The sequence below is a fragment of the Narcine bancroftii genome, unplaced genomic scaffold, assembly GCF_036971445.1.
Source record: "Narcine bancroftii isolate sNarBan1 unplaced genomic scaffold, sNarBan1.hap1 Scaffold_271, whole genome shotgun sequence".
Lineage (NCBI taxonomy): Eukaryota > Metazoa > Chordata > Chondrichthyes > Torpediniformes > Narcinidae > Narcine > Narcine bancroftii.
In genome coordinates, this window is record NW_027212006.1 from 1 (window position 1) to 120,318 (window position 120,318).

Sequence of the window (120,318 nt, forward strand, 5' to 3'; positions counted from 1 at the left end):
AGAAATTGAAATCTTCTCTAATCAATATATTTTATCTTCCCCCTGCAGTTTTTAAAAAGATATCCTTCATAAAGACTTCATCATAATTTGGGGCGTAAATATTTATAAACATCCATGATTCTGCATAAATTTCACAATGTGCCATTTCAAATCTTCCAGCTTAATCAGTTAATGTCTCTTCTATTATTATTAGTATATTTTTATTAATTAAGATCTCTGCACCTCTTGCTTTTGATCCAAATGAAGACGATATTACTTGCCCCACCCATCCTCTTTTTTTAATTTTGCATGTTCCAATTTGGTAAGATGTGTTTCTTGTAAAACTATATCTGCCTTTAATTTTTTAGGTATGCCAAGACTTGCTTTCTCTTCACTGTTCCGTTAATTCCATTAACATTAAAACTAATCAATTTTAATGTTCAAACCATATTCTTCTTTAAAAACTACTTTTTTAGCAGTAAAATCTCTTTGACTTTGAATAAGTGATCCTTCCCCTTTAAGAAAAACAAACAATGCCTGAACAGTAACGTATACGTAGAGCCCTGAAAACCCACGGAATCTCTTGAGGAAGAAGAACCCCTCCCTTTAGCACCATTTTTTTTTTTATATACCTCTCCAGCACCATTCTCACCCTTAGCAGTCTCCACTCTGCTACCAAAAATATGTTCTCTTTGCAGATTTGTTTTTTCTTTTACTGAGCTCTCTGTGAACATTTCTATGCACTTTTAGACAATAAATACAAGAGAGTTTAACAATAATAAATACAAATTTTACTTAGTTTCATTATAAATATTTTCACAATCTTATCCCTCAGCAACCTTGATTTTTTTTTTTTTACAAAGTTTGCAGAAAGTCTTTCGCCTTGTTCGTGGTGAAAAATCGCTGGTCCCCTCCCGCTAATTCGACTCTCAAAGTCGCGGGATATTATCATTGAGTATTTCAAGTTGTCTTTTCTCATCTTTAAATTCTTTTCTATGTTGATTCAAGATCGGGCTAAAGACTTGAAAAAATAGTACCCTTTCATGATCAACATCGGGCGGGCCATTATTCTGCTTAGAATAATCATATGCTGCTCCCAGAATGGTCTCCTGTTATCGATAGCTTAAAAGTCTCACCAGAACTGGCCTTGGACTCTGATCGCTTGCTCTTCTGGGTCCGAATGTTCAGTGAGCTCTCTCGATACACCGTTTTTCTCCAAGTTCACCAGTCTCTTCCCTCAATTCCTTCCATCAGTCTAATAACTCGGACGTTGTTCTGTTGATTAAAGTTCTCCATATGGTCAATTTTGTCCAGCCGTCCTTGTTTATCTAACTCCCTTTCTTTGGCTTTTTTTCCCCAAAGCCTCGAATTTTTCATGCAGAGATTGAATTGACGAAAACGCTCAAACCATTCTCTCCATCAGGTCTTCAACGATCTTTTTTATTTCCATCATTTTCTCCATCCTGTCTCTCATCACCATTTCAACACCTGAATCGGTTACTCAAATTCTCAATTTTTTTCCAGGATGATGCTCAGTTCTTGACCTGACTTCCCAGTTTTACCTGGTTCTGCCGGTCCCGTCAACATTTTGGCTCTGTTGCCTTTCAGACCGATTTTGAATAGAAGCTTCTTCAATCTTTGTTCTCAGCTGCCCTGACTTCTTCGTGCTAGTTTTATCCATTTTTGATGAAGAAAATCTTGATTTTCAAGTTTTGACCATCTATTTAATATTTTTCACGGAGAGCATGCCTAAATCCTTCACATGGCCATCCCCCCAACCCCCCCCCCCCAGCAGACACCACCTTGCTGATCCTTCCCTCTATGTTAGATAATTTCATCATAGAAATGGCTTTATCAATCCATTGTTCATTAGTAAACAATGAATTCGTCATTGTTTTAATGTAGGATTGGTGTAAATGGTTGGGATAAAGTGGATGGGCTGAAATCTCTCTCTCTCTCCCTGCTATCTCTCTCAATTAGTTGGAGAGCATTCAGAGTGCCTAAACATCACAGGAGAAGGAATGTAAACACTAGTATTGGCCTGTCAGCCTGAGGAGGCTGTTTCTCAGCCCTGAGCTCACAGAAAGGTCTGGACCTACTTTCTCCTTGAACTTGAAGAGAACATATTCCCACATACTTAACATTAACTCCTGTCACTGTCAGTGAGACTCCAAGGAACCATGTATTAACGCAGCCTGTCTCTCTCGACCCTGTTAGCAACTGGTGGCTAGATATTGGGAGTGGGGGAGGGAGACAGCACATCTAATAACATGTTCTCTTTCTCTCTCTCTCTCTCTCTCTCTCTCTCTCTCTCTAGTCTACCTCATGATTGGTCTCACCGCTGTACTCGTAGTTCTGGAAACATTCTGCGAGCTTCATAAGCTCAAAGAACTGAGAAAGATCTTCTACTTGAAGAAGGACAAACTGGAGGAGGAGATAAAGATCCTGGACCACGATCAGCTCTCATTCCCTTCAGTTGTAGACTCCGTGCCAATCAACAGGGAGCAGCAGAAAATCAGCGAGCCTTTTGAGACAGGCCCACTGCCCCACCAATTTAGAGAGGACTCAGCCAGCCGGTGACTTTGTCTCGAGGTGTTTGCCATCCCATTTGGCCAATCCTTGCTTTGAGTCATGGAGCAAATTTGCATGTAATTAGCATAGGTTCTAATATTCTAGCCCTAAGTTAATATAATAACATAAAAGAATTTAGAATGAGGTCAAATAGATTGTAAATAGCAAGGAGGAAGAACTGAACACTCAGATTATTGAGGACTCCAGAGGATGTGTTCTGATAGGCAATGGGTTCCTCACTGAGGCCTGACACCCCCTTCCTCTCTCGTAAAATACCCGGGAAAAAACCCATCACAGCATCTCTCCCTTACTCTTCTATTGACTATCTCCAGCTGGGTCTGGGTCCAGGATCTCCCGCGCCAGGTCTAGGTCTGGGATCCCCATGCCAGGTCCAGGATCCCCTGCGCCGGGTCCGAGTCCGGGATCTCCAGTCCAGAATACACCACTGTCCTCTGTCAGGGGCTCAGTCTCATTCAGCATGGCCTGTCTGTGGCGTGGAGCCACTCATCTCTCTGATCTGTCCTGCCTGCCACTGGATCAAGGCTACCTCTGTCCTGGTTTCTGATAGCAGGTTCCTGAAACTGTCAGCTAGCCCCTGATTCTCAGCTGTTCAGCTGAGGCCTGCAGTCTCTTGTGTCTATGAAAAGCTCCCTTTATTGGGGATTATGCTCCCTGATCTGACCCCTCATAGCTAGCCCTAATTTTGGGTTTCTGCTTGCAGTGCAGCGTCTCTCCCTGGGTTCACATGTTTAAATCACCTGCTTGCCCCTTCTAAACCTCATCGGCCAACCCTCTAATCCCTATCATTCTAACAAGACCTCATTGCACCCTTTCTGTCCTCAGCAGCAAGGACTGCTCTCCAGCCGAGCCCTGATCAGACTCCACGTGTCTGGAATATCACTCCCTTTTGTGACAGGCTCTGTCCCTGTCAGTGCTGTTGTCTCTGGGTCTGCGCGATCTTTCTTTTGAGCTGGTTGTCCAGGCTCAAACAACCAGATTATTGTTTTCTTTTTCATGCTCCATTCTTTGCTTGGATTTGTGACCACCCTTTTACCACCATCCAGGCTTCCAATATAGGTTACTGTGGGGGCACCTTCACCTGAATGACTGCGGCAGTACACGTTGGGGCTTATTAACACCTTCTCAAGGGCTATAAATGCCGTGCCTGTACACTGTGATAGAGGAACAAATTAACAATTAATCTTTGAACAGGTTGAATGGGCAGGTATATTCCAAAAAAAATGGGAAAATGACACAACAGTGGCGGACAAGGGAAGTCATACAAGGAAGCAAAAATTAGTGGGAGGAGACTGAACTAGGAAGCTTTCAAAACAGCACAGAAGGCAAGTAACAAAGGTCATTAGGAAGGAAAAGGTGAACTTTGAAAGAAAGGTGGCAAATAATATCAAAATGGACACCAAAGTCTTTTTTTAAAACTCAATGGGACTGATAGAAAATTATGCTGGAGAAGCTGTATTGGGAGACAAGGAGGTGGAAGAGGAACTGAATGAGTATTTTGCATCTGTTCTCACTGTGGAAGACGTTAGCACTATACTGGACTTTCAAGGGTGTTGGGGAACGGAGGTGAGGGCAGTTACGATCACCAGAGAGGAGGTGCTTGGAAAGCTGAATGGTCTGGGTAGATACAGTAAGTCTCCTAGCAGAGGGAATGCACCCTCAGGTTCTGCAAGAAGTAGCTACAGAGATTGTGGAGGCCTTAGTAATGATCTTCCAGGAATCGATAGATTCTGGCGTGGTTCCAGAGGGCTGGGAAATCGCAAAGCATGGAGGCAGCAAGAAGGAAACTATGGCCTGACAGCAATGGTTGGGAATTTGTTGGGAGTCGAGTGTCAGGGATGAGGTTATGGAGTACCTGGAAATGCATGACAAGATAGGCCAAAAAAATCAGTATGGTTTCCCTTAGGGAAAATCTTGCCTGACAAACTTATTGCAATATTTTGATGAAACCACAAGCAGGCTAGACAAAAGATGTTGAATATTTGGATTTTCAAAGGTACTGCACATGAGGCTGCTTTACAAGATGAAAGTCCATGGAATTACGGTAAGCTACTAGGATGGTAGAGCATGGGAATAAAGGGATCCCATTCTGGTGACCAGTGGGATTCCGCAGGGGTCAACGTTGAGACCTCCACTTTTTGCGTTGTACGGTAATGATTTGGATTGTGGAATAAATGGCTTTGTGACCGAGTTTGCAGGAGACACAATGATGGATGAAGGTAGAGAGGAGAAAAAAGGAGAGAATTGGATAGATGAGGAGGAGGGGCAAAGAAGAAGCAAATGAAACACAGTGTTGCAAAGTGCAGGGTCATGCACTTTGGCAGAAGGAACGCAGAGTATTATTTGTGTGGGGAGAAAATTCAAACTTCAGAGGACTTTGGAGTCCTTGTGCAGGAGATGCTAATGGTTAAACTCCAGGTTGAGATGGTGGTGACCAAGGCAAATGCAATACTACCATTCATTTCCAGAGGGTAGGATATAAAAGCAGGGAGGCTTCATAAGGCACAGGTGAGGCCTCACTTGGAGTATGGGGTTTATTATTTAAGAAAGGCCGTGCTGGCATTGGAGAGGGTTGAGAGAAGATTTATATTCATGGAATGAAGGGATTAGCCCATGAGGAATGTTTGATGGCTCTTAGACTGGACACCGTGGAGTTCAGAAGGATGAGGGGGGACATTGTGAATGTTGTAAGGCTTGGGCATAGTAGATGTGGCAAGGTTGTTTCCAAAGGTAGGGGAGTTGAGGAAAAGAGGGTACAACTTCAGGGTTGAAGGGCGCCCATTTCAAACAAAGACATGGAGGAATTTCTTTAGCCAGAGAGTGGAATTTGCTGCCATGGAGGTCAGGTGGTTGGGTGTATTTAAGACAGATTGATAGGTATTTTAGGGTATCAGGTTATCAATGGTTATGGGGAGTGGGCCTGAGTGAGAGAATGGATCAGTTCATGATGGGATTGGTGGGGTGGACTCAGTGGGCTGAATGGCCTGCTTCTGCTCCTGTATCTTATGGTTTTAAGACCCACTGCACAAAGTGGTTCAAGGCACTGTGGAAGCTGGGAATTCGGGAGATAGGCTATGCAGTGGATTGGCCCTTGGTTTGTAGTTTTGAAGTTATAAAATGTGCTAACGGTCATGCAGTATTGAAGTAACCCTTTGGCCCACTGAGTTTGTACTGAATTTCATGCTCCAATTTCTACAAAAATCCTATCCCAACCCATTTTATTCTCCCTATGTTCACCTCCACTCCAACGCTCTGGGGCACATTTGGGTGGGACAGTTGGCCAAGTGATTAGCGTGATGCTTTTACACCGCCAGCAATTGAGACCGGGGTTCAAATCCCCTGCTGTCTACAAGGAGTTTGTACATCCTCCCCGTATCTGCGTGGATTTTCTCCGAGGGCTCCTGTTTCCTTCCACCATTTGAAATGTACCGGGGACCGTAGGTTAATGGGGTGAAAATTGGACGACATGGTCTCATGGGCTGAAATAGCCTGTTGTCGTGCTGGATGTCTAAATTTAAGTAACTGTGGGACAATTAACCTGCCAAGCCCCTTGTCTTTGGAATGTGGAACCCCCAGAGGAACCCTACACAATTGCAGGGGGAGTAGGTTGACTTCACACAGACAGCACCAGAAGTCAGCATCAAACCCTGAGGCTGGGGATATGAGGCAGCTCTCCGAGCTGCACCACTGGGCCTCTCTCTATGAAGAAATACTTTACCAGATGAAGTGATGTGAGAGGACAAAGACTGGACTCCTCAATAGTTTGATGTTTAGCTGTTCAAGTGTGAAGGAAGAGCATTGGTCTTTTTTAATTTGTGGCAAGCTTAAGCATCCTTGTTTGTAATTTAATTAATGAATCTTCTCTGTTTAGAAGTGTTTCTACCTCATGAAAATGTATAAATCTGAAAATGCATGAAAAGAACGTTGAACGTTGATAAAGCAGTTCTGAATGCAGGGTTTCAAGGGCCCAACTGTGACTCGGGGTTAATGGCCACACCATGAGGATTTAAAGAGAAAAGTTTGGAGATACCTGGGTTGACTGCAATACACAAACATCCTGGAGAAACTCAGCAGGTCGTGCAGCATCCATAGGAAGTAAAAGGCAGGCCGTGTTTCAGGCCTGGGCATGTCGCCTTGTTCAGCAGCGTGGGGCACAAACAAAGACCCTATGCTGGTGGGGTCCTCCCACTGGGTTTTCCAGCCAGCCTGATACAAGATGTGCCCCTCTGCAATGGAACTGGCATGCAGTGAAGCGAGAAGCATCTCCATCATCACTTCGGGTCAGACCAAGACCTCACTGATTATACCTAGACCTTCTTGGATTCCACAAAAATAATTTGATGCTTGCCTCTGCCCTCCCATCGCCTGCGGAACTGGTTGGAGTGGGGGAAGAATGGGAGAAAAAAAAACATTCCCTGATCCTGCTCCACCATTTACCAAGATTATAGTTGATCTGACCTTGATCTTGGTACCTTTTCCCACCTTGCCCCCATGATGCTTGTAGTTGATGGGGGGGGGGGGGGGGGGGGTTTGAGTCTACCCAGATTCAAGGAAGAAAGTGCCACTCAATGAATGAAGGAATTCTCTCTCCAGTTCTCGGCAAAGAACTAGATGGAAATGAAGGTAACTGGGCTACACTGAGACCTTTCTGAGCTAAAAAGAAGACTGGGAACAGTCCTGAGAACTTTGTTCGCAAGGACAATTAAGGTGTCCCATTTGTGGGGGGAGAGTAGCAGTTTGTCATCCTTATTATGCAAACAATGTGCACTAACTGAATCCCACCATTGTTGGTCTGTATGTTCACTTGAAAAATAAAGCAGCTTTTACTGATTCGGGTCTGGTGTTGCAGCTTACCTGCTCAATACAAGCAAAGTTCAGAGACCACTTCAAAGGCAATTCTCAGGTTAGTTGATCAGGGGTTAGTCTTGCTCTTCTGCTGGGTTGTGTTATTGTGCGAGCAGATATTGGGAAATGAGCCAGGCACAATTCTAATGCCATCTGCAAATTTGCTGATGGCACCACAGTTGTCGGCAGAATCACAAGCAGCAATGAGGGAGTGTACAGGAGGGAGATGGATCAGCTCGTTGAATGATGTCACAACAACAACCTTGCGCTCAATGTTGGCAAAATCCAGGAGATGATTGTGGACTTCAGGAGGAAGTCGGGGGACACGGCCCAGTCCTCATTAAGGGCTCAGTAGGGGAGAGAGTCAAGAACTTCAAATTCCTGGGTGTCAACATCTCCGAGGAGCCTCTATGTCGATGCAATCACAAAGAAAGCTCACCAGCGGCGATACAGGCAAACCCCACTATACGTTACTTCAATCAACGTCAAATTCAGTTACTGCGATTTGGAAAACTCCGACTTTTCCTGTTTACGGGTGTAGTTCTTCAGTTATCGCATGACCCCCCCCTCTCCACAAGACACCCTCTCCCTCCACCCATTACCGGTGTTGGAATGTCGTCCTGATCCTATAACTGTTGTCCCCTGTTCCTTCACACTGGCACCGTGCCCGATTCCACCTCACCTGTGCGCTCAAATGAAGGTTTGCCCAGAAGCAATGTCGCATTCTGGTCTGAAGAATTACTCCATCCTCACATCCACCTGTTGTAGCACACGCAGGGTGAGCACTGAGTTTCAAGTTGTTACAAAATATCACCTAACCCTAACCTCACCCATCTGAACACAGTGGATTTATGGGCTGGGGTTTTTTAATAAAATCATGTACTTTGTGCAATATTTTTCTAAGAAATAATTCAGTTATCATGTGATTCAATAAATGAAAAAGTTAATAAAAAGGATTGATATTTAACAGTTTTGGCATCATATAAAAGTAAAAGTTGTTTTTAAAATCCATTTTTTGTAGTCTTGATGGATGATCTGAAAGGACGGGGATTCATTGTAATTATTCCCACTAATTCTATTAATTGCTTAATGCAAACTCATCTTAACGAGAGTAGAAATTGGTACGAATTAAGCACTTAAAGCTGAGGTGTTTGAAGAGATTCGGTACGTCACTGAAGGCTTCTCGTAAATTTCTACAGATGTACTGCGGAGAGCATCTGGCTGGTGACATCACTGCCTGGTATGGAGGTGCCAACTCTCAGGACAAGCATAAACTCCAGAGGGTTGTTAACTCAGCCTGTAACATCACAGGCACCAGACTTCACTCCATCGAGGGCATCTACGTGAGGCGGTGTCTTAAAAAAGCAGCCTCCATCCTCAGACCCCCACCACCCAGGCCGTGCCCCCTTCACTCAGCTACCATTGGAGAAAAGGTACAGGAGCCTAAAGATGAGCACTCAGCGGCACAAGGACAGCTTTTCTCCCGTTGCCTGAATGATCAATGAGCCAAAGACACTGCCTTACATTGACTTTTCATGCACTATTTTTATTTAGTTTTGTAAGTTGGTTTATGTGAATATTTATACTATAAAGCTGCTGCAAAACAAGGAATTTCGTGACTTGTTCATGATGACAAATTCTGTTGATGGGATGCATTAGTTTAGAAGCTGCAATGACCAGGTAGTGAAGGAGTACATTGCTACAGGAGAATGAAGGTGAGAACAGAAAAATGGGTGTACTCAGACCTCCAAATGGCCCCTTTTGGGTAAATATGAGTCCCTTAATGGTTTTGACCCATCCCCACACTTCATGTGGAGACATAATGGTACCATAACATTATACACCATCCCCTCTTCCAGTGTGGGGATAGAATGGGTCCCATGGTATTATAGACCATCTCCACTCCCATGGTGGGGATAGAATGGGTCCCATGATGTTATAGAACCTCCCCACCCCCCGGAGTGTGGAGAAAATGGGTCCCATGGTGTTACAGACAACCCCACTCCCAGTGTAGCGATAGAATAAGTCCCATGGTGTAAAGGACCATCCCCACTTCCATTGTGGGTTAGAATGAGTCCCTCGGTGTTATGGACCATCTCCACTCCCAAGGTAGGGATAGAATAGGTCCCATGGTGTTATAGACCAACCCCACTCCCAGTGTGGGGATAGAATGGGTCCCATGATGTTATACACCCACTCCACTCCCAGTGTGGGGCTAGAATGGGTCCCATGGTATTATAGACCCTCCCCATTCCCAGTGTGGGGATAGATGGGTCCCATGATGTTATAGATCCACCCCACCCCCAGTATGGGGATAGAATGGCTCCCATGGTCTTACAGACAACCCCACTCCCAGTGTAGCGATAGAATAAGTCCCATGGTGTTATTAGACCTTCCCCACTCCAAGTGTGGGATAGAATGGGTCCCATAGAGTTACAGACCATCCCCACTCCAGGTGTGGGTTAGAATGGGTCTCATGATGTTATAGACCCTCCCCACTCACAGTGTGGGGAAAGAATGGGGCCCATGGTGTAATAGACCATCTCCACTCCCATGGTGGGGATAGAATGGGTCCCATGATGTTATAGAACCTCCCCACCCCCCGGAGTGTGGAGAAAATGGGTCCCATGGTGTTACAGACAACCCCACTCCCAGTGTAGCGATAGAATAAGTCCCATGGTGTAAAGGACCATCCCCACTTCCATTGTGGGTTAGAATGAGTCCCTCGGTGTTATGGACCATCTCCACTCCCAAGGTAGGGATAGAATAGGTCCCATGGTGTTATAGACCAACCCCACTCCCAGTGTGGGGATAGAATGGGTCCCATGATGTTATACACCCACTCCACTCCCAGTGTGGGGCTAGAATGGGTCCCATGGTATTATAGACCCTCCCCATTCCCAGTGTGGGGATAGATGGGTCCCATGATGTTATAGATCCACCCCACCCCCAGTATGGGGATAGAATGGCTCCCATGGTCTTACAGACAACCCCACTCCCAGTGTAGCGATAGAATAAGTCCCATGGTGTTATTAGACCTTCCCCACTCCAAGTGTGGGATAGAATGGGTCCCATAGAGTTACAGACCATCCCCACTCCAGGTGTGGGTTAGAATGGGTCTCATGATGTTATAGACCCTCCCCACTCACAGTGTGGGGAAAGAATGGGGCCCATGGTGTAATAGACCATCTCCACTCCCATGGTGGGGATAGAATGGGTCCCATGGTGTTATAGAACCTCCCCACCCCCCCCCCCCCCCAGAGTGTGGAGAAAATGGGTCCCATGGTGTTACAGACAACCCCACTCCCAGTGTAGCGATAGAATAAGTCCCATGGTGTAATGGACCATCCCCATTTCCATTGTGGGTTAGAATGAGTCCCTCGGTGTTATGGACCATCTCCACTCCCAAGGTAGGGATAGAATAGGTCCCATGGTGTTATAGACCATCCCCATTTCCAGTATGGGTTTGAATGGGTCCCATGGTGTTATAGATCATCTCCACTCCCAATGTGGGGATAGAATGGGTCCCATGGTGTTATAGACCCACTCCACTCCCAGTGTGGGGATAGAATGGCTCCCATGGTGTTATAGACCCTCTGCCCTCCCAGTGTGGAAATAGAATGGGTCCCTTGGTGTAATGGAGCATCCCCACTTCCAGTGTGGGTTAGAATGAGTCCCACGGTGTTATGGACCATCTCCACTCCCAAAGTAGGGATAGAATAGGTCCCATGGTGTTATAGACCATCCCAATTCCCTGTATGGGGATTGAATGGGTTCCATAGTGTTATCAGCAATCCCCACTCCCAGTGTGGGTTGGAATGAGTCCCATGGTGTTATAAACAATCCCCACTCCCAGCATGGGGTTAGAATGGGTCCCAAGATGTTATAGACCACCCCACTCCCAGTCTGGGTTAGAATGGGTCCCAAGGTGTTATAGACCATCCCCACTCCCAGTGTGTGGATAGAATGGGTCCCATGGTGTTATAGAATCTCCCCACTCACAGTGTGGGGATAGAATTGGTCCTATGGTATAGACACTTCACATTCTCTCTATGCAGATAGAATGGGTCCAACAGTGTTATAACAGTGGGAGTAGACCCTCCCCATTCCCAATGTGAGCATACAAATGGTCTGATAGTGTTATAGACCATCACCACTCTCAGTGTGGTGATAGAATGGATCCCATGATGTGATAGACCGTCCTCACTCCGAGTCTGGGCATAGAATGGGTCCCATGGTGTTATAGTCCCCCACTCCCAGGATGCGAGAGCGAATGGGTCCCATGGTGTTATAGACAACCCTACTCCCAGTGTGAGGATAGAATAAGTCCCATGGTTTTATAGAAACTTCCCATTCCCTGCATGGGGATAGAATGGGTCCCACAGTGTTATAGACCATCCCCAATCCCAGTATGGGTGGAACGAGTCCTAAGGTGTTATAGACCACCCCATTCCCATTGTGGGTTTGAATGGGTCACGAGGTGTTATAGACCCTCCCCACTCCCAATGGGAGGATAGAATTGGTCATATAGTGTTATAGACCCTCCCCACTCCCAGTGTGGGGATAGAATGGGTCCCATGGTGTTATAGACCCTCACCACTCCTAGTGTGGGCATAGAATGGGTCCCACATTGTTATAGACCATCCCCACTCCCAGCGTGGGTTGGAATGAGTCCCATGGTGTTATGAAACATCCCCACTCCCAGTGTGGGGATAGAATGGGTCCCATAGTGTTATAGACCCTTCCCACTCCTTGTATGGGGATAAAATGGGTCCCATGGACTTATAGACCCTCCCCACTCCCAATGTGAGGATGGAGTTGGTCACATAGTGTTATAGACCATCCCCACTCCCAATGTGGGTTAGAATAGTTCCCACAGTGTTATGGATCATCCCCACTCCCATGGTGGGTATAGAGTGGGTCCCACAGTGTTATAAACAATCCCCACTCCCAGTGTGGGGATGGAATAACAGGTGATCATCTTTATAACATTCTTGGGGTCTGTTTTGAACTGGATCTAGTTTTGTATCTTGAGATGAAAGGCTGCTGCAAATCCACCTGGTTCGATGTACATATATGACCATTAGTTATGTCCTTAAGCCTGGGGTTCCTATTAATAAGCTGGGTGAAACTTCCACTTCAGCTCTTCCCAATACATCTCATTCTTCAAAATGTTCCCATTGCACTGCTTGGATTGTGCTAACTACCTGCTTTCTTTCTCAATGCACGCTCGCTGATTATTAAACTGTCACCCCCTACACCTGGAGGAAACATTCTCTCCAGCTCCAGCCTGCTGAGACCCCATTGTTGGCATGGTGAATAATCTGAGCAGCGGTTACCACAGAGACGATGGAGGAGGCAATTGTGTTCCTGCATCACTGACAGACTCCCACACCTGCAGCAGGGGACGAAAGGTGAGTGATTGGCACTGATGAGTCATGGTGTGTGGGAAGTTCCTGTTCAGCCATTAGTAAAGGCTGGGATGGGTCAGAAAGTGGAGAGGATGAGACTGCAAGGCAACATCCTGAGGTTTGAGAGGGCAGCAGAGACACCCTCCGGACTGGCATCCTCCCCGCACATTCAGAGTTGGGCTGTCCTGCCAACGCACACCCCACACCCTCCTCTCACCTTCATTCCCTCTACCGACCTCCAGAAGATGGGGAGCAGAATTAGGCCATTCAGTGAATTGAATCCACTCTGCCTTTCAAATAATGGCTGATGCATTTCTCTCACCCCCATTCTCCTGCCTTCTCACCATCACCTTAACTAATCAAGAACCTTTCAAACTCCACTTTAAATCTACCCAAATCTTGGCCTCCACAGCTCTCTGTGGTAATGTATCTCCACAGATGCGTCACAAGTCCTGTGACAGTTTCAAATTTTCTTCCTTATTTTCAGATCCTGCTCACAGCCTCCCCTTTTACCGATCTCTCTGACTTCTCACAAGACCACAGCGCATCAAAATCTACTGGTGGTAGGTTTCCTGGCCTCTCGATCAGACCCAGAGTTAATTGCCAGGGGCTCGGGTTCGGAATGTCTTATCTGACCTGCAGATAAATTTTCAGTGGGAGGGAGGGGGGGGGAAGATCAAGTTGTGGCCCTTGTGGGTGCCAACAATGTAGGTAGAACCAGGAAGGAGGTTCTGCTAAAGAAATGTGAGGAGCTAGGGACCAAACTAAATAGCAGAACTAAAAAGGTGGCCATCTCTGGATTACTCCCTGAGCCACATGCAAATTAGAGAGTTAAATAAGTGGCTCAAGGACTGGTGTGGGAGAAGCAGGTTTCAATTCATGGGAAACTGGTGCCAGTATTGAGGAAGGAAGGAACTGTTCAAAGGGGACGGGCTCCAACTGAAGTGTGATGGGACTTGGATCCTGGTGAATCATAAAGCTAGGACTGAATAAACTAAATAGTGGTGGGGGGGGGTGGGGGGGGGATCAACAGATTGGAGAGGGATGGATGAAGTAAAAGTTAAAAAAGAGAAAACGAGCACAGGGAATAAAAGTGAAGTGCAAAGGAGGCAAAGATGACCAAATATTAAAAGCACTATGGGTATAAGAGCACTTTATCTGAGCCCATAGTATTCAAAACAAGGTCAGTGAACTTGTGGCACAAATCAGAACAAAGGGGGCCATTACAGAAATGTGGGCGCAAGGTGGAGAGGATTGAGGATTAAATATTCAACAATATGGAAGGACAGGTAGGAAGATAAGCGAGGTTGGGGTAGCACTGTTAGTTAAAGATGAGATCAGGGGAATAGTGAGAGATGATGTAAGATCTAAGGAGCAAAGTTGAATCCATCTGGGTGGAGATTAGGAATAGTAAAGAGAACAAAATCACAAGTGGAAGTCACCGACAGGTCACCCAATAATAACATTAAGTGGCACAGCCAGTAAACCAGGACATATTGGAGGCATGTAAGGGTCGAACAACAGTTATCGTGGGGGGACTTTAACAACTCGTGCCCCAACTCAAGGCTGCATTGAGTTTGAAGGCATCAGCAGCTATCAGATAAAGAACTGGGAGGGCCTCACTTCTTTCTAGATGAAGGAGGGGAATAAAGTGCCTGGGTTCCCAGTCTTGATCCATGACCACAGATTGGTGGGGGGGGGGGGTGGAAACGACTCATCCATCTGCTAGAGGACTGGAAAAGAGATCGGGAACACAAGAAAAGCCAGGATCAGTAGCAAATGGTACACTGGGTGCCATAAAAGCTCTCCAATGTGCCGGGTGAGGACAACACTGGCTGGATTATAGGTTGAAGAAGGCCTGGAGAATTTCAACATCATCTAAGGGCAGCAGCAAAGTTGCAGATAGGCCTGGGCAGACACCTACCGACACGGTGAGAAGGAAAACCCGGAAGCGCTGGTAGTTGTGGGAATGACTGCACGTGGCTCTTCAGGAGATATTTCCCCTTGTTAGACAATAACAACTGGCATGTTACTGGCATTCCTAAATGGTTCAGGCCATTCACTGAAAGCACCAATTTACTGGTTGGGCTTTGAATCTCCTGGCAGGTTGCTCAGAAGTCCGTGGTTTGTTGGAAAACACTGTTCATGAACCTAGAGGACATGGACTTCAGGCTTCTGTACCTTCTTCTTGAAGGGAACAGTGAGAAGGAGTTGTGACCAGACTGATTTTGAAGATATAGATCATAAATATTTGCACAAAAAAGTGGCTTGAAGCAGTGCACACAGGCCTTTTGTGCTGTCGGAACAGTCCATGAATTTTGTAGTTATGATCAGGGTAATGGGGGTTCTTTATGATGTTGGGTGCCTTCTTGAGATCACGGCTCAGAAAGTTGTCTGCGATGGAAAGATGGTCAATGCCCATTTTCAACTTCTCATTGGTGCCATCAGAGGTTCCCACCTACTTCAAAAGGGCATCAATCATCCTGGTACCCAAGAAGAGTAGTGTGAGCTGCCTCAACGACTACCACCCAGTAGCACTAACCTACTGTGATGAAATGCTTCGAGAGGCTGGTCATGGCCAGAATTAACACGTCCCTAAGCAAAAGATTGGAGCCACTGCAATTCACCTATCGTCACAATCGCTCCACGGCAGGTGCGATATCACTGGCTTTCCACTTAGCGCTCGATCACCTTGAAAACAGCAATTCATATATACAACTGCTCTTCATCAACTACAGCTCAGCCTTCAGTACCTTTATTCCCTCAATGTGGGTCAAGAATCTAAAAACTTTAGGCCTCTGTACCCCACCCCCCGCAACTGAATCCTTGGCTTTCTCATCAGAAGACCACAGTCAGCACGAATCGGAAATAATGTCTCCTCCTCACTGATTGTCAACACATGCACACCCCAAGGATGCGTGCTTAGCCCACTGCTCTACTCATTATACACCCACAACTGTGTGGCCAGGCACAATTCCAATGCCATTTACAAGTTTGCTGACGGCACCACAGTTGATGGCAGAATCACAAACAGCAATGAGGAAGAAAACAGGAGGGAGATTGATCAGTTCGTTGAATGGTGTAACGACAACAACCTCGGTTTCAATGTCAGCAAAACCAAGGAGATGATTGTGGACTTCAGGAGGAAGTCAGGGGAACATGAGCCAGTCCTCATCAAGAGCTCTGTAGTGGAGAGGGTCAAGAACTTTGAATTCCTGGGTGTCAACATCTCTGAGGATCTGTTCTGGAGCCTCTATGTTAATGTAATCACAAAGAAGGCTCGCCGGCGGCTATACTTTATGAGAAGTTTGAGAAGATTCAGTACGTCACTGAAGACTCTCGTAAACTTCTACAGGTGAACCATGGAGAGCATTCTGGGTGGTTCCATCATTGTCTGGTACGGAGGTGCCAACTGTCAGGACAAGAACAAACTCCAGAGGGTTGTTAAATTGACCTGCAACATCACAGGCACCAGACTTCACTCCATCAAGGACATCTACATGAGGCAGGATCTTAAAAAATTATCCTCTATTCTCAAAGACCCCCCACCACCCAGGCCAGGCCCCCTTCACTCTGCTACCATCGGGGAAAAGGTACAGGAGCCTAAAGACGAGCACTCAGCGGCACAAGGACAGCTTCTTCCCCGCTGCCATCAGATTCCTGAATAATCAGTGAACCACAGACACGGCTTCACTTTTCCTGCACTGAAATTGTTAATTTTTATAGTTATGTTGTAAGATGGTTATAATATGAATGTTTGCCCTATGATCCTGCTGCAGGCCCCGAATCTCATGACTTCTTCATGACAATAAATCCTGTTTCTGGTTCTTCTGATTCTGATGGACTTGGCAAGGTGACTTCTTGACCTTGTGCCATTCAATTGGCTGCAGGGTGAAGTTCAGGTCACTTTGCCATGATGTTCAGAGCTAAGGTGAGATCATAATGTCACAGAGCTAAGGTGAGATCATAATGTCACCAGTACCCGTCGCTAGGTGTGGAGCCCAGCTGACCTCGTATTCCGTGTCTGGGTTCAGGTGATGTTGTAAGTCTTTGGGAGGACATGGTTGACATCATGACACCTGACTCCCCATCAGTTTGTTGGGAGGAACTGTAGTGCGTTACACCCTCTTCAGCTACAAAGATTCACCAGGTTGTTAACAGCACTAATGTAGGAGAGAATGGGTGAGCCAGGACCTTACTCGTTGGAATGAAAGGATGATTGTAGAGAAGTTTATGAAATCATGTGGAGTGGGGAATAAATAAAGTGAATAGTCACTGCCTTTTCCCCAGAGTTGGAGAATCTAAAACTGGAGGCCTTAGGTTTAAGGTGAGAGGGGAAAGTTTTAAAGGAGATCAGAAAGGCAGGTTTAACCCCCTCCCTCTCTCCTTAACCCCCTGCACCCCTGATACCCCTCCCTCTCTCCATAACCCCCTCCCTCTCTCCTTAACCCCCTGCACCCCAGACATCCTTCACTCTCTCCTTAACCCCCTGCACCCCTGGGACCCCTCCCTCTCCATAACCCCCTCCCTCTCTCCTTAGCCACCTGCACCCCCTATACCCTCTCTCCATAACCCCTCCCTCTCTCCTTAACCCCATGCATCCCCTACACTTCTCCCTCTCTCCATAACCCCACACTCCTCCCACTCTTCATCAAACCCTCCAACCCTACACATTTTCTCTCTCCGAAAATTTATGTTTGCCAAGTTATATCTGCCCTTTCTGAATCCATGCTGCATCTGCCTGATGGATCAATTTCCATCCAAATGGCTCTTAATGATAGCTTTGAGAATTTTCTTGATGACAGATGTAAGGCTAACTGGCCTTTGGTCACTTACCTCTTGCCTACATCCTTTTTAAATAGCAGCATGACATGCTCTGTCTTTGGAACCTAAGGGCACTTTCTTTCAGTACCCTGGGGTCATTCTATCAGGACCGGGAACATGTCTACCTTCAGAACCACTAGTTTGTTCAGCACTCCTTCTTTCGTGATAGCCATTGCATTGAGGTCCTCACCTCCCATTGTTTCCTTTAACATCTCCCCCGGCATGTTACATAAGTCCTCTACTGTGAAAACTGACAGAAAATAGTCGTTCATGGTCTCCACTATATCTGCATTATCCAATATTAATTTCCTTTTCTCATCTTCCAGTAGACATTCACTTTAACCACTCTTTTAAATTTTATGTCTTTCTAAATATATTTACTTTGTTTTTTTTATTTTGTGCTAGTTTCCTTTCTCACAGCAATTCATACGTACGGCTGCTCTTCATTGACCACAGCTTGGCCTTCAGTTCCATTATTTCCTCAGAGCTGGTCAAGAATCTACATACTCTGGGCCTCTGTAACCCCCTCTGCAACTGGATCTTTGATCTTCTTATTCGAAGTCCACAGTCAGTACGAATTGGAAACAACATCTCCTTCTCACCGATCGTCAACTCAGGCGCACCCCAAGGATGCATTCTTAGCCCACTACTCTATACAGCCATGACTGTGTGGCGATGCACAATTCCAATGCCATCTATAAGTTTGCCTAAGACACCACAGTTGTCAAAGGGGGAGTCACGTGATGGAGTAGTGGCCGGACGGTGAACTCCAGCCCTCTCCAGAAAAGTTGGAAAAAACAAAGGAAAACACAAAGGCACAGAAATAAAAGTTAAAGAAAAGTGAGTATAAAGGTGGAAAGAAGATGGCGACGAAAAAAAGAAAAATCGAAATCAATGGTAAGAAGAGAGGAAGAGAAGACAACGGAGGAAGAAGGAAAAGGCCTTACCTGTTCGAAGAGGCCCGCGGTGGAGAGAGAAACCCGCTCCCTCAGGTCGGTAGAAATTGAACTACAAAAATGGCTCGCTGAGCCGAGTAAAAGTGCGCAACCGCGCATGCGCATGAAAAAAAACACACCGACGGGAGGGGGGACCAGCTGGGGAGTCGATATCCACAGCCGGCAACGACAGCTGCAGAGCACCTGCAGCAAGAAGAGAACACAGAAGACAATGAAAGCAAGAAAGAAGAGAAGAAAAGGGCAACAAAGAAACAACAGATGGCCAACCCAGAGGAAGAAGAAGAGGAAGAGGAAGAGTACAGTGAAATAGAAGAAGAAGGGAAAGGCAAGATAAAGGATTTACTTTCTCTTATTAAAGGATACATGGAGTCATTTAAAGAATGGCAAACACAGGAATTTAATGATTTAAGAAGAAGAATAAACAACACAGAAGAGAAAAATGAATAAAATAGATATGACCTTAACAGAAATGGGAAAGAAAATGGACAAGATGGAAGAGCGGGCAGTAGCAGCAGAAATGGAGGTAGAGGACTTAAAGAAGAAATTAGAGGAATCTAATAAAAAAAGCTATAGAGACACAAGAACTGTTAGCTCAGAAAATAGATATAATGGAAAATTATAACAGAAGAAATAACATAAAGATAGTGGGCCTTAAGGAAGATGAAGAAGGCAAGAATATGAGGGAGTTTATAAAAGATTGGATCCCTAGGATCCTAGGATGTCCAGAACTACAGCAAGAAATGGAAATAGAAAGGGCACATAGAGCATTGGCCTATAAACCACAACCACAACAAAAACCAAGATCTATTTTAGTAAAATTCCTAAGATATACTACAAGAGAAAAGGTACTGAGGAAGACAATGGAAAAAGTAAGAGAGGGCAACAAGCCACTGGAGTATAAAGGGCAAAAAATCTTTATTTATCCAGATATAAGTTTTGAACTCCTAAAGAAGAGAAAGGAGTTCAATACAGCAAAGGCGATTTTATGGAAGAAAGGGTATAAATTTATACTAAAGCATCCAGCAGTATTGAAAATATTTATTCCAGGACAACAAAACAGACTATTCTCGGATCCAGAAGAAGCACGAAAATTTGCAGAACAATTACAAAATAGACTGAGGGATGAAGACGTGTAATGAGAGTAAAAATGATCACGATTGATATGTATGTGGGTAAAGAGGTATAAGAGTGTATAGGTATAATGTGCATACGTGAATGTATCTGTACTTAGAGGAAAATATAGATAGTATAGACAAGAATTAATAAGGGAAGGTAATGGAATAGAGAGAATAAGGAGGGAATTGAAAGAGTGACCTTTGTTACATATGAAAAGTGAAATCTTTTCTGGGGGGGCTGGGTGGGGGGGAATAGCGGTCACTGCAAAATCAGTTGACGCTTGCGAGTGAATTCGCAAACCCAAATGGAGAGGGGAGATGTGGTTGTACGACAAGGGATAAAGGACAACTCAGGAGGGGAAGGGGCGATTGGGGCTAAAGAAGTTATAAATAGGAGAATAAGGAAAATGTTTGATGTTTTAAGAATGTTGTCCTATAAAGGGTTTAAAATAAGAAAACAGAAATGGAAAAGGAGGAAAGGTAATGATGGAAAAACGGAAAGGGAAGATAAACAAAGTATAAAATGGCTACATTGAACTATATGACTTTAAATATTAATGGAATACATAACCAAATTAAAAGGAAGAAACTGCTAAATTTACTGAGAAAAGAAAAAAATTGATATAGCATTTGTGCAAGAAACACACTTAACTGAATTGGAGCACAAGAAATTAAAGAGAGATTGGGTAGGACATGTAACAGCAGCATCGTATAATTCAAAAGCAAGAGGAGTGGCTATATTAATTAGTAAAAATGTGCCATTTAAAATAGAAGAGGAAATAATAGATCCAGCAGGGAGATATGTAATGATAAAATGTCAGATATATTCGGAGTTTTGGAATCTACTTAATGTATATTCACCTAACGAAGAAGATCAAAAGTTTATGCAAGATATCTTTTTGAAGGTAGCTAATACGCAAGGGAACATACTAATAGGAGGGGATTTCAACCTGAATTTGGATTCAAATATGGATAAAACTGGGAAAAAAAATTAACAGAAAGAACAAAGTAACCAAATTTATAATTAAATCAATGCAAGAAATGCAACTTTTGGATATATGGAGGAAACAAAACCCAAAAGAAAAGGAATATTCATATTACTCGGCTAGACATAAAACATACTCAAGAATAGACCTATTTTTGTTATCAGCTAGTATGCAAGATAGAGTAAGAAAAACAGAATATAAAGCTAGAATATTATCGGACCATTCACCCTTGATATTGACAATAGAGTTAGAGGACATCCCTCCAAGAATGTATAGATGGAGATTAAACTCCATACTACTTAAAAGGCAGGATTTTAGAGAATTCATTGAAAGACAAATTAAAATGTATTTTGAAATAAATACGGAATCAGTGAAAGATAAGTTTATACTATGGGATGCAATGAAAGCATTCATTAGAGGGCAAATAATAAGTTATGTAACCAAGATGAAGAAGGACTATAATCAGGATACAGAGCAGTTGGAAAGGGAAATAGTAAATATAGAAAAAGAATTAGCAATGAAGGAAGATACAACTAAAAGAAGAGAATTGGCGGATAAAAAAATAAAATATGAAACATTACAAACATATAAGGTAGAGAAGAATATAATGAAGACAAAACAGAAATATTACGAACTGGGTGAAAATCGCACAAAATCCTAGCATGGCAGCTTAAGACAGAACAAGCTAAGAAAATGGTATTGGCATCAAGGAAAAAAGACAAACAAATTACATATAATCCAAAAGAAATTAAGGAAAACTTTAGAGAATTCTATGAACAATTATACCGAACTGAAAACGAAGGGAAAGAAGGGAAAATAGATGAATTTTTGACTAAAATTGAACTACCAAAACTACAAATAGAGGAACAAAATAAATTAACAGAACCATTTGGAACAGTAGAAATACAAGAGATAATAAAAAAATTACCAAATAATAAGACACCAGGAGAGGATGGATTTCCAATAGAATTCTACAAAACATTTAAAGACTTATTAGTTCCGCCCCTCCTGGATGTAATCAACCAGATTGATGAAACACAAAGCTTACCAGATTCATGTAAAACAGCAATAATTACAGTAATACTAAAACAAGGGAAAGATCCACTCTCACCAGCATCATATAGACCAATATCTTTACTAAACACAGATTATAAGATAATAGCTAAACTATTAGCAAACAGATTAGCAGAGCAGGTACCGAAAATGGTAAATTTAGACCAAACTGGATTTATCAAAAAAAGACGCACAACAGACAATATTTGTAAATTTATTAACTTAATTCATGCAGTAGAAGGAAATAAAGCACCTGCAGTAGCAGTTGCTTTAGACGCAGAGAAGGCCTTCGACAGAGTAGAATGGAATTATTTGTTCAAAGTATTGCAAAAATTCAGTTTACCGGAGAAGTATATTAATTGGATTAAAGCATTATATAAGGGATCGTTAGTGAAAGTGACAGTAAATGGACATGTATCAAAGCAATTTAACTTAAGCAGGTCAACGCGGCAGGGATGCCCACTATCACCTTTATTGTTTGCGTTAGCTATAGAACCACTAGCAGAATTGATAAGAATAGATAATAATATAAAAGGAATAAAAATAAAAGACAAGGAATATAAAATCAGTCTATTTGCGGATGATGTTATAGTGTACTTAACAGAACCAGAACTATCAATAAAAGAATTATATAAGAAATTGAAGGAATATGGAGAAGTGTCGGGTTACAAGATAAACGTAAATAAAAGTGAAGCAATGCCTATGAATAATGCGGATTTCTCAAAATTTAAGAAGGAATCTCCATTTAGATGGCAAATGCAGGCAATAAGATACCTAGGTGTACAAATAAACAAAAATCTCGGCCAATTATATAAACTCAATTATTATCCACTAATGAAAAAATTACAGGACGATTTAGAGCATTGGAAAGATTTACCACTAACACTAATAGGAAGGATAAACTGTATTAAAATGAACATTTTTCCAAGGATATTATACTTATTTCAGGCATTGCCAATACAACTGACAGAAAAATTCTTCAAAGAGTTAAAGAAAATAATAAGGAAATTTTTATGGAGAGGGGGGAAACCGAGGATAGCATTAGATAAATTAACAGAATGGTATAAACAAGGAGGCTTACAATTGCCAAACTTTAAAAATTATTATAGAGCCGCACAATTAAGATACATATCAGATTTTTATCAAACAAGGGAAAAACCAGACTGGACGAGATTAGAATTAGATAAAATAGGGGAAAAGATACCTGAACACATATTATATAAATGGGATGAAAAATTGGTACAACATAGAACTTCTCCAGTATTACATCATCTCCTCAATATTTGGAAGAAGATTCATGTAGAAAGAAATAAAACAAATTATCAATTACCAAAACTAATATTAACGCAAAATAAGTTACTCCCTTTTACAATAGATAACCTTTCCTTTAGAGAATGGGAAAAAAAGGGATTAAAAGAATAGAAAATTGTTTTTCAGGAAGTAGATTCTTATCCTTTGAACAAATGAGAGATAAGTACAATATAACTGGAGATACAGCGCTGGCATATTACCAATTGAGATCATACTTGAAGGATAAATTAGGAAGCAGTTTGAGTTTGCCAGAGGGAAGTAACTTTGAATATGTGATTACAGATACAATGTTAATCAAAAGATTTATAACAAATATGTATATTAAACTGCAAGAAAAGGAGAATGAGGAAACAAATGGTAAAACTAAACAAAAATGGGAACAAGATTTAAATATAAAGATAAAAAAGGAAACATGGGAGAAATTATGTTCTGGAACGATGAGAAATACAATAAATACGAGGCTACGTATGATACAATATAACTGGTTACACAGACTATACATTACACCTCAAAAGTTAAATAAATGGGACCCAACAGTATCTGATAGATGTTTTCGATGTAAAAAAGAAATGGGAACAACAATTCATGCAATCTGGACATGTGAGAAAGTAGAAAAATTTTGGGAAGATCTCAATCAGATATTAAATAAAATAACAGAAAACGATATACCAAAGAATCCAGAGATCTTTCTCCTAAGTAACATAAAAAACAAAGAATTTGGAATTGATTTGGAGGATGCACAAAAAAGATTTGTTAAGATAGCTCTAGCCGTAGCAAAAAAAATGTATTATGTCAACCTGGAAATTGGAAGATAATCTGAAAATACAACAATGGTATATAGAAATGAATAAATGTATTCCATTAGAAAAAATTACATATAGTTTAAGAAATAATATTGAAATATTCGAACAAATATGGGAGCCTTACATTAAATACAATAGCGAAAACCTACCGGGGACAATCATTACCTAAGTTGATGGAAGGAGAAGGAAAGAAAAGAATGGACTCAGTAGAATTTCTGGTGTATTTTTGTTGAATGACAACATTGTCTGACTGGTTTAATGTAACCTAGATTGTATACCTAAAATGGATGGGAGGGGGGGTGGTGGGGGGGTGGCTTGGGAGGAGGGAGGGGGGGGGAGAAAAAGTCACTGTATATGTGTGAAAAAGAAAAAGTGTGTATCATGGCTAATGTGATTTATGGTGTGAAAAATAAAAAATTTTAAAAAAAAGACACCACAGTTGTTGACAGATTCACAAACAGCAATGAGGAAGTGTACAGGAAGGAGATAGATCAGCTCGTTGAATGGTGTAACAACAACAACCCTGTGCTCATTGTCAGCAAAACCAAGGAGATGGTTGTGGACTTCAGAAGGAAGTCAGAGGAACACGACTGTAAAGGTTAAAACCTTGTGTTTTTTAATTCTTAGTTAATTTTGTGCCTGTCTCTTTGAGTGACTATTGTGACAGAATATAGATATGTTCTGGGAGATAAATTGGGGTAGGGTTTTTAGTGTAGGTCACATACAAACACTTTAAAACAGATCTTATTTAAAATACAGGAGCTCTGCTAATGCTGGACATATCGGCCCCAGAACCTTTGCAGAAGCTTTGGAGAGGGCCCAAGAGACTTCACTAATGGATTGTTGTTTACAAAAAGGCAACAGGTGAAAGAGCTTGTCAGAGCCGCATTCTGTCTGGAGTGGAATTGCTGTTCTAGGAGGGTCATGTGGTGGTTTTGCAACCAGAGAGAGTCAAACAGGCTTTCTCTCTGAGAGATGAGAGAGAGAGAGAGAGAGAGAAGTTCTACAGTTTTACTGTCATCAGCAGCAGCTGGGACTGGAACAGGACAAGCTGGCGAGGGTTATGGAGAGTGGGAGGGGTGTAGGGGTTGGAAGTGTTTATGGAGAGTGGGAGGGGTGTAGGGGTTGGAAGTGTTTATGGAGAGTGGGAGGGGTGTAGGGGTTGGAAGTGTTTATGGAGAGAGGGAGGGGTGTAGGGGTTAGAAGTGTTTATGGAGAGTGGGAGGGGTGTAGAGTTGGAGGTGGTTATGGGGAGAGGGAGGGGTGTAGGGTTGGAGGAGGTTGTGGTAAACCCCATTTGGAAGACAGGTTGTGCGTGCTTAGTTCAGCCTGGTCAAAGGCCTTGTGGTTCATGCAAGATGAGAGGACTGGCTGCCTAATGTTTCACTTGGAATAAGGGAAACAAAAAGGAACTCTGTGGTGACCTGAAAGAAAGAGGTAATCATCTGGAGAACCCTGAAGGGACAAGTTTCGTCAGCAAGACACTGAAGTGGCTGATGTAAGTAATTCAGTTGTGGGTGTCCTGGAACAACAAATCTCTCTCTGAAAACTGACAAGAATCTTCCTGAACAGTAGCCATTTACTTTTCAAACACCAAAGCCTGGTGAACTTTATACATTTTAAATTCTGTGCACAGTATAAGAATTGCCTGCAACCAGTGAACTTGGAGAAATGAGAAGTGAGATTGGACTGTGAACCAAATAACTTTTCTGAACTTACACACACATTACATATACACATGCTTAGAATTAGAAGGGAGTTAATAGTGATAAGTTAAAGTGTGATTCTGTTTTCATGTTTAAAGATAACTAAAAGCAACTTTTGTTTAAGTAACCATTTATCTTGGTGAATATCTATTGCTGCTGGGTTTTGGGCTCCTCTGGGCTCATAACACTATGATGCCCTATGTAGTAATATCTGTCCCTGCTCTTATTCTACAAGATGTGAAGAAAGTGTGTGTAATGGAAGATTCTAACCTGTGTTTTTAAACTTGCAGCTCTGGGTTCTGCAAGGCTGAGAACCTGCTTGTGTTTTAGAATCAGCAGACATAAGCTAAATTCCACCAAGGGGCCAGAGATGCTGTTATCTGAAGAAAGGACATCTGTGTACCAAGAACATTTAATCTTCCTGCTTGTTTTGGTCACAGATTGTTAGAGGCCTAGCCTTGATGCAAAATAAACCATTGTATTCAAAGTGATAAGCTGAAAATTATGTTATTCGTTAGAAGCCTAGCATGCTAGCTTGCTTGCTTATCTTTCTTGCTGTGCTGGGAATAGGTGCTTGGGTAAGCAGTTTTTAGGTAATATAAGCCCATGGTCCCGCTGCTGAAGTTTGAGACTCTCCGAGAGGTGGCAACATCTCTCAGCAAGAAGAAGAACTTCTGGAGTCCAGCCAACATCCCGGTCAGGGGAGGTGGAGAAGCTGCTACTGGCACCCTGACAACCTACTACAAGTGTGCAGTCTTTGCCTTGCTTCGGCAGTTGGGACCAGTCCAAGCGTTGATAAGTATAGTTGGGAAGAGTTTGCATATTGTAGTGTGAAATCAGCTTTTGAACTTGTAATAAACATTTGTATAATCTGAACTACTCTCGGTGTGTGTGTCTATTTTCTTTCATAACATAACATAACATAATTACAGCACGGAAACAGGCCATTAGGCCCTTCTAGTCCGCACCGAACCAAACACTCCTCTCTAGTCCCACCTACCTGCACAATGACCATAACCCTCCACCTTCTTCTCATCCATATACCTGTCCAGCTTTTTCTTAAATAATAAAATTGACTTTGCCGCCACTATTTCTCCCGGAAGCTCGTTCCACACCGCTACCACTCTCTGAGTAAAGAAGTTCCCCCTCATGTTACCTCTAAACCTCTGCCCCTTAACTCTTAACTTATGTCCTCTTGTTTCAATCTCTCCTACTCTTAACGGAAATAGTCTATCCACATTCACTCTGTCTATCCCTTTCATAATCTTAAATACCTCTATCAAATCCCCTCTCAACCTTCTACGCTCCAAAGAATAAAGACCTAATCTGCCCAATCTCTCCCTGTACTCTAGATGCTTAAACCCAGGTAACATTCTGGTAAATCTTCTCTGCACTCTCTCCACTCTGTTTATATCCTTCCTATAATTAGGCAACCAGAACTGCACACAGAACTCTAAATTAGGCCGCACCAATGCCTTATACAATTTCAACATCACCTCCCAACTCCTATATTCCATGCAATGATTGATAAAGGCCAGCATACTAAAAGCCTTCTTCACCACCCTATTCACATGAGTTTCTACCTTCAGGGAACGATGTACCGTTACTCCTAAATCCTTCTGCTCTTCTGTATTCATCAATGCTCTCCCATTTACTACGTATGTCCTGTTCTGATTCTTCTTACCAAAATGAAGCACCTCACACTTATCAGCATTAAATTCCATCTGCCATTTTTCAGCCCACTTTTCTAAGCAGCCCAAATCCCTCTACAATCCTTGAAAACCTTCTTCATTATCCACTATTCCGCCTCTCTTAGTATCGTCTGCATATTTACTAATCCAATTCACCACCCCATCATCTAGATCATTAATGTATATAACGAACAACAATAGGCCCAATACAGATCCCTGAGGCACACCACTGGTCACCGGCCTCCAACCTGACAGACAATTTTCCACTTCCACTCTCTGGCCTCTCCCTTTCAGCCAATGTTCAATCCATTTGACTATCTCAAAATTTATACCTAAAGACTGCACCTTCCTAACTAACCTTCCATGTGGTACCTTATCGAAGGCCTTACTGAAGTCCATATAGACAACATCCACCATGCTACCCTCATCCACATTCCTAGTCACCTCTTCAAAAAATTCAATCAGATTGGTCAAACAGGACCTTCCGCCCACAAATCCGTGTTGAGTGCTCCTGATCAGACCCTATCTATCCAGATATTTATAAGTACTATCTCTAAGAACTTTCTCCATTAATTTACCTACCACAGACGTCAAACTTACAGGCCGATAATTGCCAGGCTTCCTCCTTGAACCCTTTTTAAATAATGGAACCACATGTGCAATACGCCAATCCTCTGGCACAATCCCCATCTCTAATGACATTTGGAAAATTACCGTCAGAGCCTCTGCTATTTCCTCCTCTACTTCTCTCAATGTCCTGGGGAAGATCCCGTCTGGTCCCGGAGACTTATCCACCTTTATATTCCTCAAAAGCCCTAACACTACATCTTTCGTAATCATTATATTCTCCATATTTACCCAATTTGCTTTTTTTTATCTCACATATCCCAATATCCTTCTCCTTGGTGAATACCGAAGAAAAGAAACTGTTCAATATCTCCCCCATTTCTCTAGGATCCACACAAAGTTTTCCACTCTGATTCTCTAAGGGACCAATTTTGTCTCTCGCTTTCCTTTTACCATTAACATATTTGTAGAACCCTTTTGGATTAATTTTCACCCTGCTTGCTATAGTCTCCTCGTACCTTCTTTTAGCTTTCCTAATTCCTCTCTTAAGATTCTGCTTACATTCAATGTATTTTTCAAACATCTCCTTAATTCCATGCTTCTTATACCTAATGTACGCCTCCCTTTTTCTTCGAACCAAGTTTCCAATATTCCTTGAAAACCACGGCTCTCTCCAACCTTTTGCCCCTCCTTTTAACCTAACAGGAACATAAAGCTTTTGCACTCTCAAAATCTGATCTTTAAAAGACTTCCATCTCTCTACTACATCCTGCCTATAAAACAAATTGTCCCAATGCACACCCTGTAAGTCCTTTCGCATCTCCTCAAATCTAGCTTTTCCCCAATCAAAAACCTCAACCCTTGGCCCTGACTTATCTCTTTCCATAATGACATTGAAGCTGATGGCATTATGATCACTGGACCCGAAGTGCTCGCCAACACTAACCTCCGTCACTTGACCCATCCCATTTGCCAACAGTAGATCTAACACTGCTCCTTCTCTGGTCGGCACCTCTACGTATTGTTGTAAAAAACTATTTTGCACCCATTTCACAAACTCTAACCCATCCAGCCCTTTCACAGAATGTGTTTCCCAATCTATATGTGGAAAATTAAAATCTCCCATAATTACAACCCTGTGCTTATCACAAATATCCATTATCTCCATACAGATTTGCTCCTCTAGGTCTCGGTCCCCTCCGGGTGGTCTATAATACACCGCTAAAAGTGTAACCTCTCCTTTCCCACTCCTCAGTTCCACCCAAATAGCCTCCATGGACAAGCCCTCTAATCTATCCTGCCTAAGCACCGCTGTAATATTCTCCCTGACAAGCAATGCAACCCCACCTCCTCTTGCCCCTCCGACTCTATCACACCTAAAGCAACGAAACCCAGGGATATTCAGCTGCCAATCACATCCCTCCTGCAACCATGTCTCACTAATCGCTACCACATCATACTTCCAAGTTTCAATCCACACCTTCAGCTCATCCACCTTTTTTACAATACTCCTGTCATTAAAATATATGAATTTCAGAGATTTCCCAATTCTTAATCCCTGTTTTCCCTCATCTTTAATAACAACATTATTTCCTTTTCCTGCCAATTGCCCTTCATCTTCTTCCAGAGCATTTCCTTTCTCTATCACCTTCCCATCCATATTCAAATACTTACGACAAACTTTCTTTGTTTGCATTCTAACCTTCTCCTTACTGCTCTGTACTATTTTGCTCCCTCCCCCCAACCATTCTAGTTTAAAGGATCCTGAGTAGCCCTAGCAAATACCCCTGCCAGGATTCTGGTCCCCCTGGGATTTAAGTGTAACCCGTGCTTACTGTACAGGTCACATCTTTCCCAAAAAAGATCCCAGTGATCCAGAAACTTGAAACCCTGCCCCTTACTCCACCCTTCAGCCACGTGTTAATCCTCCACCTCATTCTATTTCTATTCTCACTGTCACGTGGCACAGGGAGTAATCCAGAGATTACCCCCTTTGCGGTCCTTCTTTTTAACTCCCTACCTAACTGCCTGTACTCACTTTTTAGGACCTCTTCTCTATTCCTCCCTATGTCATTGGTACCTACATGTAGCTCAAACACTGTGAACAATCTAAAATGAACAAAATGAGAGGTATAAGTTTACCCAAGACAGTGTGAGCATGGGAATTTTTTCTTTGAATTGGGTATCCCTTTAAAGTTTGTGTATCTCTTTAAAATGCTTTTTATATCATTTGTATTTCCATGTACTTTTTATATCTCTATTAAACAGTAAATGCTTTGTTATTCACCATTATGAAAGTCTAAATCAATTTTAAAGAATGTTATGCTAAGCTTTATCCATTTTATCAAAGAATTAAAACTACATAAATTAACAGTCACTGAGTTTGATTTGTTAGATTAAAGAGATCAACATTTGGAATATCGCAGCTCACGCTTTGGAAGATGATACTTTGAAATTAGGATATATTAGAATAAGGAAATGTCGGGGACATGCCACGTGATGATATGGGGCTAGACTTGAATTCTCTGCTCTCTCCGAAAATGTTTTTAAAAAGAGTTAAGAAGCCTGAACTGACATGCAAGAAAATAGAAGAGGAAGCTATCAGAAGACCTTCAGAACAATTAACAATGCTTCCTAAGAAAAATAAACTGACTGTTACTTCTCAAGGGCTTGAACAATAAAAAGAAGCTGATAAAGAAGAGAGACCAACCTCGAAGAAGGATCCTGTAGCTCTCCAGAAGGCAAGTGCCCATGGTGACAGACCTGGAGCTGGGGAGACCTTGGACATTGCTGTCCAAGGTCTCCCCTATCAATGGCCACTGCCACTGGTGAAGAAGTGACTCTGCGCATGTGCGGCAGAGCACAAAAAAAGGAGGCAATTTTTTAAAAAGCTCAAGAAGCATCCAGCTCCAGTGATGAAGATGAGGAGCAGGAAGAAGAAGAAGAAGAAGAGAAGAAGAAGAAGAAATGTACGTTGAACACAGAGCTTTGGCCAAAAAACAGAATAAAATAAAAGAGCCTTACATATCTACAACTGAAATTAAGAAGTATATGGAATCTTTCCAGCAAACTTTGTTATAGTTAGCAATGGAAGTTAAAAAGTGTAATAAGGGTATAATTGAAAATAAGGCTTCTATGAAGAAGGTGGAGAGTTGCTGTCTCAAATGGAACAAAATTTGAAGAGATGGGTGCAAAATTTAAAGGTAATGAATTTTAAATTCAGCATGTTAAAGAGCAAATGAAGAAGATTCAAGTTGAGGTGCCTGCAAATAAAGATCAATTAACTCAAAAAATTGATGTTAGAAAATTTTAGAAGAAATAAAATAAAAATTGTTTGACTTAAGGAAGGCGACGAAGGGCAAAATATGAAGAGATTGTTACAATGTTGGATTCTACAAACTTTGGGGGTTACTGAATTTCATGGAGATATTGAGACTGAAAGAGCTCATCGAGCATTACGACCTAAGCCACAGCCAGATCAAAAGCCACGTTCGATTCTGGTCAAGTTGCTTCAATATGAAGTGAGGGAGAAGATCTTGGCGCTGGCTGCGAAGCAAGCAAAGGAAAGGCAATCACCATTGATTTACAATGATAATAAGATTTTATTTTACCCTGATATGAGTTTTGATTCGTTGAAAAAAAGAAAAGAATTTAATGCTGTTAAAAATGTGCTATGGAAAAAAGGTTGCACTTTTGTTTTATGGTACCCAGCAGTGTTAAAAGATTTTGTTCCTGAGGGTAAAAATAGATTTTTTTACAGAACCGAATGAAGTGAAAATGTTTGCAGATTCATTGCCTGAGAAAATGAGATCAGAACTGAGAGATATTTGCAGAGAGAGAGGAAGGGGAAAGATTGCAGTTGGGGATGTATAACGAAATTATATAAGTTTTTGGAGGAGAGGGAATATGAGAGAGGACAGTTTGTACCCAATAGATCTGTGTAAAAAAATTAATTGATCATTGAAATTTTTTAGTAGATTTGAGGCATAAGAGATAGTACAATTTCAGGGGAGTTGGATGAGAGAATGAGCCTGGCCTCCACGGAATCTAGTGGGCGGGTGTGGCTTTTGATCACAACTCCTATAGATCAGGGGTATAATAACTGTTAATAACGTACACCTTTGGGAGAGGGGGAGGTTTCTGTTCTTTTCTTTGTTTCCTTTCTTTTTTTCTCTTTAATACACCTAAATTTAATAATTGTATTATAAAATATTTAGTTAGTATTTTGGGAGGAGTAGAGATGGAAAGTTGGACGGTTATTGGATTTTATGAGAATTTAGATGGCTGATAAATTAAATTTTATTAGTATTAATATTAATGGGATTCAGAATCCAATAAAGCAGAAAAAAGCTATTAGTTTATATGAAAAAAAAATTAAAACAGACATAGCTTTTTTACAGGAAACACATTTGACAGAAAAAGAACATCAAAAATTAAAAAGAGATTGAGTAGGAACAGTAATAGCATCATCCTAAGGCTAGAGGTACAGCAATATTAATTAATTAAAAATTACCAGTTAAAATATTGGATATTAATATAGATGTAGCGGGGTGATATGTTATGGTGAATCATCAGATTTATTCTGAACAATGGACCATAATGAATGCATATGCACAACAAATATAGATGATGGCAAATTTATGCAAGATGTCTTTATGAATTTATTAAATGCCAAGGAAAAAGTTATATTGGGAGGGGATTTTAATTTTGCTTTAGACCCTAAATTAGATAGATCAGGAGATAAAATGATGAAAAATAGGGTAGAAAAAATGGTAACAGAGTTGATGAAAGATATAGATTTAGTGGATACATAGAGAAGAATCCACCCAAATGAAAGAGATTATTCTTTTTATTCTTTTCAATTTAAAACATATTTGTGGATAGATATGTATTTAATTTGTGCACAACTTCAATATAGAGTACAAAGAGTAGAATATCAAGTGCAGGTTTTATCAGATCATTGACCTTTAATTTTGTCTATTTCATTGGAAGAAGAAAAGGTAGGTTAGAGATTGAAGTTAAATCCAACTTTGTTGATGAAAAGGGAATTTTGTGATTTTATGAGGCAATAGATAAATCTTTTTCTAAATACTAATAAGGATTCAGTTGCGAGTGTTTATATTATGGAATTCAATGAAGGCATATTTGAGAGGTCAAATAATAAGTTAAACCAAAACTAAAGAAAGAATATATGAAAGAAGTAACTCAATTAGATAAAGAAATGATGAAATTGGAGAAGGAAATTCAAGTACATAAGGATGAGGAGAAGAAAAAATTGTTAGAGTTGAAGAAATTAAGACTTAATGCTCTCCAGACATATATATAATGAGATGACAAAAACATTAGTTGGATGAAAGAGCTGTGATGGAATATTTTGAAATGTTTTGGGGAGATAAATTGGTAAAATTAGAGTAGGTTAAATACTTACACACTTTAAAACATATCTTATTTGAAATACTGAAGAATTCATATTCAGTGACTTTACAGAAACTACAGAGAATGGTGTGCACATTTCACAAGTAGGTGCTAATTGAAATGATGTCATGAAATGAATGGACTGGAGTCAAGTTGTCTGTTTTGGACTTTTTTGCAAGGCTTTTGATCTCTCTGCAAAGTGCTCACTCAAAGTTCCTTGAGAGGTTTGTTTACCTAAAACAACAGATGGGAGCCAAAGGCTAACTCCTACTGTTTGCGGGAAAAGGTGGGGGGGGGGGGTTTGCAAGTGAGAGAGAGAAGGACATGTGGCTGGCAGTTGGAACCTCAGATGAAGAGAGAGACACACAGCTGAAACAGGCAGAAGAAGCTTGTTGGAACTGAAACAGAAACTCCAGAGTGGCAGATGGCTGGAAGTGCTGCTATCTATCTGATGTTTCTCTTGGAATGAGGAGAACAGAAAGGAACTCTGTGATAGCCTGAAAGAAGGAGGTTATCATCTGGACAACCCTGATGGGGCAAGTTTCATCAGCAAGACATTGAGGTGACTAATGGTGGTACCTCAGTTGTAGAAATCCTGGAACAACACATCTCTCTCTGCAAACCTACAAGAACCTTCCTAAGTGGTAAACATTTACCTTTGGAGAACCAAAGCCTGGTGAACTTTATAATGTTAAATTCTGTGCACAGTATAAGAATTGCCTGCAACCAGAGAATTTGGAAGAATGAGAAGTGAGATTGAACTGTGAACCAAAGAACTTCTTAAATTTATACACACATTACATACATGTGTGCTTAGAATTAGAATTGGGTTTGATTCTGTTTTCATGTTTAAAGTTTATTAAGAACAACTTTTGTTTAAGTAATTACTTGTCATGGTGAATGTCTATTGCTGCTGGGTTTTGGGGTCCTTTGGGCTTGTAACAGGGTCCATAAAGTTTTGGCATGGCAATTAAAAATGGAACAGATTTCTAGAACAATAATTGCAACTAAGAAATTATCAGGACAGATAAAATAAAATGCAGGAAATAAATGATAATTTTAAAGAATGTTATGCTAAGCTTTATCATTCAGAGTCTAAGAGAGATAATAAAATAAGAGATTATTTGAGACAAATTAAATTACCAATGTTAAAGGAGGACAAAAAGATAAGACTCTGAGAATTTTTAGGAAAAGAAGTCTATGAACTTTAATGTCTCTATAGAATAATCAGGTGCTAGGTGAAGGTGGTTTCCCACCAGAATTTTATAAAGAGTTAAAGGACCTATTAATACCTGTATTGATGGAGATATTAGGTCAAATGAAAGAGGTTCATGATCTACTTGAATCTTTTATAACAGCATTAATAATTGTAATTCCGAAAAAAGAGAAAGATTGTTTACAGTCTTCTTCATATGACCTATATCATTATTGAATACAGACTATAAAATTGTATCAAAATTGTTAGCTAATAGGCTAGTTGAATTTTTGCCAAAATTAATAAATTTAGAACAAACTGGTTTTATTAAAAATAGAAAAGCAGCAGATAATATAGTAAAATCTTTCAGTTTGGTAAATATAGTACAAAATAGGAAGATTCCTGTGGTAGTGGTAGCGTTAGATGCAGAGAAAGCATTTGATTGATTGGAATAGGATGTTTTAAATGCTTTTGAGATTCCAAATACTTTTATAAACTGGATAAATGCATTGTATGATCAACCAAACACAAAAGTGATTACTAATAAACAAATCTCACAACCCTTTTTGCTTGAAAGGTCTTCTAGACAAGGTTGTCCATATCACCCTCTTTACATTAGTGATTGCACCATTGGCAGAAGTACTTAGAACTGATAATGAAATTAAAAGATTTGAAGTAGATAATAAGGAACATAAAATTAGTTTATTTGCTGATGATGTTATATTTTATTTAACGAGACCAGAAATATCTTTAAATAAGTTGAATGAGAGATTAACAGAGTATGGGTTAGTATCGGGTTATAAAGTGAATGTTGATAAAAGTGAAGTAATGCCTATGGTGGATATGGATTACTCTTAATGTAAAAGAATGACAAAATTTTAATGGTAAAATGAGGCAATTAAATACTTAGGAATTAAAATTAGCAGAAATATAAGTAATCTGTTTAAACTAAATTATTTGCCATTGTTAAAAAAATTGGAAGAGGATTTGAAAAGATAGAAAGATTTATCAATAACGTTAACAGGATGAGTGAATTGTATTAAAATTAATACTTTACCAAGAATACAATATTTATTTCAATCATTGCCCATTCAAGTACCAGAATTTTTCTTTCAAAACTTGAATAAAATAATACGAGAATTCCTTTGGAAAGGTATGATGTCAAGAATTTGTTTAGAAAAATTAATGTTGAAATTTGATCAGGGTGGACTAAGATTACCAAATTTTAAGAATTATTTTAAAGCAGCTCAATTGAGGTTTTTGTCCTGTTATCAACGAGATGAAAAACCAGCTTGGATTCAAATAGAAATGAATAAAATTGATGAGTTAATTTTGTATAAATGGAATAGTGAGTCGTGTAAAGGAACTAAAGATTTTTTTGTATTGAAACATATTTTAAACATATGTAATAGAATTCATATTGAGAGAGGAATTAAAAATTATCAATTACCAAAAATGTTGTTAAAACAAAATCAACTTCTTCCTTTTTTTAAAATTAATTCTTTATTTGATAATTGGTATAGTAAAGGTATACAGAGAATAAAAGATTGTTTCTTAGGATCTTTTTTCTTAACTTTTTATCAATTAAAAGATAAATACAATATACATAATAATACCATTTTTGTGTATTATCAATTCAAAATGTATTTGAAAAAGAGACTGGGAATAGATTTGAGATTCCCTAAACAAAGTCAATTTAAAGATACATTTATTGTTAAGAAATTTATTACTAATATGTTTATAAAATTACAAGAGACTGTAAAGAAAAAAGATTTATATAAATCAAAAATCCGATGGGAGAAAGATTTAAATATACAAATTCAGGAGGAGATTTGGTCAAAATTATGTTATGAAAGTGTTACAAATACAGTAAATGTTAGATATCAAATGGTTCAATATAATTTTCTTCATCAATTACATTATACTCCACATCAGTTAAATGGACTTAATCCTAATTATTCAACTAAGTGTTTTTGATGTGCAAAAGAAATAGGGACTTTTTGGCATTCAGTGTGGTCTTGTGAAAAAGTGGAAAGGTTTTTGAGTTTATTATTAGAGAAAATTATGAAGATAAAGATTCCAAAGGATCCAAGAATATATTTACTTGGAGATATTTATGAAAATGATATAAAATTGAAATTGAACAAATATCAAGAAAATTTTTGAAGTATTGCAATAGCAACTGCAAAGAAATGTATCGCGATATCATGGAAAGATGCAAGATAAGTGTTATTAAGTAGATGGTATAATGAGATGGGAAATTATATACTTTTGGATAAAATTACGTATAGTTTAAGGAATCGAGCTGAAAATTTTTATAGTATTTGGAAACCATATATAGATTTTATGGATAATTTTCCATCCACCTCTTCTATCTTATCCACTCCTCTTAATTAGTATTTTTAATAACAATTAATGATTGTCTATGTTAATATTATTGTATATTAAATGGTTGGTGTTTCTTTTCTTCGCTTTTCTTACTTTTGGGTGGAAGTGAGGATGGGTAGAAAATACATAAAAGTCCTTTTTTTGTATCATTGGCTTTGGATATTTGATTAATGTTTTATTAATTTTTTTATTGTAATGATGCAAACAATTAAATAAATTAAAAATAAAATAAATAAAGAAAGTCTCATCTATAATGGCCCAGTCCTCATCGAGGACTCAGTAGGGTAGAGGGTCAAGAACTTCAAATTCCTGGGTGTCAACATCTCCAAGGATCTGACCTGGAGCCTCCACATTGATGGACTCACAAAGAAGACTCACCAGTGGCTAGACTTTGTGAGGTGTCTGAGGAGATTCTGTATGTCACTGAAGATTCTCATAAACCTCTACAGGTGTACGGTGGAGAGCATTCTGGCTGGTTGCATCACTGCCTGGTATGGAGGCACAAACTCTCAGGACAAGAATATACTCCAGAGGGTTGTTAACTCAGCCTGCAACATCACAGGCACCGGATTTCACTCCATTGAGGTTTAAGGCGGTGTCTAAAAAAACAGTCTCTATCCCCAAAGACCCCTCACCACCCAGACCATGCCCTCTTCACTCTCCTACCATCGGGGAAAAGGTACAGGAGCCCAAAGACGAGCACTCCGCAGCACAAGGACAGCTTCTTTCCCGCTGCCATCAGATTCCTGAATGATCAATGAACCAAAGACAAGGCCTAATTTTCATGAACTATTATTTTTTTTTTAATAGTAATGTCATAAGATGGTTCATAATATGAATGTTTACACTAAGATGCTGCTGCAAACACTGAATTTCATGACTTGTTCATGACAATAAGTCTTGATTCTAATTATTGCTTGCTTCAAGGTCCTATGTTGCTTTTAAAAGTTTTTCCAACCTTCCAGTTTGAGAAGCCTAACAACCTGAATATGTCTGGATTGTCTGAATTTGGAAGATAAGCCAGCTCAGGCCTGGTCAGTACTTGGAGGGGAGACCACCAAGGAACACCAGGTCCTGTGGGTTTCTGTGAGGGGAATTGGACAAAGTGGCAACTCTCTGTCTGCCTTATGGTGGACAAAAGTTACAGAATTTCATGTACAGTATGTTACATTCTAAATGTAGTATTACATGACAATAATGGAACCTTTACCTTTAGATTCCTTATATACTTGGTGATCTTATACACTTGAGCTTTTAGTTTGATGCCTTCCTTGATCTTGTTAGTTATTCAAGGCTGGCTGTCCCCACTCTTACTGTCCTTGTTTTTAACTGGAATATACTTCTGTTGAGCACCGTGAAAAGTCTATTTGTAAGTCCTCCACTGTTCCTCAACCGTCCCTCCAATATAGCCTGTCTTCCCAGCCTACCCTGGCCAACTCCTCCCTCATCCCGTTGTAGTCTCTGTTGTTTAAACATAACACCCTGGCTTCAGACCAAACTTTTGCAACCTCCACTTGTCTGAGAGATCTGCAAGGTCGTTATTCTTACCTGTCTCATTGCACAGGAGCAGATCTAAGATAACATGTTCCCATGTCAGTTCAGTAACATGCTGTGATGGATGTATTCTATGAAAAAACACACAAATGCTGGAGAAAATCAACAGGACCAACAGTGCTTTCATGTACCAAAGGTGAAGATCCATCACCAATATTTCAGGCTTGAGCCCTTCACGAAGTCATCCTTAAGACTGCCTTGACCAACCTGATTAACCCCGTCTATGAGCAAGTTAAAGTCCCCCATGACAACTGCCCTTATACTCTTACAAGGCTCCAATATTTCTTGCCTTATTGCCTGTGTCACTGTAATGTTATTGTTTGGTGGTGTTATAGACAACTCCCACTCATCATTCTTTTCCCCTTTACTATTCCTAATCTCTTCCACGCTGAGCACTGGCGCACCTCGGGGCTGCGTGTTCAACCTGCTCCTGTTCACACTACCAACCCATAACTGCATCGCCAGCAACAACTCCAACAGTGTCATCAAGTTTGCAGGTGACGCAACAGTCGTCGGCCTCATCAGCAACGACGACGAGTCACACGACGGAGAAGAGGTGGGAAATCTGGTGAAATGGTGTGAGAGGAACAACCGGAGTGTCAATGTGAACAAGACGAAAGAGATGATCATGGACTTAAGAAGGGCCAGGAATGACCACCCTCCACTGCACATCAACAACTCTGTAGTAGAGAGAGTGGAAAGCACCAAGTTCCTGGAGTTCATTAACTAGTGACCTATCATGGACACTCAACAACTCCTCACTTGTCAGGAAAGCGCAGCAGTGACTGCACTTGCTGAGAAGCCTGAAGCGGGCACCATTATGTCTGTAGGACCTCTATTGAAAGTGTCATGGCCGGCTGCATCACAGGTGGTGTGGTTGCTGCAGAGAAATGGATCAGAGGTCAATCCACAGGACCATAAGAGTAGAAGAGAGGTTCACTGGAATCTCCCCCACCATCGATGTGATCTAGCGGGATTGTCGTCCGAAGAGGGTGCGCAAAATCATTGAGGAAACCTGCACCCAGCATCTTTCAGTTGCTCCCGTCAAGGAAGAGTTAAAGGAATATCAGAGCCAGCACCACTAGGCTGATGAACAGCTTCTTCCCACGGGCAGTGAGAATGCTGAACGACCAAAGGAACTGTTCACACTAACCATCCAAGACTCTCATTTGTACAAAGCAATATTGATTTTTTTTGTATTAATACCTGCCCTGCATATGTATTGTTTGCCTGTACGTGTTATGTCTGGTTGTGTGTCTGCGTGTTTTTGCACTGAGGACTGGAGAACGCTGTTTCGTCGGGTTGTTCTTGTACAATCAGATGACAATAAACTTGACTTGACAATTTAGATCACTACCCTCATACCTTCCTGTCTATCATTCCATATTAGCAGATATCTTTGGATATTTAACTCCCGCAGGGTTTCTTCAATGGCACCACTAAATCATACTCTTTTGAACTGATTTGTGCCTAAAGTTCACTGATATTTTTTCAAATACTACAGGCATTCAGATGTCCCAGCATGTTTTAAGTTGTGCCTCAGGCAGGTAAGGGGTTTTGAGTGATGCTTCACTTCTAAGGGTCGAGCTACCCAGAATGACAGCCAGCAATGGCAAAATTATTCAAATCAGAGAACTGGGTGGGTTAGATTCTCCATATAAACCAGTTCAAGAGCAAATATGGATCAAAGGTAAAGAGGGTCACACAGTGGTGCAGTGGGACAGAGCCGCTGCCTCACTGCTGCAGAGGCCCGTGTTCTCTCCTGATCTCGGGCGCTGTCTGTGTGGAGCTTGCACGTTCTCCACTGTTTCCCCTCTGGGTGCTCCTCCTTCCTTCCACCGCCCCAAGGTTGCTGAGTTAATCTGCTGCCATGAATTGACCCCTGGTGCGTGAGAAGAAACAGAACCTAGGGTGAGGGGATGAGATGAGGGAATGTGCAGGTGATTTTTTTTTTAATACAGAGCTTGGATTGGATTAGTGTGAAAGTGGGAGCCGTCGTGGCGAGCCAGTTTCTGTGGTGTACCTCGCTGTGACCAGGTTAAGTTGGAGATAAGGCTGCTGGGGTTTAGTGAACGCAGGTTTTGGAAATTAAAGATGGGAGTTTGGACTGGATGGAGGACTCCTGAATATCACTCAGGTCTCGGCTGGCTCAAGCAGCCACTGTGCAGAGAGAAAGGGTTAATGTTTCAGGTCAATAAACCTTTGCTGACTGTGTTAGCAGCAGGTGGGACAAAGACAGGGTCTTAGTTCTAGCTTTCCCAAAAAGTAGTGATCCACCATAAAAGATGGGGCATTGTGGTTGAGCTACTTGGCCTCGATGTTAAAGGCCCATAACATCACGGCCAGTCCTGTACAGAGCACTCATCAGACAATCCACACACTGCATGAAACATTCTAATTACATCCACTGAATAACTGTGGTCTCATAACATGCTTCCCTGGACTAATTTATACCCTGCCCACATTTTCATCTAAGGTCAATTAAATTTGTTGCGCATCTGGTGCATGGTGGTAATTTTTTTCTGAAAATAGACTTTATTCACAATAAATTATTTACAGAAAACAGAACTGTTCAAAATCTTTCCGCACCATACATTTCAATTAATGTGCATTGTTACATTTGTTCTCTATTTACACCATCACCACCATTGTGGTACCTGGTGTTACTCCCCCACCCCCCCACCCCCGTTGTCTGTGCCATTCAGCAGCACTCTCTCACTGATATCTCCATGTGCTGAAAGGCCAACAAGTTTCGGACAGGCCAAAGGGCCTCTTTCACAGTGTTGATGATCTGGATATCCGTCTCTGTATGCGTCCCCGGGAAGGGCCCGTAAATCAGAGTCCTGCTGGAGATGAACCGTGACTTTTCCAACCTTCTCCATATATTCTTAGCAAATCTGCATTCTGCAAAGAGATGGGCGACTATCTCCTCTCCTCTGCAGTTGTCTCGGGAACAATGTGTATTCTGGTTGTATAGGAAGGATCTGGTTGGGAGAGCTCTTCTCACCTCCACAGGCCAAGTCCTGGTGGTTGTTTGTGTGCACTGGCAATGAGGCATTCCACCAGATGATCTGGATGGTCTGCTCCAGGAACCCCTACAGTGTCCATCAAGTGCTCATGTCTCAGTGTCTGCAGAATGTTCCATGCTGACCACTGCATGATACCCTTGTGGTCAAAGGTGTTTGTCTGGAAAATCTTTCCCCATGAAGGATAGATGGTGTGGCAAAGTCCAGCTGACTGGGACATTGCATGGCAATGGGGCCAGGCCTATCCTTCACAACACCTGGATTAGGTAGAACCTCAGCACATAGCAATGCTTGGAGCTTTGGTTCCACACCCAGCCTGATGCAGCCACACACAAAGGTGGTCATCAGGATGAGGGCCACATTGGGTACATCCTTGCCCCCAGTGTCTTGAACCTGGTGATCCGTCGGACTTTGTCTATTTTAGACCCCCATATGAACTGGAAGACTGCTCTGGTAACCACTGGGGCAGAGATTTGGGATTGGGTCACACCAGTGCCTTGTACAGCATTACCGAGAGCACCTCACACCTGATGACCAGGTTCGACCCTGTTATTGAGAGAACGCGCCATGCCCACAGACCCAATTTCTGGTGGACTTTGGTTGCACACCTTGGGCCCTCCAAACTAGATCCCCAACACCTTCAGGTAGTCAGATTTGACAACTTGAAGGTGTTTAATTTTTAAAGATTAAAAATGTAAATAATCACTGATATTTTTTGGAACTGAATGCTGTAAATATTTATTTATCTATTATTGTATATTTATTATTCCTTTTTCCTATGAAGGCATATTATGGTAATTTAATGCTTACTTCTGTCGTTGGAGTACATTACATAGGAGCAGAATAAGCCCACCAAGTCTGCCCCGCCATACTGACATCACTGATTTATTTTCCCTTTTCAACCCCTTCTGCCTGCCTTCTCCTGATAATCCTTGATTCCCTTCCTGATCGAGAACCTATCTACCTCTTGTCTTAAATATACCCAATGACTTGGCCCCCAACACGAATGGCATATATTACTCCTAATCTCTGTGTAAAGGTTAAAACCTTGTGTTTTTGACTCTTAGATAATTTTGTGCCTGTCTCTTTAAGAGAACTATTCTTTGTTGTGTTACCATAGTGACTATGATGTAATATGTCCTAATATCCACCCAGGCTAAAGGCTTGCTCTAATTCCACAAGATGTGAAGTAAGTGTGAACACGAGAAATTTTTCTTTGAATTTTTGTCTCTTTAAATACCATTGTGTATCTCTTTAAAAGCTTTTTATATCTTTGTATCTTCATGTCCTTTTTATATTATAATTTTTTCAATGAATTAAAACGACACAAATTAACAGCCACGGAGTTGGATTTGTTGGATTGAAGAGATTGAAATTCGGAATATCGCAGCTCACGCTTTGGAAGATGATACTTTGAAATTTGGAATTATTAGAAGGAAAGTGTCATCTATACTCTGTTCTAAAGGGACAAGCTGATATTCTGAAGCTGTGCCCTCTGGTCCCAGACTCCTACCCCACCCCCCACCATCATTTCCAAATCCACTCTAACTGGACTTTCTGTATTTAGTGGGTCTCAATGAGATTCCACCCCCCTCTCCTCATTCATTTAGTGAGTGCAGTCCCAGAGCCTTCAAAAGCTCCTCATTCCTGGGATCCTTTTCATGAACCTGCTCTGGATCATCTCTAACACCAGCACGTGCCTCCTGAGGTGAGTGTTGCTGCAGCAAAAAAGTATTTGGGAGAAGCAATACATTGTACTGGTGTATCTGACAATAAGCTCTCATGAGCGTTGTGTGGACCCTTTGTGTTCGGGGTCTAACTCCTGGAAACCCCTTCCTCAACAGCACAGAAGTAACACCTCCAGGAGGGCAATATGGGGTGGTAAAGAATCCTGAAAAAGAACGGGGCAAATAAATCAATCATCCCTCTCCCCGTGACCTGTCATCTTGCTTGTCAGCTCTCCACCTTCTCCCTCAGGGTGGGGGAAGTTGACAGGGAGTGAGAGGGGCTGGATAGGGTCTTCAGTAACCGCTTGCAGGACTGATTGATTCTGAGAGAAAACCCCTCAAGCAAGGGGGGGAAGCAATGGAGATAGAGTAGCAATGTGCAATGATAGAAATGTATGGACTGAGGCTGTGAAGAAACTGAATGGTTTTCTTTTTTGTAAATTATTTATTGTGAATAAAGTCTATTTTTGGAAAAAAATATTCACAGGGGCAAGACTCATGGGAGCTAGAGTGCTGGGGGGGAGAGAGAGAAGGAAGTAGTGGAAAGGGAGGGAGGAGGAAGATAGAGAAGACAGAGAAGGAGGTAGAGAGGAAAGGGAGCGAGGAGGTAGAGAAAGGGAAAAGAGGAGACAGAGGAGAGGGAGGGAGGAAGGAGAGAGAGGAGAGGGAGGAGGAAGAGAGGAGAAAAGGGGAGAGAGAATCAGGAGAAAAAAAGAGAGGCAAAGATAGAGAGAGGGGGAGAAGGGGGAGGGAGGGAGAGAGAGAGAGAGAGAGAGAGCGAAAAACAAGCAACGTGCCCCCGGAGTAAGGAGGGGCCGCTCTGCTTTCGCTGCACATTGGAGATGCGCTGAGCCCAGACCCCGGCTGGCCAGCTGGATCACACCATTACGCCGACATCCAATTCCATCCTGTCCCACGGTTCAGCACCCATGGGAGTCAGCGAGTTCCGAGGCGGAAGAGCGAAATCTTCTCTGGCGTGAGCAGACGGAGCGGTAGGAAAGGGACGGTTCTCGGCGGGAAGGGGACGGGACGGGATGGTTCTCGGCGGGAAGGGTACGAGACGGGATGGTTCTCGGCGGGAAGGGGACGGGACGGTTCTCGGCGGGCAGGGGGCGGGACGGTTCTCGGCGGGCAGGGGACGGGACGGGACGGTTCTCGGCGGGCAGGGGACGGGACGGTTCTCGGCGGGCAGGGGACGGGACGGGATGGTTCTCGGCGGGCAGGGGACGGGACGGGATGGTTCTCGGCGGGCAGGGGACGGGACGGTTCTCGGCGGGCAGGCGACCTTTCTCTTGTATTTCCTGCACTGTCCGATCCAATCGGTGGGTTCATTTTACTAAGTGTCAGAGATGAACTTGAAGAACGAGCTCTTTAATTAACATTACACGCAGAACCCCTCCCGATAAACACCCCCCGCTCCGCTCCCCATAGATGGTAAATCCACGGACACTCGCGACTCTGGGGATCTTCTCTCCCTCTCTCTCTCTCTCTCCCCTCCTCCAGGTTATAAAGACAAATTCCTTGCAGGGGTCAAACACATTCTTTGAAAGATCTTATCAGCAAGTTCAGCCTGGCCTGTTATTTACAGATTTTTTTAAAGTTCCTTCCAAACCTGTTCCATTGTCTCTGGAAAGTCAACAGGTTCCTCGATGTGGAGCTTCAGCAAAGCTCTTGCATTTTAACTGAGATGTTTTTTGTGAAATGTTACTCTGTGAAGTATAACCTAAACTAAACACCCACAATCTATCTCTTTAAAAGACATTTATAATATATAACTCGAAACACACACCCCTTAGATGGGTCAAACACCCCCCTCCCCTGTTAGATGGATCACATACACTCCCTTCCCCAGGTCGTACACTAACACCTGTCCCTGTGGCCTGAATCACAGATATACCGTCCGCCTCTGTGCTGGATTCAAGGCCCACCCTTTCACCGTGACCTGTTCTCTGGCCTGCATGACAGACACACAGTTCCACGCCCACAGCGAGGCCATCATCAGAAGCTGTTATGTCAGGGCCTCCCCTTCTGTGCTTCCCTCTTGACGTGTATAGGTTTATCGGTGTATTTGGGCGGCACTGGCTTCTGGGCCGGAAGGGCCCGTTACCAAGGTTCTTCTTAAATCAAGGTGCCTTTTACTGTCATGTAAAAATGATAGACCCTCCATGTTGTGCCAAACGTGTATTCCAACCAAAAAAAAGTACTAAACCCTCCCTACCCAATAACTCTCCACAGGGCAAGCCCTTCAGCCCTCAATGTTGTGCTGACCCATGTGTTCCTACCAAAGGAAAGTACTAAATCCTCTCTACCTCGTCACCCTCTATTTTTATTCCATCCATGTGTCCGTCTAAGAGTCTATTAAATGCCCCTAATGTTTCAACCTCTACCACCATCCCCCACAAGGCATTCCAGGCCCCCACATCTCTCTGTGTAAAAAACTTGATGTCTCCCCTAAACTTCCTTCCCTTCACTTTGAACGCACATCCTTTGGTGTTTGCTGATCCTGCCCTGGGAAATAGGTGCTGGCTGTCCACCCTAGCTATGCCTCTCAGAATCTTGTCAACCTCTATCAAGTCTCCTCTCATCCTTCTATGCTCCAAAGTAAAACTTCCCTACTCTGTTAACCTTGCCTCATAAGATGTTTCTCAATCCAGGCAACATTCTGATTTGGAAAATAACCCTGATGAGGCTAAAAGAAAAAGATAAACATAAAATGGTGGCACTGCCACTGGTGCAGACCCGCGGTGAGTGGAGACGCAGCGCTCCTTCGGGGTCCAACCACCCAGTCCGATTGCCATCAGTTCCGTACAGGCTTTAAATGGCCCCCCTTAGATGGGTGGTTTTATTTTAAATCTCACAACCATGGGGTCTGTGCCCAAGATGGTGGCGCCTCTGACCAGCAGCAGCCACGAGGGGGTTGCAGATTCTGGTGGAGAAGAGGGCTGATGCAGGGCACCAGAAAATCAGAGCATAGAACACAGGAGTTGGGATGTTATGTTGAAGTTGTACAAGGCATTGGTGAGGCCAAATTTGGAATACTGTGTGCAGTTTTGGTCACCGAATTACAGGAAGGAATATAAACAGTATCAAGTGGGTGCAGAGTAAGTTTATGAGAATGTTGCTGGGGTTTCAGGGTTTGATTTACAGGGAAAGGTTGAGTAGGCTGGGACTTTATTCCCTGGAGCATAGACGATGAGGGGTGATAGAGGTATTCAAAATTATAAGGGAAACAGACAGAGTCAATGTGGACAGGCATTTTCCACTGAGAGTGGGGGAAATTCAAACAAGAGGGCATGGATTGAGGGTAAAAGGGGAAAAGTTTAGAGGAAACATAAGGGGGAATTTCTTCACGCAGAGGGTGGTGGGGGGTGTGGAATGAACCCGGCAGAGGTGGTAGAAGCGAGATTGATGTTAATATTCAAGGAAAAGTTGGATAGGTATATGGACGAGAGAGGTGTAAAGGGTTATGGGCCAAATGTGGGTCATTGGGACTGGGTGGGAGAAGATGTATGGCACGGACTAGAAGGGCCGAACTGGCCTGTTTTATGCTGTAAATGGTTATACAGTTAAAATGGGAATATCAGCCCATCTGTGAAGGAGAAGCAGAGGAGACGACCCACAGGTCAGTGGTGGACCAGCAAGGAGTTCTGATGCTGAAGGGACCACACGGGCAGTGGGCTGCTGGAGACTGGCTTGAGACTGGCTGAAGGGGTACCTGGTATCGGAACTCGGGTGTGAGAGAGTGCCAAAGTTCCTAATCGGTGTCAGAGGTTCGGATCTGGAGCTCAGGTCACCAATGGTTTCGACCAGACTCTGTGGCTGTGGAGGCTGCGGGTGTGCTGGGTAAATCCATGGACACTCGGTGACTCGGGGAACTCTCTTTTGCTTTCTTTCTCTGACTGTAAGAGGAGCTTCAGACAATTCCTGCCGATGGCGAATATGTCCGCCTTACAGCAGTCAAAAGGCAATGTTGTGTAATGACACTGTTTTTATTGGATGGCAATTAATTGAATCTTATAACAGGGATACTGGGCATGTAAGAGCCAAAATGTGTGTACTTGCCTTGTTAGTCAGCATCCCAGGGTCCATATGCTGGGCACGGCCATCTTGATTCCTCTGCGCATGCGCGAGTCTTCGGTTGGTGCATCTGGTGAGTTCGCTTATTGGAGTTCGGTTGCTGCACACGGTCAGTTCATGTATTGGAGTTTGTTTGGACCAGAATATGGAAAGAGTCGCCAAGGTTGATCGACAAATTCAGGAAGCTTTAAATGGTTATCACCAAATCTATGATGAAAAAAAGATTTGATTAATAAGTTTCCATGCCTGCTGGGAAAATTTTGAGGTACAACCGATCCTTTGGTCCCAATTATGGTTATAAGTCAGGGAGTACCTGAATCTTGAATCTTGAATATCCTGGTAAATCTCCTCTGCACCCTCTCCACAGCTTTCACATCCTTCCTATAATGAGGTGACGAGAATTGAACACAATACTCCAAGTGTGGTCTCACCAGAGATTTGCACAGTTGACTCCCAAACTTAATTGCGCAACTAATGAAGCCTAGCATCCCATAGACATTCTTAACTATCCTATCAACCTCCGCAGTGACCTTGAGAGAGGCATGGCTTTGGACATCAAGGTCCCTCTGGTTCTCCACATTGTTATCTATCCAACTATTAACCCTGTTCTCAACCTCTGGTCAGTCCTTCCAATATTCATCAACTCACATTATCCAGATTGAACTCCATCTGCCACTTTTCTGCCCAACCTTTGACAACCTTCAGCTCCATCCACAACTCCTCCAATCTTCATGTCATCCACAAACATACTGACTGATCCTTCCACCTCTTCATCCAGGTCACATAAAAATCACAAAGAGCAGGGGTCCCAGAACAGATCCCTGCAGCACTCCACTAGTCATCGACCTCCAGGCAGAATACTTTCTTTCCACAAATACCCTCTGCTTTCTTTCTACAAGCAAATGTTTTTATCCACACAGCCAAGGTTCCACTGATCCTGTGCCTCATGACTTTCTGGATGAGTCTCTCATGGGGGGGCTTGTCAAATGCTTTGTTGAAATCCATGTAGACCACATCTATCACCATCAATTTCTTTTGTTACCTCCTCAAAAAACTCAATTACACTCGTGAGGCATGACCTTCCCTTCACAAAGCCATTTTGACTATCCTTGAGTAGATTGTACATCTCCAAATGCTCATAGATCCTATCCTTACGAATCCTCTCCATTAGTTTGCACACTACTGACGTTAGACTCACTGGTCTATAATTCCCAGGATTCTCCCTATGACCTTTTTTAAACAAGGGGACTACATTTACCATTCTCCAATCCTCTGGCACCTCCCCTGTGACCAAGGAGGAATCAAGAATCTTAGCTACTGCCCCAGCTCTCTCTTCCCTCCCTTCCCACAGCAACCTGGAGTATATCATGTCTGGCCTTGGGGTCATCAATCAATGTATTTAAGAAGATCCAACACTTCCTCTTCCATAATCTCAACATTGTACAACACACAGGCCCATTCTATTCCAACCTCACCCTAATCCAGGTCATTTTCTCTGGATGATACCGAAGCAAAGTATTCATTTAGGACCTCCTCTGCCTCCAGGCAGATGTTGCTTCCTTTATCCTTTAGCGGCCCCACCTTCATTCTCATCACATATGTATAGAAAGCGTTGGGGTTCTCTCCTTAATCCTGCATGCCAAGGCCTTCTCATATCCCCTTTGAGCTCTTTTAAGTCCTTCCTTAAGTTTGTTCTTGGCTACCATATAATCGTCATGAGACCTTCCTGTTTCCTGCTTCTTAAATCTAATGCACGCTTCCTTTTGACTCGTTGCCTCACCACTTTTGTCAACCACAGTTCCTATTTCCTACCATCTTTACCAAACCTGTCCTGAACCCAGCACCAATGGTCCCTAAACTTCCTCCACATCAGTTCTGTGCTTTTACCTTTGAATGTCTGTTTCCAATTTACTCTCGCTAATTCCCACCTCATCCCTTCATAATTAGCCCTTCCCCAATTAAACACTCTCCCATTTTGTCTGCTTTTATCCTTGTCCAAAGCCATAGTAAAGCTCAGAGAGCTGTGGTCACTCTCACTGAAATGCTCCCCCACCAAGAGGTCCACCACCTGACCAGGTTCATTCCCCAGAACGAGATCCAATGTGGCCACGCCTTTCGTTGCCTGGTCTGCACACTGTGTCAGGAATCCTTCTGACAAATTCTGGCCCATCCATCCCTCTTGTATTCAGGAGGAGGCAGGCAATATTAGGGAAGTTGAAATCACCCATAACTACAACCCTGAATTTCCCAGACCATTCCAAACTCTACCTGGTTATCTGCTTGGTGTCCCGAGGGCTATTTGAGGGCCTATAGATGACTTCCAGCACAGATGGCTCCCTCCCTATTTCTGGCTTCCACCCACAGTGGACACTCCCTCTGCAGCATCCTCCCTTTCTATAGCCGTGATACCATCACTGACCAGAAATCTCTGACCCCTCCCTTGCTTCCCATCATATTCCTTTTAATCCATGGACACTCAGAGTCACTGAGTATCCACGGATTCTCCTCCAGGTTCTGGCAGCTTCTACAGCCACGCAGATACCTGTTCGGTCCATTGCCTACCTGAGCTCCAGGTCCAAACCTCCACTACAATTAGAAAGCCTTTAGCACCAGAGCTTCCAGAGCTCTTCTTGCCTTCAGAACTCTCTCGAATCCTAAATTGGATACCCGATTCCCATGAGCCAGCAGCCTATGTGAGTCTTTCAACTACAAGAGGCCAGCACAGCCTCACTGCTCCCTTGTAACCTGTAGCACAGCCTCACTGCTCTCCTGTAACCTGTAGCACAGCCTTACTGCTCCCCTGTAACCTGTAGCACAGCTTCACTGTTCCCTTGTAACCTGTAGCACAAACCTCTTGCTGTCTTTGGAAGACTGTGGTATTTAGTTGCCTGTGTTCTGCTGCAGGGTGATGCTTCGCTCCCCGGATCTGAGTCCCCGGAGGTTGTCAGACATCAGCCCACAACTCCGACAACTCAATTACTTGGTGGTTGATGACTGCATTAAGGAGGAGCTGAAACCATCCAAATCGGTTGAGGATTTGACCGGCACTTGTCCAGGCGGCCTGACATCCATCGAGGAGCGCATCCTGCGGATTACGGGCTACTACGGTTACTACCCCTGGTCTCTCCGCTGCACCAGTGAGTTTCCAATTGATCCCTGATGGCCATTCTGTTCCCACAGCTCCCTCAGTTCCCACAGGCACAGTGAGTAGAGTGGCTGCCTCACAGCCCCAGAGACCCAGGTTCAATCCAGACTTTTGGATGTTGTGGGGGGGGGGGGTGGTTTCCTCCCATATCCCATAGATCTGTGGGTTGGTGGGTTTTACTGGCAGCTGTAAATTACCCCCCCTAGTCTCTAGGTGAGAGGTAGTATCTGTGGGAGTTGGTGGGGATGAGTGTAAATAGGTGTGTAGTAGTAGACATGTATTCGATGAACCAATTTACATGCTATTGAGCATTTATTGGGGCGCCAAGGCTCAGCTGCAGTGCAACAAGCTGACTGGAGGATCCTGTTACAAGCAGTCTCTGCACTGTGGGGGGAGGGGGGGTGGTAGGGGTGGAGGTGGAGATCACTGTCCATGAGCTATATGTAAGCAAGACTGTGCTCACCACCCAACCTGTCTTGCCTCTGAACTCTGAACTTCAACCTCTACCTCTTAAAATGTCATCAAGCTAAAATGTCAATGAGCTCACTGAACATCAGATGTTTATGAAGGAGATAACGGCGTCCTCCTTTGCTCTTTCTTCATTCCATCTCTCCTTGCACAACCCCCTCTTGCCTCCAGATACCCAATTGCCCTCTGCTCTTTGTCCCTTCTCCTGTATTACCCCATCCCCTTCTCCTTTTGCCTTGTCTCCCTCTATTGACCATCTTGCCCTCCCTTTTGCCTCTTCCACTATTGCCCCAATTTCCCTCTCCACCTAGTGCCCCTCTCATGTCCATTCCTCTTCATGGCCCCTCTTCCTCTATTGCCTGCTACCCCTATTGATCCCTCTGTTGCCCCTCCATCTCTGTTCCCTTTTCCCTCTCTCCCTTTGCCCTTCTATTGTCCCCTCTTCCCCCTTTCTCTTGATTGCCTCCACCCTCTCGCTCCCTCTCCTTTTACGCCCACTCCTTCCTCACCCCCTCACCCCCATCCTTGTCTCCTCTCCCTCTTGCCCTCTTTTCCCCCATCACCACTCCCCTCTCCCACCCCCCTTCTTCCTCCCAGTCTGGATGCCAGTCCTTAACGCGACGCAGGGCAATGTGCCAGTACACTGCGAAGGTGTGACCCTCTACCCCGACAGAATGCAACTCCTTATCGCTTCTCGGGCTTTTGGCTAAGATCAAGTGCAGAATGCAACTCCTTCCACCCACCCCCACCCCTACTGAACAGTATCCTGATTTTTCCCTGCTGGTGACAGCTCCAGGAGAGGAGCCCCATTGGTGGGACAAGCCATTTCTTCAGTCAGAGAGACCTCAAACCTCGCATTGCATCCCTGACATTTCCAAATCCTCCAGCTCAACTTTGATGAAGTCAGAAAGCTGTGGGCGTCTTTGTTCTGCTGCTCTCTGGCTCTGTGACTTGCTATTGTCATCTGTACAATGGCCGTGCTCAATCAAATGGAAAGCAATTTGTCATAGAGGTGAAGGCGGGAGGCTTTGTGGTCATGTTATCTAACAGCGCTCCTGCCTCATGGCACAAGGACCTGTATTCAGTCTGACCTCCAGTGTAGAATTTGTACATTTTCCCTGTTTCTCTGTTACTCTACCCCCCTCCAATGTCCCCAAAGATGTGCAGGTTGGGGCCTGAATAAAAAGGTTGGGTGGTGGGCAATGGGGGAGGAGGAGAGGAGGGAGGAAAGGGGCAGGCAGAAGAGCACAGGTTTAATGATGAGTTCATAGGTGGATGCAGATGGGAGGGAAGAAGATGGGAGGTGATGGGGGGAAGAAAGAGTGGGCAGCTGGAGGAAAGGAGACAGTGGGGTAGGAGGAGAGGGGGAGAGAGATGGGGGAGGGAGTTAATAGAAATTGAAGGTCAATGTAAATGCCATCTGATTGGAGAGTGTCCTGAGGGTTTGTGGCCATGGTGAATAGCCCATGGTGTCTAGCTGAGTGGCAGAACTGGAGGAAGAAGGTGGGAGGAGGGGGTGCGAATGGGGTCAGAGTGGAATTCCGGTAGGATTGGTCCAGATGGATCCCTGAAGGTCAGACAGACCCAGTGGATCAGATTTCCAGTTTCTTGTAAGGTTAACTTTAGGACACAAAGATGTTGGCAGCCGTGACATTCCCAGGAACACGAATTGTGATTGCTGAGCAGCGGCAAGTATTGGTTATCAACCTCAGCAATTTGGGGTCAGAGAGAAGGATCATTGGTGTAATGTTTCCTTTAAGTAATAAAGAAATTAGGGTTCTTTTAGTATCAACAATATTTTATTAACAACTCACAACCTCGTGGGGCAGTCATGTTCTTCATCTATCCCTAATTGCAACATTCATCTCTGATTCCCTTTAGTGGTCAGGAGGAACACTAGCACTCTATCACCACATCCCTTTTCCTTAAGATCTCAATCTACCAACATGACACACTAATACAGTATTCATTTCAATTTAAAGTTCAACACAAATGTAAACACAAACATCAGCAGCACAAACTTTTTAAGTGTGCATTTCTTTTTCTTTTAGAGATTCAGCCTGTCAGGTGATTTGATAGCGTGTGGATCTTCTTCACACAGGTGCTTGTGTCGGCTCTGCTGGTCGACTACTGACTAGCACTGGTGGTGTTTCCTCTGTTGCTGTGCAGGCTGGATCTTCTGCATTTGTCTGCTCTTGCAGTGTCTCTTGTGTTTTCAGCAGGCTCTTTCAATTCCTTCTCAGTATTTTACCATCCTCTGTTCTGACTGTGTAGGATCTTGGATTTACTTCCTCCAGAAGAGTGGCCTTTTTGTCCCAAGTGTTGGAATCTCTGAGTCTCACTGTGACGTGTTGTGCCAGTGGCCTTAATCTTCTTGCTGACTAGTCATAGTTTACTTTTTGTTTCCCTTGCAGACACTTATGTTTCCGTTTGAAATTTCTGTTCTTGTTGGGCCTGCAGAGTAGAGAAGTGTGGTGCATAATCTACAAGCCCCTTTTACACAGCCATTAAAAGACAGGAATTAACTGCCTTTTAACTGCTTTACCTACCTGTATAAACACAACAAAGGTGGGATGGGGGTTCATTTTCTTCCCATGTTTGTTAAGACCTAGGTTTTGCACCAGCTTCTCTCTAAAAGGGTTACTGGGTTTGCTGGGTCCAGGATGATCGAAGGCTTTGACATACTGACAATGCATTGAAGGTCCTGCCTCCTTTTGCCAGGGTAGCAGTGGTACAGCAGGGTGGGCAGTAGGGTAGCAGGGTGGGCAGCAGTGGTACAGCAGGGAGGGCAGCAGGAGGGCAACAGGGTGGGCAGCAGGGAAGACAGCAGTGGTGCAGCAGGAAGGGCAGCAGGGAAGGCAGCAGAGAGGGCTGAAGGGTAGGCAGCAGGGTGGGCAGCAGGGAGGGCAGCAGTGGTGCAGCAGGGAGGGTAGCAGAGTGGGCAGTATGATGGGCATCAATGGTCCAGCAGAGTGGGTAGTGGAGGGGTAGTAGCAGGGAGGGTAGCAGGGTGGGCAGCAAGGGAGGGTAGCAGGGTGGGCAGAAGGTAGGGTAGCCTGAAGGGTGGCAGTGGTGCAGCAGGAAGGGCAACAGGGCAGGCAGCAGGGAAGGTAGCAGGGTGGGCAGCAGTGGTGCAGCAGGGAGGGCAGCATGGGGGGCAGCAATGGTCCAGCAGAGTGGGCAGTGGGGGGGTAGCAGGGTGGCAGCAGGGGATCAGCAGGGAGGGTAACAGGGTGGGAAGCAGGGAGGGCAGCAGTGGTGCAGCAGGGAGGGCAACAGTGATGCAGCAGGGTGGGCAGCATGATGGGCAGCAATGGTCCAGCAGAGTGGGCAGTGGGGGTGGCAGCAGGGGATCAGCAGGGAAGGCAGCAGGGAGGGTAGCGGGGTGGTGCAGCAGAGAGGACTGCAGGGTGGGCAGCAAGAGAGCAGCAGTGGTGCAGCAGGGTGGGCAGCAGGGGAGGGTAGCAGGGTGGGCAGAAGGGAGGGCAGCCAGAAGGGCAGCAATGGTGCAGCAGGAAGGGCAGCAGGGAAGATAGCAGGGTGGGCACAAGTGGTGCAGCAGGGAGGGCAGCATGGTAGGCATCAATGGTCCAGCAGAGTGGCCAGTGGGGGGGGGGGGGTGGGAAATGGCAGGGTGGCAGCAGGCGATCAGCAGGGTGAGAAGCAGGGAGGGCAACAGGGTGGGAAGTAGGGAGGGCAGCAGTGGTGCAGCAGGGAGGGCAGTGGGGGGGGGCAGCAGGGTGCCAGCAGAGAGGGCAGCAGTGGTGCAGCAGAGAGGGCAGCAGGAGGGTAGCAGTGGTGCAGCAGGAAGAGCTTCTGTCTCACACCTACAGAGGCCCAGGTTCAATGTCGGCTTTGTGTGCTGTCTGCATGTAGTTTGCACGCTCTTCCTGTGACTGCCAGGGTATCAATTCCTGTTTGAGTGTGGGTGTGTGCGTGTGCGTATGTGTGGGTGCGTGTGGCTGTGAGTGTTTGTTTGTGGGTGTAGGTATGTGTGTGTATGTGTATGTGTGAGTGTGTGTGGGTATATGTGTGGGTGTATAGAATCTTAAGGGAATTAATGGGAATATGGGGGTAATGAAGATGGGATTCAGGTGAGGGTAGTATAATTGGACGGGTGGTGATTGACAGAAAGGTGAGGGGCTGCATCCACTGGACCTAAGTACTCTGGAGCCCAGAAGAGGGATTTCAATGTTCTGTTATTGTCATGTAATAAACCTGAATTGAAATTACACCATATCATGTCATGTACACTACTCATGCCATGAAATAAACCCAAATTGATATTTCACCACGTTGCATTCCGGCTGCCATCGGCTGACAGAATGACTCCAGGCCTCTGCACATGGAGGCTTTGAGAGTGTACGGTGCATGAAGAATGAGCAGCAAGTTTATGTGAGGTTTGAGAATGGTGCAGTGCCATGTACTGTGATATCCCAGGAGAAGGCTCGGTCCACGCAAAGACTTATTCGGCACACGTCCCACCTCTGACCTTTCACCTCCAGGCAGAGCAAGGAAACACTTGCATCCCACACCACATCACCCATCTCTCAAATACGACAAGGAGAGGAGGGAGGGAAGATCGTGGGAACCTTACTCCCTTCCCAGATAAATCTTGAAGAGACTGATTTATTAATACATCCCCCTAGATGGTAGAATGTGAGTGAGTGCTCACACTGGTGGTCTGTCCTACCACTCGCAACCCAATAGCAAATCAGGCAGGCAACACCACCCCTATTTATGCTGCCTCAGGAGAGCTGCCAAAATTCAATTCGTCCCACCCGACCCAGTTCCACTCTTAGATCCGCATCAAACAGGCAGGAGAAACGTGATTTTAACAATACAAACCTCCAGATTCAAGGAAGGGTCCAGACACTTGACAGGACCTACCAATAGGAAAAGATAACAGGTACCAGTTAATCCACTTTACTCGGGAATCTCCACTCATGCAGTTGACACTCAGTCTAACACCCGACCCTATACCCCAAGACTCAGTATAACACCCCAGACTGCACCATGAAACTTGGTGTAACACATACCATACAACCTGACAGTGTCACACCCCCCTACACCCTGACACTCAATGTAAAACAAATCCTGCATCCTGACTCTCAGTGTAATACCTCACCCTACACCCTGAGACTCAGTGTAATACCCCACCCTACACCCTAGCGCTCAGTGTAACACCCCACCCTACACCCCGACCCTCAGTGTAATATACCATCCTACATCCTGACACTGTGTAACACCCCACCCTACACACCAGCACAAAGTGTAAAACACACACTACACCCTGACTCTCAGTGTAACAATGCACCCGACATCCTGAAACTCAGTGTAACAGCCCACCCTACAACCTGACACCTAGTGTAAAACATACCATACACCCTGACTCTCAGTGTATCACTCCACCCTACACCATGAAACTAAGTGTAAAACACACCCTACACCCTGACACTTGGTTTAACACCCCACACTACACCCTAACACTCAGTGTAATACACCACCCAATCCCTGTGTGTAACAAACTCCTCACATCCTGACACTCAGTTTAACACCCCAACCTACACTCTGACATTCAGTGTAAAATAAACCCCACACATTGACTCCCAGTGTAACACCTCACCCTACACCCTGAGACTCAGTGTAATACCCCACCCTACACCCCGACCCTCAGTGTAATACACCACCCTACATCCTGACAGTGTAACACACCACCTTACACCCTGGCACTCAGTGTAAAACACACACTACACCCTGACTCTCAGTGTAACAGCCCACCCTACACCCTGACAGTGTAAAACCCCACCCTGCACCCTGACACTCAGTGTAACACCCCACCCTACAACCTGACACCTAGTGTAAAACATACCATGCACCCTGACTTTCAATGTATCACTCCACCCTACACCCTGAAACTCAGTGTAACAAACACCCCACATGCTGACAGTCGGTATAATAGCCCACCCTACATACCGACTCTCGGAGAAACACAAACCTTGCACCCAGAAACTCAGTGTGACACACACCCTACACACCGACACTCAGTGTAGCACACCACCCTGCACCATGACACTTAGTGTAAAACACACCCTACACCCTGACATTCTGTTTAGCACCTCGCATTACACCCTGACACTCAGTGTAACAAACCACCCTGCCCCTCAACACTCAGTGTAACACCCCACCCTACACCCTGACACTAGTGTAACACACACCCTAAACCCTGACACTCAGGGTAACACACACCCTGCACCCTGTCACTCAGTGTAACACCCCACCCTACTACCCGAGACTCTGTGTAACACATATCCTGCACCTTGACACTAAGGATAACACCCCACCTTGCACCCAGACACTCAGCGTAATACCCCACCCTACACACTGAAACTCAGTGTAACACCCCACCCTACACCCTGAGACCTAGTGTAAAAAATTCCATACACCCCGACTCTCAGTGTATCACTCCACCCTACACCCTGAGACTCAGTGTAACACACACCCTAAACCCTGACACTCAGCATAACACATACCCAACCCCCTGAGTGTGTAACAAACTCCCCACACCCTGACACTCAGTGTAAGACACTGACCTACACCCTGACACTCAACGTCAAAAACACACTACACACTGATTCGCAATGTAACACCCCACACTACACCCTGATTCTCAGTATAACATCCCACCCTACACCCTAACACTCAGTGTAACACCCCACCCTATCCCTGAGTGTGTAACAAACTCCCAACATTCAGTGTAACACCACGACCTACACCCTGACACTCAGTGTCAAAAACACACTACACACTGACACTCAGTGTAACACTCCACACTACTCATTGATTCTGTGTAGCACCCCACCCTATACCCTAACACTCAGTGTAATACCCCACCCTACACCCTGGCACTCAGTGTAACACCCCAGCCTACACCATAACCCTCAGTGTAATATACCACCCTACATCCTGACTCAGTGTAACACCCTACCCTACACACCAACACTCAGTGTAAAACATACCATACACCCTGACTCTCAGTATAACAACGCACCCTACACCCTGAGACTCAGTGTAACAGCCAACCCTACACCCTGACACTCAGTGTAATACCCCACCCTGCACCCTGACACTCAGTATAACACCCCACCCTACAACCTGACACCTAGTGTAAAACATACCATACACTCTAACTCTCAGTGTATCACTCCACCCTACACCCTGTAACTCAGTGTAACAAACACCCCACATGCTGACACTCAGTGTAATAGACCACCCTGCACACCAACACTTGGTGTAACACTCCACCCTGCACCACGACATTTGGTGCAAGACACACCCTATACCCTGACACTCAGTGTTACACCCTACACTACACCCTGACAATCGGTGTAACACCCCACCATACACCTTGGCACTCAGTGTAACATCCCACCCTGAATTCAGTTTAAAGCACACCCTACTCACTGACTCTCAATGTAACACCCCACCCTACACCCGACACTTAGTGTAACACCCCACGCTGCACCCCGAACTCAGTTTAAAACACACCCTACTCACTGATTCTCAATGTAACACCCCACCCTACACTCAATGTGACACTCCACCCTACACCCGACACTTAGTGTAACACCCCAACCTACACCCCGACACTCAGTGTGACACCCCACCCTGCACCCTGAGATTCAGGGTATCATTGCACTCTGCACCATGTAACATTTCAATGCGTATTCAGACTTCCTGTATCTTTGCAACACTTCTCACTGTCCCCTCAGTTCCGTTTTATTGCTTTCACTGCCAAACCGACCTGCAGAGCACACAAATTAAAGCTTTTATTGTCTCTCGGTATGCGTGATAATGGACCAATCAATTCAATTCAACAGCATTTCTGCCCAGGTCCTGGTATTTTAGCTGAGAAAAGAGTTTATCTCCACTATGGCTGTTGCCTTGAACTTTGAGCTACCTGCTCTATATCCATATTCTGTCTGTCATCTTCTTTGTAAACAACCAGGTTATTGGTGTAGTAAAGGCGGAGATCTCGTTCTCGATCCTTGGATCCAATGAAATAGTGCAGCCGAGATAGGTAAACTGGTTGACACACAAAACTCAAAACTGTCAACCAGTTTACCTATCTCGGCTGCACTATTTCATCGGATCCAAGGATTGACAACGAGATAGACAACAGACTCACCAAGGCAAATAGCACCTTTAGAAGACTACACAAAAGAGTCTGGAAAAACAACCAACTGAAAAACCTCACAAAGATAACCGTATACAGAGCCGTCATCATACCCACACTCCTGTTCGGCTCCAAATCATGGGTCCTCTACCGGCATCACCTACGGCTCCTAGAACGCTTCCACCAGCGTTGTCTCCGCTCCATCCTCAACATTCATTGGAGCGACTTCATCCCTAACATCGAAGTACTCGAGATGGCAGAGGCCGACAGCATCGAATCCACGCTGTTGAAGATCCAACTGCGCTGGGTAGTCACGTCTCCAGAATGGAGGACCATCGCCTTCCCAAGATCGTGTTATATGGCGAGCTCTCCACTGGCCATCGTGTCAGAGGTGCACCAAAGAAGAGGTACAAGGACTGCCTAAAGAAAGCTCTTGGTGCCTGCCACATTGACCACCACCAGTGGGCAGATATTGCCTCAAACCGTGCATCTTGGCGTCTCACAGTTCGGCGGGCAGCAACCTCCTTTGAAGAAGACCGCAGAGCCCACCTCACTGACAAAAGACAAAGGAGGAAAAACCCAACACCCAACCCCAGCCAACCAATTTTCCCCTGCAACCATGTCTGCCTGTCCCGCATCGGACTTGTCAGCCACCAACGAGCCTGCAGCTGACGTGGACTTTTACCCCTCCATAAATCTTCGTCCGCAAAGCCAAGCCAAAGAAAAGAAAGGCGAAGAACGTTGCAGGTCGGACTGAGCCAGTGGGGCAAGATACAGTTAACGTACCGCGCTGGAACCCTTCATCAGAACTTGTTCCTCTCTTTGATTCAGCCTGGCCAGCACATGAGAGAGACCCCGCTGGAAACCCCGCTCTAACCCGTTTCACTTGGTCCCGCCTTATCACAGACCTGTCTTTTTGTTTGGTCTGTTCCAGGCCTGACGGAATGAACTGTTCTTCTCTCTGCACAGATGCTGCCTGACCTGCTGAGTGTTTCCAGCACTTTCTGTCTTTAGTTCAGATCCCAGCGTCTGCAATTTTAATTTATTTTGCAGATTATCGGCCTCAGTTGAGTGCCAGGATTAGAGCAAGCAACCCCAAGCAAGCGGCAAAGCTCTCGCAAGGTCCAGTCATATTTCGTTAAAGAGACGAGGCTTGGCTTTAATTCCCAGCCTTGCACAGGAGAAGGGCTATGCGGTTCACGTCGCAGTTCGGGCGATGCTGCTACAGGACCAGCGACCCGGGTTTGAATCTGGCACCCCGATTCGACACGGGTGCTCTGTTCCAAAGCCGCACAGGGTTAATTGGTCCCAGGGGTGCATTTGTGCAGCTCGTGGGTCAGAAGAGTTGAGTCCTTCAATTTAATATGCACATATGAGAAAAGCAGTGTTCTCAGAGTCACGTCTTTGAAAGGCAGGGCTTCCTCTATCTCCACTCCCCTCTGGTGGATGTGGACGACAATGCCAAGGGATCTTTTCTCGTGATGAGTTCTGATGAAGTGCAGTCCCTCAACGCAATTGTCTGGAGTCCATGAGCGCAGAGCTGGCGGATGCCTGCCTCCTGATGGCTTCCAAGGCCTCCTGACAATTAAGTCCCCAGCACTGTTAGAGGCCCTTCTGCCACGAGCAAGTGCCGCCCAAATAGTCGACAGCCCCTCGACGTTTGGAAGGGTGTGAGAAAACCGAGTGTCTGAAGGAAACCCACGAAAACGGGGGTGGGAGGGGAGAGCATCCACACTCCTTACAAACAGGGCTGGATTCGAACTTGAGTCGCTGGTGCCGTGGCACCATCTTGTTGTCCAAAGGCGCTGGGGGAAATTCCCCCGCAGCCCCCCGTCCAAACCCACCGGGTTTGCGGACGGTTCACACCAGGCTCCTGGAACAAGATCTCTCTTTCCAAGCTGGTCCTGGGTGGAGCTCAGCAAACACCCAGTCCCACTTGTCTTATTTTTGGGATAGACTTTGCGTGATTTTACCGCTCTGAAGAATGTTCGATATCTCAGCATTAGTCGTTCACACACGAACGGCAAAACTCCAGATCTCCGTTTCTTTACGCGAGTTTAAACTGCATATGGAAGCGTGGTAAGTCAAGAGGCGGGACTTGCAACAGCACTGCGGCAACGTCCTATTCATTAGCCAGTTGTTCATGAATGTCTGCAGTTCATTTTAGACTAAAGGTTTTCTGGGAAGTTGTCAAGGAGGCAAAATATCGGAACATTACAAGCTTTTTACACAGCATGCGTTCCAGGGAAGCTCCAGCCTGTGATCGCAGGGGGATTCAGCGTGGGCTAAGGGACACAAGGCTGTGCTTTGGGAACTCAGGAGAAGGGGGTGGCATAAACTAACCATCCACCCATCCTGTCGTCCATCTCCTATCCCATCTATGGACGAGTCGGTGCTTTACTCACCAACTTGGTCCCACATAGAAGGAGGCCGTTCATCCCTTCAGGACAATGCTGGCTCCTTTCACTCCTGTCCCCCCCCCCCTTGCTCGTGTCCCATCCGTCTTTCTAACGTCTCCATCTACCCACCACCAATCCCCACCGTCGTTTTTTTTCCCCCACTCACCAGGGACAACAAACGACAGCAGCCAATTAGCCTTGGGATGCGAGGGAGGAACCTGGAGGGGAGCAGGAGTGAGAAAACCCACCGATCAAAGGGAGAATGCGCAAACTCCACTCCGGTTGCTTGAGATTGCACGTTTGCGTGATTGGTAAATTAATGGCGAGACACGCCAATTTTAAACCTTTTTCTTTTCCATGATTTTTCTTTGCCAGTTGCTTGAGGCTGCTGGTTGCTTGAATTCCAGATAACAGGTGTTTTACTGTAACTATCCCTCGACGGATATCTGAACACAGACCCTGCATTTGTTATTCGTTTATGTTGCTGTGTGCAGCCAGGCTTCATGACCAGCACTAAGCTCTTGGGTGGAGCTCAGCAAACACCCAGTTCCCCGCCCCCACCGCCTGGCTGACACCAGACACAGATTGGGTGACCTCTTTGGCCGACACCTGTGTGCTGTATGTGGTGAAAGCTGGAACTCCCAGCAGCCGATCGTTTCACCATTTCCACGAGGTCATCTCTGTCCTGGTCCAGTGTCAAGGTGAGGCTGAATGTAAACTCAAGGAGCACACACCATATTCTTTCCTGAACAGCTTCAAACCTTCGGGATGAACATTGATCTTTCCTGATTCAGGAAATCCTACATCCACCCGGTTCCCCGTTACCATCTTATCTTCCGACTCTTGTTCTATTTTCTCTCTCATCTTCTGCCTCTCCCTCTACACATTGTCCATTACCCAATCACCTCTTAACCCCATCCTTTATATATTCTCGTGTAATTGTCGATACTATATAATAGACAACCCCCCTGCTATTTTTGGTTGTGACCACCCGCCCATCAAAGCTCCCAGCGCTCCGATAATGGGCCTTCAATTTGACCTCCACCGGAGCTCCCGACGCCCATTCCCCCATCTGCCAGTGCTTCCGACGCCCCGTTCCCCCATCCACCAGAGGTCCTGACGTCTCGTCCACCCATCCATCGGAGCTCCTGACGCCCTGTTACCCCACCCACCGGAGCTCCCGACACCCCGTTCCTCCTCACACCATAGCTTCCAACGCCCTGTTCTCCCGTCCACTGAAACTCCCGACGTCCCGTCCACTCACCCATCCGAACTCCTGATGCCCCGTCCGCGGCCTTACCACTCAGTCCTGGCCATCCGAGCTCCGACGCCTTATACAATGCAGATAATTCACAAGGTCAAAGGTTTGAGTCGTGTAAAAGTTGACCCCCAAATTTTTTTGCCAACTAAAGTGGTCCAAAAATTCAATGATAACCCAAGTACAGTACACACGGTACTTGATATCAGCGCTTCCTCCTTTAGTCACAGTGAAGCGCCCGATCTGAAACGTTGACTGTCCATTTCACTCCATAGATGCTGTCTGGTCCGTCCCTCCTGGCCCGCCCGCCTAGCCCGTCCTGTCGGGCCCACCCCGCCTGGCCTGTCCTGCCTAATCCGTTGACTCTCTCCAGCACCTCACAGTTTACCCACATTACAATCCCGCTCAGGTCTCCACTGAATCTAAATGTCTAGGAAGTTCCCAAGGGTACAGATGTGGGAATGCCATCTGCCCACATCCCCTCTCACCGCTAACAAACACTACCTTCCACCAGTGTCCCTGTCAGCGAGAAATACCCCTCCCACCTCAAATATCCTCTGGCACATCACCCTCCACCCCATTCCAAACATCCCTCACACAAACAATGCCTCCCATCCCAAGAGACTCCGATTCCAGATCCCACTCCAATATACCCCCACTCCCACCTCGAACAACCCCCTCACCCATTCCCATCCCACAGCCACTCCATTACAAACATCCCCTACTCACAACATCCTCCGACCCACCTAAAACATCAAGGTCTCCCTAAAACCCCAACCTTCCAACTCCATCCAACATCCAGCGTCGAAGACCAGGTGGGGGACTGCAGCTGGCTGCAGGGAGCAGTTCGGCCAGCAGAGAGCAATGTAGAGCCACCTCACAATATCCCCCACTCACCAGCACCTGGGAAGCCCTCAGACCCAAACACCCTCCCTCTCTCCATCCCTCACCCCCCTCAGACCCAAACACCCTCCCTCTCCCCCATCTCACTCTCTTTTTTTAATAATTTTTTTATTTTTCACACTATGAACCATATCAACCAAAATATAACCATACCATATAACAATATAACCATTTACAGAGCGGAAACAGGCCATGTTGGCCTTTCGAGTCCGCACTGGTTCACTGATTTTGTGCTCCCTCTTCAGGCATTGGTCCCGATAGGTTTGACCCTCGAATTCCAACTTCAGTGGCTGAATTCTTCCGTTATTCCACCTTGGCAAACTCCAAAAGTCTCGTTTGCAAAGCGTTTTCTGGAAGCTCAATATTGAGAATGTGCAATAAACCTTGATATATTTATATTTCTTGTTGTACCACATATCCAATACCTACTTTTGGGTAAGTGTCCTTTTTCCCGGCACTGTTAAATTAAAAATGTAGTTGAATAACAAGACAAGAAAAAACTGATGCATAAGAGTGAGTCGCGGTCTGACAATCAAGCATCATTTGTCAATTAAAATTAAATTATTTACCTTTTCTACTTAGTAATCTGCTGCAACAAAGATCTGATAATGAAATACAGCAAACATCAAACAATAAGTTAGTTCATTGCAAAATGGTAATTCTCTGGGAGAGGATGGTTTGCTGTCTGATTAAAAAGAAGTTTCAGGATCTTTTAATACCTCCTTTTATGGATATGTACAAATGTTTCTCATTAAATTTACACAGTGGTCTTTTTTCCCCCTTTCCCTCCTTCCCCTCTACCCACCCCTCTCCAAAACCCATAAATATTCAACATATACAATCCAATAAAACAATACTTTCAGACAAAGGAAAATAAACAAGAAAAATGTGTCATCTATTTATTACATACTGAGTAGTCGTTTTGTCTTCTTATCATTTTCATTCTCATTTTAGGGGATGGAGCTCGTAGGCAAGCTCTCTCTAACATGTTCCTTGTATGGTTTCCAAATGTGTTCAAACATTGTGACTTTATTTTTTAAATTATATGTTATTTTTTCCAATGGAATACATTTATTCATTTTCATTTCCTGCATTGATTTAACCATAAATTTGGCTACTTTATTCTTTTTACTTGTCTTTTGTCCAGTTTTATCCAACATTGGGTCCAAATTAAGGTTAAAATCCCTCCTATCAATACATTTCCTTGTGTGTCTGCAATCTTCAAAAAAAATATCCTGCATAAACTTTTGATCCTCCTCGTTAGGTGCATATATATTGAGCAAATTCCAAAATTCTGAGTATATCTGACACTTTATTATAGCATACCTCCCTGCCAGATCTATTATTTCCTCCTCTATTTTGAATGGTACATTTTTGTTAACTAGTATGGCTGCACCTCTAGCTTTTGAGTTATAGGATCCTGACATTACATGTCCTACCCATTCTCTCTTTAGTTTGTTATGTTCCACTTCAGTTAGATGCGTTTCCTGCACAAATGTTATATCTATTTTTTCCTTCTTCAATAAATTTAGTAGTCTCTTCCTTTTAATTTGGTTATATATTCCATTAATGTTTATAGTCATATAGTTCAACATGGCCATCTTATATCTTGCAAACACCTCTTTTCCACCTCTTCACCACTTCCATCCCCCTTTTCCCCATTTTCATCTCTTAGTTTTCTCCTATTACACTTAATGTACGACAACACATTTAAGATATAAAGTACCCCCGCAGTTCCCACATCCACTAGTACCTTAACCCCAAAAGAAACCCCCCTCTCTAAGTTGCCCCATATCCCTTGACAGGCAACCACAACTCCCCTTTTCAGTTGGATTGCGATCTTGTTTGCAGCGTCAACTGATTTTGCAGTGACGGTTATTCACCCTCTACCCAGCCCTCTCCAGAAAATACTTTTTTTAAAAAAACACAAATAACAAAGCTCTCTCTCTTTTTTTCCCCCTTACTCCCTTCCTTCCCTTCTCTGTTCCCTCTTTAGTTCTTTACATATACATTGTTTTCACATCCTCATATATACTTTATCACCGTCTTTGTTACATTTCTTCATCTCTTCTCCTGTTCTGCAAATTCTTGTGCTTTTTCTGGATCCGAGAACAGTCTGTTTTGCTCCCTGGGTATAAATATTTTAAGCAAGGCTGGATGTTTTAATATGAATTTGTAACCTTTTTTCCATAAAGTTGATTTCACTGTATTAAATTCCTTCCTCCTCTATAAGAGTTCAAAACTTATATCTGGGTAAAAAAATATTTTTTGACCCTTGTATTCCAATGGTTTATTATCTTCTCTAATTTTATTCCTTGCCCGCTCCAGTATATTTTCTCTTGTCATGTATCTCAAAAATTTTACTAAGATGGATCTTGGTTTTTGAAGTGCCTGTGGTTTCGGAGCTAATGCTCTGTGTGCCCTTTCTATTTCCATTTCTTCCTGCATTTCTGTCATTCCCAGGACCTTCAGGATCCATCCTTTTATAAATTCCTTCATGTCTGGACCTTCTTCACCCTCCTTCAGGCCCTCTATTTTTATGATGTTTCACCTACAAAAATTTTTCAACATTTCAATTTTCTGAGATAACAACTCTTGCGTCTCTTTAATTTTTTTTGTCACTTTCTTCCAATTTTTCTTCCATTTCTCCAGCCCTTTCCTGCTCTTCCACATTCTCTACTCTTTTTCCTATTTTTGTCATTACCAGTTCTAAACTTTGCATTTTATCTTCTGCTCTTTTCATTTTTCTTTTAATTGCACTAAATTCTAATGATAACCATTCTTTTAATGATCTCATTAGTTCTTCAAAAAAGACTTTATCTATATTCTGTCCATCAGTTTTACCTTCTATTTCTCTGTGAAGATTTTGGTCTTCTTCCTCTTCTTCTGTGTCTGTATCTGTGTTTGTGTCTTCTTCTTCTCTTCTTTCTGTCTGTGTCTCTTCTGTTTTTCCTGATGAGCTGCTTGTATCTCTTTGTTGGGCTTCTTCTTGCTGGGCCTCTTGTTGCTGGTCCTCCCCTCCTGTGCTGCTCCTCTGTTGTTCCTTGTCCTCCAGCTGAGAGCCCTGGTGTCCGACATCCCTCAGCTGCTCGCTCTGTGACAGCCCGCTCCTCTGCCGAGCCCCCCTCCCGCCGGTGTCCTCTTTCTCCTTTGATTGCGCACTTTTGTTTGGCTCCGAGAGCCATTTTTGTCTTGCACCGGCTGGTGGGTCGTGACTCTGCAGGGCAGGCACTGACCTCGAAGGTCGGGCGCTCCTCATCACCACAGCATTCTGTTCCTTCGTACAGGTAAGGCCTTCTTCTTTCTTCTCCAGTGACTATTTTAACTTATTTTTTTCCAGTTGTTCTTACTTTCTCCTTCTTGGAAGCCATCTTCTTTCTCCTCACTGTATCTTTATCTTATATTTCTTATATTCTATTTTTGTTATGCTTTGCTTTTTTAACTTTTTTCCTATTTTCCTGGAGAGGGCTGGTTTTCCTGACCGGCCACTACTCCATCACATGACTCCTCTCCCCCATCTCACTCTCCATCCCTCACTCCCTCTCACTCCCCTCAGACACAAACACCCTCCCTCACTCCATCTCTCTCTGCCTCACTCTCAAATACCCTCCATCACTTCCTAGCTCCCTCCACCTCCCTCCCTCCTACCCACATAACATGCCCTCCACTCACTTTCTGTCTTCCTCACACACACATCCTCCCACACTCACTCTCACCCTTCCCTCAGTACCTCTCCCCTTCTCCACATCCACACCCTCACTCCCTTTCCCTCCCTCACCCACACACACCTCTCCCTCCATCACACCTTCCATCTCTCCTTCCCTCCCTTACACTCACACTCTCCCTCGACCTGCGCCTCTCTCTCACTCCCACCCTCATCCGTCACTCCCTCCCTCACCCTGTCTCTCCCACCCTCTCACTCCCTCCCTCAACCTGTCACTCCCTCCCTCACCCTCTCCCTCCCACACCCTCTCACTCCCTCCCTCAATCTGTCACTCCCTCCCTCACCCTCTCACTCCCTCACCTTGTCCCTCCCTCCCTCAACCTGTCACTCCCTCACCTTGTCCCTCCCTCCCTCAACCCGTCACTCCCTCACCCTCACCCTCTCACTCATTCTTCCCTCAACTTGTCACTCCCTCCCTCACCTTGTCACTCCCACCCTCACCTTCCCTCCCTCACCCTGTCACTCCCTCACCCTGTCACTCTCTCCCTCACCTTGTCCAGCCCTCACCCTGTCACTCCCACCCTTACCCAGTCACTCCCTCACCCACTCACTCCTTCCCTCATCCTACCTCTCCCTCGCCCCGTCCCTCCCTCCCTCACCCCTCTGTCCCTCCCTCGCCCCGTCCCTCCCTCCCTCAGTCACCCCGTCCCTCCCTCCTCCCTCGCCCCGTCTCTCCACCCCTCACCCCGTCCCCCCTCCCTCTCTCAGTCACTCCCTCACCCAGTCCCTCCTTCCCTCACCCCGTCTGTCCCTTCCTCGCCTCGTCCCTCCCTCTGTCGCTCAATCACCCCGGATGGCCTCCGGCACAGAGTTGGAAACGCCTCTCTCATCCAGCCTCTGAGCTCTGACTGTTCAGGACAAAGTGAATCCGTTGACGGGTGAGCGGGGGGAGTCCGCTGATGCTGGGCCCAAATGTGTGCCGGGGGAACCTCCCGTCGGAAGCGTGGGGTAACCAGCATTTGCAGCGCCGGGACGCTGTGTTGCTATTTCAGTTGGCAGGTGCAGTGACAGTGCACCCAGTGGACTGGGTGAGACCAGTTTCCATGGATCCGCGAACGGCTGCAGGAAGCCCTTGTTCACAGTGTGACTGGGGAAGAGAACTTCCTCGGCAGGCTCCCCGCAGAGGGTCTTCGTGCTACATTCCACCACCTCTACTCCATACCCCCAGCAACAATGCAGCAACGGGGCAATAGATCGAAGAGAACAGGAAATCTTCTGTCCGTGCTGAACATTTCCAAGTCAAACTAAAACTCTATATCCCTCTACTCCCTGATTATTCGGTTCTTTAAATTTTCGGCCCACGAGCCCGTGCCGTCCAATTTACACCCCTCGGTACGTTTCGAACGGTGGGAGTAAACCGGAGGACCCCCCCCCCCCCGCCCGGGGGGAAGGGGACCCACGCGGACACAGGGAGAACGTACCAACTCCTTCAGACAGCGCGGGATTCGAACCCGGGTTGTTGTAACGTCCCGCCCTCTCGACGTGCCCATCCATCCAGAAGCCCCTTCAAGCTTCCAGCGCTTCCCTGGCAGCCTGTTCCAGGCACCCACCTCTCTCTGGGTAAAATACACCCCCCACGCAAATCCCGTAAACCACCTCCCTCTCCACGTAAACTCTCATCCTTTCGTGTGGGCACTTTAACCCTGAGCGAAAGATTCTGCCTGTCGTGAATTTATCAGGACACCCCTCGACCTCTGACGCTCCGGAGGAGCCAAGACAAGTTTATCCACCCTCTCCCTAACTGGTCCCCTGTCAACCAGCCAGCATCTTCTGTTGGGATGGCTGTGACATGGTTCCGAATTCGCTGGGCTGGTGCGCGGGTTCAGGATTGGATAAGTCACAAATCGGGGCTTACAAGGGTGGCGAGGCCTCACAGCAAGGGAGGCTCAGGTTGCTCCCTGCGTGGAGTTTGCGCGTCCTCTCTGTGGCCATGGGACATTCCTTCCAAGCCCAGAGGCATTTGTGCTGGAAGGACAATGCCCCAAAAGAACTGGAAGTGAGCGGTAGGATTGAGTTGCACAAAGAAATCAGGAGGTGGGGTGGGAATGAACTTGAGGGGCTGAATGCTATTCCTCCTTCCCTATTCCTGTGACATTAGGGAATGGGGATGTGCTGAAAGAGCAGCTTCATCAGGTCCAGAAGGGAACAAAAGATAGGTGGAGTTTGGGTTTTCTGGAGAAGGCTTGGTTAGATGTGTGCCTTTATCTTTCCACTCATAAACCACCTTCAACTTGGGAAGCCACGCGTGCTCTGTAAGGGATAAAAACGGTTAAGAACCAGTGGGTTAGACAAACGTAAATCCCCGCTCACAGATTTGGTCAAACCATTTCTCTCGCTGTCCCTCGGTAACATATGACAAGAGACTTGATCTGAAGACTATTTCAGGTGGCCAGAATACCCTGATATAGAGCCACATATTCTACCCCTCGGGGTACCCACCTGAAAGAGCACCTCCGAGGCACACTTTCTAACCCTCCTCCGAGAGGGATCATCGCCAGAGCACTTAAGTCCCCTAAGGCACCTGAATGCAGCCACCTGAAAGTGGCTGCTAAGGGGTGGCTGATGACGTCGCAGTGGCATCGTCAGCCCGAGATGCTTGGCGTGAATTTGGAAACAAAGTGTGCAAGCAGGTATCTCGTTCTGAAATCATCATCAGTATTTCTCTTGCCCGCTCTGGATGCACCATAATCCCGTGTTCCTTCTGCTTTTCCTTCGTCATGCCTCAAATGACGTCACATCAGTGAGCAGGAGTACAGCTACAGTGGACATTAGCCGGAGTGCACTCTGAGACGCTTCCCGTGCAGCTGTCCCTTTCAGGTGGGCAGCGCAGCGCTTTTAGGGCTGCCACCTGAACAACGATACCAGAGCTCCACCTCTGCTTCTGCAGATGCATTCTTGGTGGAGAATGCACCTGAAAGCAGCACTGGGAAGGGTGAAATGGAGATTTGCTGACTTGGTCCCTAGGTCAACACAGTCTTCATCGGTCAGGGTGTTTGAGTGGATGAGCAAGAAGGTCATGATGCAACTGTACAGGATGTAGATGAGTCCTCCCTTGGAGTCCAGTCACCCAGTCAAAGGAACGGGACCATTGAACTGGAAAGAGGGCAGAAAAGATTGATAGGATGGGCTGGGACTTCTCGCTGGTGTGAAGTGGGCAGGGGGGGGGGGGGGTTCTTAGAGGTGCATAAGTAAAGTTTGTCCCAGAGTAGGGGAGTCTAAAACAAGAGGACATGGATTTAAGGTGGGAGGAAAGTTTAAAAAAGAGCCTGAGGGGCAACTTTTTCCATACAGAGGGTGGCGAGTGTGTGGAACAAAGTGGCAGGAGGTGGGACTATAGTTACATTCAAAAGACAGGTACGTGGATAAGAAAGGGTTGGACACAGGCAAATAGGACCACGGGTCAGCATGGACGAGATGGGCCAGATGGCCTGTTTCCTTCCTAAGCAGCTCTCACTAACTCTGTCATAAAGTTAAGGGAGAATGGCAGAGAGCACTCTTCTGGTCAACTCAGCAAGAGGGTCATTTTAGACTGGGACAAGAGTCGTCTTCTTGGGGAGGGTTAGAAACCCACTGCCCCCACCTCTTGGTCTGTTGCAGTGTCCCCAGTCTACTGGATGTGCCAACCTCAGAAAGCTGTGGGAGTTCCACCTCAAGGTGAAGATAGATCGAGAATGCAGAGATGAGTTGGGCAAAGGGATCTTGGCTGAGATCTTGTGGAATGGCAGAGAGAGATGGTCCACCCAGTCTCCTGATGAACAATTCTTTCTATTGAAGTTGCCCGTCTGTCTTCCCTGAAGATCAAGATGATTTTCTTATGCTGAGTGATCTCCCTCCTTTGGATGCCAAGGCAGAGTTTGTTTGGAGAGTACCTGTGAACAGATGATCCTCCCTCTAATTAAACTGGCCCAGCTGGACCAGTCTTCTACTGCCTCCTGCCAATGTCTTCCCCTGTCCTTAATCTATTTTTCTCACTTTGCCCAAATGTTTGCTCTCTCTAATATCCTGCCTCTCTGCCAAATTTCCTTCATTTCTTATTGCAAACCTGTTGTGATGTCCTGTTGGATATTTTCTTGCCTTGCCACCCAAGGAGACTTTCTGTTCACCCTTTCATCTCCCTGCCCCACTCTGGCTCTTGTAGCGATATCTCCTGGGCAGAGATCAATAGTGTTTCATGATCTTTAACTTCTTTCCTCTGGGAAGAGAGCAGAGAATCTGAAATTTCAAATGTCGTGTGGAGAGAATCACTCCTCCAATCTTAGGGGGCATCTTGCACCCTTCTGTCTGCCCTTGTGTTGGGCTGGGTGGGCCTGGCCATAGCTCACACCACCCTCCCCCCACCTCAATAATTTTGGTCTGTTGCAGTGGTCCCAATCTGCTTGCTGGGCCAAGACTCAACACCTGCGCCACCTGTGTCCTCGTCATCCCAGGCAACCAGCTCTGCTCCCAAGCCACACTCTGGATGTTCCTCGCAGTATCTCTCGCTTGCTGTTGCTGCGTAGCTGCTTGTTGGATCTTGCTGTGCACTGTTGCTTGCTACCTTCTCCTTCCAGCAGGGTGCTCACATTTCATTGGCTCTGGGTGCACTGTTGATGGTCAAATCTCTTTCTTGAACTCTCTGCAGAAGATCGTGAGCTTCCTTCACCATCACTGAATGAGAATTTGAGAGGGGGACTCCAGATCTCCCCAACCAGACATGAGCTCTCTCTCTCTCTTTTTCTCTCTCTCTCTCTCTCTCTCTCTCTCTCTCTCTCTCTCTCTCTCTCTCTCTGAGTGGCTGCATCAGCCTTTGAATTAAATATTGTCATTTATGTGCCTAGGTCAGTTTAGGATTGAATGTGGGCCAATCCATTTTAGATTCATCATAATCTGATCAGGTCAGATCCAGATTGGTTGGACATGGATTGGCTCTGGTCAGATTGGATTGGCCACAAGCAGACCAGGTTTGGATTGGCTGTGGTTGGATTAGGTTTGGATTGCCTCTGGTCAAATTGGATTGGGATTGGCTGCAATCAAGATGATCTTGGATTAGATGTGATGGGATTGAGTTCAGATTGGCCCTGTCCAGGTCAGGTTGGGATGGGCCCTGTCCAGGTCAGGTTTTGGATTGGCCCTGTCCAGGTCAGGGTTGGGATTGGCCCTATCCAGGTTGGGTTGGGATTGGTCCTGTCCAGGTTGGGTTGGGATTGGGCCTAAGTTGGTTTGGGTCAGGTTTGCATTGACCAAAAGAAGTTTATCTTCAGATTGGCCATGGTCAGGTAAGGTTTTTACCTTTAGACCCAAGCAGTTCTCTATTGGTTGGTCCAGACCCACTCAGGGATGAAGCCAACGTTCAGTGCAGCTCTGTCGGAGAGCTGAATTTTGAAAAAGGTGTCAGACTGAGCCCAATCTGTCTGTGGAGGTAGGCATCAAAGATCTCACAAGCACTAATCCAAAACTATGCCTAGACATTCCCCTAGCTCTCCTGTCCAACATTCATCCCTCAGTCGTTGTCAACGAAACATTCTATCAGATCACGCAGTTCGTGAGATCCTGCTGTGCGGCACTAGTGCCCTCACTCCCTTCTTCACAGTTGACCAGGGTTCGAAGCTGCATCACTGACTGCGGTGCTTCAGGGAGCCCTGAGATCCTGGGAGCTGTGGGACAACGTCCTTCCGTGCGGTGTCACACAGGAAATTCAGGCATTCACCACATCCCAGTGCTTGTGTAAATAAAAGCAGCTGTGTTGTTGGTGTGAGGCACCACCCCCAGGACATGGACCCGTCTGAAGGTCACGGTGACACAGCCTGGTGCTCAGCATCCCTCTGGGGTGCAGCTTGGAGAACACTGTGGGTGAAGCTCATTGCCAGGTGCTTGTGTTCCCTCCCCCACCCCCGCTGCCCCACTTCTGCTCACTCATTACCCTGCTCTATGTGATCTCCCCATGCCCAGATCAGCTGTTCGGTGTTCCCACATTCTGTGACTACCTCACTGGTGGCATAGTGCACTCCAACATACAAGAGGGTGTCACTGAATAAATGCAACTCACTTGGAGGGAAGTCCTGAGTTAATCTTCGCGTTGCATTGCTATAGTTCCAGGTGATGCGAGCCACCTGATCTGCTCAACAATGGATGGGGACAGTGTTTGGATGGGTGTGGGTTGGTGCCAGTGTGGGAGATGTCTGTGGGTGGCAGAGGGAGTCTGGGTCCCACTGAATCATCGTGAGAGGCCCCAAGTCTGTCTTGGCATCCTTATGTTCTGGGTCTATGGACATAGAAGGACACAAGAAAATAGCAAGATTTCTCCACCATTCAATATGATTCTGGCTGACCTATACTGACCTTGACTCCTCTTCTGTACCCGTTCCCCAATCCCCCATATAATCCCACCTGAAATATTTCACCACCCTCAGTAGCAAAGAATTCCAGGGATTCCCCAGCTTTAAGTAACTGGCAGTTTATCTTGATTATCTCTCCCCCTTTTCGTGACTCTACCACCAGTGAAAACCTCAGCACCTCTGCTGCCAAACCCCCATATACATTTGATCAGGGCCATCCCTCATTCTTCTAAACTCCAAGGAATGCAGACTCGACTGGACGTGTCTCTCTCAACAGGACAATCTAGTGTCAGGTTTTGTAATGGAGTTGGAATGACATACCCTTATCTTGGCTTCAAAGCCCATGGATCCAAGTTCTTCTGCAGGAATCTGAGCATAGTGCAGAGCTGCTGTGCTTTGGGTTAAGTTCCACCTCCTCCCTCAGACATGCAAGAGTCCCAGGACCGTGAGTTGTTATCAGCCACTGTATGTAGCAGCAGGACTGGTGTGCAGGAGGATCCTGATGACCAGTCTACTTTTGATTGGGCCACTGTCAGCTGGGGTGCTGTGTGCAGCTATCCCCAACCTGCACCCTGAACACTTGGAGCCACCTCTGACGAATCCTTGACGTTTCGGACAAACCATGGAAGATTAGGCCTGGTGCTCCTGGCAGTGGAGAGAGCTGAGGCCACCAGCATAGGTTGGTGCAGGTATGTTCTCCCAGCTTCTCAAGTGGGCTTCCTGTCTCTCCACCCAGAAATGCCCGCCAATGAAAGCCTTGACCGGGGAGCCGTCTCCTAACCCACCCTCCCTGATTCTCAACCATTAGCGTCATCTCAAAGATTCTAATCCAATTCAAATGGCTGCGAGCTCCCACTCCTCTCTATGTCAGTGAGTTTCTCTTGCCTAACAAGCCTGTGGGGACTCTAATATCTAACTCTGGCCTCTTGCTAATCTCAGAAGCACATTGCTCTAGTGCAGGGTCCCTGTCTTGGGGAGACCAGAGGAAGATTGGGCAACCCCTGAACCTTATGGGTGCAAACTGGAACTCCCAGTAGCCAAATATTTCAATTCCCAACACAGACATATCTGTCTTGACCTTCGGTGGCCAGGGTGAGGCCAAACGTAAACTTGAGGAACAACACCATATCCCCCCCCCCGGACATGAACCACTGTTGGCCTCATTTTAGGTAACCCCGACCTCTATGAGGTTCCATTATTTATAGTTCTTCTTTACTGACTCCAGTTCCTCTCCAATCTTCTCCACACAGATGCTGCCTGACCACTTCTCCACACAGATGCTGCCTGACCATTTCTCCTCACAGATGCTGCCTGGCTGTTTGAGTCCTCCAACAGCTCACAGTTTGCCCTGTCCTTGGCCGCCAAAGCCCTAACTGTAGGAATTCCTTCCCCAAGTCCTTAGCATCTGTTGCTTTGACCAGGATTTTGGGTTGTTTCCCCCAATCTCTGTGGTGTCCATAAGGGAGTGCGGACTGCACCAGATGACACCATCAGAGGGGGTGATACCAAAATGACTGTCTATAAAATTTTTGTGCAGCATTTCAGCAGAAATTTATTATTTTTAATAAAAATATCCCTGTCATTAGTTATAACAACAAAAACATTTTTACATGAACCAATGTACCTACGAGGCTAGAACTCGAAGCTCATCTACACTTTGAATCTTCTATTGCACCCCAGTCAGAGCTGTCGTTATTCCCCAAACACAACGACACTTCGAATCACGTGATCTCGTCTGCACCCACGAGACGACCACGCGCTGCTGTTTTCATTGCTGCTGGTGTTTTTATAATCAGTGCTTTTGTTAAATGTTCTGGTGTTTTAGTCACAATATTGTGGTCATTAGTATTTGTGAACCTTGATCAATAACGTTTTTGAGAATTAAGTAGTACGATGTTGTCATTTAAAGGTGTAATTTAATTTTGTTTGTTGTATTTTTAATATATTTTATGTAATATAGAATCACTTAGCAAACATATCACAATATTTCAAACTTAATCCAAATACATGTGGTATTTTATAAGAAGAAAGTAAAGAAATACAAAAGAAAGAAAAGCCTCTAAATCCCCCCCACTCCCCTCCCCAACCCCCCCCCCACCCCCTCCTCCCAACTCCCTACTAACTAAAAAAAAGAAGAGGGACAAGAAAACCACAGCAGAAGTCTTCACCTTCCAATACTTTTAAACATAGAGACTGATAGGGGAAAGCAAATGCTCGAGATTCATTTAAATTTTAATACCAACTTTTTGTTGATACATTGAATGACCAGACAACAAAGTGGCAAACTCTGACGAATACTTTACTGTTAAATTAAACAAAACAATGTATAACAGGAGCCCCTGGAAATGGCGTCCGCCACCAGCCAAGCTCTGTTTCTTTAACTAGTGTGCTTTGTGGGGACATGCGCATGTGCAACAGCATCGTGGCGAGTACAGTAGCTGCAGCGGGTGCAGACAACCAATAGGAGCAGCTATCTGCACCAACAGTTTGTAAATATTGGGCTCCATATTTTCCAAAATGTATGATATTTATCTCTTAAATTGTAAGCAATTTTCTCATAAAGTGGAATACAACTCCGAACCTCTACATGCCAACTATCCATTTCCAGATCAGTATTCGACTTCCAAGTTATGGCAATACAAGGCAATATGGACAAATTTTACTTGATGCATATTCCGTTTTAATTTAGATTTAATCTGTTGCGAGCCCAGAGGAGCCCAAAACCCAGCAGCGATAGATATTCACCAAGACAAATGGTTATTTAAACAAAAGTTGCTTTTAGTTATCTTTAAACATGAAAGCTAGATCAAAGTTTAACTGATTGCTATTAACTTAACTAACCTAACTTAACCCCCTTCTAATTCTAAGCACACATGTATGTAATGTGTAAGTTTAGAAAAGTTCTTTGATTCACAGTCCAAACTCACTTCTCATTCTTCCAAGTTTACTGGTTGCAGGCAATTCTTATACTGTTCACAAAATTTAACATTTATGAAGTTCACCAGGCTTTGGTGCTTGAAAGGTAAATGGACCACTCAGGAAGGTTCTTGTCAGGTTTCAGAGAGAGATTTTTGTTCGCTGAACACAAACTGATTTCTTCTAATCAGCCACATCAGTGTCTTGCTGAAGAAACTTTCCCCATCAGGGTTTTCCAGATGATAACCTCCTTCTTTCAGGTCACCACAGAGTTCCTTTTTGTTTCCCTTATTTCAAGTGAAACATTAGGCAGCCAGTTCTCTCCTCTTGTATGGACCACAAGGGCTTTGACCAGGCTGAACTAAGCACTAACAACCCATCTTCCAAATGGGGTTTTTCACAAGCTTTCCAACTTGCCCTGTTCCAGTCCCAGCTGGGAACTGCAGATCTCTCTCTCTCTCTCTCTCTCAGAGAAAAGCCTTGTTTGACTCTCACTACTTGAAAAACCACATGACTCTCTTAGAACAGCAAGCAGCACTTCCAGACAGCCTGCGGCTCTGAACCTAATCCGAATTATTTCATCTGATGTTTTTCAAAACAATAATCCATTAATGAAGTCTCTTGGGCACTCCCCAAAGTTTTTGCAAACGCCCCCAGGAGCTGCCCTGTCTGGCTTGAGCAGAGCTCCAATAGTTTAAATGAGATCTGTTTTGAAGTGTTTTATGCACTGCCCCAATTTATCTCCCAAAAACATATCTATATACAATATAAAACACAAATATAATCTGTCACAAATCCCTCTAACATCTCCCAGTAAAAAATAACATTGGATCCTGTGGAAATCTTACCCCAGTTATTCATTCTACCCAAATCAAGCCAATAAAAAGGTTTAATTGTGGAATGCCAAGAGGGTACCAACTTCTTGTCCGCTAGTTGTTTATCTCGCTGCTGCTGCCATTGCTTTCAGGGAGATACCGGGACTTATATGACTGTATGGTCTGGGACGGGAGGGAGGGGGCGAGTTACCGCACTGGGTGACACCAGCCGCAGTGACACCCCTGCTCCGTAGCCACCACGTTGTTGGAGAGTTGGAGAGTGCGCCCGTGAAACGAGCCACTTCTAGACGGCGGTGGTGGTTCCCGCCGCCGCGTCTCTTCCCGCTAGTTCCCCACTGCCTGGCCTGCTGGAGGGGGGGGCGGGATCTTTCTCCCACATTTCTCCTGGGGTCGACCTATGCCTGGTCTCCCCCGCTCTCCACCTTGGGGTGAGTGGGAGCCCCTCTCCCTGCTGCCAATTCTGGGTGTGTGGCAGTGGCGGCACGGGGGTGGGAATGCATTTGGGCATTGTGTAGCTGCGGGGAGGGGGGCTGGAAAACCTGGTGTGAGCAGGACTCGAGTGGAGGCAGGGAGGAGGCCAGCAGCATTGCGCCAAGCGGAACTACCATCTCCTCTGGCCTCAGGCACCGCATCTTCCCAAAGAGACCAGCATGTGACGCCTTGTGATTACAGCAAACACTCACCGTGGGCTTGTGATAGACCGCGACCCACACACACACACACACACACAGACGGACGGACGGAGAGCCACCGACGAGACGGAGAACGCCTGCAGACTGCATCTCCTCCACCCCCCACCCCCACCCCCTCTCCTCGGCTGGCCACTGGTATGCGGGCTGCACTCGCTTGGATTCTGCCCTTGAGCCGGGATCACGATGAAGAAGCATTCGGCCAGGGTGGCCCCCCTCACCGCCTGCAATAGTCCGGTGCTGACCCTCACCAAGGTGGAAGGTTTGTAACCAGAGCCTGCTTTGCTCTATGGGGGGAGGGGTTGGGAGAGCCACCAGCGCTCACATTTTAAGCTTGCAGAGCGGTTCAGGCAGCTAAGCGATCGCGTTAGGGGCAACGTTTCTCCGAGTTCGCAGCTGCAGGTCTCCCCCAACTCTCCGGCTTTGAAAGAATGCTATTACGGAGGCAGCAAGCTGATCCCGTTCAACACAGGGATAACGAGACACGGTCTACCCTGGGGCTAGTACTGCCACAACTCAGGGCATTGACTCGCAGGCGAACATTCACAGCAATAGAGTGATATTTAACGTTGTGATATTAATAAGCGTTACACAGTGGGTTGGCATCCGTGAAATAATGCCAGACAGAGCAAGATGCAAACGGGTTTGCAAACAAAACTGCGGTTAAGTTTTCTAGCATTAAAGGTATGACGCGTGGGTCCGTGGTGTGAAGTTATCTCAACTTATTAACAATTTGGCGCAATGATATTGACCCCAAGGTACCCGAACACTGTCACTGTCCTGACTCGCTGTTAGCGTCTGATGTGAGCACACCGGAATGTTCTGGCAAAGGTGGGTAATGCGGTGAAGTGAACAGGTGGAGCACTAAAACGAAGGTGACCACACAGAGGAGCCAAGTGTCAGGGTGATGGGAGTTCTGCACATATTGTTGGACAGGGGTTCCACGCTTGTGTCCATTTCCACACATGGGTAACGGTTGGCACCAATTGTACCAACGTAGAATTCTGACCAACATTGCAGGAGGTCAGTACGTGCAAGTAACAAGTGTATCATAATAATGTTGCACACCTCAGAGAGATTAATATATGAAATGTTTTCTGGCCATGTTTACAGTCATATTCCCCACAATGATGTTAGGAGAGAGCACTGTGATATTAAATACATTTTGGTGGGTGATATTAACAGATCCTCCTGATGGCAACTATTCTGTTTCAACTATTGCCTGAAGACAACAGGTTCACGTGAACTTACACATAGTCACAGCTCACGGGATCATCCAACAAATTCTCACCTGGCAAAGAGTTAGCTGTGAGTTGGGGGAGGGGTGCATGAGCTGTCCCTGAAGGAGAAGAGAAGGGATCTGCACACATTTCCGAAGGGAACTCTGGCCCTGATGCAGTGATGGAGCAGGACAGTCGGGGCAGAGCTGGACCTAGGACAACTAATGTGCCCTAAGCGCAGCCCAACACTGGCCCCCACTCGACCCATTTTTTTTAAACACACTTTATTTAAACTGCAAGCACAAAACACAACCAAAAGCCAAAAAAACACCATAACACATGGCATCAAAACCTTGAGAAGCAGTAATCACAACCGCCCTAGAGACAACTTTTTCCAGGTTCTAGTATTTCCTAATTTCAAAACGTGTCATCTTCCAGGAAACATGAGGGTGATATTCCGTATTACTATCTTATTAATCCAATAAACCAAACTTTCGAGATGCAGCTTTAATTCATTGATAAAACGGATAAATATTTTGTATAACTTCACATTAAGATATTCATAACAATGAATAAATAAAGCATTTGGCTAGATTTAAAGATAATGATATTCAACTTTAAAGAGATATACAAAAGGAATAAGGTGAATTCAAAGAAAATTATCTTGAGCTCACGTTTCCTTCATAGTTCATCGAAGAATGAGATGCAAACTCTTAGTCTGCTCGGATATTATGAGATATTACATCATAGTCACTTTGGTGACACTACAAACAATACTTTTCCTTTAAGAGACGCGCACAAAATTAACTAAGAAACAAAACCCCAAGGATTTAACTGTCACACACCTCTATTGCATCAAATTAAAATAAGATTTTTGTCATCAACCACACACTGTTCCCTGATTCACCTCCCCCCCCCCTCCCCACCACAGACCCTTCCATTATCTAACTGACTTTCATTTATTGTGATGGGTGGGGGCCTTTTTGTGAGGCCCTAGTTCAGCTGCCCCATGAGAAAAATAACCCCTGTGGTGCCCCCTTTTCCTGGTTCCCCTCAGCACCATGGTTAATCCAGGCCTGAGTTGGGGAATGCTCCGGCAGCTGCGAAGGGGAGAATGACCCCAGGATGTGAGGGGAGATGGAAGGGAGGGATGAGTTAAGTCATGGCTGGCATCGAACACACTTTTACTGGGATGTAGATAAATGTTCTCCAGATAATGTGCACAGGGAACAATTTATGTATTTAGGGATGGAGATTAACGTTAATTGAATTGCTTACTGTCACGTTCACAGTGAAAAGCTTTGGTTTGTGGCTGACCAGACAAGTCAACCAATAGTACAAAAGGGAATTCAAGAATAAAAACACCATTACAATTAGGTAAAAGCACAGGGTATGGTGGTGAACAGAAAAGTGCATTTAAATGGTGCAAGGCCTCATCTACCTCATCTTAGGGGAGCTCCACTCACAAGTCTTGTAACAGGAAAGGACTGCCCTCGAATCCAGAGGTTTACATTTTCACGCATCATCTGCCCGATGGGAGGGAGGGGAAAGGGGTGTGACTGGGGTGGGACAGGTCTTTTAATGTGGGGGAAGCTTTCCCAGGGCAGCAGAAGGTGGAAGACAGAGTCAGTGGAAGGGAGGCGATGGCTTGCGCTGGGTTCACCACTCCGCTCTTGTACCAAGCTGTGATGGATCCAGACTGGGGGCCTGGGAACATGCTGAATATCCTCAGGATTCTCTTAGACATAGAAGAGGCCCTTCAGTCTGATCTAACAGGTGCTCCAGTTATGGAGTACACACTGAGAGCACGTGGACCTCCTCCTGAGCAGGAAGCAGGGGAGGGGTGAATGGTAAGGAAAGGTCAGGGTCGGACCCAGACATGGTAGAGGTCAGGGAGGTGGGAACCAGCCAGGAGACCTGGAGCCATGGGTGAAGTAGTGTTGGTGTTAGAGACTCTTGGAGCGGGTACCTTGGGCAGGATCAGCTGAAGCTCATGCTGGTCACTCAGTGCCTAAGAGCACCCAAAGGCAGGGAGCAGGTTCCCGGGGGGTGGGGTCCTCCCATGCAATTTCATCCACTTAAATGTTGAAACATTAAAGTTCATTGACTGAAATGAAGGGATAGGAGCAAGACCCTCCACTGAGCACTCAGTCTATGGAGATTACAGTGGAGTCAAGAGTTATTAAATTCATCCTTCCCCCAGCTCCATTGTCCACCCTCCCCCTCTCAATGCAGTTCCAAAACCCTCCCATCCTGCATTGTGACTCCACAGCCCCTGTACTGCATCGTGACTCCACAGTCCCTGTCCTGCTTTGTGACTCCACAGGCCCTGTCCTGCATTGTGACTCCATAGCCCCTGTCCTGCATTGTGACTCCACAGCTCCTATCCCGCATTGTGACTTTATCCTGTGTTGTGACTTCACATTCCTGTCCTGTACAGTGGGACTGTCTGTGCTTATGTCCCTGATGGGACAGAATGGGCTTTGTTATCCCTCCACCCTGACCTTCAACCTCTTGAACCCTGCAGGAGATGAGAAGCCAGAAGAAGCTTGCAGGGCAGTGACTGGGTCTGTGCGGACAGAAGCAGAGGCCCCGGAAGAGGCCAGAAGAGGGAGAGGGTACCTGTGGTGGAGACCAAAGCCTTCCTGTTGCCGCCTGTGCAGGTTCTCCATCAAGCAGCTGAAGGAGGCCCTGTGGGGCTTGGCCGTGGTCCTGAGTGTGTGCTCGTCGTGGGCGGGCACCAGCCAGCTGGCCAAGGTCATCTTCAGGACCTTCGATGCCCCCTTCACTGTAACGTGGTTCGCCAGCACCTGGAACCTTCTCTTCTTCCCACTCTACTACATTGGATATGTTTGGAGCTCGGAAGAGAAGCAGGCACCACTGCAACAATTCAGGTAGGAAGCAACTTGTGCATGAGCCTTAGTAATGGAGCTCCATGCCCAGGACCCTTGGATATGGAGCTCCACACCCAGGACCCTTGGATATGGAGCTCCACACCCAAGACGCTTGGATATGGAGCTCCACACTCAGAACCCTCAGATATGGAGCTCCACATCCAGGGACCCTTGGGTATGGAGCTCCATGTTTGTAGCTCCATACCAGGACCTCTCAGGAAGTGATAATATTTGGTGTTAGCCTTGACTAGTCAGAAGTTATGGATTCACGCCAAACTCCTGGACCACCAAGCACACTGTCCAAGCTGACACTGTGGTGGGGAGACCACTTAAGATGGTGTGCTGTTGCTTCTTTAAGTTGGTCACAGAAGATCACATGACCCTGTTAATGAACCAGGAGCCTCCATCCTGGTCAATAGTTATCTCCCAGCCAGGAGATTGGACCTTAGTTTGGGCCAGCCTGCAACATGTTGCCCTTCTGACCTCCTCCCCAAGGCCTATTTGGACGAGACCTTGGTTTGAATGTTCCTTGTGTGGTGTTTGCTTTGCACTGGTGTTGAGTTGGACGCTCTGGAGATTGGGTATGTTGGCCTGACCTTCTCCTAACCTCACCCATGCTGCCAAGGGGAATTCCATTTGCCTAGAAAACACAATAATGTCTCTCCCTCCCCACCTCCGCCCCGGCACTGATTTCTCTCCCACCTGGTATTCTCGCCTGCTTGAATCCGATGTTCTCCGGCCACCCCTGAACCTCTGACATTGATGTGTCTGAGTCCGACAGAGGGACATCTGCTCCAGCTGAGACAACCTGCTCTGTTGGTATGGGAATGAGAGCTGGGTTTCTCAGTCACTGCTACCTCCCCAGCTCCAACCCCATGTTGGCAGCATTCCTGTTGGTACCTGCTGATGTCTCAAACCCTGTACTCCCACCACAGATTCTTTGAAGGAGAGCTCGCTCTTTCCTGAATCCTATGGGAATAAAGGGTTGCCAGTCGGCTTCAGAAAGCTCTGGAGGGAAAACTTTGGTTCAATAAAGCAGAAAGCACTGAAGCTCCCAGCGTGATCCCAGGTATTGTGGAGGAGACCAGCTGAGGATTTCTGCTGAAATATCTAGTATCCCAGCTGAAATGCTTTCCTTCCCCACAACACTGGCTGAGTGCTGCGAGCAGGGGCTTCTTTTTTTTTTGTATTCCTTGCTTTTACATCTCATCGTTTAAATGCAGCATCTCTGACTCTGCTCGATTCAGAGGCTCCGGCAATGGAGAATGACCCGTTTGTACCATATATTGGATAATGAATACCGCCCGCAAGACCAATTCTAGCTGAAGTCCATGGAATGGTAGATTACTGGATTGGATGGACCCTACTGTTATGAGGCCAGAGAACCCCAAAACCCAGCAGCAATAGATATTCACCAAGACAAATGGTTACTTAAACAAAAGTTGCTTTTAATTATCTTTAAGCTTGAAAATAGAATCACAATTTAACTTATCACTATTAACTAACCTAACTTAAGTTTTGAAAAGTTCTTTGGTTCACAGTCCAATCTCACTTCTCATTCCTCCAAGTTCACTGGTTGCAGGCAATTATTATACTGTGCACAGAATTTAACATTTATAAAGTTCACCAGGCTTTGGTGCTTGAAAGGTAAATGGTTACCACTCAGGAAGGTTCTTGACAGTTTTCAGAGAGAGATGTTTGTTCCTGGACACAAACTGATCCCTTTTAATCAGCCATTTCAGTGTCTTGCTGAAGAAACTTGCCCTCTTCAGGATTCTCCAGATGATAACCTCTTTCTTTCAGGTCACCACAGAGTTCCTTTTTGTTTCCATTACTTCAAGTGAAACATTAGACAGCCAGTCCTCTCCTCTTACACGAACCACAAGGGCTTTGACCAGGCTGAACTAAGAACCCGTCTTCCAAATGGGGTTTTCCACAAGCTTGCCAGCTCATCCTGTTCCAGTCCCATCTGCTGTTGCTGGCTGTAACACTGCAGAACTGATCTCTGTCTTGTCTCTCTCTCTCTCTCTCTCTCTCTCACACACACACACACACACACACACACACACACTCACTGAGAGAAAGCCTGTTTGACTCTCTCTGCTTGCAAAACAAGCTCTTTCACCTGTTGCCTTTTTGTAAACAACAGTCCATTGGTGAAGTCTCTTGGGCACTCTCCAAAGCTCTTGCAAAGGCTGTGGGGCTGATATGTCTAGCATTAGCAGAGCTCCAGTATTTCAAATAAGATCTGTTTGTATGTGACCTACCCTAACAAACCTTTCCCAATTTATCTCCCAAAAACATATCTATATACTCTGTCACACTACCAACCTCACCCCTGCCCACCGGAGACCTAGCTTAAAGGGCCAGATCTCTCGGAACCCCTACGGAGGCCCCAATAGCTGTGGCATTGAAGGAGGGAGAGCTTGGAGTTTCCTTACACTCCAGCAGGATGCTCCACTCTCTGTGGTCCTGAACGATATTCCAGTGGCAGGAGGAGCTTTCAACAAGATGCCCAACCTGTAAATATTCGAAATCACGTGCAACATCTTGAGCCAACACTGAAACTGCAGTTGACACCCTCATTTTACTTGACTGTCTTGTTCATCCCACTTTTTTACTTCTCTCAGCCCGATTCCCCTGCCAACCACCCACACTCCGAGCAGCCAATCTACTAACTAACAGGTCTTTGAGATGTCAGGAGGAATTAGGGAGACGATAAGGTGATAACTGGTTTGTTATCTTACACACACATAGAGAAATTCTCACCTGCTGCAGCCAAACAGGTACTTAAAATAAACAATAGTATATTAAATTGAATTAAAAATTTAAATTTTGACACACAACATGGTAACAGGCCATTTTGGCCTACAGGTCCGTGCCACCCAACTTACACCCCATTAACTTACACGTCCGGTATGTTTAGAATGGTGAGGGGAAACCGAAGCCCCTGGGGAAAATGCACGCAGACACGAGGAGAGTGTACCAACTCCTTACAGGCAGCGCGGGATTCAAACCCCTGGCACTGTAAAGATGTTGCACTAACCGCTACGCTAACTGTGCCACCCTTAAATCAAGCTAATAAATACAAAAGTTAGGAAATAAATGTTCATTTGTCAGTGTGTGAGGATAAAGTGAGTTTTCAATAGAGCAGAGAGTCCATTTGTGGTGCTGGAGGCACCCACAATTAGTGTAAAGAGGGGAGGAGCATGGTAGCTGTTGGTTAAAAACTGCTCTTGAACCTCGAGGTGCTGGCCTTCAGGTTTCTGTACCTTCTGCTGGATGGGAGCAGTGAGAAGGGGTCGTGACCAGGGGGGGCTCCTTTATGATATTGAGGCCTTCTTGAGGCAGCACTTCACATCAGTAGGTGGGAGATTGGAGCCCATGAAGTTATGTTGGATACCTTCTGGGGCCCTTCTGCTTTCCTGTGCAGTCAGATTCCCGCATACCTCCGCAGTGCACCCGTAGACGTTTGGTAAGAATATTTCACAGCATGCCAAACCTTTTCAGGCTCCTTAGAGAGCAGACATCTTGGTGTACCTTCTTATGGGAGAAGAAGAGGTAGCTCCGGAGGTCAGCACTGAACCAGGGTCACTGGAGTTGAGGGTCAGTGGCACCATAGAGCCTGCCATTACTTTGGTGATGATCAGTTGGTGTGCGGGTGTGTTCAGACGGTTTCATCCCTTGCTGTGGCCTTTATTATTCAGGGCCCATCCAGATTTGGATGCTTCACTTGGCAGTTCCAGTGCAATGGGAATTGCCCACACATGCAGTCCCCAGCTTCAGAAAGTTGGCCATTGTTCGGTTTCTTTATTCAAGGCTGGCAGCAAAAGGGACCACCCCCACCCCCAACCCCCCATCCCCAATGGAGCACCGAACTTCCACCGGGTCCGGACTTTAGACCACCGATTAGGTGAGGATGGCAGGGTCCCTGTCATTCCAGGAATCCCCCACCCCCACCCTGAGCTTCAGCATCACTCAGCCCAGAGGCCAACATGCACCAACCAGGGTGAAGCACAAAGGTCAAGTGGTCAAGCTCTCACCTACCAGTTTGGTCCCTGGAATCGAGCAGACACTTCCAGTGCAGCCGACTGGAGATGCTGCATTTAAGAGATGAGAAGCTGAGAGAAGGAATTTAAAAAAAAATGTTAGGGAGCACTCAAACCAAACCAGAAGCCCTCGCAGATCATCACAAAGTATTCATCCCAAGTGGCGGGGTAAGGGTGGGACTGGGGTGGCTCTTTGCAGAATGCCCCTGATTCCTGGTTCAGATGGACGTCAGGGTTAGCAGCCTATTTGCTCCCGTTAACCGTGTGTAGGCGGGGGGCACAATAGGGATCTTTCTGGGCTCCTGGGAGACAAGCACTTCTAATGACTGCGGTACTTGGTGATTTTGTGACATTTAACTCCTCTCCTCCTCCTCGCCAGGGAATGCTGCCGGTTTTATGGTGATGACGGCTTAACCATCAAAATATTCTTCACCAGGACCGCCCCCTTCTGCATCCTGTGGACTCTAACCAATTACCTGTACCTGCTGGCCCTGAAGAGGATTAGCGTCACGGATGCCTCTGCCCTCTTCTGCTGTAACAAGGCGTTTGTCTTTCTGCTGTCCTGGATAGTTCTCCGGGACAAATTCATGGGGGTCAGGGTAAGCCTCACCTCTGGTTGCACAACACTTATTGATGCTGCGGTAAGAGCAGGGACCTCCCAGTGGCCAAATGTTTCAGTCCCCCACCACATTCCCACACTGGCATGTCTCTCCATACCCTCAAGCACTGCCAGACTGAGGCTCCCTGCAAAATGGAGGAATGACACCTAATATTCTGTCTAACCAGACGGCATTAATGTCGACTTCTCCAGTTTCTGTTTGGTTCCTCCCCTGTCTCTCTCTCTCTCTCTCTCTCTCTCTCTCTCTATCTCTTACTCTATCCCTATCTCCTTTTATTTTTTTTAATTTAAGTTTAGACATACAGCACAGTAACAGGCCCCTTTGGCCCACAAGTCTGTGCTGTCCAATTTACACCCAATTTACCTACACCCCTGGTACGTTTCAAATGGTGGGAGGAAACCGGAGCCCCCGGGGAAAACCCAAGCGGACCCAGGGAGAACGTACAAACTCCTTACAGACAGCATGGGATTTGAACCCCGATCCTGATCGCTGGCGCTGTAAAGGCACAGCACTAACCTTTCCACCCCACCTCTTCCCTTGTTATTCAGATCTACCCCCACCCTCTGTCACCTCAACCTGCTCTCCCATGTCCTGAACGAGTGCGGATTGGTCAGTAGTCATGAGTTGGCCACCCCCACCCCTTCAGTGCACAAGAGGGTGGCAGGGAAATTGAAGGAGTTGATGGGGGTGGGAAATGCAAGAGATTAATGCGCAACTGGTGTAAGTGGGTGCATGAGGGTCAGCAAGCATGTGGTGGGACAAATGGCCTCTCTGAATGAAGTAATGACCAATTCAAATGTGATTGGACGAGCTGACGGACATGGGGAGGAGAGTCAGGCTTTCTTTGAACAGTGCTGTCATTGTACGCACATGCCCATGTCTTCCACTACCTGAGAGAGTGCGCCTGTTCATGTTACAACATCTGCATGTTGTGCTCAGGTCTCTAAGATGAAGCCTCAACTCACAACATCTGGCTGAAACACAAGGCCACTACCAAGTGGGCTTTTTGGGGAGGCGGGTTTGAACAACTTCCAACTCATCTCCCCGTTGGTGAACTCATCCTCAGCCTTGACCTTGGAGCTCCCGATGGCCCACATCCAGTCATTGCAGAGACTGTTCCAGTGGGCAGCAACAATAGTCTGTCTGTCCGTCTGTCTGTCTCTCACTCACACCTGGTCCAGGTAGGGGGATATCAGGGACAGGTGACATACAGCTGTAAGGGTTAGACAGAGAGAGCTGAGGTTGAGGGGAGGGGATGCAGAGCTTGGGACCAAGGCAGTTAAAGGCATGGCCATCACACAGTTCACAGCTGAGCTCATGCCAGAGGCAACAGAGTGATGATGAGATGAGTTCCCCCAGGCATTTCACATCTGGAATCAACATAAACAGCAGGTTCAATCAGAATTATTTTAGATGTCACAGGAGGAAGTGATGGGCTGAACCAGTGGGATTCACCTCTGTGCATGGAGGGTCCTGGGGCAGAGAGACCCCCGTGACCAAGGGTCATTTCCAAATTGTGGAAATGAGAAAACATGGGAGCAGCCTGTGTGATGCTTGTGAGAGAAACCAGCACGTTACACGTGTGCTGCGTGTGGGAGCAGACTGCATGTTACCTGTGTGTTACACGTGTGCTGCATGTGGGAGCAGACTGTATGTTGCCTGTATATTACATGTATGCTGCATGTTGGAGCAGACTGCATGTTGCCTGTGTGTTACACGTGTGCTGCATGTGGGAGCAGACTGTATGTTGCCTGTATATTACATGTATGCTGCATGTTGGAGCAGACTGCATGTTGCCTGTGTGTACATTTGTGCTGCATTTGGGAGGAGACTGCATGTGCTTGCCTGTTGCACATGAGAGCAGCCTGTGTGTTGCCCGTGGGAGCACCTGTCCATTGCCTGCGAGGCATGTGGGAACAGGCTGCATAGTACATGTTTGAGCAGCCTGCATGTTGCTGCATGAAACTGTAGGGGCAGCTTGTATGTTTCCTGTGTATTGCATGAGGGAGTGGTATATGTGAGAGCAAACTGCGCATTGCATGTGGAAGCAGCCTTCGAATTGCCTGCGTGCTGTGTGGAAGCAGCCTGCAAGTTGTGTGTAGGAGGAACCTGTGTGATGCATGTAAGAGCAGACTGCGTTTTGTGCGTGGGAGCAGCTTGCATGTTGCCTGTGGGAGCTGTCTGTGTGAACTGTGTGAGTGCTGCCTGCATGTTGTGTGTGGGAACAGCCTGTGTGTTTGTGTGCTTTGGAGTAGCCTGTGTGTAGTGTTGGGGGCAGCCCATTTGATGTGGTGTGTGTGTGTGTGAGCAGCCTGCGTGTTGTGTGTGAGAGCGGCGCATGTGTTGGTATGGAGGTAGCCTGTGTTGTGATGTGTGTGGCAGCAGCCTGCATGTCAAGTGTCCCTTTGGGGCAGTCCCCATAGCAGCCACTGTGGTGACATTGGAGGGAATGCGTCCACAGCAACTAACCCCAGGGCCACATCCCCAACGACATGGAGTTCCTGAGTGTTGCCACACCCCAGAGGAAGGGTATCCCTTCACACACCTGATGTGTCTCTGGAGATTGCTGCAAGGCCTCACTGTTGCACACTTAGCCTCTAATATCACCTCAAGATGCAGTCAATTCCCTGATCCCAGTGACCAATTTCTTCATTGTCATGTACACGACTTACACAAGTTTTCCATGTTTACTCTGTAAATACACACAGAGCTGACAGCATGCTACTGGTTCTGAAACCCTGAGATGATAAAATCTTCCACCTACTCGCCAAGATGGTGAAGCCGGGGAGAGGTCCCTACTGGTTCCATCGAGGGGTTCAGCAGCTGAAGGACTTGCTCCAGGCCGCTGGAGACTGCTTGTGGGCACCAGGGCTCGGGGGCCAAGATCGCCATGGGCGGTGATGTCGAGCAGGTATTCCCGATCATATCGGGGGTATTAGGAACTGGAGGCCGAGGTGAGAGGCTAGGACACCAGGGGGTCAGGTTCACCGCTGGACCAGGGAGGAAGTCGTATGAATGCGGTGCTGACGGATGTTCAGGAGGTGGCGACATCGGAGGAGGTGGCGGGATCCGCGGACCCTCGATGTCCGAGGAGAATCTCTGTTAGGGGATCCGGACTGGTGGCACCTCTTTGTGCAGCATTCCATTTTGTGTATACGACAGTAGAGAAGTCTTGGGTCTTGAATGTCGTTTGGGATGCATGAAGGTCAGAGCTGCTTCTACTGAGAATCATGACTGGATTTGAACCTTGTGCACCTTCTCACCTTTGGATGGGTGGGTTATTGGCAGCCCACTGCTCTACTCGTTATACACCCACAACTGTGTGGCCAGGCACAATTCCGATGCCATCTACAAGTTTATCGATGACACCACAATTGTCGGCAGAATCACGAACGGCAGTGAGGAAGTGTACAGGAGGGAGATAGATCAGCTCGTTGAATGGTGTAACAACAACAACCTTGCGCTTAACGTCAGCAAAATCAAGGAGATGACTGTGGACTTCAGGAGGAAGTCAGGGGAACGCGACCCAGTCCTCATCGAGGGGTCAGTAGTGAAGAGGGTCAAGAACTTCAAATTCCTGGATGTCAACATCTCTGAGGATCAGTCCTTGAATCTCCATGTCGATGCAATGACAAAGAAGGCTCAGCAGCGACTATACTTTGTGAAGAGTTTGTGGAGATGTGGAAACTCTCGAAAACTTCTACAGGTGGAGAGCATCTGACTGGTTGCCTCACTGCCTAGTACGGAGACGCCAACTTTCAGGACGAGAATAAACACTGAAGGGTTGTTAACTCGGCCTGCAACATCACAGGCACCAGACTTCACTCCATCAAGGACATTGACATGAGTCGGGGTCTTAAAAAAGCAGCCTCTATCCTCAAAGACCCCCACCACCCAGACCATACCCCCTTCACTCTGCTACCATCAGGGAAAAGGTGCAGGAGCCCAAAGACGAGCACAAGGACAGCTTCTTCCCCACTGCCATCAGATTCCTGAATGATCAATGAACCAAAGACACTGCCTCACTTTTTAAAATTTATTGTTGTTCGGTGGTTTATCTGAGTGCCGCAAAACATCATATTTCATGACTTGTTCCTGACAATAAATCCTGCTTCTGATTCTGGCTGGGCCTAGGACACTATATCCTGAAAGCCCACCAGCGCCTTCACCCTGGGATGTCTGCAGGAGTCTGGCATGCCATCGGTATCCCTTAACCACCTCGCCAGGGGATGCATCACTGCATGGGGCGAGAACTGCTCCTTCCCCCAACCACACAAAACCACAGAGGGCTCAGACCATCACACACCACCCCTCCAACCCCACTGCCTCAGAAACACAGCCGACATACTGTATTTACAAAAAAACCTGTCCCACCAGATTCAAGGACAGTTTCATTCCCATCGTTACCGAGTGAGCCCCAAGGAAACAAAATTATGCTGTGTTTGGGCCATACCAACGGACCTCCCTCTGTAACCTTGCCCTCTGGTATCTTGCACTGTGTTATATATGTGGGATGTCTACTGGTCTGCTTGCAAATCAACCTTTATCACAGCGTTGTGGTACCTGTGACAATAACCTTGAACTTGAGAGATGCCCAGGGCTGGGGTGATTGACCTCCAACAGCCATAGCTAGGTTCCTTTGTGAAACTTCCACATCCAGCCTTGGAGGGAAACAGGAAAATCTGCAGACACTTGGGTCTAGTGCAGTATGCAGACGTGCAGGAGAAGCTCAGCAGGTCACGTTGGAAGTTAAGGGCAGTCAACATGTCAGGCCTGAGCTCTTCTTCAGGAGCGACGAAAATCAAGCAGGCAGCTGAGTAAAAAGGTGGGGTGGAGGGGGGGTGGTGGGAGGGGAAGGGTAGGAGCACAGTGGCAGGGGTGAGGTAATAAGTGGATACAGGTAAGAAAGAGAAGCAGAGAAGTAATGGGGTAGAGGGTGGAGGGTTGTCAAGGATGGTTCTGATAGAAGGAGGGGAGGGACTTCTGCAATTTCCCCTCTCTCTCTCTCACATTCTCTTTCATACTCTCACTCTCTATTGCTCTCTCTTTCTCGCTCTCTCTCTCGCATTCTCTCACTCTTGCACATTCTCCCACACTCTCTCTCTTGCACCCTTTCTCCCTCGCACTCTCTCTCGCCCTCTCTTGCACTCTTTCTCTCTCTCTCTCGCACCCTCTCTCTCTCTCTCACCCTCACTCTCCACCCCTTATCCCTCTGTCATCCCTTCTCACCCAGCCTCACTCATGTTGCTTATTTAAACAGGCCCTGCTTGCCCGTGTTGGGTTCATATCCCTCAAAACCTTCCCAATCTGTGTACCTGTCTAAGGGTCTTTCAAACACTGTCCCACCACTTCCTCTGGCAGCTCCTTCCACCACCTGTGTGGAAAAGGTGCCCATCAGGGTCCCTTCTAAACCTTTCCCCTCTCACCCGAAATTTGCCCTCTAGTTTCAGGCTCTCGTTCCCTGGGGCAGAGACGGTGACCATGCCCCTCGTGGTTTTCGAACCCGCCATGAGGTAATGCCTTGGCCTCCAAGGCAGAAACTCCCAATCTGTCCTTCTCCTCCATTTCCTGCAGCAGAACGGTGGGCTGCATTCCAAATGTGGCCCGACCAGCATCTTGTACAGTTTTCATTTCCAAAAATATACTTTACTCATGATAAACTCATAACAAATTATATACAATGCAGAAATGAAACTGCTCACAGATTTACATCCTATATCAAGTAAATTATTCACAATACAGGAAAAAAGAGCTGTTCAAATCACTTCTACATGGTGATCATCACCTCATCAGCTTTTCTCAGTGCTCCGTTACCACCCCTGGGGCACCTTGTCATTTCCCCCCCCCCCCCCCCCGTTGATTTAAGGAGCTTCCCCTCAGTGTCGGCCCCTCAGGCGTCTTGTACAGTTTGTCACATGATGCCCCAACTCCTGTACGTCTTCCTCCCCACCCTGTCCACTTGTGACGCCACATTTGGCTGTTCCCCTGAACCCCCCACCCCACTCCTCACCCTACCACTTTGTACAGCACCTGCCTGCTTTTCGCTTATAACCCAACAAAGGGCTCAGGCCCTTTACCTCCCATGGACGCTGCAGAACCTGCTGAGTTTCTCCAGCACGTTTATGCCTTGCACTGCAGTCCCGACATCTGCAGACTTTCCTGTTTAACCCTGTAAGACCTGCCCTGATCTTACCACACCGCTCTATGAATTAGACTCCCGCTTGCGGTTCCCCAGCCCACTGACTCAGCTGGCAAAGATCTTCGATCATCTTCCTCGCTGTTCTCTTCCTGGACTAGATCGTGGCTGTCATCTTCGCGATTGCAGGGATTGTAATGATCACCTACGCCGATGGTTTCCACAGTCACTCGGTTATTGGGATCACCCTCGTTGTCGCGTCAGCTGCAATGTCAGCCCTCTACAAGGTGAGTGTTCCACCTGCTCGGCACAGGAATCCTTTCCAGGGAATGAATTGGAAGAAGTTTATGGTCAATTGATGCGATGAAAATCTTACGTGGAGTCATAGACTCGTAGAACACCCACGCCAGTCAAAACATCATACCCACCTGCATTTGGCTCTCTGTCTCTCTAACCCATCCTATCCATGCATCCATCCAATTTTTTTCTTAAACACTGCAACAGCGCCTGCCTCAACCACCTCCTCCGGCAGCCCATCCCCCCACACCCACCACCCTCTGTGTAAACCCTAACAAGTTCCTGTTAAATCTCTCCCCCCACCACCCCCCACATTGAACCCATGTCCTCTGATTTTGATTCCCCTACTCTGGGCAAAAGGCTCTGCGTTCACCCGATCACTTCTTGTCCACGAGTCACAGGCCTCCTGTCCACGAGTCAAAAGTGTAGGCTACTAGCAATCAACCACACGAGGCAGAGTGCAGGTAAAACACTAGTTTTAATAGACTGATGACCTGGTGTAATGACATCATGCATGACATACCACCACAAAAGGCCTCCTGTCCACGAGTCATAGGCCTCCCGTACACTAATCCCACTTCAGCATAACAAACCAGCCCTGCCCACCACAGTGTAACACACCAGTACTGTCTCAGCACATTGTAATACACCAGCACTTTCCCACGGCAGTGTAATGCACCAGCCCTGCCAAACCGCAGTATAACATTCCAGCCCTGTCCCACCTCAGCATAACACACCAGCCCTGACCCACCTCAGTGTAACACACCAGACCTGCAAAACTGCAGTGTAACACACCAGCTCTGACCCACCACATGGTAACACACTAGCCCTGTCGCACCTCAACGTAACACATCAGCCCTGTCCCACCGAAGTTTAGCACACCAGCACTGTCCCACCAAAGTTTAGAACACCAGCACTGTCCCACCGAAGTTTAACACACCAGCACTGACCGACCACAGTGTAACACACCAGCCCAATCCCACCGGTGTGTAATACACGAACTCTCTCCTACCGCAGTGTAATACACCAGCATTGATCCACCTCAGCATAACACACCAGCCCTGTCGCACCTCATCGTAACACACTAGTACCCACCAGTGTAACACACCAGCCCTGTCCCACCGCAGTGTAACAAACCAGACCGCAGTGTAACACACCAGCCCTGCCCCACCTAAGTGTAACACACCAGCAGTGTCCCACCACAGTGTTACACACCAGCCCAATCCCACTGGTGTGTAACACACCAACCCTCTCCCACCGCAGTGTATTACACCAGCATTGATCCACCTCAGCGTAACACACCAGCCCTGTCCCACTGCAGTGTAACACACCAGACCTGCCCCAACCTCAGTGTAACACACCAGCCCAATCCCACCAGTGTGTAACATACCAACCCTCTCCCACCACAGTGTAATACACCAGCTTTGATCCACCTCAGTGTAACACACCAACCCTGCCCCACCTCAGTGTAACACACCAGCATTGACCCGCCACAGTGTAACACACCAGCCCGGTCAAACTGCAGTGTAACACAACAGCCCTGTCCAACTGCAGTGTAACACACCAGCACTGACCCACCACAGTGTAACACACCAGACCTGCAAAACTGCAGTGTAACACACCAGCCCTGTCCCACCGCAGTGTAACAAACCAGACCTCTCCCACCACAGTGTAACACACCAGCCCTGCCCCACCTAAGTGTAACACACCAGCAGTGTCCCACCACAGTGTTACACACCAGCCCAATCCCACTGGTGTGTAACACACCAACCCTCTCCCACCGCAGTGTATTACACCAGCATTGATCCACCTCAGCGTAACACACCAGCCCTGTCCCACTGCAGTGTAACACACCAGACCTGCCCCAACCTCAGTGTAACACACCAACCCAATCCCACCAGTGTGTAACATACCAACCCTCTCCCACCACAGTGTAATACACCAGCTTTGATCCACCTCAGTGTAACACACCAACCCTGCCCCACCTCAGTGTAACACACCAGCATTGACCCGCCACAGTGTAACACACCAGCCCGGCCAAACTGCAGTGTAACACAACAGCCCTGTCCAACTGCAGTGTAACACACCAGCACTGACCCACCAGTGTAACACACCAGACCTGCAAAACTGCAGTGTAACACACCAGCTCTGACCCACCACATGGTAACTCACTGGCCCTGTTCCAGTGCAATGTAACACACCAGCCCTGCCCCAGCACAGTATAACACACCAGCCCTGAGCCGCCGCTGTGTAACACACACCGCAGTGCAACATACCAGCACTGACCCACCACAGTGTTACACACCAGCACTGACCCACCGCTGTGTAACACACAACACTGACCTCACCACAGCATAACGCACCAGCCCTGCCACACCTCAGTGTAACACAACAACCCTGCACCACCACCACCGTGTAACACACAAGCCCTGTCCCAACGCAGCAAAACACACCAGCCTTGTCCCACCTCAGCACAACACACCAGCCCTGTCAAACTGAAGATTAACTCACCAGCACTGACCCACTGTAGTGTAAAACACGAGCACACGAGTCCTGTCGCACCGCAGTGTAACACACCAGTCCTGTTCCAGCATATTGTAACACACCAGCACTTTCCCACCGCAGTGTAACTCACGAGTCCTGTCCCACCGTAGTGTAACACACCAGCCCTGCCGCAGCACAGTGTAACTCACCGACACTGACCCACCGCTGTGTAACACACCAGCCCTATCCCAACACAGCATAACACACCAGTGGTGCCCCACCTCAGTGTAACACAACTGCCCTGCCCTACCACAGTGTAACACACAGCCCTCTAGACCTATCCCACCGCAGTGTAAAACAACCAACCCTCTCCCACGGCAGTGTAACACACCAGCCCTGTCCCAACACAGCGTAACACACCAGCGGTGCCCCACCTCAGTGTAACACAACTGCCCTGCCCTACCACAGTGTAACACACCAGCCCTCTAGACCTATCCCACCGCAGTGTAAAACAACCAACCCTCTCCCACGGCAGTGTAACACACCAGCCCTGCCGCAGAACAGTGTAACATACCAGCCCTGCTCCATCTCAGTGAAACACACAAGCCCTGTCCTGCCATTGTAACACATAAGCCCTGCCCTACCACAGTGTAACACACAGCCCTCTAGACCTATCCCACCGCAGTGTAAAACAACCAACCCTCTCCCACGGCAGTGTAACACACCAGCCCTGTCCCAACACAGCGTAACACACCAGCGGTGCCCCACCTCAGTGTAACACAACTGCCCTGCCCCACCACAGTGTAACACAACAACCCTGGTCCACCACAGTGTAACACACTAACCCTCTCCCACTGCAGTGTAACATACCAGCCCTGCATCACCACAGTGTTACCCACCAGCTTTGTATCTCCACGGTGTAGCACACCTACACTTCCCCTTTTGGTTGTGATACATTCTGGTTCATCCCACAACCATGACAACCCACAGCAGGATGGAAACACTGTGCTCTCTATCTTCCAGGTTCTGTTCAAGTTGCTGCTGGGCAGTGCCAAGTATGGGGAGGCTGCCGTGTTCCTCACTGTGCTCGGCCTTTTCAACCTGCTCTTCCTCGTCTGCGTGCCCGTGGCTCTCTTTTTCACTGGCATTGAGCAATGGACCTCCTTCGCCCTCATTCCCTGGGACAAACTGTGTGGCATCGCCATCCTACTGCTGTGTAAGTCCCCCCGTCCTGCGCACGTTGTCTCAATGTTACTCTCCCCCCACCCCACCTAGTGATGGGAAGGAGTGAGCACCTCTCCTCTCCAGTTCTGACCCACTCCAACAATGGCAAGGAGAGGTGCCTTCCACCCCTTTCCTTCCCCCCTTCCCCCAACACTGGCAAGGAGGTGTGGAATGGTGGTTGAATGGGTCGGGGGAGGAATTTAGGGATTGATCACTTTTGTTCGCTCAAGTTTATTGTCATCTGATTGTATAACCCAACGAAACAGCATTCTCTGTTCTCGGTGCAAAACATGCAGACACACAACCAGGCGTAACGCATGTACAGAAAAACAATACATGTGCAGGATAAGTCTTCATTGATACCAATAAAGAAATATTGTTTTGTGAGCATACTAAACTAAATGCATAAATCAGATAACAGATGCATACAACCAACTTAATTCTAACCATTATACAGTCACCTATATATTTAATCACTGTGTCATCACTTTATATACCTGTGTATACAATCACATCTGTATATATTACTCCAATTATATGTAAAGTGCATTGGTCAAATTCCTCCCTACCACTGAGATTATGGAGAGGTTATATCCTTAATCAATCTCGGTAACTGTAGTATTACCGGTGACCACTTGATGTTGTAAACATCAGTCCTTAGTTGGAGTTTAGCTGTTCTGCTTTCCATCAAATCTACCTCTATTAATCTTTCCCTCCATTGTTGGACAGTTGGTGGTTTTCCATTTCTCCATAATACGTAATCATCATCTGTGCAATCTACAGCAACACCCCAAGTAAATATACCTGCTTTTTGGTATCGATATCCTCTGGAGTCACTCCCAATATAAAATATCCTGGCTTTAAAGGTAGGTCTACCTCCATGATTTGTTTATTTTCACCTGAATATCTCTCCAATATTGATAATAGTTTGGGGCAGTCCCCAAAAATATGGATCTGATCGCCAATCTTCCCTCATTCTCTCCAGCATTATTCTGAGGTGTCACTGTATCTTGTCAACACATGATTTTGCATTCAAACTCCCTCCAGGTAGCGATACTTGTTATTTTGTGACCATCAAGGTCTTTTCCCACATTTCATCTGTAATACAAATATTCATTCCTCATTCCCAATTTCTATTTTACTTTCCTGTTAAATTATCTTGAAACCCTCTAGATATATGAGTTATCAGGTTCTTCTTCATCACTCCTTCCACAGTCGGCATGAAAATCTTTTCTAGTGTAGATGATATTTTAAATACCTGCTCTCAATCTTCATGTGTCTGTGAGTAGTTCCACACGTGAAGAAATCTTTTTAAAAAATCCATCCCCGACAAGCCAAATTCTTCCTGAAGATGATTAAATTTCAAAGTTTCCCCACAGAAAAACGCTGATCCTCAACAGTTAGCCCTTTATCCATCCATTTTCTAAAGCCGTGATCTACTTTTCCAGATAGGAATTCTGGGGAACAGCTACTATTTTTAATGCTCTGGGTATAAAAAGGTTTTGCTGTTTTCGCACATTTTTCATTGTGAATTCATTATCCACGTTTAATTTCTTGCAATTTGCTTGGCCTAGGAATGTTCGCCCTTCCAGAGAAGTACAGGGGTGGTGGGTGGGGGGGGGGGGGGGGGGGGGGAATGAATTTTGTTCTGTACTCACCCAATCCGTTTCCATATCAATAGATAATAGGTTTTGGAGTAGGCCATTCAGCCCATCGAGCCAGCACCGCCATTCATTTAGATGATGGCTGATCATTGGTTAACCATGTGACACTGTGCTGCCCAGTAGTAATGTTTAATGTTGGGCAAATTAAAGCCCCCTTTTTGTTTTGACATTAACTTGTAGGATGTTTATTTTGCCATACAAATCTTGATATCAATTTTTAATTGCTATTATAGGAACTCATCCCGGCAAAGATTGGAATAAAAAAATCAGTCTGGGTGAGATATTCATTCGGACAGTTTCAATTCTACCATTTAATGATAAGAGGGAGAATCTCCTATCTGAGCATATCATCTCCCTCAGTAATTTTCCATCATTGGTTTCATACAGGCTTAAGATGGAGGGAGTGTTAGTAACGGCGAGGTAACTGAAGCCCTCTCTAGACCAGTGAAACCTGACCTGGTTATCTAATTGATGGCTGCATACCCGGCACCATCATTGGTTCCGATATTGAGTCATTCATTTTATAACCAGATATTACGTCACTTGCATTGTGCAAGGCACTGAAGAAATAGGGTTGGTCACATACAGCAGGACATCTTCCGCAAATAGGGATACCTCATGTTCCACCCCTCTAGCATTTTCGATATCCTTTATATAACCCTCTTCCCAATAATTTCAGCAACTGGCGCGAAGCAGATATCGAAGAGCAGGGAACTCGATCTGTCTCCCTGCCTAACTCCATGCTTTTAAGCCGAAAAACAGAGATCAACATCCATTCACCCTCACTCTTGACCTTGGGTTTGAATATAATACTTTCACCAAATTTATAAATTTCGGGTGAAACCGCCACCTTCTCTAATGTGTGATTGAGATAGACCCAGTCTACTCTCTCGAAAGTCAACAATTTCAAGGTCCCAGGTGTGAAAAATGCAGAGATGAAGATCATTATGTGAGCAGACCAGTAAATATCTCATAAATAGTACAGGTAATTCACAGTTCAACGATAGAGAGAGAGAGAGAGAGTTGGGAGGGAGCAAGCAAAGGCCACGTTATTTCATTATTTGAAGTTCATATGGGAGAATCACAACAGGAAAGATATTGTCCTTAAACCTGGTGGGGTGTGAGCACAACCTCATAAAGCCCATTCCTGACAGTAGGGGGTGGTGGGGTTGGATGAATCTTTTAATACATTGGCTGTTTTACCTAAGCAGCAGGAAGTAATAGATAGAGTTAATGCAGGGGAGGGAGTGTGTGATGAAGTCAATGAAGGGGAGGGGGTAATATGATGCAGTTGATGGAGGGGAGGGGATGTGTAATGAGAGTTGGTTTGTGCCCTGGGAATGCGGAGGGATGGAGTTGATTTGTGCCCTGGGAGTGGGGAGGGATGAAGTTGGTTTGTGTCCTGGGAGAGGGTGGGATGGAGTTGGTTTGTATCCTGGGAGAGGTGAGGGATGGAGTTGGTTTGTGCCCCAGGAGAGGGGAGGGATGGAGTTGGTTTGTGCCCCATGAGAGGGGTGGGATGGAGTTGGTTTGTGTCCTGGGAGAGGGGAGGGATGGAGTTGGTTTGTGTTCCGGGAGAGGGGTGGGATGGAGTTGGTTTGTGTCCTGGGAGAGGGGAGGGATGGAGTTGGTTTGTGCCCTGGGAGTGGGGAGGGATGGAGTTGGTGTGTCCTGGGAGTGGGGTGGAATGGAGTTGGTTTGTGTTCTGGGAGAGGGGAGGGATGGAGTTGGTTTGTGCCCTGGGAGTGGGGAGGGATGGAGTTGGTTTATGTCCTGGGAGAGGGGTGGGGTGGCGTTGGTTTGTGTCCTGGGAGAGGGGAAGGATGGAGCGGGGTTGTGCCCTGGGCGATGGAGTTGGTTTGTGCCCCAGGAGAGGGGTGGGATGGAGTTGGTTTGTGACCCGAGAGAGGGGTGGGATAGAGTTGGTTTGTGTTCCGGGAGTGGGGAGGGATGGAGTTGGTTTGTGTCTTGGGAGTGGGGTGGGATGGAGTTGGTTCGTACCTCAGGAGAGGGGAGGGATGGAGTTGGTTTGACACCCAAGGAGAGGGGTGGGATGGAGTTGGTTTGTGCCCTGGGAGTGGGGAGGGATGGAGTTGGTTTATGTCCTGGGAGAGGGGAGGGATGGAGTTGGTTTGTGCCCTGGGAGATGGAGTTGGTTTGTGACCTGGGAGAGGGGTGGGATAGAGTTGGTTTTTGTTCCGGGAGAGGGGAGGGATGGAGTTGGTTTGTGCCCTGGGAGTGGGAGGGATGGAGTTGGTTTATGCCCTGGGAGTGGGGTGGAATGGAGTTGGTTTGTGCCCCGGGAGAGGGCGGGATGGAGTTGGTTTGTGTCCCAGGAGAGGGGAGGGATGGAGTTGGTTTGACACCCCAGGAGAGGGGTGGGATGGAGTTGGTTCGTGCCCCAGGAGAGGGGAAGGATGGAATTGGTTTGAGACCCCAGGAGAGGGGTGGGATGGAGTTGGTTTGTGCCCTGGGAGAGGGGAAGGATGGAATTGGTTTGAGACTCCAGGAGAGGGGTGGGATGGAGTTGGTTTGTGCCCTGGGAGTGGGGAAGGATGGAGTTGATTTGTGCCCCGGGAGAGGGGAGGGATGGAGTTGATTTGTGTCCCAGGAGAGGGGGGTGATTGAGTTGGTTTGTGCCCCGGGAGTGAGGTGCAATCGAGTTGGTCTGTGATCCACTGCCCATGCCTGTCACGGGCATTCCTGTTTCATTCCCAACATCTATGTGTTGGTTGATGTGAGCAGCTTTGTTTCTGTCACTGTAAGCTCTGGTCCAGAAATCCTTTTACAAATCCAATAGGAATAACTACCCGACAGGATAGGAGGGCTGGGACTGATGTGGTGGAGAACTTTGTTCTCTGTTTCCACCCTTTTCCATGCTTCGAAACCCCCCTGGACAATGCCAACAGTAGAACGATTCACCAAATCCACTTGCAGTGGGATTTTTCCTCCTCAGCAATATGGAAACATATGGAATTCTGAAAGCTTTAATTCTGATGGAAGTAGGGAGGCTGTTTCCACTGGTGGGTGAGACTAGAACCAGGGGACATATCCTCAAGATGCCGTCGAGTAGATTTCGGACAGTGAAGAGAATAAATTTCTCCTGGAGAATAGTGAGCCCAAGGAAGTTGGGGAGGCGGCCTCAGTGGATGTATTTAGATACAGATAGATTGTTTCTTGCATTTAAAGGTTTAAGGGGTGAAGGCAGCTCTGTGGAGCTTAATCCAGGCCATGATGTTTTTGAATGGCAGCGAAGGCTCGATGGGCCAGCTGGCCAACTCCTGCTTCTGTCTCTGATGTCTATGGATGTGCTCCTGAAGTGGAAGCTCTCCACCCTCCACCTTCTCCACCCTCTCCAACCTCCACCTTCTCCACCCTCTCGACCCTCCAACTTCTACCGTACACCTTCTCCACCCTCCACCCTCTCCAACCTCCACCTTCTCCACCCTTCACTCTCTCTAACTTTCACCTTCTCCATCCTCTCCACCCTCAACCCTCCATCTTCTCCAACTTCCACCCTCTACCTTCTCCAACCTCTACACTCTCCAACCTCCACCCTCTCCAACTTCCACCCTCTCCATCCTCACCTTTTCCACCCTCTCCAACCTCTCCTTCTCCACCCTCTCCAACTTCCACCCTCTCCAACCACTTCTCCATCCTCCACCCTCTCCAACCTCCTCCTTCCCCATCCTCTACCCTCTCTAACCTCCACCTCCATCCCCTCCACCACCCTCCACCTTCTCCATCCTCTCCACCACCCTCCACCTTCTCCATCCTCACCTTCACCCTCTCCATCCTCACCTTCTCCACCCTCTCCACCCTCCACTTTCTCCACCCTCTCCAACCTCCTCCTTTCCCACCCTCCATCCTCTCCAACCTCCACAACCTCCACCCTCCCCAACCTCGACCCTCTCCAACCTCCACCTTTCCCACCCTCCACCCTCTCCAACCTCTACCTTCTCCATTCTCTACCAACCTCCACCTTCCCCATCCTCTCCACCTCCACTCTCTCAAACCTCCACCTTCTCCACCCTCTTCACCATCCTCCACCCTCTTCACCATCCTCCACCCTCCACCTTTATCCTCTCCACCAACCTCCACCTCCATTCTCTCCAACCTCCACCTCCCTCCACCATCCTCTCAAACCTCCACCTTCTCCACCCATCTTCTCCAACCACCTTCTCCATCCTCTCCAACCTCCACCCTCTCCAACCTCCACCCTCTCCAACCTCCACCCTCTCCAACCTCCACCCTCTCTAACCTCCACCCTCTCCAACCTCCACCCTCTCCAACCTCTCCAACCTCCACCTCTGCACCATTGATATCTGCTGGAGCCTCGTCCTACTGTCCAGTCCAGTTCCAGTTGCAACATTGCACAAGGGGACATGTGTCCATGAACCAGGGTTCTTGTTCCTGATGTGCATTTTACAACCAGTGATACAAGGACCCTCACAGCTGATTTAACACCATTATAAGTAAATAAAGTAATATCGACGAGCCATGCTGATCTTTCCTAGAAGGTGGTTTCTGCTAATCAATGGCCTTAAGGCACAGCAGGGTTGAGGAGGGAGGTGCACTTCTCATGTCATTGTGTCTTCGTCTGTCTCTCCAGCCTTTACCATCCTGATGAATTTTGGGGTTGCCGTCACTTCTCCGACGTTGATATCGGTGGGAATCGTCCTCAGTGTTCCTGTCAATGCTGGTAAGAGGTGGCTTCTCTTTAACTCTTCCCCCAGGGGTCTCTAGAGCTGCAGCCATAAGCAAGAGAGCAGTTTACTCCAGATCCCACCTACTTTCTCCTGGGCCCACTGCAGGGCTCGAGCAAACCTCCGCAGGAGATCGACTAGCGACTGCTCAGAGCAGAACAGGGCTATGATAGAGGATGGTTCCAGTGCAGGCTGTGGCAGGGGGAGTTTCGCAGAACCGTCACGAGGGCAATGGATAAGGTGGGTGGTCACAGATTTCTCCCCAGGGTAGGGGTGTCTAAAACTGGAGGCCATGGTTGAAGGTGAGAGGGGAAAGGTTGAGAAGAGATCTGAGGTTTACAGAGGGTCGTGAGTGTGTGGAACAAGATCCAAAGGAAATTGTGAAGGGGTAAACAATTGTTCCATTTAAGGGACGTTTAGTTTGTGGACAGGGAAGGGTTAGAGGAATATAGGACAAACAGGCAGATGGGACTGGCTTGGCCAGCATGGGTAATTTGGGCAGAATGGTCTGTTTCTGTGCTGTATAACCCCAGATAAACTCTATTTCAAGTTAGGATATAGATGGGCCATGATCTTACTGAATTGCAGAACACTCTTGAGGGGATGAACGGCCTTATCTTGTGAGTGGAGTTAAGGAATGAGTGGTCCACACAAGGTACCATTTAATGAGGTGGGTTTGAGTGAGGATTAGGATCAGGTAGAACAGTAGTGATCCCGATGTCAGTGAACCTCAGATGCCATGGCCCTGTCCTCACCCATATCCGTCCCCATCTCCCCTGCTGTCCACACCCATATCCATCCCCATGCCCCCTCCTGTCCACACCCATATCCGTCCCCATCCCCCCTCCTGAATATATATTTTCCTATCTCTGACCATTGGACACCAGGTGGTACCTGTCCTGAACGAGTTACCCTGGACCATCTTGCTCAAATCTGCTTGGTTCCTCTTCTCATGGATTATTATCCTCTAAACCTGGGCTCGTCATGGACCGACGGACTTTTCTTGATGAAGTGTCCATAAATTTTTCAAACCTATGTTAGAATTATTGGAACTATAAATGTAAATATCTCACTGATTCAAACAGACAAATACAAATTTAGGCTTACTTAAGACTCCCCTCAGCAGTCGGGCTACAGTCGACACTGGAGCTCCTGATGGTGACTCTGAACCCTCCCTTCAGCCTCCCTGAACTGTGGGGCACAACTTGCTCTCTTCAACAGCCGCCCCTCTGATGTCTGCGCCTTAGGCGGCTGCCTAGTTTGCCTAATGGTAGAACTGGTGTATCCTCCTGACCTCTCCCCTCGAGACCTTCCCGAATGCTCAGTCTCCTCAGTTGCCCCACCAGCTCTGCTGCAATTCCCACCACATTGACTCGCAAAAGCATCCCACTGAGTCGATGCATCGATCCAGAGTGATACCTGCCTCCTGGATCTCCTCCTCATCTTGGTGCTAATGTCCTTCATTGCATCCCCCTTACTCTGGTCATTAACACCTGCTGTAACCTGGCATTGCCACAGTTCATATTTAGTGTGCTCTCCAGGTCAGACAACCTGTGTGTAGATTGGCAGGTTCTTTCTTTGGCTTGGCTTCGCGGACGAAGATTTATGGAGGGGGTAAAAAGTCCACGTCAGCTGCAGGCTCGTTTGTGGCTGACCAGTCCGATGCGGGACAGGCAGACACGATTGCAGCGGTTGCAAGGGAAAATTGGTTGGTTGGGGTTGGGTGTTGGGTTTTTCCTCCTTTGCCTTTTGTCAGTGAGGTGGGCTCTGCGGTCTTCTTCAAAGGAGGCTGCTGCCCGCCAAACTGTGAGGCACCAAGATGCACGGTTTGAGGCGTTATCAGCCCACTGGCGGTGGTCAATGTGGCAGGCACCAAGAGATTTCTTTAGGCAGTCCTTGTACCTTTTCTTTGGTGCACCTCTGTCACGGTGGCCAGTGGAGAGCTCGCCATATAATACGATCTTGGGAAGGCGATGGTCCTCCATTCTGGAGACGTGACCCATCCAGCGCAGCTGGATCTTCAGCAGCGTGGACTCGATGCTGTCGACCTCTGCCATCTCGAGTACCTCGACGTTAGGGGTGTGAGCGCTCCAATGGATGTTGAGGATGGAGCGGAGACAACGCTGGTGGAAGCGTTCTAGGAGCCGTAGGTGGTGCCGGTAGAGGACCCATGATTCGGAGCCGAACAGGAGTGTGGGTATGACAACGGCTCTGTATACGCTTATCTTTGTGAGGTTTTTCAGTTGGTTGTTTTTCCAGACTCTTTTGTGTAGTCTTCCAAAGGCGCTATTTGCCTTGGCGAGTCTGTTGTCTATCTCATTGTCGATCCTTGCATCTGATGAAATGGTGCAGCCGAGATAGGTAAACTGGTTGACCGTTTTGAGTTTTGTGTGCCCGATGGAGATGTGGGGGGGCTGGTAGTCATGGTGGGGAGCTGGCTGATGGAGGACCTCAGTTTTCTTCAGGCTGACTTCCAGGCCAAACATTTTGGCAGTTTCCGCAAAGCAGGACGTCAAGCGCTGAAGAGCTGGCTCTGAATGGGCAACTAAAGCGGCATCATCTGCAAAGAGTAGTTCACGGACAAGTTTCTCTTGTGTCTTGGTGTGAGCTTGCAGGCGCCTCAGATTGAAGAGACTGCCATCCGTGCGGTACCGGATGTAAACAGCGTCTTCATTGTTGGGGTCTTTCATGGCTTGGTTCAGCATCATGCTGAAGAAGATTGAAAAGAGGGTTGGTGCGAGAACACAGCCTTGCTTCACGCCATTGTTAATGGAGAAGGGTTCAGAGAGCTCATTGCTGTATCTGACCCGACCTTGTTGGTTTTCGTGCAGTTGGATAATCATGTTGAGGAACTTTGGGGGACATCCGATGCGCTCTAGTATTTGCCAAAGCCCTTTCCTGCTCACGGTGTCGAAGGCTTTGGTGAGGTCAACAAAGGTGATGTAGAGTCCTTTGTTTTGTTCTCTGCACTTTTCTTGGAGCTGTCTGAGGGCAAAGACCATGTCAGTGGTTCCTCTGTTTGCGCGAAAGCCGCACTGTGATTCTGGGAGAATATTCTCAGCGACACTAGGTATTATTCTATTTAGTAGAATCCTAGCGAAGATTTTGCCTGCAATGGAGAGCAACGTGATTCCCCTGTAGTTTGAGCAGTCTGATTTCTCGCCTTTGTTTTTGTACAGGGTGATGATGGTGGCAGGTAGTGCATAAATAAAAGCATTAGTGTTCCAATCAGACTGATGTGCAGGGTATAGCGTTAAAGGGAAACAGAGTTAAACAGTCCCAAGCATCATCTTATTCAAATGGAAGCTCTGTACAGGGGTTGAATCAGAGCAGAAAAGAAACTGTGGGTTTGTGTTGTCAGGCTTGTGTCAACAGGGTGGGGGAGAAGGGAGTGTGAACAGGATGGGATGGGCCCTTTGATAGATGGCCATCTTTCCTGAGGGAACGGGGGGGGGGGGTGTAGCTAGAGTTGAGGGAGGGGAGGTGGTTTGTGTGATGGTCTGAGTGCAGCCACCACTCTGCAGTCTCGTGGGGTCTTGGGCAGAAGGAGCTCCCATACCCAGACCAGATACTTCCACTGGTCTCTGCCCCTCGATTCTTTAATTGATCCAATTCCATTCTCCCCAAATTCCCATCAATACCCTCCCAGATCCTACCGCTCACTAGCAGCGACTAGACAGTGTGGCCTGTTAGCCCGTCAGAAGATACTGGGGTGCATCTGGTTGTCAGATGTTTTGTGGTCTATCAAAGCTGTCACTGCATTGAGCCCCATTGGTCTGCAGTCACCCTGCAGCCTGTAAATATGAGCTTTGCATTTTTGCTTCAACCACAGTGCCTGCAGATTTTTGTGTTTTGCCGCCTGTCAATCTCTGCTGTGCCCCACTGTTTGCAACGAAATGACTCTTTGCTCCGTGGGTGGGTTCTGGGTTGGTGCCAGTGCCAGGTGTTGGCTCTTCAGTCCACTTCCTTGACGGCAGAAGGGGAACCGCTTGACGCCAGCTCTGGTTCCAGTCCCAGACTTCTGTAAAGCCACCTTGCCATCACCATAACAAGCCACAAGGTGCAGCCGATATGCCACCCGGCTGGCAAAATGGAGGCCTGGACTCATCCGAACCCTCCAGTTCGGGAATTTCACCAGATTAAACTGGTTGCTCAATGAAAAAGGTGGCGGGTAGGTTTCACAGACGCTCCAGAAATGCTGCTTCATGCCACAACATCAAAGTAGTCATGCACTAGCTTCTAGCCTGTCAAACATCCTGCCACTTCTCACTACACCCAGATTTGACTCTGCCACTAAAAGTTTGACCAAATGACGCAGAGTTTCTTGGAGTCATAGAACATAGGACACTACAGGCCCTTCAGCCCTCGATGTTGTGCTAACCCACATATTCTTTAAAAAGTACTAAACCCTCCCTACCCGTAACCCTCTATTTTCCTTTCATCCATGTGTCTGTCTAAGAGTCTTTTAAATGCCCCCAAAGTTTCAGCCTCCACCACCATCCCTACAAGGCATTCCAGGCACCCACGACTCATGTAAAAAAAATTCCTTCCCTTCATTTTGTACATGCATTCTCTGGTGTTTGCTGATCCTGCCCTGGGAAAGAGGCACTGGCTGTCCATCCTATCTATGCCTCTCATAATCTTGTCGACCTCTATCAAGTCTCATCCTTTTACGCTCCAAAGAGAAAAGTCCCAGCTCTGCTAACCTTGCCTCATAAGACTTGTTTCCCAATCCAGGCAACATCCTGGTAAATCTCCTCTGCACCCTCTCCATACCTTCAACATCCTTCCTACAATGAGGTGACCAGAACTGGACACAATACTCCAAGTGTGGTTTTACCAGAGATTTGTAAAATTGCAACATGACCTCTCTATTCTTGAACTCAATCCCCCTATTAATGATCCCAACATCCCATCAGCCTTCTTAACTCTCCTATCAACCTGTGCGGCAAGTAACTGTCCATTAACCCTGTACTCAGCCTTTTTGTTCTTCCAAAATGCATCACCTCACCTTCACCCGGATTGAAATCCATCTCCCACTTTTCCTGTCTAAATCCTTTTGTAACCTTCAATAACCTTCAGCTCCATCCACAATTCCTCCAATCTTCATATCATCCACCAACTTACTGGACCATCCTTCGGCCTCTTCATCCACGTCATTTATAAAGATCATTCTCCCTTCGAGCTCTCCTAAGTCCTTTCTTAAGCTCCTTCCTGGCTACAATATACTTCTCATGAATCCTTCCTGCTTCCAAAATCTAATGTATGCTTCCTTCTTCCTCTTGACAATGGGCAGGTTCGGGGATGATGTGGCAACTGAACACGTAGCCCACACGGGGAGCGATCATATAGGGAAATGTTGGAGGCTGGATTTGTGGGTGATGTCGCTATCTCATCGATCTATTGAGCTCAGAACTTTAGAAATCGGAGTGGTAGTTCATTCAGTCTCGAGGACCTTCATCTCTCATTCCCATATCCTTTTGATTCCTTTAACGTCCAGAAACCTATCAATCACTGATGGAAATGATCACCTCAACTGATCCAACTGAGCTTCCTAGGTCGATAAGGGCCTAGCCCTTATCGTGACTCTGTAATCCCTGACTGTGGGCCCCCACACATGCAGTGCATCCTCCTTGTCTCCATTGTATCAAACCACCAATAATTTGGGATATTTTAGAAAGGTTACCTTTCATTCTCTTCAGCTCCAGAGAAGAGCTGTTCCAGTTCATGTGCAGAAAGTCACATCTATCCCCACAGCAGCAAAATTCCCAATTTCTCACTGCGTTACAATACAACCAACATTTTCTCAGCTGAAGGAAGATGTTGTCTTTTCCCACACTGGTCCCCATCTTTATGCGCCTGCCCACAGGTTGTGATGAGAGAAGGATAAGGCTGAGGATGGAGAGAGGTAGAAAGACTGCAGTGTGTGTGACCAAATGTGTGTCTGTGTGTATTGGGGGTGTATATATGTGTGTGTGTTTGTGTAGGGGGGGGTATATGTATGTATGGGGAGGGTGGGGTGTAAGTATGTGTCTGGATGTGTGGGGTGTGTGGTTTATGTGTGTGCATAGGGTGGGTGTGTGATTAGGAGTGTGTTTGTGCAGGAGTGTGTAGGAGAGTGTGTGTGTAGGGGTGTGAGTGTGCTGAGGTTGGAGTGTGTGTAGGGTTGTGTATAGGGGTGTGCATGGAGGGGTGGGAGCATTGGGGTTGGGGTGGGGGTGTTGGGGTGGGAATGTGTAGCGGTGGGAGTGTGTAGTGGTGGGTGTGTATGTGTATGGGTGTGTGTAGATGTGTATGTGTAGGGGTGTGGTTAGGGGTGTATGTAGAGGTGTGTGTGTAGGGTGGGACTGTATGGGTGTGTGTTGGTGTGTATGTGTAGGGATGTGTGTGTGGATGAGTGTGTAGGTGTATGTGTATGAGTGTACATAGGGGTGTGTGTAGGGGTTGGAGTTTGTGTAAGGGTGGGAGTGTGTAGGAGTGGGAGTGTGTGTGTATGGGTGTTTGTAAGTGTGTTCTTAGGAGTATATGTAGAGGTGTGGGTGTAGGGGTGGGAGTGTGTGTTGGGGTAGGACTGTATGGGTGTGTGTAGGTGTAGATGTGTGTGTCGATGAGTGTATAGGTATTTGTGTATGGGTGTACATAGGGGTGTGTGTAGGGGTGAATGTGTCGGGGTTGGAGTGTGTGTAGGGGTGGGAGTCAGTAGGAGTGTGTTGTGTTGGGATGGGAGTATGTGTAGTGGTGGGAGAGTGTAGGGGTGTGTGTGTAGGGATGTGTGCAGATGTGTGTGTCAATGAGTGTGTAGTTGTGTGTGTGTCGATGAGTGTGTTGGTGTGTGTGTATGGGTGTGAGTAGATGTGTATGTGTAGGGATGTATGTCAGTGTAAGTTGTGGGAGAGTGTGTAGGGGTGGGACTGTGGGTATAGGGTTGTGTGTAGGGGTTGGTGTGTGTGTAGGGGTTGGTGTGTGTGTAGGGGTTGGTGTGTGTGTAGGTGTGTGTGTCAGGGTGGAGTGTAGGGATGTGTGTCTCAATGAGTGTAGGGGGTGTGTGTAGGTGTGTATGTGTAGGGATGTGTGTTGATGTGTGTGTCAGTGTGTGTGTGTAGGGGTGGGAGTGTGTAGGGGTGGTGTGTATGGGTGTGTATGTGTAGGGATGTGTGTGTCGATGAGTATGTCGGGGTGTGTGTGTTGGGGTGGGAGTGTGTAGGGGTGTGTGGGTGTAGGGTTGTGTGTAGGGGTGTGTGTTTGTAGGGGTGGGAGTGTATGGGTGTGCATCGGGATGTATGTGTTGAGTATATAGGGGTGTGTGTGTAGGGGTGGTAGTGGATAGAGGTGGGAGTATATTGGTATGTGTAGGGTTGTGTGTAGGAGTGGATGTGGGTGTGTGTGTTGGGGTGTGTATGTGTAGGGATGTACATGTCAATGAGTGTAGGTATGTGTATAGGGGTGTATTTAGGGGGGTGTGTGTTGGGGTGGGTGTGTTGAGGTGGGTGTGTGTAGGGATGGGTGTACGTCGGGATGTGTTTGTGTAGAGATGTGTGTGTCGATGAGTGTGCAGGTGTATGTGTACTGGTGTGTGTAGGGGTGGGTGTAGATGTGGGAGTAGGGGTGTGTGTGTGTAGGGGTGGGATTGTGTCGGGGTGTGTATGTAGGGGTGGGAGTGTGCATAGGGGTGGGAGAATGTGTAGGGATGGGGGTGTGTGTGTAGGGGTGGGAGAGTGTGCTGGGGTGGGAGAGTGTGTAGGGATGGGAGAGTGTAGGGGTGTGTGTGTGTGTATGGGTGTGTGTATGTATAGGGGTGTGTGTAGGTGTGTATGTGTAGGGGTGTGTAGGTTTGTATAGGGGTGTAGGTTTGTATAGGGGTGTAGGTTTGTATAGGGGTGTAGGTAGGTGTATGTGTGGGAGTGGGAGTGTATGTGTGTGGGGGTGGGAGTATATATGTAGGGATGTGTGTGTCAATGAGTATGTGTGTAGGGATGGGAGGGTGTAGGGGAGGGAGTATGTAGGGGTGGGAGTGTATAGGGGTGGGAGTAGGTAGGGGTGGGAGTGTATAGGGGTGGGAGTAGGTAGGGATGGGAGTGTATGGGTATGTGTTGGGATGTGTGTGTCGATGAGCGTGTAGCTATGTGTGAAAGGGTTATGTAGGGGTGTGTGTGGGTGTAGGGTTGTGTGTAGGGGTGGGTGTGTGTGTGTAGGGGTATGTGTGAGAGAGAGAGGGGGGAATCACCTTGAAGCCAGATTTGCCACTTTGATGAACAGGGGATTGGACTGATCCTGAGATCCGAGTGGGAGCCATGGGTCCTGATTTGGGGCTGGGATTCCCAGCCCCAATATGTGATGCCTGGCCACGGTGGAAGTTCAGCACCAGGGTCTCTGGGCCAGTGCTGTGCTGGGTCCCAATGCTCTTGGGTCCATTCCGTCCTGTACCTTGGCATTGCCCCCTCCTTTTCTCTCTCTCTCTTCCTCTCTCCCCCTCCAGTTACAGATGCCTACTACAGTGATACCATCTTCAATGGCGTGAGAGTGGTCACCCTGCTGCTCATTGGCCTAGCCTTCCTCCTCCTCCTGCTACCCGAGCAGTGGGACAGCCAGGTGGCCTGTCTCATCCACCGTATTCGATCCAGCGAGAAGGGGAAGGGGGAGGTGGAGGAGGAGCGGCCTGAGCTGGGCTTCGCAGGCCGGAGTCGCAGCAAAGGCTCCCGCACGTCAACCACTACTTTCGCCCATTCGGTTTAGAATGGCCTGGCCTCCGGAACAGGACAAGATCTGGGAAGACACAAGGGAGGGATACCACCTCCTCACCCTCGGCCAGGCTCCCTCCATCCAGACGGCGTGGACAGCAGCTTCTTCCATATCCATCATCCCCCACCATCTTTCTATCCCTCTGTCTCCTCTCCCCCAGCTCCCCCTACCCCTCTCATTCCCCCATCTCTCCCTATTACTATCCCCCTGTCCTTTCCCCAGCCCCTCCTCATCCCTCTCTCTGTCCTTTCCCCCAGCCCCCTCCCCATCTCTCTCTCTATCCCTATCCCCCTGCCCCCTTCCCATCTCCATATCCCTGTCCTTTCCCCCAGTCCCCTCCCTGTTGCTATCTATCCCTATCCCCTATCCTTTCCCCCAGCCCCTTCCCCATCTCTCTCTATCCCTATCCCCTGTCCTTTCCCCCAGCCCCCTCCCCGTCTCTCTATCCCTGTCCCCCTGCCCCCTCCCCATCTCCATATTCTTGTCCTTTCCCACAGTCCCCCTCCCCTTCTCTCTCTATCCCTATCCCCCTCCCCCCTCCCCATCATATCCCTGTCCTTGCCCCCTCCCCATCTCTCTATCCCTATCCCCCTGCCCCCTCCCCATCTCCATCTCCTTTCCCCCAGCCCCCTCCCCATCTCGCTCTATCCCTATCTCCGTCCTTTCACCCAGCTTTGAATTTACAGGGTTACCCCTCTCCCCATCCATTCCAGGTTTTCTCTCCTTTCCTACCCACGTCTCCCTGTGGCCTTCAGCCTGTGCTCCTCCCCCCTACCCCTTCTTACCCCCCTCCCCCCCAGCCTTTATATTCTGGTGGCTGCCCTGCTTGTTACTCACATTTTGCCGAAGGGCCCAGGCCCGAATCGCTGGTGACGTACAGTACCTTTGCCTCCTGTGGATGCGGTGGGACCTGCTGAGTTTCTCTGGCCCTTTAGTACGATCACGGCGCCTGCAGACATCCCTGTTTCACTCAAGACATAGCAGCCAGCTCATATTACACACGGGTGCTTATTTTGTACTGATCTTTCCAAAGACATTGTGTGCTGGGGTGGGAGGGTGGTGTTGGTCGCAGAGAGGGCAGGGGGTCACAGAGGGAGGGAGGGTTCACAGACAGAAGGTCACAGGTGCCTGCACCGTCCTGGTGTTTGTAGGGATTGGGTTGGGGGAGAGGGTGGGATATTGAACCTCAATTGGGTGTGGAAGACAGGAATCCATCAGGGGTGGGCAGCATTGAGGTGAGGTAACTCCCTGCTGTTGAGTGGCCGCCCACAGTCCGTCCCATCCCACAGTGTGTGGAGTGGATGGCTCCCACCCTGAGAGGTGGGACGTAGGGACCAGTCATCCTTATCTTCTTCTCAACACACCCCACTCAGACATGAACCCTTGCCCCAGTCGGCATGTTTCTCCACCCCCCCCGCCCCCCAGTTCACTCTGCTACACCAGCCTACCCTGAGGGGGAGTGGCAGCTTCTTGCGATCTTACGCTGCACCCCCACCATGCTCGCCACCCCTCACCTTGTTTTGTGAAGTGTACTTTTGAAACTCCCTATTGTCACCCAAGTCGGCCAATTCTGTTATAAGGGCTATGTGTCGGCAGCTTCATTAATGACCAGACCCACTCAGCTACAAGAGGCATAAAGACCACTGTGTGCAGGATGTTCCCACCCTGCGGTAGGGAACAGTGGGTATCGTCACAACCCCTGATGAAGGTTAAGGCACCCACTTCCTGGTGCTGTATGAGACTGGGGAGAGAGAGACCCCCCCTCCCGCTGCCTTCTCTCCTCCCGCTCCACCAACTTCAGTGGCCGCCCACTGGATTCAGACCAGACAATAAGCTGGGTGCGACGGGGAACCGGACCCAGTGTTTGGAGTCCCCGGTGACCCAGCCGGCCCACGCATCAGTCCAAGGTGCTCTCCATCCTGTGGAAGGAGAGTGATGATTCACATGGAACTCAGCTCCCTGTTTCCTTGGCAGGGCTGGGCTGGGGTCCCTGGGGCAGGGCTCAAACCCACAGCCTTCTAACTCCAGGGCTGACTGCAGGTTCACCGAGGAATCTTTCCAGCTTTTTTTGGGTTATTAAAATTGTGAATCAAACTCCCGGTGTTGAATACAAAGGAACAATTGTATGAGGCTGAACATCCCATTACTTGAGTTTCGGAATTTTCTACTGGAAGAATCAAAGTCAAAACAATTTAAGGTAGCGTTTTTACAGGTTCTTTCAAAAGAAATTAATGTCTGTGCTTTTCTAAAAAAGAAAAATGTATCAGAAAGCACGATTTTCAGATACACCGCATGCTCGACGCTGCCAACACACGCTCTCAGTGCTTCGATGGTCAAACTAGTGACTTCATCCCCGCCCTCCAACAGTGTCGCCATCGGTCACTTGGCTCCCTCCCCTCCAACAATGTCGTGATCGGTCACGGCCCCCACCCCTCCAACAGCGTTGTGATCAGTCACGGCACCCACCCCTCCAACAGTGTCACCATCCGTCAATTGGCCCCCACCCCTCCAACAGGGTCACCATGGGTGACTTGGCCCCACCCCTCTAACAAGGTCACCATCAGCCACTTGGCCCCCACCCCTCCAACAGTCGCCATCAGTCACAGCCCCCACTCATCCAACAGTGTCACCATCGGTCACTTGGCTCCCACCCCTCCAATTGTGTCACCATCAGTCAACTTGACCCCCACACATCCAACAGTGTCATGATCGGTCACAGCCCCTACCCCTCCAACAATGTCACCATGCATCAGAGCCCACACCCCTCTAACAGTGTCATCATTGGTCACGGCTTCTTCCCCTCCAACAGTGTCACCATTTGTCACTTGCCCCCCCCACTCCTCCAACAGTGTTGTCATTGGTCACTTGGCCCCCACACTTCCAAATGTCATCCATCACTTGGCTCCCACCCCTCCAACAGTGTCACCATTGATCATGGTCCCCACCCCTCCAACAGTGTCACCATCGGTCACTTGCCCCCCACTCCTCCAACAGTGTCACCATTGGTCACTTGGCCCCCATACCTCCAACAGTGTTGCATTGGTCACTTGGCCCCCACACCTTCCACAGTGTTGTGATCAGTCATGGCCCCCCACCCCTCTAACAGTGTTGCCATTGGTCACTTGGCTCCCACACTTCCAAATGTCATCCATCACTTGGCCCCCACCCCTCCAACAGTGTCACCATTGATCATGGTCCCCACCCCTCCAACAATGTCACCATGCATCAGAGCCCACACCCCTCTAACAGTGTCATCATTGGTCACGGCTTCTTCCCCTCCAACAGTGTCACCATTGGTCACTTGCCCCCCCCCCCACTCCTCCAACAGTGTCACCATTGGTCACTTGGCCCCCACACCTTCCATAGTGTTGTGATGAGTCATGGCCCCCCACCCCTCTAACAGTGTCGCCATTGGTCACTTGGCTCCCACACTTCCAAATGTCATCCATCACTTGCCCCCCACTCCTCCAACAGTGTCACCATTGGTCACTTGGCCCCCACACCTTCCACAGTGTTGCATTGGTCACTTGGCCCCCACACCTTCCACAATGTTGCATTGGTCACTTGGCCCCCACACCTTCCACAGTGTTGTGATCAGTCATGGCCCCCCACCCCTCTAACAGTGTTGCCATTGGTCACTTGGCCCCCACACTTCCAAGTGTTGTCATCCATCACGGCCCCCACCCCTCCAATAGGGTCACTATCGATCACAGCCTTCGCCCCTCCAACAGTGTCACCATCAGTCACTTGGCCCACGCCCCTCCAATGATGCCACCATTGGCCCCCAACCTTTCTAAAATGCTGCCATTGGTCCACTGAACCCCCCTCCCCTTCTGGCCCAACTCCTAGCCAATCAGCAGCAATCTCTTCACCAACCTTGGAGCACTTTCCCACAACTCCATGAACTGTTGATAAAGCTGTGTGCTGCGAATTGAGCCTTTGCTTGCTCTCCCCAAGTTTGTTTTGGTTGAGAAGTTTGCCATCAAATTCCTAATCTATCCCAAGGACAGTTGGCAGATCTGCAGAGCTGGTGATTCGAGAGTGGGGGAGTTTCTGCCCAATTCTTTCACTGTCCGGTACAGTGAGCAACCCCATGACTACGATACACTCTGCACTGCTGACAGCATACTAGGGGCCACATTGTGCCGTCTTTCCGTCAGGGCAATAAGCAGGCAAAGGGGCAAGGGTAGATACCGATCTTTATTCACCCGGGTGAGCTCCAGAAAGCTTGAGGGTAAAAAGGGGATGGGGCGGTTGAGTCCATTGTCCTAACGGACAGGCCCCTGAATCCCATTAATGCACATCTGTTCCAGTCACTGAGACTAGAGTTGGCAAGCTCCTGAGGGTCAAGGGACCTTTCAAAATCCCTGATAAAGGACCCCCCCACCCAAAATGATCACTAACCATTTCTCTCCATGGACCTTCCTCGAGCCAGAGAGTCCCTCCAAATGCTTTGTTCACTCTCTTTCAAATCCCCAGGGTGACTTTGGTGGTATTTGAGAACGGGGAAGTCAAAGAGCATTTTCTGCGGTGGGTCAAAATGGAGAATGGGTGACAGGAGGTTAGTAATAAAAGGGCTGGGATTCACTAGAACGAGCAGCGATCTTGGCGAGGTTCTGAAGGAGGGTCGCAGTTAAATAGTGGGAAAGCCAGGGGGTCTCAGTCAGGAAGGGGACAACCAATTGAGACTGAGATGAGGGAGAATTGGGTGTGAGACATTAGAACAAGTGTCAGGGCAGAGTGAGTGTGCAGGGCTGAGCTAGATAGAAGTAAGAGGATGGGGGGGGAGGCTGTGTAAAACACAGGGCAGTGGACTTGGGAAATGTTGGATATGATCCTATTGAATACTAGAAGCAGGTTTAATGGGTGGAACAACATACTCCTAATGGTGATAACTTTTAAAACAGTGTCGTTTAGAGCAGTGGTTCTCAACCTATTTCTTCCCGCTCACATCCCACTTTAAGTAATCCCTGTGCCATCAGTGCTCTGTGATTAGTAAGGGATTATTTAAGGTGGTATGTGGGTGGGAAGGGAAGGTTGAGAATCACTGCTCTAGATCCAATTGTTACTGAAATATTTTGCTTGAGAAAAATTGTCATTGGCCCATTTCCTTTGGAGTCTGAAACTGTGCATGGAACAAGTCAATGAGGTTCAATTAAAACAGTGGTTTTCAAACTTTTTCTTCCCATCCACATCCCACCTGAAGCAATCCCTTACTAATCACAGAGTAGTGATGGCACAGTGGTTGCTTCAAGTGGGATGTGAGTGGCAAGAAAAAAGTTGAAAACCACTGGGTTCGATACTGGGCCAAGAACAGCTGGTAGCTCTCATTGGATAGGGATGGCAGAGACAAGGTGGGCTGAATGACCCCAGATTATGTTATAACCTGTATTGTGTCACATCTAAAAGATCAGCAAGGACAAGAAACAGACAACATGCTCGATTGTGAGACGTACAAAAGGACTAATAGGATTCCAGGGCAAATTAGCCAAAGGTGTTCGAGGTTATTAGACTGGGCAACGGGACAGGGTGCTAGATGGAGCAAGGACCTTCTCCTGCCTCAGAGACACTCATATTTTTAAAGTCACTTTTATCTGGAAAGGATGAAATCCATTTATTTACATAACTGCGTTAATCCTGTAAAGTATGGAAAAATAATGGTCTATTTTATAAGAAATTGCAAAAAAACAATAAAATGTATTGGTATGAATATTGGTCTGTGAAATATTTATTCTTGAAATCCTTTGTTCCCACATCCTTCCCTGTGTCAGGACAAGGTGAGGCCCAAACTTGGGATGAGATGCACTGCCAGCATCTTTTACAGTATTATTAGATGGGTAGATGAGAACTAAGAAAAATGGAGAGTTGTGCAGCAGGGAAATTCTCAGTGGTTGGTAGGTTATTTGGCCAGCTCAACACTGTGGGCTGAAGGGCCTGTACTGTGCAGTAGATTTTTGTTCTAGGAACTCAAAGCAGAGGCTGACTCGTCAAAATGGTTGCGTAAAGCTTGGCCGAACTTCAACCATCCTGTCTTCAGCATCTAGCTTCAGTGCGGAGCTGAGATGTTACAACTCTCTCAGGTGGACTTCATCAGGCGGGAAAGTAAAACACGAGAGTCTGCAGACACTGTGGCTGAGGTAAAAACACCAAATGCTGGAGAGACTCAGCAGGTCAAACAGTGTACTTTATATAGCAACAGTAAAGATACAGAACCAATGTTTTGGGCACGAACCCCTCATCAAGGTAGGAACAAAATATCAGCAGGGGCAGGAATATACAAGGTACAGGGGGCAGGTGTGGTCGCAAGGGCATGAGGTAATAGGTGGGGAAGGGAGGGAGGGGTGGCTGGGTGTATGGATAGGGAAGGATGTGGAGAGCTGAGTCTCCACCCAACCTTTTTATCTGGATGCCTGCCGACATTTTCCCCCATACCTTGAAGGACTCGTGCCCGAAACGTCGGTTCTGTATCTTTCCCTTTGCTACATAGAGGGCTGAGCAGTTGAACCCTTTGAAGCAGCGCTTTTCTGCGCTCTCTGGGTCTACACTCCCATCACTCTCCGTGTGAAGAAATTTCTCTTAAACATTTCCCCTTTCATCTTTAACCCATGTTTGTACCTCACCTACCCTCTGTCTATGCCCCTCATAATTTTAAATACCTCTTTCAAACCTCCCCTCATGCTTCTGTACTTCAAGGAATAAAGTCCTAACCTGTTTTAACATTTCCCTGTAACTCAGTTCCTGAAGTCTGGGCAATATCCTGCTATACTAATAAATCTTCTCTGCACTCTCTCTACCTTATGAATATCTTTCCTGTTGTTTGATGACCAAAACTGCACACAATACTCTAAATTTGGCCTCACCAATGTCTTAGACAACTTTACCATTACATCCCAGCTCCTATACTCAATACTTTGATTTATGAAGCCCAATATTCCAAAAGCTCCCTCTACAACCCTATCCACCTATGACACCTCTTTCAGGGAATTATGTTTCTGAATTCCCAGATCCATCTGTTCTATTGCACTCCTTAGTGCCCTACCATTTACCATGTACGTCCTTTCTTGGTGTGTCCTTCCAAAATGCAACACCTCACACTTGTCTGCATTAAATTCCATCTGGCATTTTTCAGCCCAGTTTTCCAATTGGTCCAGATCCGTCTACAAGTTTTGAAAGCTTTCCTCGCTGTCCACAGCTCCAATCTTAGTGTCATCTGCAAACTTGCTGATCCAATTTACCATATTATCATCCAGATCATGGATATAGACAATATACAATGGTCCCAGCACTGATCCCTGAGGCACCCCACTAGTCACAGGCCTCCAGTCTGAGATGCAATCATCCAACACCACTCTCTGGCTTCTCGCATAAATCAATTGTCCAATCCAATCTACTACTTCATCATGAATACCAAGTGACTGGGGGGAGTCACGTGATGGAGTAGTGGCCGGTCAGGGAATTCCAGCCCTCTCCGGAAAAGTTAAAAAAAACGCACAAAACACAAAGGTACAAGAGTAAAAATTAAAACAAAGTAAAAATAAAGGTGAGAAGAAAATGGCAGCGAAGAGAGAAAAGTCGAAAACAACAGGAAGAAGAGAAGAAGAAAGAACGTCGGAAGAAGAAGGTGAAGGCCTTACCTGTCCGAGAAGGCCTGCCATGGAGAGAGAAGCCCGCTCCCTCAGGTCAGTGGAAGTCCTGAGCTCGGGACTACAAAAATGGCTCGAGGAGCCGAGTAAAAGTGCGCAACCACGCATGAAAAAAAACACACTGACGGGAGGGGGGAACAGCTGCGGAGTCGATCTCCACAGCTGAGAGATACACCTGCAACACAGCAGCAGGTGCAGAACAGAGAAAATAACGACAACAAGAAAGAAGAGGGTAAAAAGAAAACAAGGAAACAACAGATGGTCAACCCAGAGGAAGAAGAAGAAGAACAGAAAGAAGTGGAAGAAGAAGAGAAAAGCAAGACAATGGATGTATCTTTTTTTAAAGAATATATGGAATCAGTGAAAGAATGGCAATTACAAGAATTTAATGAGATAAAAAGAAGAATTAAGAGTGCAGAAGAAAAAATGAATAACATAGAAATGGTCATATCAGAGATAGGAAAAAGTGGATAATGTGGAAAAACGAGAAAGAATTGTAGAAATGGAAGTAGAGGACTTAAAAGAGAAATTAGAAGAATCTAATAAAAAAGTTAAAGAGGCACATGAGCTGTTAGCTCAGAAGATAGATATAATGG

General features: G+C 46.6%; 1 protein-coding gene across 3 annotated transcripts; it reads left to right on the plus strand.

Annotated features, from left to right (window-relative positions):
- The first annotated feature begins 43,964 nt into the window (after positions 1 to 43,964).
- On the plus strand, positions 43,965 to 112,079 carry LOC138750796 (solute carrier family 35 member F3-like). Of its 3 annotated transcripts, none has more exons than XM_069912932.1 (8): positions 43,965 to 44,133; positions 50,123 to 50,355; positions 81,794 to 82,160; positions 86,589 to 86,808; positions 93,127 to 93,252; positions 96,770 to 96,962; positions 103,247 to 103,336; positions 111,817 to 112,079. In XM_069912932.1, the coding sequence occupies exons 2-8, from the start codon at positions 50,127 to 50,129 to the stop codon at positions 112,071 to 112,073; spliced, it is 1,482 nt and encodes a 493-aa protein (XP_069769033.1). In that variant the 5' UTR covers positions 43,965 to 44,133; positions 50,123 to 50,126; the 3' UTR covers positions 112,074 to 112,079. The 3 variants fall into 3 exon arrangements, with proteins under 3 accessions (XP_069769033.1, XP_069769034.1, XP_069769035.1); XM_069912933.1 differs by having other exon boundaries at positions 86,646 to 86,808; XM_069912934.1 differs by lacking the exon at positions 111,817 to 112,079 and adding an exon at positions 108,637 to 109,293.
- The last annotated feature ends 8,239 nt before the right edge of the window (positions 112,080 to 120,318 follow it).

Excerpts from the sequence above, each read along its gene's own strand:
- LOC138750796 (XM_069912932.1), top strand. The coding sequence starts at position 50,127 with ATGCTTCGCTCCCCGGATCTGAGTCCCCGGAGGTTGTCAGACATCAGC. Across the intron at positions 82,161-86,588 it reads GCACCACTGCAACAATTCAG|GGAATGCTGCCGGTTTTATG; the intron begins GTAGGAAGCAAC and ends CCTCCTCGCCAG. Across the intron at positions 96,963-103,246 it reads CATCGCCATCCTACTGCTGT|CCTTTACCATCCTGATGAAT; the intron begins GTAAGTCCCCCC and ends CTGTCTCTCCAG.